The sequence below is a fragment of the Perognathus longimembris genome, chromosome 3, assembly GCF_023159225.1.
Source record: "Perognathus longimembris pacificus isolate PPM17 chromosome 3, ASM2315922v1, whole genome shotgun sequence".
NCBI lineage: Eukaryota > Metazoa > Chordata > Mammalia > Rodentia > Heteromyidae > Perognathus > Perognathus longimembris.
The window spans coordinates 41,465,308-41,609,486 of NC_063163.1; the positions used below are offsets into that span (position 1 = coordinate 41,465,308).

At 39.6% G+C, this 144,179-nt stretch overlaps 1 protein-coding gene across 1 annotated transcript; it reads right to left on the reverse strand.

The window, feature by feature from the left end:
• Window positions 1-1,709: 1,709 nt before the first annotated feature.
• On the reverse strand, window positions 1,710-61,717 carry Htr2a (5-hydroxytryptamine receptor 2A). Its single transcript, XM_048341368.1, has 3 exons — window positions 60,270-61,717; window positions 57,891-58,091; window positions 1,710-3,197 (listed from the first exon to the last, which is right to left on the reverse strand). Exons 1-3 carry the CDS (start codon window positions 60,679-60,681, stop codon window positions 2,395-2,397), a joined length of 1,416 nt encoding a protein of 471 aa, XP_048197325.1. The 5' UTR covers window positions 60,682-61,717; the 3' UTR covers window positions 1,710-2,394.
• Window positions 61,718-144,179: the final 82,462 nt, after the last annotated feature.

Consider the following 144,179-nt stretch of genomic DNA (forward strand, 5'->3'; position numbering starts at 1 on the left):
ACATATGCATATACATATGCATATGTACATATATATGGACTATTGTTTTCACTATGCTCATAGAATTGTGTTAAAGTGCTTCCACACAATTAGAGCAGCTTCCAGTTTTTTTTTAAAAGGCATACCTTTGTTACACATTAGCCTCCTTTGTCAGCATTGGGAGGTCATAGAAATATTAGGACAGGAATTCACATTTAAATTGACATGATACAAACATGCACACATGTGTATATACTGAGTGTTTTCATTGACTTGCTTTTCCTCTTTACAAATATATAAATATTGAATAAAGTGCATGGGAACATGTCTGTACATATATACAGATATATGTTTATCTTATATACACTTGAATAGATACAGAGAGAAAAAACACATACACACATGTAATATATGTGTAATAAAAGACATCTGTCAGGCAGTATTTAATGTTCATTCTGACCAAAACTAAGTACACTGGGTAGAGTCTAATCTTTAATATATAATGATATGTGCAGAGTTTTAAACTAAGGCAAATACATTACAGCAGAGCCTTTTAAAAACATATTTTCATCATTTAGTTTGTAATGGTTATCAAGCAAGAGTTCAGTTCAAATGGCATGGCATATTACAACTTTTAGCTTGGAAATGGTGAATCCTGTCCTTCAATATATGTATAAGAATATAATTAGGATAATGCTAATGAAGTTCCAAGTTATTTAATCTTTCTGCATTCTTTAATTTTCAAAATTGTAATTTTATTCCAAAGGCTTAGAGCAAAAAGCTTCATATTCAATGGAAATGCTTAATCATTGTAAACATGTATCTAATATCTATTCAAACAACAATGTACAATTTAAGCTTGAGAGTTCAAAGGTGGATTAACTACTGATAATCCTTTCACTCTTTAGTAGCATGTACTTGTCTTTTCATTGGGGAATTTAATGTTAGTAATACTAAAATTATTGCCTTTTTAGAGAGCTGGATCAAACATTTTACTCAAAACTTTGGTAATCATAGCTGGGATAAAGGCATATATTTCTGTATTAATCACAATGTTTGATCTCAAACGGTAGTTCTCCCTTCTTTGATTGGTATTCATTGTTCGCCAATAAAAATGAAGTGAGAAAATTGCTATCAGAATTGAAACAAACCTGTTTTCTGAACCATGTAAGGAGATAAATTGAATTGATTCTCAAAACAACCTGTTTATGTTTTTTTTTGATGACCATTTGTGTTTAGTCATTTTCTATAAAAGCAAGAATATTGTTTTATTTATTTATTTTTATATCCCTAGTACCTATAAAATGCCTCCACCCCTAAGAATGTGCTGAATAGATAATTGTAGAACCAAGCTGACCAGTTTTAATAAATAATAGAAATGAATTGATCTGAAAGCATCAACTTCACCTGTTTTTTTTTTTTTTCTCACAGAGATGTCCTAAGACTCTACTACAGAATCCTGAGTTTATTCTTCAACCTTGACACAGGTAAACATATTGTGTCCTGCTCAAAGGTGTGCAAGTATGAGGCAGTCCTTCCATAGTGAGTGGCCACAAAACCTCCATGGGATGGTTTCAGAGGCTCTATCTAGAAATGTGTTTGGTAATGTTGAATTATCTTCTTGACAGTTTGTACAGAAGAACAAATGTGAAACAAGACCACATTGAAAATGCAGAGTAAAGCAAGAGATGGAGAGGAGAAAGCAGCAATTGTTATTAAATAGCATTTAAAATCTTTTTTTTTTTTTTTACTTCTGAGAAGAATTAACTTGAAACACAGCAAATGCCAACAATCTTGTGACAGTTGCAAGGTGGCATCTATAAAAAAGCAGGAATGCAAATGTTGTCAAGTATTGTGTTTAATTATCTTAACTATACAGATTTCATAATACTATAGTTAGTCTCTTTTCTCCTTTCAAAATATGTGTCATGGTGAATTATAAAGATAATTTTTCTTGATTTTAGAAGCCATTCTATTCAACACATTTTCACTATTTATAGCTCTTTTTTTTATTTACAGCAGTAGATAACCAACTCAATCCTATGCTGTCAATCAACAACATTGCAGCCAGTAGTCCATTTGATACTAGAAGTTAAGTTAGAGTTACTTAGGACCTCATTGTAATTGCACAGTAAAAGTTAATTATGCCAAAGACATCATTTACAATGTTCAAAGTATCATAAAGCTCACAGCTGACATGTTGTCAGACATTTTTGAAGGGCACATTCTGTGGCATTGAACCCTGCTTCTCAATGACAGAATGTAATGAGGCATATTGATATTATAATCAGTTCCACCAGAGTGGCCTAATTCTTTTTTTCCAGTCTCCCTATATTTCTCCTGCCCCTCCCACCCCCTCCAGATGGGTGAAAAATTGTTTGAGTGCCCTGTTCAGTTTCCATGGCAACCACGCTTTCACACACAGCTAACCTTTTCATTCACCGTGTCGATACTGTCTGTACAAGGATCTTCGGAATGTGGTTTCCCCAGAGTAGTCATACAGCAGTCATTATCTGTTGCCTTGGCCTCTATCTTGGAATTCTGTTTTGGTCCCCCTTGGAGTTGACTGGACTTGTAGGCCAATGTAGGCAAAGTGTTCACTAAAATTAGTTGCAGTGGTTTTTTGTTTTCTTTGTACTGACATTGAATGTACCGTGAAAAGGCTGACCTGTAAGTCTTATTGAACAATGTGTAGACCAGTGGGTTGACAGCTGAGGAGAGGTATCCAATCCAAACAAATACATTAAGCAAGGCTCCAATGACATCTTCGTTGCACGACTCTTTGCAGATGACCGCCATGATGTTCGTGATGAAGAATGGGCACCACATTACCACAAATAGAAAGAAGACAATGCCCAGCACCTTGCAAGCTTTCTGCTCATTGCTGATGGACTGCATAGTCCTCCTGCCTGCATAGGATCCTGGCTCCCTGTGGATTGACCTCTGGAAGAGCTTTTCTGAAGACAGAGAACTCTGGGGGAGGAAGCTGAAAGAAGTTAATTTGGCCCGTGTGCCAAGATCACTCACACACAGCGTAGCTTCTTTCTGGAGTGACTTGATAGTTAGAAAGTAGGTGATCACCATGATAGTTAAGGGGATGAAAAATGCCACAAAAGAGCCAATCAGGACAAAGTTATCATCTGCAAGTAGGCAACTCCCTTCCTTAAAGACCTTGGAGTCATCTTGCAGCCCAAACACTGGGATTGGCATGGATATACCTGGAATTGGGAAGAAAATGAAAACAGGATTATTAAGGCAAGTGAATGTAAAGTATATAGCAGGGAAAAACACTTCAAAATAATGTTGGTTGTGCAAAGATTGTATATCAATCGTGTTAAAAGCGCCACATAAACATTTGTGAGAATTCATAATCCTTTGTATACTTTTTTTTTCAGTTGTGGGGCTTGAACTCATGACCTGGGCACTGTTCCTGAGCTCTTTCTGCTCAAGGCTAGCACTCTCCCACTTGAGCCACAGCTCTACCTCTGGCTTTTGGTGGTTAATTGGAGAAAAGAGTCTTGTCCACTTTCCTGCCTGGACTGGCTTTATACTGCAATCCTCAGATCTCAAGCTCCTCAGTGGCTAGAATCATAGGTATGAGCCACATGACCAACTCAGCTCAGACTTTTATTGACAAATCTGATAGTTAGGAAAGAATATGACAAAAAAATGGGAGTTGTAATTGTACAGTCCGTTTCTCTGTCATTCCTTCAAATTGGAAAGATCTCTAAAGCTGCCCCAGATAGGGGGTTCAGGTAGAAGAGGAACAGAAGTGAGGTGAGGGGACACTTAGCTCAAATTCATGTTTTCATGATGATAGGCCATGCTTTAAATGGACAGTTCACTCTGCCATTTTGTGCAGTTTTTTTTGGGGGGGGGCCCTTTCTGAACTCAGCAGTGTCAGAAAGGTTGGATCAGAACAAAGCAATCATGAGATGGCTTATTTTCTCAGCTATAAAGGTAGAATCAGGATGATGGAAAGGGAGAAGAAAACAGCAATCAGTGTATAATAACAAAGTTCAAAGTTGCTTCTTTTGCCAAAAAAAAAAAAAGGACACCTCCAGGATACTTTTGAAGAAAGACTTCATATTTCCTGTATCTTAGCTCTGTTGAGCTGTATAACTGAGTGTACTAGTCCTGATTCTGGCTACTGTGTAGTGTTTAACACATAGTCTCAGGCCAGCTAAGCACATCAGTTCATTCTAGAGTCAGGGGCCACTGCTTGACACTTGCCATTTATTGGGAAAAAATGCTCCTTTGGAGGTGTATGGTGTAACTTCTGCATAATCAGAACAGCATTTGGCTCTATCCAACCACATATGTGACCATCACAACATTTATGTCACCTCATATTGGCCATCCTAACAAGAAGGAACTTGAACTAGTATTGTTTGACAAGAATCTTTCTTGGTGACATTTGCCGTTACCTTCACAGGCTTAAATGATGGTATTTGTCACTTGTCTATATGAAGTCACCTCCACTTTCCTGGAAGGTGGAGATAAATGACATCAGAGCTCCTATTAAGGACATTATTAAAGCTAATGAGTCTTTCCTTCCTTCCTTCTTCTCTGTCCCTGGCTGAATGTTGGGAACATTTTGTGGGCCAAGAGTTAGCTGAGGCTCCAAGGCAAACATCCTCTGAGGCTCAACATACCTCCCAGCATTCCTGATAACAAAATCTAGCATGTGATTTCTAAATTAAGGTTTAGTTTCTTCCAATATCTAAACATATATTTATGAGTGATGTTTTCTATCTCCATCCATAATGTCTTATTAGATAAAGTGCTTGCTCACTGAGAACAAAGAACACACTGGGCATCCATTTAAAACAGTACTGGATTTGAGTCTTGGCTATGGTTCTGTTGTCCTGGATTGGTCACTTTATCCCCATGATACTCATTTATTCAGCTACGATATGAGGCTGGCACCAACATGCCTTCATGGCCATGGATAACATGGAAAACATGGATAACATGGATCAAGTAGGTATTGTACCCAGTCAGTACCCAGTTTGAAATGATATTCTACCATTGGCAGACAAATGTGGGAGTGAATTCTTCTGTAAAATCGAGGCACATACATCAACCTTATTTTTTCTAACCTATTGCTTAGTTGGTATATATTACACTTTTCATAAACCAAAAGAATCAAAAATGAATTTTGGCTACTGGCTATATAATAATGATGTAATTATTAGCTTTGCCAGGGCCACGTTGGGTCTCAATCAATTTTAATTTGGTACAGCTAGAGCTGTTGATTACTTTCCTAATGTGATGAATTATAGCCATTATTATTACTCATGATACATATAAACAAAATATCAGCTGTTCAGAAAAAGGTGTTTAATTTTGTTACTAAACTTTGGGGTGTTCCTTTTCCTAATTATTACCTCAAAAGCCATTTATCCAATGTGCTTGTGGCCTGTGACATTTAAAATAAATAGCAGTTTTCAGTTAATCAGAATGTGGGATTACCTAAAATGTCAAATCTTTCAGTCATTTGGGACTCAGAACCTTGCCTTTGGTTGTGATAGCACATATACCACCCCCTCCAGAATGTCTCAGTGTCTGCTGCTAGAAAAGGAATGCGAGCAGGGTGGAACCATTCACACTGACCCAGAGACTTCCCCTCTTCAATGCCTAAGATAAGCAGCCAGTCTAAAAAAGGATGTGAAAAGAGGTGTCTGGAGAGGGAGAATCAAGAGAATAGATTTTTAAATGGCCCATTCTTCTTTACTCTTAAAAATAGATAAACTGAATGCTATCATATGCCATTCATTTTCAGTGTTCTGTTTTTGATAAGTGGTTAGCAAGGGTCTGTATAAAGACTGGCCACAGGTCAAACCAATAATCTCGAAAGAGAGAAAAAGGTTATGTCAGAGAACCAGCACACTCGGACAGGCTTTCTGGGGATAAACAGGCTCCCACTAAGAAAGATGAAGACACTGACTCATAGCCAAGATTATGGCCACCACCATCTGTAGGGCAATAATTTTCTAGCTGCTTTGTGTGATGATTGCTGATTTGGAGACCTGACATCCTCTCTGACTTGACATTTTTTGCATAGGAAGCATTTTCCTTTATGAGCAAACAGACAGGAGCGTGGAGTACCCTATTCTGCTTTGTTTTATGTATTTTTTTTCTGAAAAGTGGAAAAGAGCAATAAAATTCACCATTGGTGTTGGATCCTCCATGCACATTTTATTTTCTTCTTATGAAAACTCAGACAATGAAATGAATGGGAAACACTGACCCCCTATGCATACTAAGACTTTGGTTGATGCCTTTCTTTCCTCTTTTCTTTTTTTTTTTTTTTTTGGCCAGTCCTGGGCCTTTGACTCAGGGCCTGAGCACTGTCCCTGGCTTCTTCCCGCTCAAGGCTAGCACTCTGCCTCTTGAGCCACAGCACCGCTTCTGGCCGTTTTCTGTATATGTGGTGCTGGGGAATCGAACCTAGGGCCTCGTGTATCCGAGGCAGGCACTCTTGCCACTAGGCTATATCCCCAGCCCATCCTCTTTTCTTTTGCCAGTCCTGGGTCTTGGACTCAGGGCCTGAGCACTGTCCCTGGCTTCTTTTTGCTCAAGGCTAGCACTCTGCCACTTGAGCCACAGAGCCACTTCTGGCCGTTTTCTATATATGTGGTGCTGGGGAATCGAACCCAGGGCTTCATGTATACGAGGCAAGCACTCTTGCCACTAGGCCATATTCCCAGCCCCTCTTTCTTCCTTTTTTAAAATCCTTATTGTAAAGGTGATGAACAGGGCATTACAGTTATATAAGTAAGATAATGAGTACATTTCTTTTTAAATACTGTTACCCCCTTCCTCATTTTCTCCCGCTTACTCCTCCCTACTCCCCTTACCCCAAGTTGTATAGTTCATTTCCAACATAGTGCCTAGTGAGCATCATTGTTTCATTAGTTCATCCTTTGTCCTGTTCTTTCTGTGATTCTCTTTCCCTTCTTTGGATCAGATAAACAAGACAAAGGATACAGAAAACTAAAACAGAAAAAAAATAGAAATAACTACATTACAGGACATAAAAAGAACCTCCTTTTCCAACTCTTATAGTTCATGTTGGCTTGCTTCATTATATATGATCCTATGCACTTAGCAATTAGGTTATTGTGATCCCCTGTTAAGAATATCACAGACATATTCTAGTTATTACAAATGAGGGAATTTGCAATTTGCTTTTCTTTGGGCCTGGCTTGCTTCATTTAATATAATTTTTCCAGGTCTTTCCATTTCCTTATAAATGGGGCAATGCCATTCTTTCTGATGGAAGCATGATGGAACTCCATTGTGTATATACACCACATCTTTTTGATCCATTCATCTACTGAGGGGCATCTGGGTTGGTTCCATATCTTAGCTATGGTTAAATAATGCTGCAATGAACGTGGTTGTGCTGGTAGCCTTACTGTATGACCTTGTTTGTGGTAATTTGGGTAAATGCCCAGGAGTGGGATTGCTGGGAGCTCTATGTTTAGTCTTTTGAGAAACTTCCATACTGCTTTCCAGGGTTGCTAAACAAGTTTACACTCCTACCAACAGTATAGTAGCATTCCTTTTTGGTTACATCCTCGCCATTAACTATTGTTATTAGATTTCTTGATAATGGCCTCTAACTGGGGTAAGATGAAATCTCAATGATGTTTTGATTTACATTTCTTGATGACTTTCTTTTTAAGATATTATTTCATTGTTATTAATATGGTATTGTACAGAGGGGTTACCATTTCATAAGTCAAATAATGAGTACATTTCTTTTTTGGAAAATGTCACCCCTTCCTGCACTTTTACCTAAGTTTCCCCTTCCTGTCTCTACTCACAAGTTGCCGTAGTTAATTTTCCACATAGTGTATAGTGAATACCATGACTGTATTGTTCACCCTTCCTCCTCCCTTTATACATCTCTCTTTGTCCCTCTAAAAAGAAAAAAAATCCAAAGCAAAAACTTACGATGATGACAACAAAACCCCCATATTTCTGTTCCCTGGAATTTGTTTCAATAAACAGTATTTTAAAAGTTCAAAGTCGTTATGCCTTTGAGTTCTTCCCCTGAAGGTATCCTCCTTTAGCCTGACTTGTGACTCCTTTAGCCTGATTTGTGTGTGAATGCCTAGGTCCTATACAGGTTATCCTGTCCAGTTGTATTTTAGATCTAGTTTCAACATATGAGAGACAACATGTGCTGTTTATCTTTTGAGCTTGCCTTACCTCATTTAACGTGATTGTTCTAAGTCCATCTACCTCCCTGCAAATGACATACTCTTATTCTTTCTAATGGACAAGTAAAATTTCATTGTGTATTTTTTTGTGTGTGTATTAGTCAAATGTGACATTTATTCATTTGTGAATAATACCACTTGAAAAAAACTTTTTTAAAAGACCTTTATTACATAAAATATTTGGAAATTATTTTTTAAAATACATATCTTTATAAAACACTGCCTTAAAAAGATACATTTTCATAAGACACAATCTAAAATGCATATGCCAAAATAGTTTAATGGAAACTACAGCATCAACAAATTATGAAATTCAGAAACTTTCTATTCACTGACCTATATGAGAAGTCTCCAACTTCAAGGCTGAGTAGGAAATACAGATAGAGACCCAGTGGCAAACCTGGGAATGACATACTCAAAATAAACAATTTTCAAATCAAAACATCTACCCAAATAAAATTGTGGGTCACACTGGCTTGTGTGAGTCTGGCACCTGTGGCTCATACCTCAAAAGGCTAAGACCTGGAGGATTATAGTTCAAACCTAAGTCAGGCAGAAAAAAGCTCATTAAGACTTCATCTACCACTGTGTTTTGATCCACTCTTCTATTGTAGAGTATCTGGGCTGTTTCCATAACTTGGCTATTGGGAATAGTGCAGCAATGAACATGAATGTCCTGCAAGTGTTTTTACCATATCCTGCAATGTTCTGGGTAGATGCCCAAGGGTGGTGTGGCTGAGTCATGGGGAGGTTCTATGTTTAGTTTTTTGAGGAACCTTCAAACCACCTTCTAGAGTGGCTTGTACTAGTTTACGTTCTCACCAATAGTTGATGCCTTTCTTTTAGCATATCTCTGCTTACTCTTTGAATATAAAGCATGTACCTCTAATTCATTTCTTACCATGGGCTAGATAAAAGACCTTAGCTCTGAAGTACAACAGTGCAACCTGGGCTCAATTCTCATTCCTACTCTTTTATAGGGCTGATGGAGCTTCTGGGATAGGTTGTTCCTTAGGGAGCAAGAATGTTCTGGTATTAGGTAGCAAGGTTCCTATGGGGCTATAGATGCCAGAAGTCTCTAGAAGCCTCCAGTGCAGTAGTAGGTCAAGGGTACAGAGAGATATATTTCAGGGCTTTTGTGAAAAAGATGGAAATTTGGATCCTAGGTTTCAATTACTTTTTTTTTTTTCCACATTTTAACACATACTGGTTTTTTTCCCCCACTCAGGCTTTAAAAAGGGATTTACTAGCAGTTTGAGAAAAAGCAAGCACCATGCATAAATACTTCAGGATAATCCTTAAACTGCAGGAAAGAGGAATTGGATAGATAGGGCAGTAAGAATGGGACTCACTTACCTTTCAGCAGAGTAACTCTCAAGATGTGATAAATTCCTTATAATCTCTGGTCTGTTACCCCAGCAGAGGTACATAAAAAATGAAAGCTAGGTAGGTAGGTTAGTTGCCTAAGAAGTTATGTTTCTTCTTTGATTGATTCTCAATAACTCTTAATCATAAATTGCAATGGGTCAAGATAATTATGTGTGTGTGTGTGTGTTCATTCTACATTGACATTTTACAACAGCATAGAAACATTCCTCACATGGCCCTGTGTGTTGATATTGTCTCTGAAATGCTTTGCAAACCAGTGAGGCCTCCAAGATTTCTATGAGGCAGTCCCTACATATAGAAGGTGACAGCTGGTTGGGAATTGGGGAGTATAGCAATCTGTTTAGTGGCAACCTGGGTGTAGAAATCACACCTCTCACTCTGACTGTATGATTATTTGGGGGTGATATGGGAGACACAGATGGAAATTGTACTCTCAAACCATACCCTGTACTTCTTTCAAAATGTATACCATGGTACCTCCCTCAGGTAAAGCTTTTCCAAAATGATTTCTCAATGTAACAACAACTTTTCTTTACTCTATATTCCTTACTCTTTGATGTTGTTCTGGTCTAATTTTTAATGCCTAATATTCTTTTTTCCCCCTGTTTGAAATGTCTTATATACTCAGGAGACCATAATCTCAAGAGCGGCAGAACTATCTTTTTTCTTACTTATTGTGGTTGTGCTCTCAGAGAATGCGGTTCTGCTCTTACCAGGGTTCTTTGCTTTTTATTATATTTTATTTTTACCAGTGTTCATGGGAAAGAAGAAAAAAGAAAAAAAAGGGTTGAGAATTATAATACATCTTATAGGTACACATTGACATGACTCAATAATTTCATAATGCTTTCCTTTCTTTTTTACTTGGAGAACACAGTAAGAAGGCTGTTAGTCACTGAAGTCAGAAAAAAGGAAAAGGGACGTTGATATGATACAGAATGTGGCCGACTACCTGAACATTTGTGAACACAAGGGAAAAGATGATTATGAAACAGTGCCTCTGGAGAGTCAGGGGACTTGGGTTTATTCTGATCTATTCTGACTCACAACTTGGATCCAGCCTATTATTTTTCTCAAAGCTCTTTTTCAGGTAAGTTAAACAAACATTAGGAAAGTAGAGCATCATATAATGAGAAAAGAATTTAGAAACACAAGATGCACATTTGTCTCTTTACTGTTCATCACTAACTGGGTGACCTCAGGTTGCTTAATTTTAAATACTCAATATATTAGATGGACAGGATTAAAAAAAATAGAGGCCTACCCTAATTTATATGAAGGGTTTTAGTGACAAAACAGTGACATAATGGATTCAAATTATTTTTGTTGACTTTTAAGTCTTATTTAGAGGAAAGTGAATAAATGGTGCTACCATGCAGATAACAGTTCTGAAATATTTGGTCTCGGGACTACTATACACATTGAAGAATGGACTGGAGGTATAGTTCAAGTGTGGAATACTTGCTTAGAAAGTATTAAGGTTTGAGTTCAAAGTCCAGTACTACTAAAAAAAATTAATGAGGGCTCCAAAGGGTTTTTGTTTCTGTGGGTTACATTAATATCTACTGCATTAGAAATCTAATCATTAAAATATTTATCAAGATATGGCAATAAACTCATTTTATGTACATGTACATCTGTATACTTGCTAGTGCATAGCCTCAAGTATACAAATGTAGAAATATGTATAGGATATATTGAGATTGGGTTTCTGGTAGGTGCCCTGGGTGCTGTCCCTATGTTTTTTCACTCAAGGCTGCTGTTCTACCATTTGAGCCACAGTTATACGTCCAGCCTTTTTGTGATTAATTGGAGGTAAGAGTCTTGTGGACTTTTATTTATTTTTGCATGGGCTGGCCTTGAACCTTGATCCTCAGATCTCAGCTTCCTTATTGGTGAGGATTACAGGTGTGAGCCACCAGTGCTAGTTTAGATCCCCTAAGACTCTAAGTCAGCCATCTCATCCCTCTGAATGTACATTAGGTAAAAGTATCCCCACTTAAGGGATTATTGTTAGGTAACTATATGATCAACTAACATATGGCAAAGAGAAAATATTATATAGCCTTCCTCAATGCGCCAGGTCCTCACTCTGTCTAAAAATCCCCTGCTGTTGCTGAAACATTTGACTAGTCTTGTTTGGCTCAAACAGAGGCAAAGCCCAGTTTGCTGTTGTCCATATGGCTTAGTTTGGAAATGTGTGTGTGACTTGTACTTTTTGTGAATAAGTTTCCATTAGTATAGCATCTGCTCCCTTGGGACCTCATAGTACAAGAAGGTCTCCCAGCATGGGCGATAATGGACATGGTCAATTTGGGGTGACCAGGAACAATGAAGTCAACTGTCAAGAATGTAGAGTAATGGGGGTGAAGTGTCATATTGGTTTACAAGTACACTTTGAGGCTCACCGAGAACGAATAGATTTTCTTTGTGAAGAGCAGGTTGGCCAGATAAAAACTAGGCTTCTTTTTCTTTTGTAAGTTCTAGAGGGCTGGGGAATTAATGTGAGTGACAGTCCTCCAAGGTAGCCTCAACTAAAGGTTCTCCAAAATGGGTTGACATTGCTTGTCTTCTCTGTCAAGATTCTTTGGGTTTAAGCCTAGAAATGGACACTGGCTGATTTAGCAAGAAACAAACTTAATCAATGCTGTTGAGTTCTTAAAAGAGTTCAGGAGGGGGCTGGGCTCCAGGATACAGCTTTAGGAAGAAAATTGCTTGGCAGATGTACTGGGCACATGAGAAAATTTGCTGCTTTCCTTGTCACTGAGCTGCAATGAAGTCCCCACAGGGACTTTACCACCAAGCACTCAGCAACACTGCCCCTTGAAACTAGGCTGGGGTTGCCAATAAGCAGTGTCTTGCTCATCCTGTTTATTTTGCTTTCTTCTAAAGCATCATTTTGCCAGAGTGCTAACCTAGGATTCAAACTAGTGAGCTAAATCTATAGAAAGAGAATTTAAGTTCTGAGAATTGAGTTCTTAAGAATTTCCCTAAGTATTAAAAGGCTATTTAAAAGAGCTATAGTTCTACAAATGGAACAACTGCTACCCACCTCACTTGACAAATGGTATAATGATTGGGACAGGGAAAGACTTCTTCCAAAGATGGCACTACTGGGATTTCCAGTCTGTTCCTATCCACTCCCCTTGCCCCCTTTTCTGTGATCCCTGTATGCTCACATATTTAATATTAAAAAAATAAGTCAGTCCAGAAATATGAATTACATACCCATAACTATAGACAGTGATATAACTTGTACTATAACTGAGAAAAGTGATGCTTGGTCTGAATGCAATCAGGTTCAATTACAAAAAAAAAAAAAAGAACCAACAAAAAACAGGACACATTGTGCAAGCAAAACAAAATGTATCTGTGGGCTAGATAGACTTTTCATTATATTATTAGCTTGGCAGCTTTGGAGCTTAGAAGTGTTCCTGTTAGGTTCTTTTAGGTTGCCTATGATACGAGTCTCACCTTGACCTTGCTCTTGAGGTTGTATTTATCCTGCCCCAAGGCTTTGCCAACCTTTAATTTGGTCTTTTAAATCCTGAGATCACCCAGGGTTTTTCTTAGTTTGGTCTCAGAGGCACATCCCTTCTTCTCAGAAAACACTGTCATAACACTGATGAGTGAGATATCAACCTGAGGGTACCATTCTGCACTATTTAGGGTTCCAGAAGCTCCCCAACTAGCAACTCCTTTTTCCAACCTAACCTAAACTTCTGTGTCTCCCTCCCCTCTTAGCAAGCATTTCTTGGGGCTCCAGGATTCTAGAAGCTTCTTTAGAGTTCCACCTGGTTACATTTAACAGTCTGATTGGCTCCAATTTCCACCCAGCTCAGAGGAGCCTGGGGTAAAGCACTCTTAACTTCTGATTTTTCTCAAATACTGCACTAAGCAATATGAAAGCTACTGCTCAATAAGATTGAACTTATTCTGTTTCCTACAAAGTTTTATATACCCTGGAATGTTAGCTCAGGGACTTGGGGGGATTCCCCCCCCCCCAACATTGGAGAGAGCTTTCTTTACTCTTATTTCTACCTGTGAATTCCCTTTGCTTCTTAATCTAAGTAAGAACTTACATTTGCAGAAAGATGCTCTGACTTCAGGTTAAAAGCCAGCTTTGATTGAGAAGTTTGTCAAGTTAGAATCAAGAGGATAACATATAGATTTGGTGCTTTGGAAGTTCTTAGGTTTGAGCTCAAGGCCTTATACTTGCTAAGCAGGCACTCCATCACTTGAACTATTCGCCAGTTCTTTTGGCTTGATTTTTCAAACATAGTCTTCCATTTATGCCAGGACTGGCTTGGACTATGATACTCCTATTTATGCTTCTCATGTAGCCAGGATGACAGGCATTTTCTACCATATTCAGCTTTTTTATTGAATGCCTGAGTTGGTTCTCAAACCATAATTTTCCTAATCTTGGCCTCCTAAGTATCTGGGACTACAGGGATGAGTCACTGTGCCCAGCTGAGATTTTTGTTTTTGAAGAGCTTTGTGATCATCCAGCCAAGTAGCTTCATTTTATAGTTCATTGACTAAAGAAGAGCTCTTCAAAGCTTTTACACCAATAGATAAAAACTGGGAAAATGGTTGCATTTATAAGTGTCCATAATAGGTCAGTCACAATTTGGTCTTGAAAGATGTCAGCAAATTCCATCCCCATGAGGAACTGATGAGGTAGGAATTATTCTCATTTTATGGAGAAAGTCAGGAGTATATTCTATGGTTTGCTATAGGTTCTGAAGTTAAATAAATGGAAAAAAACAACCTGAAAACTAAGCCCATTTTTTTCCCCTGTAACTCCTGTTTGTTGAGGAGTATGGCCTCATGTACTCTTGTCCTGCATGTTTTTCTTTAAAACTACACTACTGTTCTTACAGGCCTTATTAGAAGGAATTAAAAATAAAATCACTGGAAACCATAAGATTTATTGGTTGGCTTTTTCATTTGTTTTCATTTTAAAATTAAGTGTGTTTACTTGTAAAGAGCTTTGAGATGTATCTGAAGATTATGGGAGATTTCCCATCTTTTAAACATGGACAATAGGAATAGAAATGGAAAATGGAAAGTAGAAAAGTAAATGTCTACCTCAACAGCACTACATCCATCATACTAAGTGACAAACAGCTTCTTGCTTGGCCCTTCAACTTGAATGTGTCTACTGAGTGTCCTTAACCTTACATAGTCACAGCAGAATTCTGGCTTGTTCATCTCTGGTTCTTCTTATCACAAGAAATAGCATCACTTCTCATCCTTGGACTTGTCCTTTCCAGTATTTTCCCCATGAAAAAAGAATCACCATTGCCAGGTACCAGTGGCTCACATCTGTAATCCTGGCTACTCAGGATGCTGAGATTCTAGGATACTAATTTAAAGTTAGCCTGGGCAGGAAAATCTATGAGACATTTATCTCCATAAAAGTTTTTATTTCCACTTGCGCTGTGCCTCAAGATGAACTTAGAACAAATCATGTTAAATTAGGTAAGTGAAACTCAGGAAAAAAGGTGCATGCCTTTTCTCAAATGCAGAAACTAGATCTAAAATACACCAGGATATAATAAATTATGCAAGTCTCGAGGCATTTCCACACAGTGAAACCAATGGAGGATATTCTTAGGAGAGGAACAGAAAGACATCATGCCCATCTATCTGATCATGCAAAATAATATTTATCCAAATAAACTCCAGGAAATGGAAGCAATAGTTTTGTTTTTCTTTGCAGCTGTTTTTTTTTGTTTTCTTTTCTTTTTGTTTTGTTTGTTTAAATGTCTTTGGGGTGGCACAGAAATGGATGGAGAAAGGATGAACAAATGCAGCATGGTACTCACTGGAAATTATGTTAAAAATGAACTATAAAACTTATGGGTGAGAATGGGAGGGAAAAACTGGGAGAGAACGAAGGAAGGGGTGACATTGTCCAAAAACAAATGTACTTTTTCCTGACTTATATAACTATAACCCCTCTTAAACTAATAATTTTTTTTTCTAAAAAGAAAATAAAACTCATTAAGAAATAAAAGTTTCTGGGCACCAGTGGCTCACACCTGTAATCCTAGCTACTCAAGGAGGCTGAAATCTGAAGATTGTGGTTCAAAGACAGCTGGGAAAATCCATGAGACTTCTGCATAAGACACACAGACATACCCTGAAGTATCCAGGGAGAAGTCTACTTGTGGGATTATGTACTTGCATTTATACTGACACACTTAGAGTAAGTCAAGCAAGGTTTTGCAAACATTAAATGTCTGTGATGGAAGCGAGAACTTCTGGGAAAGCCTTCACTGCCCTTTATTCTGACAGGATGGCTAGATTAACTACAGGATTTTTGCTCCCTCTAGCCATATTCTGGTCACATGGAAGCAGCTGTCAGGCTGTTTTCCAGTGAAGCTGCAAATTTCTTGATAATACCCACCCCAGACCGTGAAATGAGAGCTTTATAGTTGACCCTGCAAAATAGTTGCCCCTGATATATTTTGTATTAGGCAAAATAATGGCGCTGCTTAGATGTCTACATCTAACTCTGGGATCTGCAACTATGTTGTGTTACACAGGTGGAATTGAGTTTGCTGTTGTGAGTTAAAGATCCAGATCAGCTGACCTTAAATACAGGGTAAATGCCCTGGATGACGTAGGTAGGGACATAATAATCAGTAGTTCCTTTAAAAGTAGAAGAGGGCTCTAGAAAGTGTGGTCAAATGACAACAGGAGGCCAAGCTTTATGCTGCCTGGCTTTATCTGTCTTTGGCTCTTTTTCAGGCTAAAATTTGCCCTTGAGTTTTAAGATCACTGTGACTAATTACAAAAGCCAATGGAGACTGGTAGGCACAGGAAGATGGTAATATAATTAGCACTTTGATAACATCTAAGGTAAAATCAGAACTTTTCTTTTGGCCCAGATATCATGGACCCCCATTGCCCTGTTCTACGTAGGTTCAAGTGTTCTCCAAGAAAATGTTGAATTCCTAATCATCAGAGAAGCTGTGAAGGTGATCTTATGTGTAAGTAGCAAGTGAAGATCGAGTCACTAGGGTGGCCCCAGTCCAGCATGACAGGTGACCTTACAGATTGGGGAAATTAGGACTTAAGAGAGACATGAACTGGGTATGTGGCTCATGCCTATAACCTTAGCTATTCAGGAGGCTGAGATTTGAGGATTACATTTGGAAGCTAGCTCAGTCAGTAAAGTCTGAAAGACTCTGTATCTCCAGTTAACCATCAAGCAGGTAGAAATGGAGCTGTGGCTCAACTGGTAGAGCACTATCTTTGAGCAAAAAGCTCAGGGATAATCAGGGTACCGGTGACTCATACCTGTCCTGTAATCCTAGCTTCTTAGAAGGCTAGATCTGAAGATTGTGGATTGAAGCCAGCCTGGGCAGGAAACTGTGAGACTCTTATGTCTAATAAACTATTCAAAAAAGCCAGAAGTGGTGCTTTGCCTCAAGGGGTCAGGTGCTTGCCTTGAGCAAAAGAAGCTCAGAGACAATGCCCAGGCTCAGAGTTCAAGCCCAGGAACTGCCCCCACCCCCAAATAAAAAGCTCAGAGATAGCACTAGGGCCTTGAGTTCAAGCCCCAGGACTGGTACAAGCATGTGCACGCACGTGTGCGCACACACGCATACACACACAGGCAGACAGACATGCACACAGGGCTAACATTTTGTAACGTTGAAGACAGAAACTAGGTGATAAAGCTACAATACCAAGAATTATGAACAAACCCTTAGAATGAAGAGAAGGATGTTAAACTGTTTCTTCTGATAAGTTGGTCCCAGTCTATTGACCTCCACAGTGAGCAAAGAAACTTGTTATTTTGAAGCCAATGAACTTGGTACACTTTGCTACCACAGCCATAGGAAAATCACACCAGCATTTTCTGCCTCTGCCTTCCAAGAGAAATAAACTGGTCAAATTCTAGAACACTCATTGAAATCTGGGAATGATGTACAAAAACTAGGTACTTAACCATTCCAACCTTTGGAAAGGGAAGTTTCACAGATGTAACCTAATGTACAGTCTAACCAGTAGAAGTCTGGGTGACATACAAATCTCTTTGGGGCAGGCAGAGGGAGGTGCTGCTTTCAATTTGGCATTTCCTTCTTGTTTGGAGTGGGAAGAGGAGGAGAAGGGATACCCAATTGGAAACATCCTGGACACTAGTTTTCTTTGTCTTGCCCTTTTGCTTTTGGGTTGCTCTTCATTCCCTGAAGCCAGAAAAAAAAATGTGAATGAAATCAGAACCCTAAAGCTTTTCCTCCCTGAAGAGGATGGCTGATAGGTAAATAGAATTTTGGTGTTCTGCAGGTCCAATGAAAACTCTTATATCTGGGAAAAAACTGTTGGAACACATTTTTATTTATTTATTTATTTATCTATCTATCTATTTATTTATTTATTTATTGGCCAGTCCTGGGCCTTGGACTCAGGGCCTGAGCACCCTCCCTGGCTTCTTCCCGCTCAAGGCTAGCACTCTGCCACCTGAGCCACAGCGCCCCTTCTGGCCATTTTCCATATATGTGGTGCTGGGGAATCGAACCTAGGGCCTCGTGTGTCAGAGGCAAGCACTCTTGCCATTAGGCCATATTCCCAGCCCTGGAACACATTTTTAAAAAGCATGATCCTCGAGCTAATCAACTTAAATATAAAATAGTGTCAAGCATACACTGGACAGACCATCTCTAATGATCGAATATGTAACTTACATTTAAAGTGTCATATTAATGCAGGAGATCTATAGTTAGAGACTTTCACAGTAAGAACACTGAAAGGTCTGAAACTCCCTTGGGGATTGGAGCAGAGGGTCTTTTGGTCTTATCGTCTTGCATTAAATGTTTCCCAGTTGACATGTTTCTTAACATCCAAAATGGTGAAATTCGAGACTGGTTTCGAACAAAGCAGGTAGGACAAAGCTATTCTTTGCCCTGTTTTGTCTTTGCTGGTATATGCATTTATCTTAGAAGACTGAATCTTTTATAGCAGTGGACAGAGAGCAAGCTTCAGCTTTTCTGGAGTCCCTGCTAATAATACTGGTATTAGAACTAGGAAATTGAAAGGGAATACCAAAATTGAGAGACAGGGTAAAAAAAAAGAAAAACAACTACAAAAGCAATACTTGCAAAACTATTTGGTCTAAGTGAACTGAACACCCCATGGGGGGAAAGGGAAAGAGGGAGGAGGGAGGAGGGAAGTATGAGGGACGAGGTAACAAACAGTACAAGTAATGTATCCAATGCCTAACATATGAAACTGTAACCTCTCTGTACATCAGTTTGATAATAAAAATTTGAAAAAAAATTCACTCCTTCTGTGAGACACCCACTATAAACTCTCAGCACATAGTTTCATTAAAATAAAAAGCAAAACATTAATTCCTCATAGATTTATAACCAAGCTCGTGGACAATTCAGAAGATTTGAAGTAAATGCAATATCTAGGTACAATGTTCTGTCTTTCCAGTGAAATATCAGTAAATCAAATCATTTCCCTTTTACTTATTTCCTAACAAAGGCCAGTAGGAAAGAAATATGTAAGAGAGTGTTACTACAAGTACTATAAGGTCATGAAATTCAAGAGGCAGAAAATAACATTTTGAATAGGCTAAGAGTGTTTTAAATAGCTACGAGGCTTGGTTATCCCCATGTATTCTGGGATATAGATCTCATGTATAGATGTGGACAATGGCTACACCTTAACATTTATGAAAGTAAGGATCAGCACATTGTCCTCCAGCAAGCTGCTCTTGCTCTTAGTAAGGAAATACTGAGGCTGAATGGCCATTATCTAAGATGGTTATTCTTACGTTTATATTTTCATGCTTGTATCACAGTTTCTGATTGAAAGACTTGTAACCTTGGCTAAAAGATCATCTGTTTCTATAGCTTGTGTATAGTGGATATATTTACTAAATGTTGTTTAAGTGTCAGATATGAAGAACTGCTCAGCATAGCTTTGTCCAAAATAGCAACTCTCCTTGTCACAATGGAGCATACAGTTCCATTGAAGGCATTTGTAACTCATGATTTAATAATGTCTCTAAAGTCTCTAATAGCACTGTGTTGCCAAGTAGATTTCAGTATATGCATTAGGAGAAATACAAACTTTCTGATCACTATCAGCTAGCTGAGAGGGGCTTATGACTTGGATTCAGGAAGCGATCAGGAAATCTTTGAGTAGAAAGTAATAGCAGAAACTCTCAAGAATATAAAGAGTTTATCCACACAAATTGGATAAATGCCCCAGAGGCAAGAAAGCACAGCATATAATAAGAGCAAAAAGTAACTCAATATGAGGTAAGGATGCTCAAGAGAGTGATGAACCAGAGTGGCACATGAGAGCCACATCTGGAAGGCCTTGAAAGCCATTTTGAGAAGTTTTAACTTTGTCCTGAGGGCAGCAGGCAGCTATTAAATGGTTTTAGGTGGAGAACAGGAATAATGGAGGATGGATTAGGAAGGAGCTAGACCAGCAAAGAGGATAGATAGTGCAGTAAACAGGTGGTGGGCCGTGGCAGGCAGCTGTAGCAAGGTTTGGGAGGTGGGGGCTGGGGAGAGGCTGAGAAGGAACAGAAGGAAATGGATGATATTAGGGGATAGAATTGGCAGAACTTAGTGATTAATTGGATGTAGCTGCAAGGGAGAAAAGGAAGATCAGAGGCTTCAAACACAGGAACTCAGAGAGGGAAAGAAGCAAGTTTAGGAAGAGAGGTAATGACTCTTTTGTACATAGTGATTTGGAGTGCTGAAGTATGTCTTAGTAAAAGTTATTTAGTAAACAGATAGGATGTTAGAATCTAGAGAAGGGAAGTGCTGGAGATTTCACCACGGTAAGCAGCTCTTAGGAGGGGGGAATGCAGGAAGAAGAGAGTGCTGAGCTGAGTCTTGAAGTATGAAAAGTGGTCAGGTGATGAAAAGGCAGCAATGCCTTAGGCAGAGGGAACCAGGCACGGTATGGAGTGCTGGAGGCAGAAGGCATGTATTAATTTCTAATGTGTCTTGCATGTCATATGTATATGCAGAGCTGTGAAAAAAACCAAGCAAAGACTTGTCAGCAGAAGAGGGACAATCTTTGTTTTAGAAATTAGGCTCAGTATAACGTAGAAATGCAACTAAGTCAGACTGAGTATGAAATTGTTGGACTATTTTTCTTTTTCAAAGGATCACATCCCAACTTGAGGCTGAGCCAGAGGGGATGGAGAGAAAGGAATGAATTCAAAGCATGTTGACAAACGCAGTACTTGGCTAAGTGTGAGGAAGAAGAGAGAGGGAAATGGCAAGGACAGCATTTGGCCATTGGTGGATTATTAAGTAAGATGAGTAATAGCTTCTAGGGGATGGCAAAGTATAGGTATAAGAAATCAGGTTGAGTGCTGGTGGCTCACACCTGTAATCCCAGGAGGCTGAGGTCTGAGAAGCACAGTTTGAAGCCAGCCCTGGTCTCAGTTGGTGAGACTCTTATCTCCGACTAACTATGCAAAAAGCATAAGTGGCACTGTGGCTCAATTGTGGCTCAAAAGAACACTAGTCTTGACCAAAAAAGCTCAGGGACAATACCTAGGCCCTGAGTTTAAGTGCCAGGATCAGTGCGCATGCTTCTGCTTGCACACACACACACACACACACACACACACACACACACACTCAGAGTCATTAGGCTCTAAAACATTAGAATTTTTGTTCCCTCACGAAATAGCATTAATATTTGCTTTCTTGTGCAGTAAGGTATTCATAGTGATGTCACTTCTTTCTGTTTATCAGTATTATGGTATTATGGCTCAGTGTCTAATTTACTCTTTGAAAAACTACTTTTTTTTTTTAAAGAGACATGATTACACAACATGCTGAGAATTGACAAGGTATTCCTATGTTTTGTATTTGCAGGACATTTTTTTTCTCCAATAGAACAACAAGTACTTCTCTGCAATAGAAACTTTTTAACCATTTGTTCAAGTCCTCAGAATGCTGTGATAGTTCTGAGTTCTCATCAAGTGTCAGTGGAGATGAAAATGCATTCCCTGAATACCTTCCCAAGAGAAGTTTCAGTATTACTCTTATCACACTACGTTCTGTTCACCCATACCTTGTGTTACCTATATAGTGTGTGTGTTTGTTTGTGTATGTATTGACGGTCTTTATCTCCCACTTTACTTTGAGGATGGAAGTCCTGTCAGCTTCTGTACCTGGCCATTCATTACCAACAGCAGCATTATGTCTGATTTATAATTACCATTCAATAAATACTGGTCATGACATAGAGAGGAGTCAAGAGTACTGTTTCTAAAACTCTTTTCAGCTGTCATTTCTGTGGCCATTCTCGTTATTAGCATTTGGACAACTTCACTACTTATTTCTAGTAGCCACTGCTTAGAGCTCTGGAAGCTCCTAGCTCCTGCTCCTCTTCTTCCAACACCTCCTTATCCATCCTTATCTCTACCTTCTTCTGAAAGCCCCTAGAATTGTCCATAACCCACAACTAAAGGTTTAACATGTGGCCCATCAGGCTCTAGCTCTGGTGAAAGGACCCAATTTGTTCAAATTGGTGGTTGTCTATGCTGTGCACGTTCATAAATAGTTTTGCTGTCATTCCTAGCTAGACTTCTATTCCTAGCTAGATTTTCAAAACCAGAATGGCACTTTATCTTACTACACAATGCATGGAAACTTCCATAATAATTACATTAACACAGGATTCTAATGCTAATGATGAACAAATTGTATGTCTGCACTAGTAAGTGATTGAATGGGTGCTTCTGTTTGCATGGGGTTGTGTTAGGGTCAGAAACTAGCGAGGCCAGAGCAAGGGAGGATTGTTTTACAATAACTTTCCTTTAATTTTGGATTTTTGGGTGTGAGACAATGTTTTATTGCTTCCAAAGAAAAGGAAGACCTTTATTGAAAAGAGAAGTCAAATCTCAACAGTGTTGATTTCTGCAATATATTCTTAAGTGGAGAGATCTTCAACAAGTTCTTCCTTCAAAGCTGGTTTAATTGGATTCCCACTGGGCAGAATGGAATCTTAATCTGAATATATTTTATTTGCTTAACGTGAGTATTAGCACAGTTGCCGCCTCTTTGTCAATGAAGTGGTCATTAATAGTCATCAGTGGCTGACCCTGACAGATTCCATTATGGAAATGATGAAGGCTGCTGGGTTACTCTTCTTTGCTAATGGTTTTACATTGCAGAGAAAGCTTGAGCTAGCAGTGCAATGGAGCTACTCACTCAGGCAGGTTGACCACAGGGAGAAGGTGAGAAAGGAATGAATGAAAAGCACAGGGAGCCTGATGCAAAAGGGAATGGCTTCCAGGCAGTTTCCACAGATGAAATGCAAATTCAGATGCATTTACTTCAAATTGGACTCGCCAGATGTTCTTGTTGTAGGCAGGAATGGGAAGCTAAGTGGGAAAAATTAAAATTTGTCTTTTTAAAAAGCCCTACTTATTTCATGAGAGCTAGTAGGAAACAAAAATGATAAATGGAAAGTAACCAGGTTTAAAAAAGGAATATGGGAGAAAAACCTCTGAAGAAAGTAAGGAGAAAACTGTGAAATCTCTGTTTTTAGCGCTCTGCAATTTGGAAGCTTGGGTGATGTATAGTAAAGCGAATTTTTTCCTCTAAGGATTCAGTGGTCAATAGCTTCTTTCCCAGTGACAAACTTTTAGATAGGTCATGAACATTTCCCTGATTATTCATAAAGTCTCATCTCCTTCAAACACATGACCCAAAAAGAAGTACCAGCACAGAAACGTTTGTTTTCTGGGAAGAACCAGCAGTGGTAAAGTGGTCTACTGTTTCTGTGATACAGTTTGGGAGGCACCAGAAAGACTGTTCTAGCTCAGATCATTTCCTTCACCTTCTTGAAAATGTCTGATCACAGATTCATTTCTTTGAATGCATCTGTCAAGCATCTTGATATTCCTACCTTTGCTCTTTAAATCACACACATTTTTGGAAGAGGTAATAACTTGCAACCCATTAGCTCTTATCGGTTAGAACATTAGCATAAATGGAAGTCCTGTGGGGAACAAATCATGTAGGGTTAGATTATTTTTCAGAAATTAGCATGTTAAAGAGGAGAAATTGCACTCAGAATTTGGAAGAGCCCATGTTTGATGGTCTTACAGAGTTGAAGTCAAGAGCCTTTCTTTGGCTTAACTGATCTTTTTTATGTTTAGTTTTTTATTGTCAAGGTGATGCATAGAGAGGTTACAGTTACATATGTAAGGTAGTGAGTACATTTCTTGTCAAACTTGTTGTTACCTCCTCCCTCATTTTTCTCCCATCTTCCCTCCTCCCACCACCCCCGGAGTTGTACAGTTAGTTTACAACATATTGACCGTAAGTATTGCCTTTTACCCTTTGTCTCACCATTTTGATGCTCCCCTTCCCTTCCTTGATTCAGACAAACATATATACAATACCCGGGATACCAAAATCAAATACAGTGACAACAGGGGCTAAACTATAGGGAAGCACTATGTGAAATTATTTCTTTTTTCTTTTGTGTCTTTTAATTGATCTTTACGTTGAAATTTTGTGGATTTCTGCTATCTCAAATCAAAGCTAGGTTAAGTGTTTTTATGCCTTTATATTGCAGAAAAGCCTGATATAGTTAAACAGGTGAAAGTATCTTCTACTAAAGTACTTCTCTAATCAGTGCAGAGCATACAGAAAATACATTTCCAGTTTTGAACCAATCATTTTTAAACATATCACACATTAGGGGGGATAGATTCAAAAGTCTTTTAATTTTTTTCTAAATTTTTCAGTTTGTTTGTTTTTGCCAGTCCTGGGGCTTGAACACAGGGCCTGAGCACTGTCCCTGGCTTCTTTTTGCTCAAGGCTAGCACTCTACTACTTCAGTCACAGCACCACTTCTGGATTTTTCTATATATGTGGTGCTGAGGAATCATGTATATGAGGCAAGCACTCTACCACTAGGCCATATTCCCAGCCCAAATTTTTCTAAAATTTTATTGTTATTTTAAAGGTGATGTACAGAGAAGTAACAGTTACATAAGTCAGGTAATGAGTACATTTCTTTTTTCCCTTACTCAAAATATTTTTCTATATAGCACTTTAGGAAAGGCTACTTTGGTAAGTATCACAGTCCAAAAGTACAAAGATAACCATTGTACAAGATAAATTCCTATTTATCCTATTCTATGCAGATGAATGTATCAGAGAACCTATGGTATTTTGCTATCAAGTTTAACAATATGAATAAATAATTAAACTTATTTTCTGGAAAAAGAATCAGATGATTCACTTTGGTGAATATAAATATTAATATGAAGCATGGCTTTGGGAACATTCATACCCCCACTTCTTGCCCAATGATGGACTTCCTAAGTAGGCAGGTGATTCTTACTTATAAATTTTTTAAATTTAAATAATGTACAAAGGGATTTCAATTCAACGTGTCAGTTAAAGTACAATTCATCTTGATCAATGTCAGCTCCTTTCATCATTCCCCCCTATGTCTCCCAACTGGGAATAATAATTTAGTGGCAACGTCTTATGATGAATCAGTTATGTTTGAAGTGTCTTCTATTTGGTAATAGAGAGCCCCAGTGGTAAAGTATACTACACTTTACCCAGATTAAGGCCAAACTCAAAGGAAGTGAAGAAAATGAACTGAAGGGATGACTGAGAACAGGAAATGAAATCTCAGCACTGACACAAGAGACAGTTTGTTGACTAGGGAAAAGTCTAGTCTACAATGACCTTAAAGGAGAGAGATGGGATGGAAAAATAGACAGCAGAGGGGTCTTATTTAGATTAACTCTTATACCCAGTGAAAGCCTTTCAGAATCATCCTAAGAATAATAGAAAACATTTCAAAGTTACTAGGAGATTTACATTCATATGGCTCATAATCTATGAATTAACCACTAGTTTATCCAAACATTTAAATATTTACCCGCTGATTTACTGGGTGGATTGTCCATTTTTAGTGAGTACAGAAATTCTTGGAGCTGTTCTGACTACTTGATTAGTACATTTAAGGTATTTTATGGGAGAATGAAATATGTATAGATTATATAGCCCGCAAGCCAGATTGGTCCTTAAAAGTGAGTGATGGTATAAGTTTTAATTTTTCTAAATCATAATTTTATCAAGGATAGAAATCAACGTTTTATATCAAGTGTTAGGGACGTTTCCTAAATGTCAATAGAAGTCAGCAGGACTTCTAGAAGTCAGAAAAGAAGTCAGTATCATTGATACATGCAACATTTTCAAGACATACAAAATGGGGGTAAAAATCTACATAACAAGGCAACAACTTAAGTTTGCTGTTTGCTTCAAATAACACAACTTCATTTGATTGTCACTATTTCTAAATGTGTAAAAATATATTTACTCTCTAAAATGGTATTTTTCTACATATAAAATAAATCAAGGTATTGGAGGGAAATATTTAAATATTTAGATTATTTTCAGCCAATTTCCATTCATTTATGAATAAATGACTTAAACCATTAGTTTAAAAAAGTTTCAATTTAATCCTCACGGAAAATACCCCAAGGATCTGAATCCATTGGTACTAATAGTTACGTGCACTTGAAAGTGAAAAAACATCCCTTAGATCATCTTCAATTTTAGTTTATGCGTGTGTGTGTGTGTGTGTGTGTGTGTGTGTGTGTGTGTGTGTGTGTTTGCCAGTCCTAGGCCTTAGACTCTGGGCCTGAGCACTGTCCCTGGCTTCTTTTTGCTCAAGGCTAGCTAGCACTCTGCCACTTGAGCCACAGTGCCACTTCTGGCCATTTTCTATATATATGGTGCTGGGGAATTGAACCCAGGGCTTCATGTATATGAGGCAAGCACTCTTGCCACTAGGACATATTCCCAGCCCCTCATCTTCAATTTTAAACCTGTAATTCAGACTTAGTCTCTCAACAATTAGTGACATTATAAGTGGTTACATAAAAATTTGGCTTAATGCATTTTTTTTTTTTGCTGGTCCTGGGACTTGAACTCAGGGCCTAGGCCCTATCTCTGAGCCTCTCTGTGCTCAAGACTAGGGCTTTACCACTTGAGCCACAGCAACACTTTCAGCTTTTTCTGTTTATGTGGTACTAAGGAATCGAACCCAGAGTTCCATGCATGATAAGCAAGCACCCTACCTCTAAGCCACATTCCCAGCCCCTTAATGTATTTTTTTTATGAAGATTTTTAAGGGTAAATACAAATGAAAAGTAGAGACTGACTTATCCCCTTTAAAAAGCAAGGCAAGAGGCTGGCTGCTGGTGGTTCACGTCTCTAATCCTACCTACTCAGGACGCTGAGATCTGAGGATTGTGGTTCCAAGGCAGTCCAGTCAGAAAAGTCTCTGTGAGATTCTTATTTACAATTTAATTATTAAAAAAAAAGGAAATGGGGCTATAGTTCAAAGCAGTAGAGCGCTAACCTTGAGCAAAAGCACTCTGGGACAGTGCCCAAGCCCTAGTTCAAGCCCCACAATCGACAAACAAATAAATAAATAAACAAATAAGGACAGGTAAGAGATGACTTTGCTAGGTTAGCCAAATTATCTTCCTTTGCTGCTTTAGACACCAAGATAGCTAAATAGCAAGCAATTGTAAATGAATAGTGCCCATATACGTGCCCATAAACTAAGCTGGAATTTCTTCTGGTTTGCATATGGCAGATCCCACTTTCCATTCTTAAAATTCTACACGATATGCCCATACCACTCAGTTAAACTTTTATATGTTAAAAAGTAATAAAAGTAAAATGAGGAACTTTTTCTTTTCTGGGAGTATTTTCTCTCATAAACTTGTCATTGTAAATTGTTTCTTTGCTTTTTGATACACAAATCTTTTCAAAGGTCCCTTGCAAGTCTTACAATCTTTGAGTCTCTTTTCCAAGGACTTAAGGAATCATCTCTTTGAACTATGGTCATCAAAGGAAACATTTGGCCAATTTCAAGGGAGGGTAGGAGCCTGCCTCCTAAGCGGTGCTTTTCTCCAAGTTGTAAAACTACTCTTGTCATTAGGATGTGAGAAATTTGGTCTTCTCTTTGTATGAAGCCAATTAGCACAGATGGTCACTCCAATTACCATAAAAATGAAGATGGCCCACTTATGACACACTGTCAAGTCCTTTTACTGGAGGAGTGACTAGTTCTCTCTAGGAAATGTATGGCAGAGGCTGCATCTGCCTGCCTCTATGAAAAGCTGAAGCTCATTTTTTTATTTCTGACTTAGCTGATTGCCTGTGTATATCATATTGGTTTCATGTGTACTCAGTAATAAAGCTGTTTGTTTTCCTATTTGTGGAGGGACTTTTCTAGAGAGGATAATGATTATATTGCTAAAAAAAAATCTCACCTCCATGACCTTACATTCATCCTATGGATGAATTTCTATGTTCTTAAAAGATGCCCTTGGTAGATGTTAATATTTAGTTTTACTGCCTAGGGGTTAACTCTCAGTATTAAACAAAATTCTCTTTCCTCCAGTCTCTTGGAGTTCTGCTAGAATGTTTCCTATTCTACCACTTTCCTATCTTCTCCTGGTGTTATCTCCAATTTGGTGCACTGGAACTTTAACTTTAACTGGATCTAGATGATTTGTTTTATGCTGAGAATGAGGCAACAGCAAGGTTGATTGTCCTAAGCCTGGTGTGGCCGGGAACTGTCAGCCAGCTGAGAAAAAGAGACTATAAAGTGGTGGGGAAGGAACAGAGGCTTAGCCATCAGGATTCCAGGTCAGTGGGTGTATGACAGAAAATAAAACATTGAGTGAATAAAAGTCAGAGCAGGTTAAACAATGGCTCAGGCTCACCTACTGAAATGAAGTGTTAGAGGAGAAATAATAGACTTCTAACAACCTACTGTGGTACCATACAATTCTGACTCTACCAGCTTGAGATAAGCACCAAGCCAATCCTTCATCTCCATGGGCTAGAACTGGAGATATCCTAAGAGGTTGTCGCTATCAGTTCTGAATAGCCACGTGTCCTTACCTTGAGGCCCCAGACTAGTAGTGCCTTGATTTATGACCATTCACACCTTAACTACTTCCCCTGGACAAGCTGTAACTTATTTGGATGACAACAGACCTGAGTTGTGGAACTATGAACAGGCATCTCTGGCTTCCCTTCTCTATAGCAGCTATCCATTTTGCACATTCTCTGTATCTCACCATTAATTCCTTTTGCCTCTGCTACCAGTCACCTCTAGCATTCCCAAATTCACTCTGAAAGTGCTGGCCCCTGAGAGTGAATCTCTAGCTTCAGCTGGAGGCTCTCCTCTGTAGGTTTTCTCCTCAATAAGCCTGTGCGGGCATTGAGCCATCTCTTGTCTATTCTCTGCTCCTTTTTTGAGTCTTAACAGTTTCAGTGATGGGAATATTGTTTGCTCAGGAGGAGGCAAGCTTTTCATTCTTCATGAGACCTCCTTGCAGTCTTTCTTCCACATATTTCATTATTTTCAAGTTCTTCTCTCTTTATCTTGCCCACATCCTGGGAATCCTAAGAGGATTCATTTGTGAGAGTTTTATAAATTGCTTTATAGATTAAAATTCTCTACAAAGTGTCTCTTACTACTGGCAGTCCTGACTGACAGAGATTAGACTTCTGACAGTTCCCCATTTATAGGGTTTGCAAAAATGAATCTGTGTTATGAACCCAGGAGGTAGGCTCACACAGAGATGGTTAGATCAAGGCAATTGCTTACCCATCCTCTAACCTATAAAGCTACCTGTCCTGCTTCCTGTGCTTGGCCTCACAGTTCCTTCCTCCTCTATGTCTGAGCTCATCTCAGGATTGCAGCCCTGGGACAAAATGTATCCTTATCTTCCTGAGGGTGGTGGTAGGCTTTTTTTTTTTTTTTTGCTATTATCTTAGACCTGAGGTAGGATTGGCATCAGCATTATGAAATAAAAGTTACACAGACGAGAAGCAATGGGCCTCAAGTCAGAAGATCTGCCTTTGACTTCCATGACTAGGTACTTAATCTCTTTGAGCCTTAGCTTCCTCATTTAACAAATGCTAAATACTAGATATGGGTGCGTTATTGTGCCAAAGATTAGAGATTTGTCAGTGAATTCGATTTAAAATCTCATCCCCATGGAACTTAGACTGTATGTACTTCCCCTGCCACTGGAAATGTATGTATTATGCAATATATTAGAAGGTATAACAGAGAGAAAATAAAACTTGATAGAATAGCTGGGAGAGAATCTAATTTCTGTAGGGGGATTAAAATAGTTATCACCGAGAAATAGACCTTTGAACAAAGGCCTGAAGGCATACCGCATTTGTGTGGGAAAAGCGTTCAGGTAATGCAGGTTGGCCCAGATAAAGGATAGAGAAACTGAAAAATTAGACCTGATGGGTGACCCTCATTTGCCTTGAAATGCCTACTATGTGCTAGCTGCCAAGTACTTCACATCTAAAAGCTGTTGTGAACTGGCTTTCTTGAAAATGCCAGTCAACTCCAATACCTTGATAAATGACCAGAATCTCAAGGAAGGGACCATTTTCAACTTGAATACAGATGACATCTTGTGCCATTCACCCAGTACATATGGGTATATAATGCAGGATGAACTTTATGAACCATATTTTTCCCCCATAGGACACTACGATGGTTTTCCATCAGAATCTCTTCCAGCTAGGTTTGAATAATTTTGGGAGGCAGTATTTCCTTCTGCAGCAGAGGCTTACTCATTTCTCTTCCTAAAAGATGTGGTTTCATTAAGCTCAGTTCCTTTCCTCTGACATGATCTTGTGGGAAAAGAGATTCAGACAACCAGTGTGAAAGGTGGAAACACTGTGGCTATCACTGGAGTCAATCTCTGGCTCATGAGTCTCATGTTTCCTGCCAGAATCCATGAAACTGGGGCAAGCTAACAAAATATAATTAATCCAAGACCTTCCCTTCAGTCCTGATATCTGTTTGAGTTAGAGGTTTCCCAAGGAGACTTCAAGAAACTTAAGGGTAATAAACCGTAACAAATACAAGGTATCTAAATTAAGTCTTTGTCCTCAATAAAGTATAAAACATGCAGATTGTAAGGGGAAAATAGACATGATGGTCGGCCAATTGTCCCAGTACTGCTATAGTCAGGCTCTTAGGTAGTGGGTTTCCTTAGGCAACTGGAAATCTAGGTAATTTTGTGCATTATCAGACCATTATTGGAAGTTGTGCTTCCAATTTCAAGCATCATATTCCCCTTTTATCTTTCTAAAGCTGTGGAACTGTCTTTTCCCTGGAAAGGTCAGGCTTAAGGAAATGCAGGGCACTTGAGTAACCTGAAAGCTCAGCATTTGTGGATGTAAAAAGCTGCTAGCACTGGGTCAGAGAGGCAGGGTGGATGGAATTACTGACAGCTGCAAATGCAATCTGGAAGGGAGCTTCCAAGTAAAGCTTGGATTGCTGGGAACTGCAATGTAACAGAGAACTGCAATGTAGGAGATCTTGCGGGGAGAAGCCGAGTAGGAGAACAGCAAAGTCGATCTGAAGATTATGGGTTGGAAGAGTTCTCCGTAGGCACCAAAAACAACCACCAATGCAAAGAATTGCACAAGACCTTACCTGTCCCCCAGTAGCAGTGCTGATTTCAATTCCCTTCAACATCAAGAAACAGCAGCCTAAGAGTAGGTAATTAATACCCCTAGATCATTGTGAAAATCTACTCACAAGGAGTAGATTTGAAGTTTGGAACATTTAACTGAGTTCCTGGGGTGCCTCTTGTTGCAGAATTTCCTTTAGCTGTTCTTCCCCAGGGAAGGTACTCATCCTTCAAGCATTCAAATGTGTGTCATACGCAATGTCTGCACTAGCCAGCTATGGAAATCCTGCTATTTCTTAAAAATGGGGTAAAAGTTACTTACTACTGTTACCATAGTGCAGAAAAATTCACTATAAAGTATTTTAAAGAAATTGTTTAAAACCCAATTTGTGCAAATCCTTACCTTTTGATCCCCAGATATAGTATAGTATTTAATAATATGCAATCCAAGAATGACTGAATATATTTAACAAACTAGCTTAAAAGAATGTGAGGATAGCAAGAAGGGAAAGAAGATTAAAGGAATATAAAGTGATTGAAGTAGATACAACACCAAAATTCAAGCAAAGGGAAAAAAACAGGGTAAAGAAGTCAAACTTCATTGTAATTAAAAACGTTGTACATCAAAGAATATTGTCAAGAAAGTGAAAAGACAACATGTAGAGGGGAAATATTTTCAAATCACATATCTGATAATGACTTAGTGTCCAAGATATATAAAGAACTTTTAAAATTCAATAACACAAAGATAAAAGAACCTAATTAAAATTTGTGTGAAGGACTTGGATAGACACATCTTCAAAGCTGGTATGCAAATGACTCATGAGTACATGAAATACTGCTCTCCATGATTAGCTAGGAGAATGCAAATTAATACCACAATGAGATACCACTTCAGTACTACAAAGGTTATACTAAAAACAATGGGTAATAGTGAGGGCAGCTCAGGATATGCAGAAACAGAAACCCTTATTAATTGCTGGAGGGAATATAAAATAATGCAGTTGTTGTAAAAAAAGCCAACAACAACAGTCTGGTAATTTTTCAAAAAACAAAACCTAGATTTACCACATGGTGTCAAAATTTCACTTCTAGATATAAGCCTCAAGGAACTAAAAAGAGGGACTGAAAGTTTGTTTGCAACATTGTTCATAATAGATGACAGCTGGAAACAACTCAGGCATCAGCTGATGAATTAATACACAAAACATGTTATATACATATAACAGAATACCATTTATCCATATGAGAGTGATTAAAATTCTGATATATATTAATGTAGATTATTCTTGATATTTAATACATAAATATATATATTTAATACATAAATATATTTATATATGTAGATACATATATGGATACATATATCTATATAAACACATATAGATACATATGTATATCTATATACATAGATATGTATGGAGAGAGAGAGACAGAGAGAGAGAGAGAGTCATTGGGAATAGTATACAAGCAATAGCCAGAAATGTAAAGGAAAAAATGTAACCTTCCATTTTCATGAATGTACAAAATAGTGGACAGGAAGAAGGCAGGAAATCTACTCTAACTGGAGATCTGAGTTGAAAGAAAAAGATTATTGATTAATGGTTCCAGGGTTTGTTGGGGGAATGACAAAGCTGTAGAAATCATGGCGATGGTAGAACAATATTATGAATTAAGTAACTAGTGCGCCTAGCTACAATGACATGCTTAAGAAAGGCAAGAATGGCAAATTATGTGTTCTATATTTTTCCACAAGGATTTTTAAATGTTTATGCCATTATTTGTGACTTTGAAAAATTGTACACTGGTCAAGTAAAACTTTATTTTATTTATGGTGATGGGAAAAGTACAGATATTGTTGAGCCTAAGTAAATATATGTGAAGTAATTACAAGCAAATGAATAGAAAGGGTACATAGAAATTAGAGGTAGAGAAAAGTAAACCAGGTCAAAGGCTAAGTTACTATTTTGAATGTACTACTTTATTTCATTTTTAGGGTCAAATTAGAAACAGAATGGGAAGAATAGCTAATAGATTATGGTCTAACAGTCTGAGAGAATAACTTGAAAGCATTAAAATCATCATAGAAACCTGGTAGCAAGCAGAAATATGTCAATAGCTGATGGAAAAGGATTAAGAGCATAGACTAGCACACATTATTGCAACTTTTTTATGATGCCTTGCATATGGGAGACAAAAATGTAAACAGGGAAATAGTACTTTTAGGATTAAAGTTTTTCTGCTGATGCATTCAGTTTTTTGAAGAAAGGAAACATAAATTGGAAAAGCTCAAGAAATCAGTGGTCTCAATCACTTGGCATCTCCATTAGCAATTACCTAATGCACAAATTAATAATTTAGGAGTTTCAAGATAAATTCCCTTTATTCTAGAATTGTGTCAATTATATATGATTTTAGTCTGCAGACTGCTATGTCTATATTCGATTTAAAGAAATGACAAAAGTAGCACTGAGGAAAAGCCAGTGCTTTGAACAAATTGTAAGTTATAAAAATTTGCTAGGAGTTTTGCTTGAGATCTCACCAAATGTTTTTACTTATTGCCAAGGCTTTAAGGCTCAGTTATATAACTGCGATTATAGAGTTGAAAATTAACTTAGGAATTTGGTAGTCCAAGTTCATCTCTTTTTTTTTTTTAAACAAAAGTAACAATTGAGGTAGATTGTCTGAATGCTGACAGCAGCCAGACAGAGTAGCTCAGGTCTAGAGTCTTCGTGCTCTGCCAATGTAATCTTTTATCCACTGTCAAACCCCGCATTATTGCGTATTATAAACATATGCCTGGATGATATGGTATAGATGGCAGAGCTTCCAAATGGCTCTAGATTGTTGCTATTAAGGTGTACTAAACCAAATGAACCAAACCCATCATCCCTTCTCACACTGTAAAATCCTTTACTAGTTTTCAATCTCTGGACTTTGGTACCTACCATGGGACTTTAACATGGAATGAGAAATCCAATTTGATTTACATCTTATTCCATCTTTTAGAAGAATCTGTTCCAAGCCCATAACTTATTGGGTCAATTTCCCCTCTGCCCCCAAAGAAACCTAAGTGGAAATCAATCCTGTAGCCTTGCCTGCTCTGTGACGGACAGAGGCATTCTCTATTCAATTCTGCTCCAAGCAAGAGGTTGGCTTGAGAAGAATCCTTTAGGCCTGTAGACCTTTCTGGTCCAATTCTATTGTTGGCTATTATTTCATGTTTCTGAGCCACTGATCAGGTTATTCAATAATCAATTTTCAGCTCTGCATTCAAAGAAAATAAAACAAAAGCAAGCAAACCATCCCGAAAATAGACTAGCTCACTCTTTCAGTAGGGTCAGTGATTTAGTTTATTCAACCAAGAACCAATTTTTTTCAAAAAACAAAACAAAACAAAACAAAACCCCAAACCCCAACAACAACTAACTGCTAGCAAACTTTTCAGGCAGTAAACTTTCCAGGTAGGCAGTCAGAGACAAGAGGTGCAGGTAACTATGAATTTGGTCAGGCCAAATTTGCTCATAGCATTTGGTTCACATTGACACCTAACTAGCTTTGCACACAGTTCTAAAGGTCATGTGGAGACCTGGAGTCCTTTGCTACCAGAATAAAAGCATCTTTGTTCAGAGGCTTCCTGGTAATTTTAGATGTTGAAACCTAACTGCAGAAAAAATGGATTTATAGTTCGAAGAAGGATTACCAAAGTGTAATTTAATTCCAGGCAAATCCCACATAAGACTTACGATTTTCTAAACCATTTCAAAACAGCACCTGGGAAATTACTTTAGTTGTACCATTCATGTTTCTGCTTACATTTTGATAGCATGTTATTTAGGGACAGTAATGTTTTTAAAAAAATCTCACCGTGTCCTTTGAGATGTGACGAGGTACCTTTTTAACTTTGCCCCTAGCTTGACATAGAAACCACTCCTTAATACAGACTTGAAATAAAAACTTGCAGGAAAGAAAATGCCAAACAGTGAAGACCAATGCACCTGCAAGACAGTCAGGGTTGGCTGAGTAATGGCTAGCATTAGAAAATGCCTATCTTGATAGTGAGGAACATGAGGGACCAGTTGCTTTGCTTAGCTGCAGATAGCTTAAATCCAGTGAACTCTGTGGTATTGTTTATTTGACCACTCTGCACACAGCCAATGGAAATGGCTTACAAAAGAAACACATGTGGGATGTTCAAAAGGCTGGATTCTATAGCAATTCCGTGAGCTGTGTAATTCCTGGGGAGCTGTTTAAAGTTCACCCAACTCTAGGTTGAGAGTGTAGGCTGTGTTTCTAAGAGCCTCCTGATTCCTGGGATTCTCTTCCATTTCCAGTTAACCCGATTCTCTGGGAATAGGCTCAGAAGACATTTTATTTCCCTGTAATTCTTGGACATTTTTGCCTCCCAGAAAAGTCATTACTCCTAGAAACAAAGTAGGTTCTTATCCAACACAGAAAGGAGCTTTAGTTAGGGCTAATATTTTCACCTCTATTTACCATCCAGCCGTGTCTGCGAATGGTTACTCTAGATGCTCAAAAATAATTTACTTTCACAGTTCAGTCACATTTCTCTTCTGGAGACTCTCATTCTCTGAGGGGCAAGAGAGTGTGTGAATGTGCACGTGGAGTTTTATCTTTTGTGGAACAAAGTCTCACTGAGCTCCAGATAGCCTCAGAACATAATTCTTTTGCCACCACAGCCTCCCAAGTGCTGGGATTACAGGCATGTGCCACCATGCCTGACTCATTCAGTTTTCTTTTTCTTAAACACTCTTATAAGATTCATCCAAACTTGACAAGTAAAGTACTTCACAATAAGCAAATGAGTGAGTCTGCAAAACTGACTCTGGAAAGGGTTAAATGTGGGGAGTTTTGAGGCCATAACCAGAATTTAAAAGTTCTTTCATCTCCCGAGGAAAATTCCCTATTAACATTGTTCCTGTAATTGCTTTCACTTTTATGAGAAATGCAAACAGTCAAAAATGAAAGCTTATTAATATAATGAAAATATTTCTTGCTTGAATTAATAAGGTGCTCTCCTGCAGAGTTTAAAGTACGGAGTTATTGAAAAGACACAAAGTACAACAAGGGTGCCAGCTTTTGCCTGGCAGTTGGAACGTGAAATTCTCAGGGTATGGGTTTCTCATTCTTGGCTTCTGTCTATAACCAGTTTTGCCAAAACTGTCTCCATGGAAACAGACATTACATCTGTGAAAATACTGGAAATGCTACTATAGAAAGTTCACCTAGGGCTGGGGATAGGGCCTAGTGGCAAGAATGCCTGCCTCATATACATGAGGCCCTGGGTTCGATTCCCCAGCACCACATATACAGAAAATGGTCAGAAGTGGCACTGTGGCTCAAGTGGCAGAGTGCTAGCCTTGAGCAAAAAGAAGCCAGGGACAGTGCTCAGGCCCAGAGTCCAAGCCCCAGGACTGCCCCCCCCCCCAAAAAAAAAGAAAGTTCACCCAAACTCTTCATTTGTTGTACTTTTCCAAGGAATGCTCTGTATGTATTCCGGTAGGCACAGGCAGATATTCTACTAAAAAAAACAACAACCAACACCTTTCTTCACTGGGTGCTGGTGTCCATGCCTGTAATTCTTGCTACTCAGGAAGCTGAGCTCTGAGGATTGAGGTTCAAAGCCAATCCTGGGGAGAAAAATCTGTGAGACTCTTTTTTTTCTTAAATACTTTTTTTTGTTTTGGCCAGTCCTGGGCCTTGGATTCAGGGCCTGAGCACTGTCCCTGGCCTCTTCTTGCTCAAGGCTAGCACTCTGCCACTTGAGCCACAGCGCCCCCTCTGTCCGTTTTCCATATATGTGGTGCTGGGGAATGTGAACTGAGAGCTTCATGTGTAGGAGGCAAGCACTCTTGCCACTAGGCCATACTCCCAGCCCCTGTGAGACTCTTATCTCCAATTAACCAGCAAAGAGCTGGAAGTAGAGGTGTGGCTCAAGTGGCTGAGCACCAGCCCTGAGTGAAAAAAATGAATGAGAGCATGAGGCCTTGATTTTCACCCCCATACTGGTACACATGCATGTGTACATGTGTTTGCGTGCGTGTACGCCCATGTAGACACACACATCTTACTAGGTAAATACCCCAAAAACCTTTCAAAAAAAATCTCTCCTCCCTCCTTGTATTTCTTTGTCCCCCTTTTCTTCTTATGTCATTGTTATTCAACCAACCTAATTGCAATCCTGTTTATATAGTTGGACATACATGTTTCAGTATTTTCCTAGTTAGCTCTAATACATGGCTTTGAGAGAAACTAGTCAATAGAGATGCTGCCTTTGCGCATGCGTAGGAAGCCCGTCTGTTAAGTCAGATAAGGAGGGGCGGGCAGGCTTGTGTTACCTTGCCAGCATTCAATGCACACTCAGGTTCAGTGTCCATCCCAACACAATGGCGCTTGAACAGAATGGTGGATGGATGGACTGGTGCGGGACTGTGGGTTAGGAGTTGAGACACATAAAAGGAATCTTTCATGAGCACAGAATCCTCAGGTGGGAAGTGTCTCACATATCTGGGGCTCCATCAGGTGTTTAGAAGTCCATGTTTATGATGCAAGTAGTAGACATAAAATGACAGTGTCTCTAACACAGCTAATAATCAAGAGGGTCAGCTCTCTTTGTTTCCAACAGGGTTCCCTATCTTTCTTCACATGCATCACACATTTAATAAGTGCTCCTTTAAATAGATAAACCTTTGAGTTCTATATCAAATGTATGAACTAATGGAGAGTAACACAGAAATGTATTGATGCTGGGAATAGACTTTGTAAAACTGATCACTCGCATAACCCTTTAGAGGTTCATTGAATTTTAAGTTGAGGGCAGAATTATGGAGAGTAATCTTGCTGAATTCACTCCATGAAAAATGAGGAAATACAGGTAGTAGGTTAACCTACATTTTAAACCTTTTTAAAAAAAGTGGAGAGAATGGCTAGAATTGGTGATTGTTACCCTGGTTTGTTTTCTTTCTTCCCTTCATCCCTTCCTTCCTTCCTTCCCTCCCTCCCTCCTTCCCTCCTTCCTTTCTTTCTTTCTTTTAAGAAATTTTATTGTAAAGGTGATGTACAGAGGGGTTACAGTTACATAAGTAATGAGTATATTTCCTTTTAAACAGTGTCCCCTCACTTTTCCCCAGTTTTTCCCTCCCAGCTTCCATCATAGAGTCTAGTGGGTTTCACTGCTGAATTGGTTCACCCTTTGTCCTACCATTTTTTTGTGATTCCTCTTCCCCTTCCCAAATCAGATAACCTTCTATACAGGACAAAGGGTACAGAAATCAAAAACAGTATCAGGAGGGAATAAACCAAAGAAATAAGGAAAGAAGAAGAAGAAAAAAAGAACTGAAAACAGTACAATAAAAAAACAACCCTCTTACTTCCATTTCTTGGAGTTCATTTCGATAAGCATCATTTTATATGGGCACATTCTAATATATTTTGGACAAAAAGGTTCTCCTTTCTGTACCTCACCACAGCAACGGCCCCTCATTACTGAAATCAAGTGTTGGTCATTAATGAGGAAGATAGATTGGATAATCAGCCTGGAGGATATTGTTTTTAAGTTGCAGTGTAAGTCACTCTTCTCAATTCTTTATGGTAAAAACAAAAGCTATGATGAACTCATAACCAGGGCCCTAGAATACAAGAGGTCAGAAAACGACCATCTTTTAAAATGAAAACAATGGTTTTATTTTTTAAAAAATGGCAAGTCGTTTCTTCTGCCAGTCTTCCTAGAACTGCTTTTCCAGAAATGAAAACATTTCTGATTGAAGACAAATTGTTCGGGTCATCCAAGATCTCAAAGTGCCTCTTTCTAAAAGTCATCAAACAAATATCAATCTCTATGACTAGTGTGAGCCAATGCTGCTCTTAGAACCGGGAAATTAGCATGTCAGGAAACTACTTGGATGAAAAGAAATGCTGGAAAAGGTGAGTCTGACAGCTAGAACTTTCCAGGGATCCTCCAGTTCTGAATCTAGACAACTACTAGCCTTATGTGTCGACTCACAAAGATACAAGGGGAGAGTCATAAGGATTTGAGTTATCAAAGTTTCCTTGAAGGAACATGGGAATGATCTTGTGACACTTGAGCTTTTCCCTAAAGTCTTTCTCTCACATTACTCGCTTTTCTTGGGAAATTCTATCTTATATTCATTTCAACTGTTGAAATGCTACCCATCCTTTTAAGTCCAACTCAAACTTCTCTCTTTTCATATAACCTTACCTCGTCCCCAGCCCTGCTGGGGTTTATTACAATGGCAAATCCTGCCTTGTGTTCCAAGTGGCTGTGAAGAGCATAAAATATTTGTAAGCATATTTAAAAAGTCCATGAGAACATGAAATCTGAGATGCTTTGTATGCATTCAGTCTTTGTTTATCCACATGCTGGCCATGCCTCTGGCCCCTTGTGGCTATTTAATAGGCCCTCGGAGGAGATTCTCCTCTAGGAAGGCAAATCCCATGCAGGTGAATGGGCTTGGAAAATAAGTATTACCTACATTAAAACTAAATAAATTGTTGGGTGCTACTGACTCATTCTTGTAATCTTAGCCACCCAAGAAGTTGAGATATGAGGATTGTGGTTCAAGGCCAGCCTAGGCAGAAAAGTCCATGAGATCTTTATCTGCATTTAACCAGCAAAAAGCTGGAAGTGGAGGTCTAAAAAAAACTGGGAGAGAATGAGGGAGGGGGTGACACTGTTCCAAAGGAAATGTACTCATTACCTGACTTATGTAACTCTAACCCCTCTGTACATCCCCTTCACAATAATTTTTTTTTTAATCTGGGAGTGGAGTAACAGTAATGAAGTGCCAAATTTGAGTGAAAAAGCTAATGGGCAACGTCCAGGTCCAAGTTCAAGCCCTAACACTGGCACAAAATTTTTGAGTTTATTGGAATTGGATACATGTAAAGTCAAGTTCCTACAGTGTGACCATTCCTGGAGAAAGGAAAAAGAAAAATAACCTAAGCTTACAAATTTGATGCTTGGACTTTATGCATTCCATTAACCAGCACAGCTGTACCGTGAGGTCCTATCTAAGAGACTAGTGAGATGGGAATAAGAAATGCTGCACTACTTCTTATAAGTATTTCCCAAGGGATTTCTCTTTTGTTGCTATGGATTGAGTCAGGATGTTCCACTTGCTAGGCAAGTGCTTTGCCACTGAGCTACATCCCAGCCCCAATTTAAAGAAAGTGTTCTGAGATGGTACCCTGGATTCTGATATATGAGAGCTCAGCTTAGAAAAGGTTGATTCTCAAATGCTTTCTAAAAAAAAAATTAAAATCTCAACTGAAGGCTCACCAGCTGTTGTGAGAACAGCAACTCTCATCACACAACTTTTCCTTACAACTCCCATGATTTAGCATATATAATAGTTACAACATGGTTACCACTGAGTAGAAACATTTTTAATAAATATCTTATCTCAAGTATGGTGAAGTAGTCTAAAATAGTTTTTTTTTGTAACAGCATAAGGGAACAAGATTTATTTTAAAGAGGTCTTCAGTGTTAGAGTCCAAAAATCAAATTTTGTACCCATGCCTACATTGGCATTTTTTGCAAACTATGTAATGTTTTTGTTTTGTTTTCCGTTCCTTATTCTCTGGAAACCAGTTACCTTGTGTAGGAATAAATAGACTATTAACATATAAATTGCATATGAGAAAAGATGGATTGAAGGGTTGTGGAGGGACATAAGCAAGAAGCATACTTCTTAGAGAAAAGGGAGAAAAGAAGCTTTCTAGGGAAGGAAGTGACAAAAAAAATTAGGCATTAGCTAAGCAAAGGGCTGGAAAGTATTTCTAACAGAAGATTTATAACAGAATATAGGAAACTGGAGGTGTGGCTCAAGGAGTAGAAAGCCAACCGTGAGTGAAAAAGCTAAGTAAGATTGTGAGGCCTTGAGTTCAAGCAAGTAAACACACACACACACACACACACACACACACACACACACACACGACAACAGAAGAGAGAAATGACATGGAATAACAGGCAATTCGTTGTAGCTGGAAGGACAGAAGTTGAGGCAAATCCTGAGGAGATGTGACTGAAGTTCCTGCAAGGCCTGTGTTTATGGGGATTCATTTAAGGAACTACACTATAATGGTTAGAGAGAAGCAGTCCTGTTTCAAGCCTGAAAGCAGTCTCATGAAACCTGAATTTTATGGGTTGATTTCAGTGGCAAGGTAGAAAATGAAAGATGCCAGATGTAAGTTGGGACCTGTGAGGCTGAATGAAGAGGACACAGGAAGCAAGTAAAAACACAAGGATTAGGCCAGCGTGTGGGTGTGGGATGAGGAGGGCAGGCTGGATGTCCAATGGCTGAGTGGGTACTTGTGCTATTTTCTGAGAGATTTTTGGAAAAAGTAGTGCATAGACAGGAAGTACAGCTTCTGATCTTGTCAGAGAGGTTCCTGACTGACTTCCAGCTACAGGTACCAAGCAGGAAGGCAAGGTAGGAGTCTGATGCTCTGGGGGGCACTGGAAGCCAAGGTAGCAGTTCAGCTAGTGAGTGAATCCATGGGAGTGGAGAGGATTCAGTCAAAGCCAGGGGAATCAGGAGTGAAAAGTTAAGTGGGTCTCCAAAGGATACTACCACCAGTTTAGGAAGCAAAAAAATGAGCCTGCAAAAGGTACAGAGAGATCAGGGGTGGGGAGGGTGGGAGAAACTGAGGAAGGAGACTTTAGAAGAGAGACTAACAAACAGAACTGAAGAAATGCATAACAGAGGGCTAGTAGCTAAGAAATCAAGGTGTACCTAGTCTCTCCCTCTCTCTGTGTAAGTGTATCTCTCTCTGCATGATATCAAAGCCTGGCCATCCTAACCCCCTAAAATCCCATGTAATGATTACAAACAGAAATCAGGACACATTATAACCTTCACAAAGAAATAGAAGTGTCCTTTCCCTGGTATTTCAAGGATCCCTGGGCAAGGGACAGCTGCTGGGACTTGGCTTAGGGAGAAACCCCTTAAAAGCACTGAGACACATGGGAGAAAAAGACCGCAGCCAGTGCCATCAGGGGTTTTTGCAGAATGGCTTGAATTGCACACACAGAGTTAAAGCAGATCCAGGTGGGAGAACCCAGGGGCATCCTGGAAGGGCTGACATTGCAGGGCCATTTGCTCTGGTGATGTTTGTCTCCTGCTTCGGCCCTGCAGGAAAGCAGAGCAGCATGACTCAAGGTGACCCTAGTGACCTGAGCTGGGCTGGAGCAACAGGAAGGGCAAAGGGTCACCTCACTCTGGGTTTTCAGCCGCCTAAGCTTGTTGACGCTTGGATTCACATTGAGAATGTAACTGCCTGTAACTTGACTCTATTGCCTTTCCTGACTCATTAACAGGTTTGTAACTCACCAAGGTAATACCTGTGCAGCTGAGAGACTAGGAAATGCCATTTTGAAGGTTTAAGCTCCACCTCCACTGTAAGTGATCCATGAATGTGGGGAAAAGTACTGATTTTTTTTTAAATAAAATTTCTTCTGAACAGATCCAGGAAAACATAATTGTGTATATTTATGGGGAGCCATGTAATGTTTCTATGCATATACACATTGTCTACTGTTTAAATCAGGTTAAATTGATCTATCGTCACAAACCTATTATTTCTTCCTGGTGATACGTCTACCATCTTCTAACCCTTAAAATGTACAGTGAATGCTGATTATTGCCACCCTGTGGTGGACTAGCACAGTGGGACTTCTTGCTCCTACCTAGTTCTAACTTGCACTGATGAGCCCTTCCCTTCCTTTCTCACTCTCCTCTTCCATCCTCCAATTTGTATTAGATCAACTCCTTAAAAAAACAGTACAAGAAATGTATCCAATGCCTAACATATGAAACTGTAACTGCTCTGTTTATCAGTCTGACAATAAAAATTAAAAAAAATGTTTATTTTTTAAACATTTCACACATGAGATCGGGCAGTACTTGTCTTTGGGTGCCAGTTTCCATTCAAATTGTTTCAAATGACAGGACTGGATCTTTCTGATATGGTTGATGAGTAGTCAGTCCATGGTTGATGTGTAGTACATTGTCTTTATCCATTCATCAGCTGACAGACACTTAGGCTGCTCCTATTTCCTGACTGCTGGGAGTTTAGGTGAATGCACACCGTGTAGATGTCTCTTTGGTATGCCGACTTAGTTGTTTTGGAGGGGTATGTGCTCAGTTGTAGGACTGAGCTTATTGTTACTATAAAAAGGCTTTTGGTGACCTTAAGAAGAGCCATAAGGAGGTGATGATATGTTGAAGCATAAATAAGTAAAAAAAAAATCACTGGTAGAGTCTTGGGGAACATAAGCCTAAGTTGAAAGCTAGAGAGGAGCTGATTCTTTTGAGAACGTCAGAAGGTGGATGCAAAGTATGGAAGAACACTGGGAAGTAGAAATAGACAGGGAGTAGGAATTGTACATAGTGGATTCATGTTTGAGGAGACCAAGGCATCTAGCTAGAGAGTGAACATCTGTAGTTGCAAAGAAGAATGCAATAGAAAAAAAAAGATTTGAAGCTGAATGTGATGTGGACCCCTATAATCCAGCATTTGGAAGACGAAGGTAGGAAGATCATGAGTTCAAGGCCAGTATGGGCTACATAGTGAGACACTGCCTCAAACAGAACTGAACTAAGAGGAAATAAACAAAATGTAGATACAGGGACAAATCAAAGACCTGGTAGTGAGGATACAGGGCAGGTGAGGCTGGAAGCTGCAGGAACATGCTGCTAGCTGGTTGAGCTGGGCCCATATCTAGTGGTCTAGGGTCTGTGAGTGCACATACAGTGATGGCTGCTCAGCGGAGCCGTGAGCAGCTGGAATTCCTGAGGCTGACATAAGAGCAGAGCACTAGGTCACAGGGTGATAACTGACAGATCAGATGACCTTCCCTAGTTCTTTATGCCTTTTAACCCAGAAGAGACTCAGATTTGGAGAAAGTGGAACTAGCAGGCCTACAAGCTTCAGATGCAGCCCTAGGGCTGGGGCTGGGCATGAAGGGGCAGCAGGTAGATGGCTTTCTTCGACTTCTAAAACCTACTGACCCTGTCCCTCTGCTCTGAGGAAGAATGATAAGTAAAGGAACAACGGAATTCACAGTCCACAAGCCAGGCTAACCCAGCTGATGAGAAGGGAAAACATCTCATTTTTTAAAACTTTTAATTAAATTAGCTAATTAATTTTGGTGTTCATACTGGGACTTGAACTTGGGGCCTGGTGCTCTCATTTAGCACAAGGCTAGCATGCTAGCACTTGAGTCATACCTCTACTTCTGGCTTTTTTGTGCTGGTTACTTGGAGATGACTCTCATGGACTGGCTTCAAAAACCAGGGTCCTCAGATCTCAGCCCCCTGAGTAGCTAGGATTATTGGTTGAATCATGTTTTCATCTTACATGATCATTGCTTACATGTTCTCACCAGCTGCCAGGGCCCATGGAGTATATGTGGTATGCTGTCCTCTTGAGCACATGGTCCCACAGTGGCTGCTAGAGGCTGTCTTGCAGAGAGGGCAGCTGCCATGCTGGCAGGCTCTGAGCTTACCCAGGCATTAAATGGCTTCTTACTCATGAATGTGTCCTACAGGACAGCCTAGGACATGTCCTTCAAAAGCATAGTCTCTTTGGGATGCCTTTTGCCATACTGTGTTTCCAAGATAAGAATAATTGGTCAGGCAAGATGTCCTGTACTCAGGACCAGAGCACATAGGGAAGGTCACTGCATTCAAGGGACAGAAGATGGGGTGAACCTGCTGAGTCTTTTGTTTCAGGGCAGTGACAGAAGGCTGGCCATGCCCCACTGGATGGCCGCTCTCTCAGTGTGGCTGTGAGCGTCCCTGCTCCTGGGATCCTCCAGGGAGGATCATATAAATAAGGTGTGAGGGCCAAAAACAACAAAAAGGCAATCCACTTCTTTATCCCAGGAGAGAAAATGAAATGAGAAGCTGAGAAAAGAGAATTAGGCTGATTCTTCTCCAGTTTCCCTTTGTATCCTGAGAGATGATTCTAACACACCATGTGCTCTCCAGAGACCAGAGGCAGAATGGTCACTCCCCTCCTGGCCACTTGGAGAGTATCTGTCATCAATTTCCTAGGCTGATTCATCCTCATGAGGAAGTTGGGCTGAGACCCAGGAGGCACAGAAGCAAGAATCTCTAATGGAGTCGAACTCAGCCTCAGGCTTGCTAGACAAGCGTCTCTCACTTGAGTCATACCCCCGTCCTTTTGTTTATGAGATAAGGTCTCTGTGCTGGCCTCAAACTCAAGATCTTTCTGCTTTCTGCCTTCTGAGTACCTTGGATTACAGGCATGCATACCACATCTAACCCGATACATTTTGAATCAGGTGGTAAGGGCAAATATAAAGGCAGATAAGAACACCATCTGGTTTGGGGCCATAGCAATCAGTTTATTTTTTAGGTATATTTTTCAAATAATATGTTAGGAAAAATAATGTATACAGTATATAATATATAGTATAATATATTAAGCATATACTGTTATACATAAGATATATTATACTATATGTACTATATCAGTAATATAATATATATTTAACAATATATATACTATACATAAAATACTGTATACCATATATTAAACTATATACTATGTATTACATATAGTATATACTATATATGCACACATGTATATATACTATATACTATATATTCTCTACACATTGTCTATAATACTGTATATATAGTATAAATATAGTGTAAATATATACAGTATATATACACATACTATATATTATACACTATACATCACATACATTATATAGGACACATATGTGCATATAAACTATATATGCTATATATACATCTATATATAAACATCTATACATATGTATATACATAGATATATGTATACATATAAATGTTATGTATATAATATATACTAACATTTCTCCTTAACCTAAATTGTTGATTTTTCAACCTAAGATTTTATGTAGTTTAATTTGTTGCTATAAATTCAATTTACCCCACATAGAATTCAAATTTGGGAAGAAAACAAACACATAATAAAACAGAAGACCATGTCTGCAAAAGGATGGAAATATGTCAGCCAAAGCTCTAGAAAATTGAGTCTATGAAGTTGCATAAAACTCTAAATAAATAGAAGTTGATTTCTAAAATGCATAAATAATTAAAGGTAAGTGGTTAGGAACAGGCTGATATAAAGAAGAGTGAAGGACTGGACCTGAGACAATAATACAATTCCTTAGTCACTAGAAGTGGGTTACGGTGAGAGCAGGCTGATCAATATAGGAAAAAAAAATCTAGGGAGGGGCTGGGGATATGGCCTAGTGGCAAGAGTGCCTGCCTCATATACATGAGGCCCTGGGTTCGATTCCCCAACACCACATATACAGAAAATGGCCAGAAGTGGCGCTGTGGCTCAAGTGGCAGAGTGCTAGCCTTGAGCAGAAGGAGGCCAGGGACGGTGCTCAGGCCCTGAGTCCAAGCCCCAGGACTGGCCAAAAAAAAACCCAAAAAAACAAAAAAAAACCCAAACAAACCCAAAACCAAAAACAAAAAACCAAACAAACAAACAAAAAAAAAAATCTAGGGAGATGTTGAAATACATATGGGAACTCAGTAGACACAGAGTGGTATATAAAATAAATGCAGTGAGGAAGGTAGGTGGCTATGCATGGAAAGAAAAATGAAAGCTGAATGCTAGTGTCTCACACCTGTATTCCTAACAACTCAGGAAGCTGAGAGCTAGATCAAGATTCAAAGCCATCCTGAGCAGAAAAGTCTTTGAGACTCCATTTCCCATCAAACAGCTGGAGGCATGGCTCAGCAACAGCCATGCAAGTAAGCCAAGTGGGAGTGTGAGGTCCTGAGTTCAAGCCACAGATATCTGTGTAAAAATCAAGAACAAATGAAAATGAGATCGCAGGTTGAGTTTTAAGTGGCTCACAGAGTTCAGGGTAGAAACCAAAACTATACAAACAATCTGAGAAGCATCTGTAACTCAGCAGCAGAAATGCCATTTTAACATAATCACTCACAAATCAGAAGACATGAGGGGAAAAAGAACATTTATAAATGAAATTATGTAAAAAGCAAACCATGTGGAAAGAATGCCATGAGAAGTGAAAGTCAAAATTAAGAATACGCAAATAAATTTTGCTAAGAGTAATCTCCCCAAAATTTACCAGTTAGAATAAAAAAAACAACAACAACAAAAAACAAGCTTATGGACAAGAGTTCTAATAAGCTCAGTCTTACATAACGATCATCGCATGGTAGACATTCTATTTACCACGTAAGCTGTAAAATAAGTTCATATTATAAGTCCTGTTATTATGTCTATTTTATTGCCAAGAACTCAGGGCCCAGAGAGATTCAGTATGTTGTACAAGATCACACAGCTTTTAGTGGATATGACCTCTGGTTTAGTTTTTTTTTCTCTTTATATCTCTAAATGCTACAGTAAAAATCATAGATACCCAACTATAGAAAACAAGACATAAGTTTGCTTATAAATAAATATGAATTAAAATTACAGTCAAATGTATTTTCACTGCCCCTCAGAATTCCTTCCTGCAAGATGGGAAGGTAGCCATTTGACCCAGACTAAAGGAAGAGGTTGGATCTGGGTATTTGGGCACCTGGGCTTTCATTTTAGGATTCTGAGCGTGTAGTCACAGCCTGTAAGGATGAGGGCTCAGAGAATAAATGGGACACCATGTGCCTTTTCCTCTATTACAAAAGCAGCAATGCAGACAATGCATGGTCATGCTTAGCCTTGAAGGGGGAAATGTAGTTTCCCCTTAGGCCCACATTACTTCACAAGCAGCAAATGTTCTTTCTGAACTAAAAACCTTCCTGAGCAAAGCATTTGAAATGGGATCTTGCTTGCCTGTCAGTGTGGGACAGGGCAAACACAATCCTATTTCCTTTTCCTGTGTAATGAATGCATACTTTCGTTAAAGGCAGCCAGCAAAGAAAGTAGCCTCAGTTCCCTGTTCTTGCACGTGACATTAGCCAAGCAGTCCTCAAGAGGAAAGGTCTCCTTATCGCACAGATCACTGTCAAGTCTTGATGACCTCCCATCATAGGAATTCTGTTTGTGAAGTTCACAGAGTGTCCCAGGATTTGCTCTGCATCTAAGGCCTCGTTCTTTCACCATCCTTCCCACATGCAGAGACGCTCACAGTTGGAAAACCCAGAGCATTTCAAACTGTACTCATGTTCTCACAAATAGAAAAAAGCCTCAACAATGACCATGACCACATTAGCAGTAACCAGGGGGAAAGCTGCAGTAAATATTAGGAAATCTGAGTATCCTATGATGTGGTTGCCCAACTCACACCATTTGTTAGATTCTAGTAAATTCTGGAGGTCAGTTGCCTCCAGCAAACCTTTGTTGACTTGTGAGTGTGTTGTGTGTGTCTTTCAGGCTTTTCTTCCTGGGCTTGATTCTCATCTCGTTCCTCCAGAGCCCAGCTTTGTGGGAATCTAGGTGTAAGCTACTGGTGCCAGCTCCAACTCAATGATTCTCAAGTTCCAAATCACTCTGCAACTTTGATAAAATGAATATATCCAACCATAACCTGTGTTTTCGATTTCCCACCATTTCAAACATTGGAGATTTATGTATACTTTTGTTTTTCTATAAGAAGGATAATCTTAAGTGGGATTATGAGGTCAAATTTCAATAGCTATGACTAGATTTTCCAGAAGGAAACAATTTACACTTGTAGAAGTAGACTGGAGGGGAGGTCCCTGTTATGCACACACCTTTTGACTCAATCTTCTTCTGCCAGTCTGATGGATGAAAGATGGTATAGTATACTTTAAATTCTGTTGTTATGCTGATAAAGAGGCTGAGCATTTTGTCATGAGCCTTGTGCCCATTTCCAATTACGATTCTGTGAATTGCCTATTCATTTGGTTTATCTGTTTTCTTTTCTTCTTGCATTCTCTCTCTGTCTCTCTGTCTCTGTCTCTGTCTCTGTCTCTCCTTTATTTTGGTGGTACTAGAATTTGGGCTCAGAGCCTTCCACTCACTAGCAGGTGCTCTACAACTTGAGGCAGCCTCTCTGTCCTTTTCTGCTTTAGTTATTTTTTGGAGAGGGTCTTCCCCCCCCCCATTGGTTGGTCTTGGATCACATTCTTCCTACCACATGGCTACCACATAGCTGAGATTATAAATATGAAATCCCATGCATGGCTAGCATGGTGTTTCTTTTGGCATTTTTTTTTTGTCTTGAGTTTGCCTTGTATTGCAGTCCTCCTGTGTGTACCTCTTAACTGAGTGGCTAAGATTACAGACATGAACAACCCTTGTCCTCCCTTCCCATTTTTGCATGTTAAAACAAACCAACTCTTGCTCTTTGATCCATATGCATTACAAATATTTTTTCCTTTTGAACCTTCTTATATTTAACCACATCAAACAAGTTATTTTTCATGGAATTGGCTCTTCCTAAATATTTCTTTAGAGTTTCTGCCTGTTTTGATGCTTTAAGAGATGCCCACCTTCATTGTTTAAAAATCACAAAACCCTGTGAACTGTGACTCACGGTGGATGACAGACTTAATTTAGTGAGATCATTATTTAGGTATGTTAGTAGAAATACTAGAGTTGTACTTATTTGGGATGGTGCTTCAACCAAGAGAAAAATGGAAAAGCCCAGTAGAAATTTAAACTCCATGTGAAGTGTGGAGAAGACAATGGGAGGGCAGCAATGTGGAGATGGGTGTGGTCCCGGGAAGATGGTGATCCACAGAGATGAGCATCAGACAAAAGGATAGAAACAAAACAAATCATGTAGATTGTCAGCGTAAGTGTGGGAAGGCTATAGCTCAGTATCACAAAGCAGCGACTGCCAGACTTTTGTTGAATAAAGCCCATCTATCTCAAAGAGGGAACTTTATCACAACAGAATTACAATGACTGCAGATTTCTCCACACAAACTCTGAATACAAGGAGAGCCTGGAGTGGTATAATTCAAACTCTGAATGACAACAATTGCCAGTGCAAACTGGTATACCCAGTGAAGCTAGTGTTCACAATTGATGGCAAAATTAAAACCTTTCCTGAGAAAAACTAAAGGAACTCATGAACACGAAATCAGTACAACAAAGGATGCTAAAGGGAAACATACACTCTGAACAATCAAAGTCGAGGAAACACAGCATTAAATAAAAAGCACTAGAAGACTATCTTAATAAACACAAGAAGAAGAAAGAAGCAAATTATGGGAAAGTAATGACATGTCAGGAAACATGACATTTCTCTATAGGAATGTTAAACATAAATGGACTCAACTCGCCAGCCAAAAGATGTAGAGCAGCAGATTGGATCAACAATCTAAATCTAACCATTTGTTATCTCTAAGAAACTCACTTCATTGATGGTGGGAATGTAAACTGGTACAACTACTCTAGACAGCACTCTGGAGGTTCCTCAAAAAACTAAACATAGATTTTCCCTACAACACAGCCATACCACTCCTGAGCATCTACCCTGAACATCACAAGTCAGGATACCATAAAGACACGTGTATGTCAATGTTTGTTGCTATATTATTCACAACAGACAAATTATAGAAACAGCCAAGATGCCCTGTAACAGATGAGTGGATCCAAAAACTGTGGTACCTATACACAATGGAATTTTATAAAACTATTAGAAAGAATAATACTATGTCATTTACAGAGAAATGGATAGACTTAGAACAAATCATATTCAGTGCGGTAAGCCAAGTTCAGAGAGACAAAAGGCACATGCTTTCTTTTTTTTTTTTTTTTTTTTTGGGCAGTCCTGGGCCCTGGACTCAGGGCCTGAGCACTGTCCCTGGCTTCTTCCTGCTCAAGGCTACCACTCTGCCACTTGAGCCACAGCGCCGCTTCTGGCCGTTTTCTGTATATGTGGTGCTGGGGAATCGAACCTAGGGCCTCGTGTATCCGAGGCAGGCACTCTTGCCACTAGGCTATTTCCCCAGCCCACATGCTTTCTTTTCTATGTAGAAGCTAGATCTAAAATACACAGTGAGACTAAAGGAGTTAGGAGAGGAACAGAAAGACATAATGCCCATGCATATGATAATACAAAATAATATTAATAGAAATGGAAACAAGTTTTTTTTCTTTGTTGTTGTTTTTGTGTTCTTTTTGTCTTTTTTTGTTCATTTATTTGTCTTTGGGAGGGTAAGGGAGTGCACAGAAATGGAGGAACAAAGAGTGATCAAATCAAGGTAACAAACAGTACAAGAAATGTATCCAATGCCTAACGTATGAAACTGTAACCTCTCTGTACATCAGTTTGATAATAAAAATTTGAAAAAAAAAGAGTGATCAAATGCAGCAGTGGTATTCACTAGATACTATGTGGAAAATGAACTGTACAACTTGTGTGTGGGGATGAAGGGGAAAACAGAGAGAGCAAGGGAAAAGGTGACATGTACTCTTTACCCAACTTATACAACTGTAACTCCTTTGCACATCATTTAAAATAATAAAAATAAAGAAATCCCATCTATCATTATGTATGAACAAAAATACCCATCAGGCAAAAGGAACAGAGATACATAAAAATATTAGAAATGAAGAAATGAAATGAGAAGAGATATAATGGAGAGATTGAAAGGAAATAACAGTGCTTGGTCCCATTCGTGTTGAATAAAATAGAATCAGCTGCGAGGGGTTGGAGATTTGTTTGGTAACCAAGATATCCAAGGTGTGAGGAAATTTGGCTGATCCAGAACCTCACGGACTAGTAAGGGCATCTGAAGATGGTGGAAGCCACCTTCCTCCTCATTATACCGCAGTGTGTTGGTGACAGAGAGGGGTTGGGTAGCTGGAGAGTGTGCAGTAGGCTCTGTGCTGGAGTATAAAAAAAATGCAGTTCTGATATCTTATCATGGAGAACACATCTGGGATCAGGAAAGAGAACCGGTTAGGAATAGGGATAAACTAGAAATAAAATATTCTCCCAAATCTCTGCTTAAAGTCAACTCTGCCTCCAGTTAGCTTAAGGGGACCTGTAGTGAGTGTGTCACTTAAAGTGAATGGATTCCTCCCTGATGAAAGATAATGCCAGAAAAGCACATACTAGTCTGTTCTAGTCTATATTTTTAATTTTTTTTTTACACAGGGTTTAGTGTTAAAATTCTAGGCACGCTCACTGACAGAATCAAGAGGAGAAAAAAAAAAAAAAACCTCCCAGAACATAGGACTGCACAGGGAATTCAGACATCCAGATTCCTGTGATATTAATATTTAAGGAAACAATGAAAATAAAGAGAATTATTTCAGAACATTGAAATCTCCCAAGTGGGGAAAAAGAAACTAGAACTGAGAATAGAGTCACTGAACTTGAGAGTATATCCAGTAGGTTTCACTGTAGCTTGGAAGTAGCTGATGAGAAGACTAAAAGTCAGCAAAATCAGCTAGACTAAAGCAAGAAGAGAGAAAGGGAGGGATGGAAAGGTAGGAAATGGCTGCAGTCATTCAGAAACACGAACTGGAGTCTGGGAATTTGAGGGTAGCAGAGGCTGGGGCAGGAGGAATCCACCAAGGAATTTCTCCAAGAGAAAGAGGCCCTGAGCCACACACTTCAAAACCAGCATAAATCTGTGCAAAAGAAAACCAAAGGGAGCCCACACCTATGCACATCACATGAGATTGCTAAAACACAAGGAAGTTGTCATGTAGGGAGGGGTGACAAGAGGTTTCTGGTCTCTGAGGTACTGTTGGCCTGTAGCTTACTTCTCCCAATTATTTAAAGAAGTAAATAGAGTATGAAATGTCTAAAATTTTACCTAGTAGGTGCTGGGGGGAGCGAGGAGGACCCTGAAACTTGAATTCTGTACTGAGTAAATATATTGCAAAGATGAAGGCAAAATAAAGATGTTTACAGCAACTGAAGCTGAGAAAAAACCCCATAATAGTCTAAAGGAAGTTCTTTAGGAATAAGAAATATGCCACTGCACAGAAGCATGCAAATGAAGCAATCACAGAAACAGAAAACAATATGTGGGGAAATAAGTATAAACTAAATAGCCATCATGATGTCTTATGTGTTTTACAACTATACATTTAGAAAATAGGAAAAGTTGCACCAAAACAGCAGGGAGTCAGTGGTGTCTAAATGTTCTGGCATTTCTACATTTTTTCAGATGTGTTGAAGGAATCAATTTAGCTATATTGCAACCACCACAAGAAGTTAAAAGAATTGATGATTATCAGACGAATAAAAGGGAGGATGGATGTATTGACAATTCTTGTTTGGGAAAACAGAAAACAAAATGTAAAAGAATAAAATTAAATTCAAATATATTTGAGTGACAGTCACTTTGAAAGAACGAGTCAAAGACTAGCTCATGCCTAGAACAGCTACTTGTGAGACAGATTAGGAGGATAGCCATTTGAGGCCAGACTGGGCAATAGGTCAGTAAGATCTCATCTCAATAGGCTCAGCCTGCTAGCTCACACCTGTAATTCTAGCTATGCAGGAAGCACGGGTAGGAGGTTAATGGTCTAAGGGCATACTGGGGGAAAAAACGACAACTCTAAAGCAAAAAAGGTCTGGAAGCAGGGCTCAGGTGGGCAGAGGACTTACCTAGAAAGTGGTAGACCCTGAGTTTGAACCCCTGTCCCCTGTCACATGACAGAGACTGACTACATTAAAACAAAGTAAAACTTCAATGCTACTCACAGACAATGCATTTTAAACATAAAAATTTAAAAAATAGGATGGATAAGATAATTCAGAAAAAGGATGACTGAAAGAAATTGGATATAACTATGTAAGTATCAGAAAGAGTTGATATTTAGTTCAAGAAGCATCATTAGATACAATTTGATACCTAATAATTAAGTCAGTGTAAAAGGCGACGTTTGAATGCTGCTGATAGATAACCTAAGGCATAGAATATAAATGGACTGGTCATACCATTTTACCAAGTATTAGGATCATCAAGTTTAGAACTTAAGTTCTGCAAAACCTTTCAAGAATAGGGATCCCACTTACAAATTAAAGGGGGAAAATAAAAATTCTCAAGTTCATTTAACAAAGCTAGAAGAAACCTTGTAAAAAATAACCAACAGAAATATTTGTTGAAACCCAATACTAGTGAATATATTCTACAAATGCAAGTACAGTTTGTTATTCCAAAATTTATACATCAGGAAATGGAAGGGGAAAACTGACAATATCAAAAAGTATTTAGAAAAGCTGTCATTACTGGTAATGGAAATCAAGTTAGATGCTGAGCACCAGTAGCTCATGTCTGTAATCCTAGCTACTCAGGAAGCTGAGATCTGAGGATCATGGGTTGAATCTGAGCAGGAAAGTCTGTGAGACTCTTCAATTAACCAAAAAGCTGGAAGTGGAGCTGTGGCTCAAATGGTAGAGCACTATCATTGAGCAGAAGGAAACTCAGGATAGTGCATAGGCCCTGAGTTCAAGCACCGGGATGCACATTGACTCCCAACACACCTACACATACAAGTTAGAAGCGGGGTGCTGATGGCTCATATCTGTAATCCTAGTTATGCATGAAGCTGAAGCCTAGAGGATCAAAGTTTGAAGCCAGCCTGGGCATAGAAGTCCAGGAAACTCTATCTCTTATTAACTACCAAAATTCTGGGCTGGACGTATAACTCAAATAATAGGGCACTAGCCATGAGGAAGAAAGCCAAGTGAGAGCATAAAGCTCTGAGTTCAAGTTCAAGTATCTGTAACTATCTAAATATAAGTTCCACATGATACAGCCTCAAGGAAGAAGGAAACCCTGCCTTTTGTGGCAATGTGGATGAGTTGAGGAGGTAATGCTAAGCTAGAGAAAAGTACCATTTGCATCATCTTACTTTTGTCTAGAATCCAAAAATGCATACAATCAGAGTGAAGTAACATTTATCATGAGAAAAAGGGAAACACAAAACTTAAGTGCCACATCACACTATATACCTTAAAATCAAGCCATTTTATTTCCCCAGTGATTCTTCACTTAAACAAAAAGAATTAAAAGTTCCAGTTAGACTAAAGATCTACACAGACACACAAAATAAACCCAAGACAAAATCCTCCAAACAGGAAACAAGACAGAAACAAAAACACTAGAAGAAAAATTCAGCACTGAGTCTCTTCAGGCTCCTCAGTAGAACGGACTTTTTTTTTTCTTTTTTTTCTTTCCATTTCCCACCTGCTCCCCATTCAGACACCCACTGCCATGTCACACAAAGCTGGGACAGGTCTTTCACCACATCCCTTATTCATCAGCTTGGAAAACTTTATGCACCGCCAAGGGCATAGCAGATACAACTCGCCCCCTCCCCCAATGGATGAATGATAACCTTTGGCCAGCACCCCCATCATTCTGACCTGTCTGCTTTTCTGGGGTGATAGCCAGCCAGAGCCAGAGGCAAAACTAGCCTTATTGGGTAAGTAGCTCAAGCATGAACTTTGGAGTCAGAATGGCCTGAATTGACTCCTGGTTTTATTCGATGTCATCTTGTGTGATTTAGCCCTCTGCAATGGGTTTGCTGTCTGGTGATCTGGACCCTGCTGGGTCTGTAGTGAGTGGTCAGACACTGGTAGCTCTTACTAGTGCTTCTGTGACTATGCCTGATTAAAATAGGGGAGTTGGTGTGGCCCAGGGTAAAACATGATTGGCCTTCCCACGTTTCATGTATCTCATTAGTGGAACTGTCTACAGGCGTAAACGTGGGAGTAACGTTACCAAGAGCTTCATTTGCATTGTACTTGGCTCTCTTTAGCTTATTACATTTCCCTCTCTGATGATTGGTCTCTGTGGTTCAGACTGTCTATTAGAATCACTTGTTTCTACCTTGGACCAAGTATATCAGATGATTCTCCAGGGGATTTTATGTGTGGTGGAGATGGAGAATTGTTTGCATTTACTCTCCTGTTCATAGCAGAAGGAGCCATCAATTACATGGGACCAGAATGACCCAGCATTTTCTTGGAGCAAAATATTATTTCTCCAGGAAAATGATTTCATGGGGCAGAAAGAAGAGCAGGGCTCAGTGCTAGCAGTTTAGTGTTGTAGCCTGGACAAGTGGAGAGAGGCATGATCCAGCACGTCACAAGACCTCTGTCATTGGACTCCTTCCCTTAACAAACAAATACAATAGGATCTTGTCCTGTCCACCTCCAATGACAATGAAGTTCACAGTGGAAAAGTTGTTAGGACTTCGAAGGCCTAGAAACTATGTGTATATAACTTTTGTCTTTGTTCTCCTCAGTAACAAAGCACATGCTCCCTCTGTGCCTAACTAGCTGTGTCCAGCACAACTTTTTTTTTTTTTTTCGCATCCAGGTTTCCTCATCTACAATCTGGAGATACTTCCTATGCCAGTTGCATGATAGTTCCTGTGGTTAGCAGGAATGGAAGCTGTGGGGACTAAAGGCATGATGTCATGTTGTGTTTGCTATTTACCACCTGGTGGCCCTAGATTTGAACTCAGATCCTTGTGCTTGCTAAACAGGCCATACCCCCCAGCCCTTCTTGCTTTACCTATTTTTCCTAAGGAATCTTGCATGTTCCCCTACCCTCATCCCCCAGAGCTGGCCTCAGGGGGCAATCCTTTTACTTATGCCTCTTACAAAGCTGGGATTGTAGGCATGTATCACCATACTGGTTATGTTTGCTATTATTGACTGCTCTCATTTTAACAAAGCTGGCCTCACACATGGACTTGAGTTTTAGCCTGCCATCACATCCCACAGTCTTTTTCTGGAAGGAGATATTATACTCTTGGGCTCAGTGAATACAGTATTTCCACGTGGTGGAAAGTGTTGAGACCTGGCAACAGATCTCAGAGACTGGTGACAAACCAAGCCTGCTGGGCTAGCAGATACAGTGGACTTGGGAGCTCCTTTCACTTCCTTTACTTGGGTTTTCTTGACTGTTAGCTGTACCACAGAAAATCATTATGGATAATACCTGCCTATATGTAATTATTTTAGAGGAAAGGTGTTGAAATCCTTTGGGGATTGTACTGTCACAACAGAAAGCCCAGAGCCCCAGACAGGCTTGAATGCCGATCCCTACACAAGTTCTGCACTTTTCTCCATCCTCATCCTCTGTATGTGATACCTTTCCCTAGATCCCTGAGACCTTATGTTCTCTTTCATGAGCACCTATATCCATATACTAAATACAAGGGAATCAGAATAAATGTTGGTATAAGATTGGATCTCCACTGATTACAAAACTCGAGGTTAGTGAGAGACCCAGAATTTGGAGTAGCAAACTTGGAAGTGAGAGAAATCACAGTTTTTTTCTCATTTTGGCTCTTACTGCTATGTTTATTCTGTGCAAAAACAATACTAACGCATGTTGTCAGCCACTGCCATAAACAGATTTTCCTTTTCTAAAGCAAATCTGATCATAACTAGACTTGAGTATATCTTGCCACACACAAAAGAATAGATTGAATTTGGATGCCAGTGGTGCACACCTGTAATCCTAGCTATTCAGGAGGCAGAGATCTGAAGATCTTGGTTCAAAGCCAGTCCAGGTAGAAAGTCCACGAGATTCTCATATTCAATTAACCACCAAATACAAAACAGAGAGTCTTGGCTCAAGTGGTAGAGCACCAGCCTTGAGTGAAAATGTGCAAGGACAATGCACAGACAGACCTTGAAAATAACCACCACCACAATGAAGGGAATCGATTCAGAAGGTCAAGGTTCAGTGTCACAAAACACAAATCTCCCAAGAAAGCATGAGCTGCTATTTTCAATGTTATCGACAAGGGTTCCTTCTTACCTACGGATATGGTCCACACAGCGATGATTTTCAGGAAGGCCTTAGTTCTGGAGTTGAAGCGGCTGTGGTGGATGGGGTTCTGGATGGCCACGTAACGGTCCAAGGAGATGGCACAGAGGTGCATGATGGAGGCGGTAGAGAAGAGCACATCCAGGTAAATCCACACGGCGCACAACTTGCTGGGCAGAGGCCACCTGTACCCTGCGAGGCAGAAGTGGGGAATCAGACAGCAGCCTTGTGCTTCTCGGGACGGCGAATTCTATCTTGGGGTCAATATAAAACATTTACAACATTTGAATGAGCCCCAGGCACCTGCACTATGAATGCATGGTTGATGAGTACCAGGTCTGAACATTTGTGGTGTGTGGAATTGTACCAGTGAGTTGAACTTAGGTGGCTTTAAAAAAACAAAACCTTTAGTTCTTTCTCTTCCCCCTATACCTAGCAAAACTTTTTTCTCTTTCCAAAAAATTGACTGAAGAGCCAGGTGTTGTTGGTGCATGACTGTAATCATAGCTACTGAGGAGGCTGAGATTGGAGGATCATGATTCCAACCAGCCTGGGTAGACAAAACGATGAAACTTTTATTATCTCCAATTAGCTAGCAAAACTGGTCAGACTCTCCATCTGCAAATGGGCACTCTCTACCCAGCTGCCATAGGAAGGTGAGTTTGGGCAAAGCAAGCGTACAGTACAACACCCACTTTGTACAGAGCCTTCTACTTGCATTAAAGAGCTGGAGCTGAAAATGTGTGTGTGTGTGTGTGTGTGTGTGTGTGTGTGTGTGTGTGTGTGTGTGTTCTTTCAGCAGCCCTGTGGAGGAATGCCCAGCTCTGCCTGTTGCAAACTAGTGCTGGCCCTTTAAAGGGGTTTCCTCTGGAAGGAGGCAGCTTCAGGCCTCGGTCTGGATTTCCATGGTGGGGTTGGGGATAAGGTGGGGTGGGGGTGGGCCACTTCCTTTTACAAATAAGTTGTGCCGCTTGGAGGCCTGGAAGAGATAGGGGTGTTGGTCTTGGGGTCCAAAGCAGGATGCACCTGACTGGGGGTGGGGGTGGGGGCGCGAAGGGGACACTCGGCTGCGCTCTGACAAATGGCCGCAAGGGGGCAGCCTTGAACCCCGCATGGTGGCAGGGAGACCTGCTGCACTGGCCGCCCCTCTGGCTGCCTTGAGTTTCTGCACAGTCACCCCTCCCACCCCACGCTGCCTTGTGTCTCCTAGGACAGGGCTGGTTGGGGGAAGGGTGTCTTAGGATGGGAGAACCCCTCCCCAGTGCCTGGGAAATAAATGAAATGAATGGGATAATTCTGCGGTGACAGTTGAATAGTCAAGCAGGGCTGGCATTGCAGGGAGCCCTTAGCAACCTTGAACAAACTGATGTCTGCTTTTCCTCCATCAATCTCCTCAGGGCTAGGCCAGAAAGGTTATACGGCTTGGCCAGAAAAATCCCCTCTAAAAGGCAGCTCCATTACCAGTCTCTAAGCTCTTAGGTGACTCCTGATTGCTTGCAGTCCCAATATTCTCTCCTTTGCTGTCTGTCTAGAGAGAAGCTGGACTGTACTGCTCATCATTTGGAAGGAAAGTCACATTCAGTTCCCCCATGAAGCCTTCCCAGTGTTTGCTGACTTGTGGAGAGATTTGACTCTATCAAACTCAGTTGTGAAGAAAGCAAGATTAATCTCTGCCCATTTGCTTTCCACTCTTCCTTCCCTGCCAGTCTGGAGGAGTTTGTGCATTTATTTGCATTTTTTTTTTTTTTAGTCGAGGGTATCATTCACAGGCACATTTCCAAATTTGCTTCTCTTGGGGAGGGGGAACAATTAAAAGTGGACTAATCCATTGATTCTAATGGAGACTGTGAATATCTGAACATTAAACCCACTTCACTGCTCATGATCTCGGCAAATGTTCCAAAATAATTTGGGAAGGTTGTACCACTCCTTTAGAAGTGCTGAAAACTATGTAACAAAGAGAAAACTCTTTTGTCCTGAGGCTGGAATATTGGAGTAGGAATATAAAACAACAGCAACAACAAATATCAAAAGAGACCTGAATGCTGGGTAAGTTATTTCTTGGATGGCTAGACTGGGATACTTGGAATCATTCTCTTTCAAAGCTGAAACTTTTACACGATCTCTTTACCCAGAAGATATTTTGTGAAGTACAAAATGGTCTGAGGATCCACAGATAATTGGTTGTCTGGATTTTTTAGTTTAAGAGTTAAAGCCAAAGCAACATGATGTGGTAGAGAAGATCTTCCTCTATAAACCAAATTTAATGCCCACTGTTCCCCTCCCCCCTCCAGCCCCTTCTTATCAGCTAGAGGCATGCACATGCTTAGGGACTATTACGGGCACAGCTGGGAGACAAATGCCACTCACCATACAGGATGGTTAGCATGGACACGGGCATGACAAGGAAGCCCAGCAGCATATCAGCAATGGCAAGTGACATCAGGAAATAGTTGGTGGCATTCTGCAGCTTTTTCTCTAGGGACACTGCCATGATGACGAGTATGTTTCCAGCAATGGTCAGAATAATCACTATGGTGGTCAATAAAGCAGACCAGTTCTTTTCCTGGAGGTGAAAGATGGAGAAACACGACGGTGGGAGGTACCCTTCGCATGAAAGGTTGGTTCGATTTTCACAATCTATGGTCCAGTTAAATGTATCCGAAGTGTTGGCTTCTGCAGAATTAAAGCCATGATTGTAGAGCTGGGGATCATCATTTAATTGTATGAAGGAGTTCAGAGTTGAGCTCAGAGAAGTATTTTCTTCACAAAGAATATCCATGGCTAAGCTAGAACTTGTAGCAGATGTACGTGTCGGAAGATGAACAAGTTAGAGCCTTCGCTCACCATTCATCTTTCTGTCCTTGGCTTTCAGTCATAGTGAGGCTGGTATTCATGTGGTGTCCTTTTGCTCTCAGGATTACAGCAATACTTAAAGAACTATCTTTAGTGCTTTCGAATTTCTTCTTTCATAATTTTAGTAAGAGTCCACTGGTGGTGGTGGGGGGTATCTATTTTTTTTCCCACCAAAAACAAAGGCAAAAAAAAAAGCAGTATCAACTTTTAAGATAGAGGCTGCAGACTTTTAAGCAACCGGGAGCCAAATGTGCTCCTGGCTAAGGAAGAAAAGTTTTGTAAGTCCATGGAATCTCGTTCTCTCTCTGGTTGGATGAGCTGATCACTTTAGCTTAGCCACAGCACGGCTAACATAGCATGCAATCCGACACAGCAGGCGTGTGTGCTGTCTACATTCAGAAAGTCAATTAAAAACACATGCAGTGTTAATCTCATAATAATTGAATGTACTTGGGGCTACTATTCTCAGTCAGTCTTTGGCTGAATTGCTGCCGCTGCTAGGAATTTCTGCTTTGATTCTGTTGCTTCATTAATGAAAGGAAAAAGAAAAAAAAAGTCCTGAGGATTAGTCGGCAACTCCCGTCCCCCACAGAATTCTCATAGAAATGATTACATCTGGGTCACACATGATTGCCAACACGAGAGACAATGACACAGTAATCAAATACAGCAATGAGAGAACTTACATCTGTCTCCACGTCTCCACAGTCCACCCAGAACACCCTTGGTCTTATTCTGTGACTTGCTCCATCTTGTGTGATAATTCAGCCAATGCAGAATCTTTTCTCCTGGAGCTTGTAGCATAATAGGAGCGTAATTTGATTTCAGTTTTGCTGACTTCCAGAACTGCATGCAAGAGTCCAGCCAGTTCCAGGGCTGGGAGATGTGTGCGGGCTCCGACTGCCTCTGTCACCGCTCTGCTGGGTCCTCCCTCCCCGAGCGAGCGCTGTCCTGGCGCAGGCAGACACACATTGAGAAATCACTCACGAGCTCCTGTCAAAGTCACACAGACCGCACGGGAGAGTCGGAAGAGCTGCCGGCACCCGGGGCTCCCGCTTTGCACTGGAAAGGCATGGCTCCCTTTCACTTACTTCATCAGACCTTCCTGGGTTTCTGTGTCATAGACTGCGAGGTAGCAACAGCTGGGGAGGGCGGGCTGAACAGGCTTTTTTTTTTTTTTCCCCTTTTTCTTTTGGCCATACGTTAACATTGGGAAGTTTTCCTTGGCTTTGACAAGGGAAATGGAAGCAAAGGTCTTTGTCATACATTCGGGACAAGGCAGGGGAGCTGCATAGAGAGGATGGTGTGGGGAGAAGGGGAAGGGTGAAGCCAGAACCTAAAAAAATAAGGCTGGAAAAGGCTTTGTCCTGGGAGTGGTAGGCACAAGGCTCCCAGCTGCTTCCATCCAAAACCAGCGGTGGGTGGTGAGTCTAAGAGGAATTCCTGCCTCAGGACATAGGGGCTCAGAGTGGCCAGGGACTCTGCAGCAGTAAGTGATAAGCTAAGTACTCTTTTATTCCACGAAATAGATTTATACATATACATCATTGTTGGATTGGTGAGGTGAGTGTCTATATGTGTATCATATATATGGTATATATGTATATTTAACTATATACCATTGTTGCACTTATGAGCATATATATAGTATGTGTGCACATATGTGTATATAGGTATATATGTGGATATGTAGTGTATATATGACTACATAATTGTTACACTTAGGAATTTATATGGTATGTGTGTATAAATGGTGTACATATATACACACTTATGTGTATATGTGGTATATAATGATAGTTATAATACATATGCGGTACATATATTTGGAGTGTATACTCTGTATATATGGTACACATAGCATTTGCACATATACAAACATATATACATGTACATCCATATACATAACACACTACTTAAAGACAGTAGCACCCAGAAGTCTTCAAAAGTTTCCATGTGGTGGAGAAGGAGTTGGGATTTTCAGAGCTAATGAATGACAATCTTAAGCAGGTTTCTAAGGATGGCAGGTGTATGTGGATCTCCTTGTTTTTGCAGACAAGAAAATGGACTCATTCTTGAACAGTTAGGGTTCTCTTGGTTTCTTCCTATTACTTCTCCTGCTTTACATGTTCTCTAAGCATTTCAAGCACTCTCAATCCTTCAACATGTTTGTGGCCAAATTTCTACTTTCCCAGCAATGATCTTCCTAAGTTCTAGACTTAAGTATCCTGCTGTATCCCAGGCAAGCTGCAACTCAGCCTTTTCTATGACACTCTGTTCCCTGCTGAGTTCTGGGAGCTTATCTCCACCAATTGTCCTGCTTCTCCTGAACTCTGTGACCCTTCCTTCCTTCTCTCTGCCAGGTTGTGCTTCATTTCCAGTTTCCAATGCTCTCTTCTGCACATATCTGTCTCAGACCTCCTCTGCTCCACCTACAGCTGGGTGTTTGATGTTGACACTTGGTTGTGGCCGCCTCTGGGGCTCTGTGTTCACCTCCTCCTCACTTCCCACTTATTCACACATCCCCCTCCCTCTGCCTCTCTGCATCAAGCACACAGAGCTGAGAACAGACAGCAGGCTCAGGAGTCACAGCTCCTTAGTTTTGACTTCCCAGCCCTATCCATCATAAGCAGTAAGACCCCAGACAATTTGGCAGCTCCCTTGAAAGCTCAGCATTCTCCCTTGTAAAATGGGGTAAGATGAACACTTCTCTCATCAGAATGTATACTAAAGCTAGAGTGAGGTAATGTGGGCAAAGGCTATAGCCTACATCTGTCTTCTGGGATGCTCAGATCCTGTTGGCTGTTTTATTCTCAGGGGTAACAAAATTAGCATCTCCTCTTTGCTTGCATTCCTCCAGTCTCTCCCTTGTGGGGTGTAAGTCTCTTTTCTAAGTCTGTTCATGTCCCACTGTCCCTCTTTTTTTGTGACTCTACCCTGAGCAGCCCACCTGTGCCCTAAACATTACGTGCTTGTGATCATTGGTATGTATACGGTACCTGCACTTTCCCTAGTTTGGAATGCTTTGTGTGTGCATCTAGAAAATTCCTACCTAGGCAGTTTCCCAGGCTCAGTTCTGAAGTTGTCTCCTCTGAGAATCCCAGGGCAGCCTTGTACATATGTGGCTTTGACAAAGCAACTTACTGTCTGTGTTTTGATTTCCTTGTCTGTGAAGAGGATTAATAACATCAATAACATACCGCAGAAGATTATTTTGAAAGCTAAATAAGTTTATACATATCCCTAAACACACAATAAATATTAGGTGATATTATGATTAAGCTTTTCTTTTCCTTTGAGACAGGCTCTTGTTATGTAGCCTACACTGGCTTTGTACTTTGTGTAGCTCAGGCTAGCCTTGGGTTTTTCCTGCCTCACTCATCCTCCCAAGATCTGGGATTAGAGGAGTGAGCCACCATACCTGACTATACTTACTGTTACTACAATTGTTGTTGCCCTCCTTGTCTAGTGAACACACTAACTTTAGGATCCTTTTTTTTTTTTTGCCAGTCCCGGAGCTTGAATTCAGGGCCTGCGTACTGTCCCTGAGCTTCTTTTGCTCAAGGCTAGCACTCTACCACTTGGGCCATAGCACTCTGGCCTTTTCTGTTTATGTGGTACTGAGGAATCAAACCCAGGGCTTCATGCATGCTAGGCAAGCACTCTATCACTAAGCCACATTTCAAGCCCAGACTAGCATCTTTTGCAGTCCCTTGTTTTCATAGTCATCATGCAGTGTGTAAGGTAAGAACTAAGTCTGCTTGTCCATGATTGCTTCTAAGTTGGTTTATAATGACCTGTTTGTTCACATGTCTGTCCTCTCTATTGCTCAGTGAAGTTTATTCATCTTTATACCTTTATTTTTTTATTTTTGTGTTGATACAGAGCCTTAACCTCAAGGCCTGGGCTCTCTGTCCCATGGCTTTTTGCTCAAGCTTGATACAGTACCACTTGATATGCAGCTCTACTTCTGTCTTTTTTTCTGGTTAATTGGAGAGAAGACTCTCACAGACTTATTTTTGGGCTGGCTTAGAACCATAGTCCTCCAAGTCTCAGCCTTCTAAATCGCCAGGATTATAGCCAGGAGCCATTGGCATCTGGCTCATCTCTATACCTTTAATACTAACTCAGTCTATGTATTTTCTTTGAATTCTTAGCATATATTACAAAAGCGAATCAGAGCTGGGCACTGGTGGCTCATGCCTGTCGTCCTAGCTGCTCAGGAGGCTGAGAACTGAGGATTGCAGTTTGAAGCCAGCCCAGGCAGGAAAGTTGATGAGACTCTATCTCCAATTAACCACCAGAAAACTGGAAGTGGAGCTGTGGCTCAAAGTGGGAGAATGCTAGCTTTGAGTATAAAGAACTTCAGCTCTAGTTCTAGCTTTTTTTTTGGTGGTTAATTGGTTGGTTAATTGAGATAAGAGTCTCAAAGCCTTTCCTGTCCAGGCTGGCTTTACACTGTGATCCTCAGATCTCAGCTTCCTAAGTAGCTAGGATGACAGATGTGAGACACTGATGCCCGGCTAAAGCTACTGCTGGTTCTTTTTTTTTTTTTTTTTTTTCAAATTTTTATTATCAAACTGATGTACAGAGAGGTTACAGTTTCATACGTTAGGCATTGGATACATTACTTCTACTGTTTGTTACCTTGTCCCTTATACCCCCCTCCCTCTCCCCCTTTCCTTTCCCCCCCCTGAGGTGTTCAGTTCACTTACACCAAACAGTTTTGCAAGTATTGCTTTTGTAGTTGTTTTTTTTTTTTTTTACCCTGTGTCTCTCAATTTTGGTATTCCCTTTCAATTTCCTAGTTCCAATACCAGTATACACGGTTTCCAATATACTCAGATAAGATTACAGAGATAGTGTAGGTACAACCACTGGAAGGTGATACAAGAACATCATCAATAATAGAAGCTACAGATACACATGGGACGTTGTAAGTAGTTACAACTGTGATATAACAATTGTCTCCATAACATGGAGTTCATTTCACTTAGCATCATCTTATGTGTTCATAAGGGTATAGCTATTGGGCCTTGTGATGCTCTGCTATGACTTGCCTAAACCTGTACTAATTATTCCCAAAAAGGGAGACCATAGAGTCCATGTTTCTTTGGGTCTGGCTCACTTCACTTAGTATAATTTTTTCTAAGTCCTTCCATTTCCTTACAAATGGGACAATTTCATTCTTTCTGATAGAGGCATAAAATTCCATTGTGTATATTTACCACATTTTCCTGATCCATTTGTCTACTGAGGGGCATCTGGGTTGGTTCCAGATTCTCGCTATGACAAATTGTGCTGCGATGAACATTGTTGTGCTGGTGGCATTACTGTGATTTTGTTTGTGGTCTTTTGGATAGATACCCAAAAGTGGGGCTGCTGGGTCATAGGGGAGTTCTATATTTAGCCTTCTGAGGAATCTCCATACTGCTTGCCATAGTGGCTGAACCAGTTTACATTCCCACCAACAATGAAGTAGGGTTCAGTCAATACTGCTGGTTCTTAAGCAGAGCTTGTCTGCGAATACAAAACAAATTCGCCTTGGTAGGAATGATTTCTCAGAGATGAGACATTCCTTTAGAGTGTGAGACAGGGGTTTGTTGCTTGGGTTTGTTGTGGACACTCATGTGCTGTCCAGCGCCCCCTGCAGGTCTTTCCTTGATAGAGAAAGAGGTAGCCAAAGGCTTTTTCAATTGACTTTCCCTCAGTCAGAGACTGAGTCCATGACTGTGCTCTTCCCCTGGACACCCAGCAAGCAATGGCTGGCCTTCTAGGAGAATAGAATAGCTTTTGGACTCAAAGCTGGATGACCCTCAGTAGCCTTCCTGGTCCTAAAGTCCCGCACAGGATCTGCAAAGATGCCCTTTGCTTGAGAGTGAATCATAGTCACAAACCTCCCTCGTCAAGGCCTGCTTCCTTTGCTCCCCTCCAGGTGTTGATCTGTGAGCTCTCCCCAGCCAATCCTCCTACACACAAGTCTGTCTGGTTTGGCTTCCTGGGGAACTCAGTCTCTCAATACTTATCTTCTTTAGTTTGTGCTCAATGTCTTAAATACCACCCTTGGATGTCTTGTAGAGAATAGGAAGTAAGTGTTGCATATACAGATACATACATATGTATTTGTATGTGTGCATAATTACATATATGCTCATGATAGCATCCTTGGTACAAAGTTAGAGTTGTTCAACTGATAAATGTTACCTACTTATTGCTAGAGAAGTTTAACTTTAACCATTCCAAGTCTAAATTTATAATTTGGGGTAGCATCCCTCTATCACTTAATTGGGCAATGTATACAAAGGTATATTTTTATAGCTCGTTTATTCTGGACAATTCTCCAGAAAGAAATTGCTTTCACATTAACTGTTGATGCTTTTAGAAAATAGTCACAGTAGTGTTTGTACCCCTTGCATAAAATTTTCTTCCATGCCAACATTATTAGGATTCTGCAACATTAGTGCATTATAGATGTTAATATATGTAAAAGGAAAAATTTCCATGAGTAAATAAATCTGGAGCACACTGCATCTACTAGCCTTCTCTGAGAAATACATAGTGCACATTAGCATATTAAAAGCTGTGAGAAATCCAGTGGTAAAGACATTTATTTGTATTTATCTCTCTTATTCCCTATCTTCCAGAGCACTCACTATAGGTCAATTTCATTTTGTTGGTTTAAATCGAGTTATATTTTACATTCATTAAGACATAAAGATCTTAAGTATGCAGTGCTGTGAGTTTTGGCAAATATACACAACCATGTAGCCATCGCCCAACTCATATTTCCATCACTTGGAAAGTGCCAATAAACCCTTTTGTGGCCTTCAGTTAATTGGAAGGATGAAGTTTATATCTGGTTTCTTCACCTTGTGTTTAGGAGACTTCATCCCTACTCCTATGTGTCAATATTTTTGCCTATGTGCCTCTGATCATATAAAATAGTATTTATTAAATGAACTACGGGAAATGGAACCAAGAGGTTTTTTTTTTTTAAATTGTTGTTTCTGTTTTCTTTCCTTTTTGTCTTATTTGCTTGTCTTTGGGAGGGTAAGGGGGAGAAAACAGAAATGGAAGGAAGAAGGATGAACAAATGGTATTTACTAGACACTGTCAAAAATGAAGTATACGGGGCTGGGATGTAGCTCAGTGGCAAAGTGCTTGCCTAGCAAGTGCAATGTTCTGGGTTCGATCCCCAGTACCAAAAAAGAAGAGACAAAAAATATGAAGAATACAACTTGTGGGTGGGATGGGAGGAAAACCTGAGAGAGCGAGGGAAGGGGTGATATTGTCCAAAAGAAATGTACTCATTACCTGTTTTATATAACTGTAACTCCTCTGTATATCACCTTTATAATAATAAAAAAAGAAAAGAATATATCTGAGGTATCACCTAAGGGTCAGTGTCCCCCACCTATAACCCTAGCTACTCAGGAGGCTGAGATCTGAGAATCTTGGTTTGAAGCCAGCCTGGACAGACAAATCAGAGAATTTTTTTTATCTCCAATTAACCAGCAAAAAGCCAGAAGTGGACCTGTGGTTCAAGTGGTAGAACACCAGCTTTGAATGAAAAAGCTAAGGGACAGTGACAAATCCCTGGGTTCAAGTCCCAGTATTGCCATAGATAGAAAAAGGATATATCTGAGATATCAGCTATCTAAATCTTACCATTGATCTAAAAGGAAAAAAAAAATCCCAACATTCCCATGAGGAATTCCTGAAAGATATTTAACGCATTACTTCCTCCCATACTTCAGTGGGTTTGGAATAAGCCAGATCTCCTGAGCACTGACAACTGGAATATAGATTGAGTGCCTTGAATTGCCACTGCTTTATATCAAAAGAAGCAAGGGTTTAAAAATGAGATCATTTTGTTATTTGTCTCTTAAATTTTCCCAGAGTAGATGTGTAATGATATTTATTAGATAATTAAGTGCTAAGATGGACAATTTGCCTTAATTTATTCAAGAAAGAGTTAGTTGGTTGTACTGTTATTCAATATAATGCTTGCATTCTTAGGCAGTGTAATAAGGTAAGAGAAAGAAATAAGAGAGATAGGACCACAAGGGCTCAACACGTATGTTCATATGATCAAATAAAATTATGCTTATCAAAATGACCTCCAAGAAATGGAAATGAGTTTTTTTTTAAATTGTAATGTTTGTGGTTCTTTTTTTCTTCTGTTTTTACCTTTCTGTTGCTGTTTTTTTAATTTCTGTACCCTTTGTCTTGTAATAGAAGTTTATCTGATTTGGGGAAGGTGGGGGAAGCGCACAAATAGTGGGACAAATGGTGAACCAATTCACCAATGATATTCACTAGACACTATGTAGGAAATGAACTGCACAACTTGGGGGAGGGGAGCTGGGAGAAAATGAGGGAGGGGGTGACACTGTTCAAAAAGAAACACATTCATTACATGACTTATGTAACCCCTCTGTACATCACCTTTCAATAATTTTTTTTAAAAAAAGAAATGAAAGGGATACAAGTAAGAAACAAAGATACTTCATATCCTCTTTCTTTTTCTTTTTTTTTTCTTGCTTTTGTCAGATCCTAGGGCTTGAACTCAGGGCCACTGTCCCTGAGCTATTTGCTCAAAGCTAGCACTCTATAACTTGAGCCACAGCTCTACTTCCAGAATTTTTGGTGAGTAATTGGAAATATGAGTTTGGTGGACTTTCAGACTGTGTTCTCAGATCTCAGCTTCCTGAATAGCTAGGATGAGAGGTGCCAGCCCCTGATGCCTGGCTTGCTCTACTTTTGTACTCCATCAATAAGAAAGGAATAAGTCAAATTGTCCCTATCTGAAAATCCTATACATAACAGACCCTAAAGGAAGAGCCCCAAATGCTGTGATGTGATAAACACTCTTGGCAAAGTTGCAGGATACAACAATATCAACGAGTTGTGGGTCCTGAAGCTGGACTAGGCTGTAATGGTGCTGGAGTTCATTGAAGACTGGGTAATTGGGCCAGATAAGGGGAAAGAATGAGTGAAGCTTGAGAGGTTGCTGAGCAGCATGGGTACATGGCTTGGATTCTATTTTCAAATGGAATGGGAAGCCTCTTAGGATTTTAGAGACTAAAACAAGAGTAAGACTCTTGTGCCTTCTCTGAGGAAGAATGGTGGGAGAGGCAATTACAAAAGGAGGGAGATTGGCTGAAAGCCCATTGGCCATGAAAGAGGACTGGCAGTAAACCTCAGATAATGGTGATGGGTGCAGTTTAGAAAAAGAAGCTCTAGGACTCTGACCGACTCAAGGAGTAGTTCTTAAGTTCCCACTGATCAAGTAAGAAGTGAATAATGTCATTTATAGAAATGGAGGGTTATGTGTCAGGGACAAACTAAATCTTCATGGGTGTTGTTATTTTCTTGTCTCAGTGGGATGAGAACAGTTACATGTGGGGAAAAAAATCTTAGAATAAGAACACAATAAATAACAAAGCCTTTCTTTCATTACATGAACGGAGTCTGCAGCCCAATCCCTGGCTAATACCATGCGGAAGTGTTTTCTCTCTTGCTCCTTTACCCTTCTTACACTGAAGCTTTGTGATGCAACATAGATGCTTGATTTCCAGGCATCTGGTGGATATGCCAGCTGCCAAGAAGGACAAAAAGGTAAAGTTTCCTCCTTCCTCCAGTTTTACATATGATAGTTATGCTTGTTTTCATTGTCCAGATCTTGGATTCTAGTTACCACCGGGAGGCGAAGAGTTCAGAAATGTGCTCTTCTTTTCACCTGGCGATGTGTCCAGCTGTAGATCAAGAATTTCATTAAGTTGGAAAGGGAGAACAGATGCTTGAGGGCAATTAGCAGGCTTTGCCTTGGACATCCAAAAGGAGTTGTATGAAAGCCGTTACATATGTGAATCAGTAGCTAGAGAAGCAGTCAGGGTAGGAGATATACATGTAGGAGACATCAGCCTCTCTAGGTAGTGTTTAATCTCTGTCCGTTTTCTATTCCTACTCTAACAAGTTACCAACAGCTTAGATGCTAAAGACATTATTTATAGCTCTGTGGGTAAAGTCTCCCATGAATCTCACTGGGTGAAGATCAAGATGCCTTTAGGCTGCAGTGTGTGTGTGTGTATGTGTGTGTGTGTGTGTGTGTGTGTGTGTGTGTGTATGTGCATGCATGTGTACATGGGTGCATGTGTATATGCACCCATTCTGGTCCTGTGGCTTGAACTCAGAGCCTGAAACTGTCCTTGAACTTATTTGCTCAAAGCTGACACTCTACCATTTGAGCCACAGCTCCACTTGCAGCTTTTTGATGGCTAATTGGAGATAAAAGTCTCATGGACTTTAGGTATGAGACACCTGTGCTTTTGATTGTCCCGCATTCTTTTTTTTTTTTTTCTTTTTTGCCAGTCCTCGACCTTGGACTCAGGGCCTGAGCACTGTCCCTGGCTTCTTTTTTTGCTCAAGGCTAGTACTCTGCCACTTGAGCCACAGAGCCACTTCTGGCCATTTTCTATATATGTGGTGCTGGGGAATCGAACCCAGGGCTTCATGTATACGAGACAAGCGCTCTTGCCACTAGGCCATATTCCCAGCCCTGTCCCGCATTCTTATTTCTTCTTCATCTTCTGTCTTTGATCTTCCTTTTTTCCTCTTCCTTTTCTTCCTCTTTTTCCTCTTCCTTCACTGCCACCTCCTCTTCTTCCTCTTTCTTCTCTTCCTCTTCCTCTTCTCCTCCTTCTTCCTCCTCTCCCCCTTCCTCCCTTCCTCCTTCCCTCCTTCCTTCCCAGGGATCTGTGTCCTAATTCTCTTTCCACTTTCTAATGGCCATCAATATTGCTTGGCTCCTGGTCCATCCCTCCAGCCAGCAACAGGAAGGAGTTCTCATGTTGCCCATCTCTGGTTCTTTGCATTGGGAAAGGTCCCCTACTTTTAAGACCTCTTGTGGAAGTATTGAGTCCACTTGGAAAACATATTCCTCCTCAAGGCTTTTAACCTTAATCATATCTGCAACGTCACACTGTCTTTGGCAGTAACATAAGTACAGGTTTCAGAGACTGAAGCCATGGGCCCCTTCTGCATCATTCTACCATGTTCTAGTACTTTAATAAGCAAAGGATATTGTGGACAAGAAAAGAGGGCCTAAAGCAAGCATTGCTACATTTTGAGTCTAAAATTTCAAGATATGGCAGATGAAGAGGAGTTAGTGAAAGTTGCTTAGAGCTTGTGAAAGAAGATTTAATTTTGTGATGTGAATGTACCACTCACAGGGTTAATACACAGATCATAAACTCAGCTCTGAGCCAAACATGGTGCTCAGGAGAATGGTGTACTTTCATTGGTTAGTGTCAGTCACCTGGCCACTCCTGTGGGAAAGGGCTGGGAAGCCAGATTGACCAACTTCAGTGAGACTATATGAGATGGACCTGTCTCCCAGAGAATGAGTTCTGCTGACTTTTTACACTGATTAGTTGAAGGCACTACTTGGCTTGTATCTCTCTTTTACTGTTTTTATCTAGCTATGTTGGCCCAGAGTCCTGAGACATACCTCAGGATCTTTAATAGCATCAATTTTATTTTGGGCAAAGTGAGGCTGTTGGTACATTTTTCCTCTGGAGGTAAATAACACTCCAGTCATTCAATGACTTGAAACTTTAAGTGTATTTCCTGAAATATCTAATTTACTACCAAGTGTGACCTAAGTTTGGGAAAAAATGAGTATATTATGACTTACATTCTCATTATAGAGCCAGATGATATTTTATCTTATAAGAAAATCACATATCTGTTGGAGGAACAAATACTTTTGCTCTTCCCAAAGAATTATTATCACTTTTTTTTTTGGTTGTGGGCTTTGCACTCAGTACCTGGGTGCTGCCCCTGAGCGCTTTTGCTCAAGGCTAGCACTCTACCACTGAGCCACAGTGCCACTTGCAGTTTTCTGGTGATTAACTGGAGATAAGGTCTTATAGAACTTTGATTCCTGGGCTGGATTTGAACCACAATCCTCAGACCTCAGCCTTCTGAGTAGCTAGGATTACAGGAGTGAGACACCAGTGCATGGCTTTCTCACAAAAATTTGAAAATGCCAGTTGACTGAATCTTAAAGGAAAATATTTAGTTTGGATTCTAGATTCTTGTCTGGCATCAACTGCTTGTTGTCCATGGTACACATTGATGAGATTTTTGAGGCAAACTTCTTATTTCTGATTAGGGCCTGGAGTAAACCAGATTGAACCATTTGAGTTGTGCGGATTCTTGCCAGTTGGACGGCTCTGATGGCTACTCTGTTCCTCATTTAATGCTGTAGGGCCCAGAAGACTGATGGTTGCAATGCTTCCAAAGCAAGAAGAATCTTTGGGGCCTGTCTTGCCAATCTAGCCCTGGGAGCAAAGTAGCTTATAGGAGGAAAGTAATACACCTAAAAGGAAAATAACAAGAGCTCGTTATTCAGAGGATAGATGTTTAGCTTTGTTTCTTCTGTCAGTGAAGGTGGCATCTTTTAGCAATCTAGCCTAAGTACAACCTTGATCTGGTCTGATATCCTTCCTCTTTGTGAGAGGCCATGTCAGATAAAGGAAGGCTTGGATGTTAACAACATAAAATGGGTGAACTGCTCCCCTGACTCCTGTGTTTTCCAGTGGGTCCAAGAGAACTGAAGCACCATCTTCCTCAGGAGGATACCAGCAGAATCAAGTTCTCACCTTTCACGAGGCCACATTTCAAATCCAAGCTATTGTTGTTTTCTGTCCACTGAATACTGATGAGTAATGGAGTTAGGTGCCTTGGGGTGTTTTATAAATATCATGATGGGGTCCTAGAAACCACTGAAGTGGATCAGAACACAACTTCAATTTAGTTTTTCCTAAGGCCAGGCACTACACACAGAGATAAAATTACTCTTATATTTTCCATCAAATCTGTTCAAGTGTGCTGTCTAGGACAAGGTTCGGTGGCCCATTGTATTTCAGCATTCTTCTGAAAGCCTCGCATTTCTCTGCATTCCATTACTATGACCAAATACTCAAGCTGATTTTGGCCCATGGTTTCCGATGTTTCGGTCCACAGTTGCCTGGTTCTATTGCTTTGGGCATTGTGGTAGAGCAGTGCTGCATGGTGAGAGTATGGGGAAGAGAAGGCCCATTCATCTAGTGGGGGCCAGGAAGCAAGGAGAGAGAGAAAGCAGTCACAATATTCTAACATTCCCTTTATGGCCATATCACCACCAGTGACATAACTTCCTCCAACTAGGCTCCATGTCTTCAAGGTGCCACAACCTCCCAATAGAGCCATGGCTGGGGACTGAGCCTTCATTATTGGGCCTTGGGATCAAAATGATAGTTCCACAAATTTGGAATAAAATTATTTTTTTGGTAAAAATCAGTCATTTAATGCAGCTAGTATAGGGCTTATGTGTGAAATCCCAGATATTCAGAAGACACAGAGTTGGGAGGATCAAATCTTTGGACTAGTCAAGGCCAGTGCGGGAGGTTATTAGGATCCTATCTCAACAAATACTTCTGGTAGTGCATGCCTGTCATCCCAGCTATGTGATATATGGACAAGGATCCTGGTCTGGGGTCAGCCCTGGATGAGAATATGATTCCTGATCTGAAAACTACTAAAGCAAGGGGTGGGGGGAACAGTAGAGACCAGGTCTGCAAAATAACAAACTTCTTTTCAAATGGTATTTCCACGTTTGGGTCAGCGACTTCACATTATGTATCTAAAACCAAACAACTACTAAACAAACATAAAAGGGTCTAGGATAGACCTATCAGTGGATCACAATAGCTCAACAGCTTTGTACACATGATTATATAAGATGAGGATAAGCAAAAAGAACTCCAAGAGAAGGACACAGGAGGATTCTATTGTTGTTATGTTTAATGTTCTAGGTGAATTTCCTTTGGCATACCCTATGTGGTTACTGTATGATTTTGGTATACTGGATATTGTATATATGCTTACCTGAACTAGGGAAGGGAAAGAAAATGAGGGTGTAACAAATATGACAAGAAATGTACTCACTACCTTATTATGTAACTGTACCTCCTTTGCACGTCACTTTGTCAATAAAATTTAATTAAAAAATAAAATAAAATAGGCTTCCTAAGCTAATAAAAAATAAAAAACAAAACTACTAAAGCAAAAATTATTGAAGAAGGTATGTCTCAAGTGGTAGAGCTCTTGTAGAACATGTATTGAGTTATTTTTTACCATTTAACAAAGGAGTTTATGCATACAATTAATCGATCTGTGTCACTCCCTTCAAAATTTTCACCCTCCTTGATCCATCCCTTATTTTTCTTAATTTGGTAGCATATACAATAAAATATTCACTTCATCCTCCTTCATTCCTTGCTTCTTTTGTCTACCCCTCTCCCTTTGGCCTCAGCCCCCCCTTGCAAGTATCCATGTCCTGGTACTTATTTTGCTTGGCTTTGACTTAGTCTTTCTAAGGAATTACACTATTTGAGCTCTCCATGGAGTGTATTTATACTTCAGTTAATTCATTTGTAACCACTTGCTTACTACCTAGTGTGTTTACTTATAGATTTATGGGCACATTCTAGCTACCACAATTGAGGGAAACACTCAATCTTTGTTTTCCTAGGTCTGTCTTACTTCATTTAATATAATTTTTTCCAGGTCTTTCTATTTCTTTACAAATGGTACAGTATTATTCTAAGAGACGAGTAAATTCTATTGAGTATGTATAGCATATATCTGTATCTATATATCTCACTGGTCTTATTGTATTTGAAGCATATACAGTCAGAATTCAGTCACTCTAATTTTTGAATATGATATAGAAAACATTCCTGGAAGTGGAAGCAAACAGAAGAAGATAAGGGAGTGTTTGGAAAATCAAGTCGTTTAATATAGCCTTCCATTGTGGCTATGATGATCAATTGCAAATGACTCTAAAAGTCAGGGATCACAATCAACCCCCAAGTAGCTACTAACGGTGTGAAAAAGTTACACCGCCATGAAAGATCAATATGTCCTTTGACGGTGTTCTAGAATCCAAAGATGTGTAATGAGAGCAGTAGATATCTTTACTCTTCGCCTGTAAGTCTCTAGAAATTCAATTTTTTTACTACTTCTGAAAAGCGAATTGATCACTTACATAAATAGGGTCAGGTCTGTGGCTAAGGAATAATTAAGATCTGTTTATATGTCAGGCTTTTGTGAACAATCTACTGGGAAGAACAGATAAAGGTTTCTGATTTATTAATAATAATTTACTAATAAGATGATTTTAATGGAAAAAATAGAAAAGTGTAAGGAGAGAGAAAATTAACTCTTCACAAGTAGGGGGTCAGTATTTATTTTCTTTAAAGGGCTAAAGACCACAGCTTTCGAGGGCCATGTGATTGCTACTGAAATAATTCAACCATTGTAGCATGAAGGAAGTTATAGACAATGATTTAGTGAGTCGGACTGTGTTCTGATAAAACTTTATTTAAAAAACAGGGAGGCAGTAGCAGTCTGAGAGCAGTAGGTTGTTGACGCCACTTTCCTAGTGAGTGGAATACATCAACCATTTGCTAAATCTGACTGTGAGACGATACCACTTTTAGTCATGTCAAAAGCCGAGATGCTCATGTCTTCTAAGATACTAGCTGCTTATTCAAATATCCCTAAAAAGACTTTTATGAACACCTTTTTTACTTTTTTGGAAGAAGAAACAAAACAGAAGACCTTTCTTTCTCCTTAATGTTTAAAGATACATCAGTAATGGAACCCATAGGCAGGCCTATAAAATCATACTTGAAAGGCTTCTTGCTGCATTTGATTTGTTTTCTTTCTTTTTTTTTTTTTTTCTGGTCTATGTGCTTCTGTGATTTTTTTTCTCCCCAGAAGTCCTTGATCTTTTGATTCAAACACAAAGGCTGTTGAAATGTCTTCTACTTTTTGTTGTTTGAATGCTGTTGGTTAATTTTAAGCCTTGCTTATTTTTCTTGGATTGTGGTCTTTGTCTCAATGTTCTGCAAAATTCCATCTCTCTTGGAGCCCAGAGAGGACCCGGGAGGTGAGGGCAGGGGCTCCACACACAAGTAGACACCAGAAAATGTGCTTGAACTGAAACATGCCAGCTCCACCGGCAGCATCCGATCACGAACAGCTTTTGAATGGAAACACACTTCCCATGACTCCCATTCAGCTTCCGTGCCTAGGTATGAATTTTCTTCTGTTGCCTTTGAATTGGATCAGCACTTACTTTAGTGACACCCATTTCAGTGACACCCCACTGAGTCAGGATCCAAGCTCCAGATTGTGGAAAACAGCGTGTCACAGCCAGTGCTCACTTAGACCTCATGCTGGGCACGGTGGATGTGGCTGCCAGAGACGTCTGTCGGCTCATTCACCGCCCACCATCTGTTTCCCATCGCAGAAAAGCAGGAAAACTGGGAAAGAGCTAAAACTCTTCTGGAAATACCTAATTCTGGACTGATGTGAATGTCTCCTGTAGCTTGCTTCTCACAATGAGATGAGCTTCACTCTGGATAATTCTCCTTAGTACATTGAAGAACATAGCAGTACACCAGGTATCAGTGGCTCATACTTCTAAGCCTAGCTACTCAGGAGGATTGTGATTCAAAGCCAACCCAGTTGGTTGTGAGACTCTACCTCTAGTGAACCAACAAAAAGCCAAGAGTGGAGAGGTGTGGCTTAAGTGATAGACCAGCCTTGAACGGAAAGTTCAAGAGTGCTCAGGCCCCAAGTTCAAGCCTTAGTACTCTCTCTCTCTCTCTCTCTCTCTCTCTCTCACACACACACACACAGAGAATAATTGGTGTTCTAAAACACATTGTTATCCTGTTTTAGAGTCAAAGAAGGAATGGAGTAGGTTGGATGTTAGTAGAGGTGTCGCTCAAGTTTTGTGTTTCTATGTGTCTTGGTAACTACAGGACCAGTGAGACAGACTGCTGATGAGAAGAGATGCCCCTCAGAGAAGAGATGCACCTGGCTTGAGTTTGTCTGTTACGCTAGTATTGGGGCTAGATCTCAGTACCTACCTCTGCTCCCTTTTCCCTTTTAGGCCTTATTTGGCTATCTGTTTTACATTTCATTATGTTATGCTTAATTTTTTAAGCTGCCTGGTAACTTCTATTTGCTTTGTTATGGATATCTTAGATTTGTTTTACTTTCCACTATATTGCTGATTATATTATAGCACAATGCACACATGTATCCCAAGTGTTCATCTTATTTTTTAAAAAAGCTGAATGCATCATGCTGAGAAAAATACCCACATTGGAGAAACCTTTAATACTCCCTCTGAGTCACTCTCTTGTCAACCCCATTGGGGTACACCTTTCTGACTTTCAGCAATGAAGATGGGTTTGTTGGCTCTTGAATTTCCTATGAATGGGCGCATGCAGTATGCATTCTTTTGTGTCTGGCTACTTTTGCTCATCCTTGTTGGGTTCCTAATTGTTGTTACATGGAGCTGAAGAATGAGCTCTAGGAGTTCATTGTGGAAAGAGGCCAGAATTTATTTATCCTACTGTCCTTAGGCTTTTGTCTAGTCTTTTGTTTCGGATTATGAACAGTCATCTTAATAGTCAAAACATGTGTTTTGTTAAAAAAAATAGGTATTTTTGTTGGACTTATTGCTGAGATTAAAATGACTGGCTTATCTTCTTTTAAAGAGCAGTTTTAATAGGCAGTCTGTTTTTGATGCATTCAACAATTATCCCTAAAACTTTCAAAATGCTCATACGTGAATTCTAACCTGAGAGATTTAGATTCAGATCATCCATCTGTAGTGGGGTCTGGCTTTCTTCATTATAAACAAACTAAACACCACAAAGAAGTTTATTAATGCAGTACAAGTCAGAACTCCACAGGCATTTTTAAAAAAAATGCTGAATGTCAAATATTCTTTAATTTTTTTTATGGTATCTAAGGGTGCTTGCTATAAATGTGTTTATTTTCCAGTGATACATTTTACATGGAATATAACACATTATTTCAACTCATTTGGATGAATTTCTGTTTCTTACATATTATAAAATAACACAATGTTTTAACCCAATCAAGTTCTTCCAACTGTTGTATTCCATGCCTGCCCTGTGTTCTACAGCAGGTGTTGGGTCAGACCCAGGAATTCAATATATGTTAGGAATATTACCCTTTCTGGTATAAAAACGAAATCAGTAGTAGGTAGATATGATATGGCTTCCATGTAAACTATCCTCAAAGCTCATATTGAAGGCCTAGTTCCAGCCAGATGATTGGATGATGACGCTGATCATGGATGAGCTCATAGTGGGGCCTAGTTGGAGGAAATGGCCCCCTGTATGTGTATGTCTTGTTCCTGGTCCCTTTCTCTCTCTGCGCTCAGGCCGCTACAAGGTGAAGAGCCTCCTCTGCCCTATGTTCCTGGTGTCATACTATTCTGGCTCACTCACGCCCACTCTGAGCAGTGGCAATAGCTAATTTGAGACTGAAACCAATGAGATCAGGAGCCAAATAAAATTTTCCTCTAAGTTGTTTTTCTGAGGTAGTTTGTCACTAATATGAAAAGCCAACATAAGATCTATAAAACAAAAATGAAAATTCTGCTTGTATACCCACCACTTGGGAGACCAACTTCTTAAAGAGAATCACCATGATCTCTATTTTCTAATCATATGTAAAGTGTTTTATTTGGGATTTTTATTTTTTCTAAGTGTATGTAAAGTGTTTGCTTTGTTATTTGTAGAAGTGTTTCAGAGGCTAGTTTGTAACTTTAGGCTGACCAAATTACTCTGTTTCCCAGTTTTCTCTTGGTTAAAACAGTCATGCGTTGTCAGATTATTATGAGGATTAAGTGTGACATTTGGAAGTACCAAGTGTAGTACTTGGTAGATGACTGGTGTTTAGTAAATGGAGCAATTAGCAGTATAGCTGTGCTATTCAGTGGCTAATGATCTGCTTTTAGGACACAGCAGTTGAACAAGGAAAGCGCTTTGTATGTGACTTCAGGCTGCTTTACTTACTAGGGCTTACTAAAATATCTATTCTATCTTAATCCCGCTCTGCAAAAACAGAAGTAGGTTGGAGGATTGGCTCTTTTACAGAAAAATTAGATATAATTTAAAAAATATTTACTGGGCTGGGAATGTACCTTAGTGGTAGAGGGCTTGCCTAGAATTCATGAAGCCCTGGGTTCAATTCCTCATTATCACATAAACAGAAACAGCCAGAAGTGGCACTGTGGCTCAAGTGGTAGAGTATTAGCCATGAGCAAAAGAAGCTCATAGACAGTGCCTCAGCCCTGAGTTCAAGCCTCAGAAGTGGAAAAAAAGATAAAATAAAAAGGAAAAAATTACTATACCAAACTGCTTGGAAATATGTCTTCTGGCTTCTAGACATCTCTCCCTGGAAAGGCAATGACAGTCATTCTCCTTATTGCTTAGGCGTCATGATGTCTTTTAACTTGTGTGCCCTATTAAGAAGTCCTTTTTAGTCTAGTGCTACAAATGCAAGACCCAAGATTTTCCAAACACTGTGTTGCTTTTTCAGTTGGATTTCTTTCATGCTGTACAGAACCTTTCTGAAAGGAAAAGTGTTTCTGATTTACCTTCAATTCCACATCACCAGCTCCAAGAGGAATCTCTGAGGCTCCTTCAATTTTGTAAGGATGTGACTGGCAAAACCCATAAAACTCCTCCCATCTCATAAAATGAGAAATTTTAAATATTAATCACAACTTTCTCAGGACCCTTCTATTATATAGTGAGAACTAGTTGATCCATTTATTCTTCTCCACAGGGTTGTGGTACTCAAGCTGTTCCACCATGAGCTCCATCTATAAAATACAGCCTATTCCCTGAAGAGCCCCACCCCCCAGCAGTGAGCAAGGCACAGCCTATAACTTTCTTACAGCATACGCCACGCTGGGACATGGAAGGAAATTATTTCATCGCAAGTACAACTTTCAAGGTGGTCTTTTTTTGATTCATATATTTGAGAATTTTCTTTTTTTTAATCAGCTATTACCCAAAATGTCTCTATCCTCCTCTTAGGCTGTCCCTTCCCTGATCTTTTGCTAGACAGAAGCTTTTCTTTTCTTTTTGCTCCTTTTTTTTTTTTTTTTGACCAGTGCTAGGCCGTGAACTCAGAGCCTGAGCACTGTCCCTGGCTTCTTTTTTTGCTCAAGGCTAGCACTCTGCCACTTGAGCCACAGCGCCACTTCTGGCCATTTTCTGTATATGAAGTGCTGAGGAATCGAACCCAGGGCCTCATGTATACGAGGCAAGCACTCTTGCCACTAGGCCATATTCCCAGCCCCTCCTTTTTTTTTTTTAAAGGATACATTAGTTATACAGGAGATTTTGTTGTGATATTTCCACAAATGTTTACAATGCATTCTAGTCACTCTCACCCCCTCTATAATTCTTTCCCTCTTTCCCCTTCCCAAAGCAATTTTGTCAGTTTTTATTTTCAACCTCTTTGACCATATTTATACTATGGTTCAATCTTGGTAGCTCAATCTCTCCCCCTAGTACTGTTGTATCCCGGAAGCAAGAATAATCCATCGAGGCATAACTTAAGGTGGGGAAGGGTTATATTTACAAAGGAGCTTTATTTACAACCTAGAACCCAGAACCAGGACAGCCCTCCACTTCCAAATGCTGGCCTGCTACTGCCTTGTCCTGGGCTAGTTGCACCCAGAATTGAGACCTGACCTGATCTCTGAACCTCCATTCCTCAACCTCCTACCACCTCAACCTCCAACCCCTAAACCTCCAGAAGAGTGAGCTTCTTTCTATTCCTCCTTACTGCAGGCCTAGCCTCTATGGCCTCATGTCCCTCTGCAGGCCTTAGGCCTCAGGCCTCTCCTTAGACCTCAAGCTTCAAACCTCTCCACAAGCAACAGGCTCTGGACTTCCCCACAGGCCTCCGGTTCCAGACTTCTCCACAGGCCTTGGGGTCTGGACTTCCCTGCAGGCCTCAGGCTCTGGCTACTCTCTTCCAGCCCCCCCGTCTCTGGGCTTCTCTGCAGACCTCAGGCTCCAGATTCCTTTGAAGGCTCTGCTCAGCTCAGCTCTGCTCTCTGTCTCTGCTCTCTTTGGGCCTCCGGGTCTCCTCAGGCCTCCACTCTCTGTAGGCCTAGAGCTTGGTAGCTCCGGTCTCCATTCTCTGCAGGTCTGGACTCGGGCCTCCCTCCACCACTTGTCTGGACTTGGGCCTCTCCTTACTACTGGTCTGGGCTCTGGCCTTTCTACACCACAGGCCCGGGGCTCAGGCCTCTTCAGTCCGCAGGCCCAGGCTTCCCTCACTGCTCAGCTCCAGGAGGCACCTCCTGGTGCTTTCCTTAGACTCTCCTCCTCCTTCCTGAAAGTCACGCCCTCTTATATTCCTCCAACCACCTCCAGTGGATGGGGGTGGCTGTTCCAGCTCCTCAACATGGGGCGGGATCCCCTTTTAGGCTCCGCAGTAGAGTGTGGCAATGACACCAACGTGGGGCAGGTCTTCCTGCCCCTCCAGGTTATTAAACTTTGGGTTCTCTTTTTCTATCCTCTCGTCTCTTTATCCATCAACAACTTTCATTGTTTTTCATATATAATCACAATATGTATCAAAATTATTCACCTTCAATCTTTTCTTTTTTCCTTCTCTTTCTCCTCCTCAAAGTACCTCCTTAGTTAGACTTGTGTTATATGTTTATCTGTATATCCAATGTATATGGGCATATATACATATTGACATATTCATGAATATGTATATATACCTTTTAGGTCTAGTTTCTACCTATGAGTGAAAACATCCAATTGTTTTTTGAGCTTGTCATATCTCACTCAATATAATGTCCTTCAAATTCCATTAATTTTTATGAAAGTAGTATGATTTAATTTGTCTTTATGGATGTATAATAATCCACAGTATTTAGAATATTATCCATACATTACATGTTTGTTTGTTCTTATTGGTGTTTCCAGTTGATATCTTCTGAAACACTTAGACTGGATAGATGAGACCAAAAGAAAACCCAAGAGAAATCACTGTTGCATTGTTTCTTGGGATCAAGAGGACTCAGCTATCTTTCTACCTTCTCTCTACTTTTCAGAGTCAATGCCATCTTCATAAATATGCATTATTTGTATATGTAGGGGTTTTCGTTGCACTTAGTGGGAGGAATGGAATAAAGGATGCTGATTCAGTATTATGGATGAAGTCCTTTTGCTGGAGGTGTTTGAAGACGATCTAAGGATCAGTGGCAGCATCTTTCTGAGGAGCCCATTTGGGAGGCGGGCGGGGGGGTGAGATGTTCATTCAGGTCCATTTGTCTATAGAAATACTAGCCCAGCATATCTGGTTACAAACTCTTTATGAATGACGGGAGCAGAGCCCATGAAAGTGAATTTGGCTGAAATTCTAGAGGATACTTTACTTTTAGGGATCTCAAAGTTTTAAAGAGCTTCTGTCTATCATCCATCCATCCATCCATCCATCCATCCATCCATCTATTTACCTCTCTTCATCATCTATCTATCTCTCTTCATCATCTATCTATCTCTCTATCTCTCTATCTCTCTATCTCTCTCTCTCTCTCTCTATCTATCTATCTATCTCTATCTATCATTTATCCATCCATCCATCCATCCATTCATCTATCTGTCTGTCTATCTAACTATATCTGTCTTTCTATCTGTTATGAATGATACAGGGCTTCCCCACATAGCCTAAGCTGTCCTTGAATTTGTGATTCCCTTGGTTTCAGCCTCCCAATAGCTGGGCAATCCCAGGAAAAGCTGTAATCAGGCCTGTGTCACCACACTGGTGACTTCATTTCTTTGTTTTGATCCATTTGAGACAGATGAGTCTGTCTATTTAGTTTAGCAGTTCTTGGATAGTTTGAAAACTGTGTCTGAATGCACCCATAAGAATGAAAGGAGATGAGAAAATAGAATGAGTCTAGAAATTCATGAGATGACTTTTAAGTTGTAAATAAGTAACGAAAATAGTCCTAAGCCTTAATAATAAATGAAGAAGTAGCACTTAGTGTGAATGTGCACAGCTAACTGGAAATGATCAAATTCTGCATATGTAGGCCTTTGAAACGTTAGCTCCAAGGTGCAACCTGTTCATTGTAGCCTCCCCTGCCATACAAGGCTCATTACTGATTCTTGCCAAACTTCAACTGTCAGCTTCCTGTCAGAGCCTGACATCCTCGGCTGTGTTTACTGGGCCTTTTAACAGTACTTAAAAATCAGTTACATTCCTGAAAACATAATTAGGTTGGAGATGTTCTGTCTCTCCTAAAAGAAAAATCCCAACACCCTCTCTAATTGAAGAGATGGATGTTTCCTGTAACTTTTTTCCAGATCCAGTTATGTTCAGTTGACAGTTGCTGGCTCCCTCTCCATTCCCCTTATATAGCCTCTGGCATTTTCCTCACCTGTTAGATATTTCTCCAGGCCTTTCTACCATCCAGGTATTTCTCTAGATTCTGAGTGTACAGAGGTGAGTCTCCCCATGACAGAGATTCCATTCTGTTCAGGAACCCAGGTCATAAACATGCAGCATAACATGTAGTGTTTGGCCAGATAACTGTGAGTTCTTGGAAGAGCCATGGTTTAGGGAAAGAGAGTAGAGCACAATGGGTGGCCAGGGGTGAGAAGTACTTTAGATTGGGTAGTTAAGAAAAGTCTTTCTGAACAGTGCTAATACCCGAATAGCAAGGAGACTGCCAAGAGAGCTGAACTAAGAGTTTTCCAAGCAGAGCCAGAACTAAATGCAAAGATATTCGGTGTGGGCTTGACTTAGGATGTTTTAAGGAATAGTGAAAATCTCAGGTAGCCAGATCAGAGTTAAGAGGAAGAGGGCAGGGAAAGGAGGCTGGACAAATAGCCAGACAACAGGTTCTGCAGTTCATGGCAAATAGCCTGAGAATTTAGAACGTTTGGCTGCAGGGTAGGAAACAGGGCTGTAGAAGGTAGTTGAGAGTGCAAGGTTGTTGTCCTAAGTGTAGGTGTGAGTTAGCTGGTTCTGGTGTAAGCGGAAAGATGTCACTGAACTTGTGGTACACTATGTAGCTGGAATGCAGTAGGACATGCTGATGTCATCTGAGTGTGTGTGTGTGTGTGTGTGTGAGTGTGTGTGTGTGTGTGTAGATGGTGTGTTTGTACCTGTGGCAGCACAGTATAGTATGGTGTGATTGTGGGTAAAGAAGAGCTGTTTTTCTCATGGTGCCAGGAAGTAAAACAAGGGGAAAAAGCAATCAGAGTCCAAATATCCTCTCCAGGGCCACCTTCCCCATGACCCGACCCTTCTCCAAAGGTTCCACCATTGACGACCAAACCTTTGAACACTTTTGCCTCTGGTGGGCAAACTGGATCCAAACGGTAGCAATGAAAGTAAGAGATGAGTGAAGGGAGGTTGTGAGTGTTTTGACCCAATCAGTTAGGGTAGAGTTACCATTACTGAATGGCATAAGACTAGAGAAATGAATTTTTTTGTTGGAATATATACATTAACTTCCATTTTTGGACATAAGATATTTCAAAGACCTCCAAATACAGATAGTAAGTAAGCTTTTGAATGTGTAGAATTCAGAGTTGAGGTCAGGCCTGGGGTGTCAAATCTGAGAGTCCTCAGTATTCAGCTGGCCTTCAAACCCCAAAGAGTAGTAGATGTGACCTAAGGAGAGAGTGACCTAAGATGACAGTATTAGCTCTTCCTGAGCAAGGAACAGAGAGAAAAGTGAGAACAGGCCAGAGCCTGTAAAAACAGGTCTTTCTTCATGACTTGTTGCTAGAGAGCTTTGAGGAAAGTGAGGACTCAGAGTCTGATGGGGGTGATAGAGAACAGAAGGTAAGAGAAAGGAAACAAAGACCATCCTGAGTTGTGCTATGAAAAAAAAGGACAGACACTGACATCCTGAAAGCCTGCAGATGAGACTTGCTTCTTTCTTCCTTTTTAGGTGGTAACGGGTTTGAACTCAGGTCTTCTTGTGATTACTCAGTTGGAGCTCTACCACTTGAGCCATGCCTCCAGCCCTAGTTTCTGGACAATGTGTGGATGTTTGTATGCGGATGGCAGGTGGAAGAGCTAAGACAGAAGAATTTATTAGCTACATACATGATAGATGGAATCAGATGAGAGAATAAGTAGAAAAATGGCACAACAAAACAAAAGATTAGAATGGCATAGAATAAAATAATTGCATTTTCTATACTATATTGTTTTCTACTATATTATTGAAGATATGCTTCTCGGGTTAAGCAACTACAGGCCTAGTAATGTGGGATGGACATGGTGACTTTTGCCTATTCACCATGCTGCCTCTGTGAGGAAACCCTCTTGTTTAGCTTAGCCCAGGAGTTCTAATGGACCTGTGTGAGCCTAGGACCCAGCCAGGCCAGCCTGGGGAGGGCAGTGGGGGGTGAAGGAGGAGGTATTTCTTACTGCTTTGCTGGGTCTAGAAGTGTGCATGAGATATAAGAAGAGAAAATTACCCTACTATGTGATTTATTTCCGGCCTAGTCTTGTTCTGTGTTCCTGGTTCCAATGCTTCCGACTGAGCTGGAGTTACAGATGTGATCTAGCCTACCTGTCATATTTCTTGAAATGGGATGTTGCTAACATTTTCCTCAGGTTGGCATTGAACTACAATATTTCTGATTTCCACCTCCAGAGGAGCTAGGAGTATAGGCAGGAGTCATGGAGCTGAGCCCCTGTAAGGTTTTAAATAGAGGGCTAAGAGTGAGAATGGTTCTTTTTCCTTTTGGAGAATGATCTCTAATCTTTGCATCAGAAAGAATGAGACAATAGGCTAGAGCCCATTTATTGGTGAGCTCACATAAACACACTGAGATGGAGAGGAAACATCATTCTATCTGTCTATGTGTGAGGTAAGTTTTTTAAAATGTCCAGTTGTCTGATCCAGTAATTTTCTGGTTTTGCATATGCTGGTTTGAGTTTCTATAAGCTATACTGAAAGGTGGCTCACAACAGTTTACATCATAGAGTTAGACTGATATGGTTCAATGAGTTACTGCCTGAAAACAATGTTCCAGCCAGTCACTGGTGGCTCATGCCTGTAATCCTAGTTACAAGGCTGTGATCTGAGGATTGAGCTTCGAAGCCAGCTTAGGCAGGAAAGACTGTGACATTGTTATCTCCAATTAACCAGCAAAAAAGCCAGAATTGAAGCTGTGGTTCAAGTGATAGAGTGTTAGCCTTGAGGAATAAAGCTCAAGGATAGTGCCTAGGCCCTGAATTCAAGGCCCAGACCCAGGCACAAAGACAAAAAATAATGCTCATCAAGAATAACCAGCTTTGTTTTATCATAGAATAGAAAATCAGGGGGGAATAGTGGCTACATTGTGTTCCTGCGTTTCTTCCCTCACATTATATCCACCCACTTCTAATAAAGAAGACTCTTATTTTCATGCTGATTCTCAGCAGTGTGCCCAGAGTGTGGTGGTCACATTGCTGAGATGTATGCAAGGTAATGAGTCTGTGGGACCCGGGTAGCAGGTGGCGTCTGCCTGGTGAAGGTTACCTGCATTCATCTTAGGAACCCACCACATTGCTGTGCAAATGTAGGAAAAGTCTCCTGCTGACTAGGATAAGACATTTCTTTATTAGTAACATTGGACTACAGCATTTGAGTAGACACAGACAATAAAGGCAAAAATATGACAGAGAGTCATGATTATACTAGGATGTGTTTATGTCCATCTGTGGCATGTATAAATGTCCACAACAGGGTCCAGTTTCCCTCCACCTGGTCAGCCAGTGCAAGGCACCTGGAAGATGGCACTTGGCATTTTCCCAGGAAGAAAGGGGGTTCATAGAACAGGGATGGAAGTGTATTCTAATGACCTTCAGAATGGTGGGGACTCTAGTCCTTTCTCTTGGGAGACCTGGTGTGGAGTGGGGTGTACTTATTTGTGTGAGACACTGGTGACCACCCTCCTTTTGACCAGATGCCTTTCCCCCACTTGTGGTGTGCTGCCTTGAAACAGAGCTGTCTATATTCTCATTGCCTACAAATGCAGTTGGATGACGTTCTTCTTATTCCCATTTTGTACAGCAGTCTCCTCTTCACAAAAAACAGCCTGTGCAGGTAGGCCCAGAATAGCATCTACCCATGTATTCAATCACCATTCTCTTTGGGAAACAGCTAACTGTTCTAAGACTAAATGTATTTGCTTCTGTGGCTAATTAAAGATGCCCTCCTTGGGAGCTGGGCTACCTTCCTCCAATCTGGCCTGATCTGCAATGGCTCTAAATGTGATGAAGTGAGTGTCAGTACAGAGCATATCCACTAGGGGGCTGCAGTTCCCGTTTATTGCTTTTGGAACAGTCTCTAGGAGCCTGGGGCCACCATGTACAGTCTAATTGTCTTGCTGGATGACCCCAAGGAGAGGCTCTAAGATGAAGGGAAAGTAGAGTGGCCCAGTGACACCCAGACTTTCAGTCATACCAAGGCCTCAGGTAACTGAGTGCAGACATTTGAACCATTCTGACTGGACCACCAGACAAATTCAGTCACCATCTGATGGCTTCTGTGTGATCCCAGACAGCATCTCCTGGTACCTAAGAGATGGCCAGCCAAACCTTGTCCAAATTCCTCGCCCGCAAGTCTATGAGAAGTAATACCAGTGTCCATTTTAAGCCATTACACTTTAGGTACAGTAGTTGTATGGTAATCGGTAGATCACCACCCAGGATTCCTGGCTTCTAATGCAAGTGGATTTCTGTTCAATGTAAGTGGCCCCCTGCCAGATCCAGGTACGTGCCTGAATTTGGTACACAATGTGGTTTTCCTCTGTGACCTGCCTAATGTTTGCTTACATCATGTGGCCTGCATGGGGCTGGCACAGTCAACTCTACCTTCACTGTGCTGCTTTACAACTAAGCTAGAACCTTCCTCACCACCATATCCCTTCCCCTACCCCTATACCTTATAACCCATGCTTCCTATACTCCTGTGAGTTAGCACTGAAGGTGGTTTCTAGGGAGGAATTGGAGAGAACTACATCATACATGACAGGAACAGTTAAGTTTTTTCTTCGAAAAACCTGTTTATTTTTTCAGACTTCCTTACCCAAGGGTGTGCCCCTCCCTGCCTTTGGAAAATCCCTCCTTCCTACCCAGCCAAGTTCAGCTGTTTCCCTAAGCTCATGGCCCCTCTGTGTTCCTCAACATAGCTCTTGCAGTAGAGCGGGGGTGGGGGGGGAGGGCGATATTGCATTGTACTTATATATTTATTTATTGCTAGTACTGGGGCTTGAACTCAGGGAGTTTATTGTTAGTTCTTCTGGACTTTCTAAGATTCCTCATCAGCATCTTTTCTTATGCTTGGCCATCTACCATTGCAGTTCCTTCATGGCGAAGGGTAGCAGATTGAAGGCACTCTTCTACGTGACTCTTCACTTAGCCTACATGTTAAAAAAAATACGCCTTTGAGCCTTGCTCTTTCACCAATGCCCTATGGGTAAAGCAGAGTGTTAGGGAGTTTAAGGGATGACAGATTTGTGACAGGGGTTAAGTTCAACCCAGTTGCACTGGTAATTGTTCTGAACCCTATCTGGGCTGTCTTCAGTCTGAGTTTTGCCCAACCTGTGATGTTTGGCCCTGGGATATGGTATAAATGGGCCAATTAATTCCAAATTCATTTGTTGAAACCTTATACACACACACACCACCACCACCACCACCACCACCACCACCACCACCACCACCACCAAGGTCATGGTATAGTGATAGATAGGGTTTAGGGGCGGTAATTTGGTCACAAGGATAGAACCTACACAAAAATGGACTGAGAAAACTCTCTTCTACTACAGGAAGACACAATGGCAAAAGAGTATTTTAAGATTAGAAAGAGGAACCTCACCGGACAATGAAATTTCTCTTGTGCATTATCTACTTAGTCTGAGGCATATTGTGATAGCAATCAGAATGGACAAACACCCTCACTCTGTGAGGAAAAGTAGAGCAGTGAGTGGATCATCTTCCTGCTTCTGTACCTCCTTCCAGGTCTTTCTGAAAATAAAGCTGGAGGCCAAGTTACAGAGTAGATCAATGCTATCCCGCCCATTCTATTGCTTTGAGTAGGCCTCCCACCTTCCTCTGCCCTGAACAATCTGAGAAATGATCTGGAATCTCCCACATAAGTTGTTTCTTTAAGGAGCTAGACCTTGACATCTATTTGGTTCCCTATTTGCTGTTATCTGCCAACCTTGTCACAACAGAGAATTACATTGGTTCATAGCATCAGATTCTGAGGGTCACTGTGCCAAATAGTTGATCGTAAAAGGCTGAGTGTCCAGGTGCTGGTGACTCATGCTTGCTACTCAGGAGGCTGAGATCTTCAGGGTGTAAAGCCAGCCCATGAAGAAAAGTGTGAGATTCTTTTTTTTTTTTCTTCTTCAAATTTTTATTATCAAACTGATGTACGAGAGGTTAGTTTCATATGTTAGGCATTGGATACATTTCTTGTACTGTTTATCTCCAATGAATCGACACAAAGCTGGAAAGGCTTAAAGGGTAAAGTACCAGCCTTGATTAAAAAAAAATGCTCACAGACAGTGCCCAGGCTCTGAGTCCAAGTCCCTGTAGCAGTGTGTGCACACACACACATACACGGGCATGCACACACACAGAGAAACAAACACACAGACACAAATACACACACCCATACACAAGGGCTGTGTCATCTCTACCTTATCTCCAATTCTTTAAAGCATTGTTCTTATTTCTTTCCCTCCTCTTTTCTCACCAGAACTTTGCCTAGTGTCTCTGCTGTGCTTTTCTAAGGCGCATGCCTCATGGCTTCTTTGAAATTTCTGTGGACTTGAAGTCCCTCTGTCTTTCATGTAGCCTTGCAGAGAACTCTTGAGATGGCCAAAGAACTTGTCCAAATGCTCTTTGGTGTCTTACCACTGATATGGAGATTTTATGGAACCAAAACCAGATGAAGATTTTATTTTTATGCCAGTACTGGGGAATGAACACAGAACCTACTGCTCTTGCTTAGCTTTTCTGCTTGAACCATACCAATATTTCCTGTTTTTTTGCTGGCTAATTGGAAATAAGAGTCTTTCAGCTATATTGATTGAGGCTGGCTTTGAACCAGGATCCTCAGATCCTCCTGAGCAGCTAGGATTACAGGTATGAGTGACAGCACCCAGCACTAGATGCAATTTCAGTGTCCTGTTCTACAAAATGTTACCTGATCTTCAGGTACCCCCTGTAAGAGATAACACCCCTACAATGACTCAGTGGCACACATTCCTGATGTGTTTGTCCTCTTCCCGACATGTCTGTGCTGAGATGGCTTCTGATCACACATATTGTGCCTGTGTTTGCTATGGTGATTTGTTTACAATTTCCACAATGGTTCCCCTTAAGGAATCCCATCTCAGCAGCTGAGAATGACTTATCTGCCCACTCTCTGCTTTCTCTTTCCTGTTTCTCCATTTCTCATGCCTATTGATGCTGGGTGACATATAAATCCTGCTTTCAAATTCACAAGGGGGTCTTCAAGATTTGTCAACATGGTGATTCATAGGTTTCTGCAGGTATTTGGCCTCCTATTGTAAATAGCCAAGACCTAATAGTACATTTCCCTCCAAGAGTACATTTTAACTCTGGTGATAAAATATTTCCACAGTTTCCATCTAACTCCGAAGTAGCACAGTTTAGATCAGGTTGATTTCTTGGTACTCTGGGTTTATCTGTTTAGCAGTCATGGTGAAGATGTATTTTTGGCAAAGCAAGATCTTGCTAGAAATTGCATTTAGCCACCAATTGACAGATCCTTGACAGACAAAACCATTCTTAGAAATTGGAACTGACAGATCCAACACCAAGATGCTCAGAGGTAGTTTGGGATGCTGTCAGTGAAAAAACAAATCTATAGAAAACTTAATGACAAGCAATAACCATGACCTTGATGGACTAAACTACAGTCCAAGCAACTGGAAGACAGAGTGGGAAACTAAGATGCTCTCCCATCTGTAAATAGGAACACAGACAGGCTAAGCTAAGCTTTGGACAAATTGTTACCAAAGGCTTGTGGTTCTAAGACTTGGTCTCTGGTCTGTGGCACTGTTGGATGTTGGAAATTTTCATCTTTAAGAAGCCCAGGGACAGGTTTTCTTGCTACTGTAGGTATGCCACTGAAGGGAAGGAAACCCCGGCCACTTCCCTCTTTAAGTGCTATGCCCACGGTATGGGCTTCCCCCACTAAGCACTCCTGTAACAAGCATGTAAAAGCATAAAGCCCATCAGGCATGTACTGAAACCTCCAAATATGCACCAAGGTAAACCTTTCCTCTTTATAAGTTCATCACCAACATAGGCTGGAAAAATCTAAAAGGGGTGATAATTTGAGTGTATACCACTATATGGCAGAAATGGTTTTCTGTCACTTAGATTAGTCTTTCTAAGGTTCAGTGTTAAGAGAATTAAGATAAGGCTTATAAAGGACTTTGGGTGGTACTTGACACAGTTAACATTTTTTACATTTTTGGTCTGTCTTTCCTTCGTTTCCTTCCTTCCTTCCTTCCTTCCTTCCTTCCTTCCTTCCTTCCTTCCTTCCTTCCTTCCTTCCTTCCTTCCTCCTCCCTCCCTCCCTCCCTTCCTCCCTCCCTCCCTCTCTCCCTCCCTCCCTCCCTCCCTTTTTTTGTTGGTTGTGGGGCTTGAACTCAGGGCCTGGGCACTATTCCTGAGGTCTTTTGCTTAAGACTAGTGCTCTACCACTTGAGCCACAGTGACACTTCCAGTTTCCTGGAGGTTAATTGGAAATAAGTGTCTCATGGACTTTCCTGCCTGGGCTGGCTTTAAACCATGACCCACAGATCTCAGCCTCCTGAGTAGCTAGGATTACAGGCATGAGCCATTAGTACCTGGCAATATTATTTACTATTGAAGCAATTGTTAAGAAGAATGTGGTATCAAGGCTGATTTTTAGAAATAATCTAACTGTAGCAAGATTGACTGAAGTGGGATCTCTGCATGTATACAAAAGCACAGGCTTAGACTTGACTTGGAGCTGGTACTGGGGTTTGAACTCAGGGCCTGTGCTTTATTACTCAAGGCCAGTACTCTCTCACTTGAGCCACTGCTCCTCTTCTGGCTTTTTGGTGGTTAATTGGAGTCTTTCAGACTTTCCTGTTCAAGCTGGCTTTGAACTGCAATCCTCAGATCCCAGCCTTCGGGGTAGTGAGAATTTCAGTTGTGAACCACCAGTTCCCAGCCTATTCACCTTTCTTAGCTGACACTTGATGCCTTTTGATTTGTAATTCTGTTATTAGCCTGCTCCAGCCCTTGGAAGCAATTTGATTCAATACTTGTGTAATAGTTCTGTTTTTAACTTTTTGAGGAACTTTAATAGAGTTTTCCTTGGAGGCTGCACCATTTTATGTTCTCCTCAACAGCATGTGAGAATTTCCATGTGTTCACATCCTTTCCAGCTCTTTCATTATTTATTTTTTTTATAATAGCAATCCTAAAAGTTGTGAAGTAATATCCCTTTGTGGTTTTGACTTTCATTTCCCTGATAATGAGTGATGTGGGGTATTTTGTTTATATGAATTCTGGTTATTTTTAATAATTACATTATAAGAATGTTTATTCAAGTGCTTAGCTCATGTTTTGTCTGTGCTGGGATTTGAACTCAGGACCTCACACTTGCTAGGCAGGTACTCTGCTGCTAAGCCATGTTTCCATGTGCAATTGTTATTTTGAGTAGAGTCCTGCTTCCTGCCCAGACACAGGATTGCGATTTATCTTATATTTTGCTTCATGATGTAGCTGGTGTGACAGGTGTGCCTCATCACACACAGATTCTTCTGGTGAGTTGGGGTCTCAGGGACTATTCTTCCTGGTTTTAACTCGAATTGCAATCTTCCTGTTCTCAACCTTCAACGTAGGTAGGATTACATTTGTAAGTTACTGGTCCCTGCCTTGTTTATTTCATTTTCAACGTAGGTAGGATTACATTTGTAAGTTACTGGTCCCTGCCTTGTTTATTTCATTTAAAGATCATTTATTAAACAATTATTTGCCAGTATTTTCTCCCACTTGGTACATTGTCTTTTTACTTTACTTGTTTCCTTTTTCTATGCAGTAGTTTTGGTGGGCTGCTCATTTGTTTTAGTCTCCTGTGTTTTTGTGTCACACCCATGTCATTATTGAGAAGTTGGAGGTCATGGAGCTTTTCTCCCATGTTGTCTTCCAGGAATGTTATACCTCCATACCTTACACTTAAGTCTTCAATCTGTTTGGAGGTGATTTTGTGCATAATCAATCCTCTTATATTCTGTAAGTCTTATCTCCCTGCACGTGGCTCATTGGTAAAACCAAAAGTTAAACGTTATGGGGCTTTTTTCCAGATGCACCTCCATCTCTGCCGTGCCTTAGAGCTTCCTTGATTTGCTTGTTTGCTTGTTTCTCCCGGAAGCATGAGGCTTTGTTCCTCTGCTCTGCCCTGGATTTCAGTAGTATGCACATGTGAAGCCAAGTGATAGGAATTCTGATTAGAAGGAAGAAAAATGGCAACTCCACTGCCTTGAGTCAATGCCTTTATCCTTAATTCATCTGCCAGCATTTACTTTTCAGGAATTCTCTACTATGTTCTAGTGCATTCTGTCCAGTTTTCAGAAATGAACCCGCTAGTAGAGATGGGGCAGTGTGTGTTTAATTCACTTTGTGCAGGATCTTAAACTTTGGCTAAGAATTTAGAACATAGCTTGGCATTTTCTCTTAAAGGGTTGGATAGTAAATATCTTAGGCTTACTAGGGATAATATGATTTCTGTTGCAACTATTCAACTGTACTGTTGAAACTTGACAGCAGCCATACAGAGTAGATGAATGAATATTTAACAGAGGGCTGGTCTTCACACCATATATTGCCCACCTTTGCTTTAGATAATGAGGTCAATGCTCACTGAGTGGAGACTAATTGAGCAGAGGTATGGAATGACAGCAGGAAACACACAAGATTTGTCTTCTTCCCCTTGCAGTAGAAATTCAGCATGGATGGTTACACTCGGGGGTTTCCAGTTATTTTATTCTACCTCAGTTAAACGTGCAGGGTGCCTAACTGCTTTACTCAATGAGGCATTTAAGTATCAAGGGGTTTATGTTATGAATGATAGGCTAGTTGTGGTCTTACACTCCTCCAGACAATCGTTACTTTGTTTTATTCTTTATAGGCATGACTTCCTAAGTAAGAGTTAGTTACTTGTGTGTTTTTCAGTGTTGGTTTTTAACTAGCCTAGGGTGGGCCAGCTAACTGGTTCATTATCTGACCTGGATGCAGGAGCATGTCTTGGGGAGGGTGCCCTTTCTTCAGGTGTGAGATGATGAGAAGTAGAGGGATAGTGCATTAATAATAGAAGGCTGACATTTCCAACCAACTCATGTGGGCATATGAGCATAATATTTGCTATTTAGCATAGAAAAGGTTACTGATATTAGACCTGGGTAAACAGAGACATTCTCTTATACACTGTTCCCCAGGCCACACAAATCAATGAGAAGTATGCCAAAGAAAGCTAGCCATTTTGCAGGTATGGAAATCAACACATATGGGAGATCTATCTGGGTAAATGTCTCTCAAGCCCAGATCTCATCCCACTGACTCTCCTTCCTGGTCTCATAGAAACTCAAAGAAACTATTTTCTTAGGGCTCCCCAAACCTAGGAGAATCACAAGAATGTTTAGTCTTGATTTCAAAAGGAAATGTGTCAGCAGCATTGTGATGTTCAATTTTCGATTCCATACTGAGTCCAGTTACTCTTATGCAAAGCTCTGGAGGTTCTGGGGCTCCTTCTACCTAAGATTGCCCATCTAGGGGGAGCTGATATGAGGTGGTTTTCTGGATTTCTTGCTGATATGTCCAATGAGCCTCTCTCCCCAACCTGGTTTTTAGTGACTACTTGAAAGACAATGCGATTTTTCATAATCTTCTCTTTGTGAGATTGATGGTGAGGAGGAAGGAAGGCAAATAAGAAGGAAGAGTAGGAAAGAGCAAATGGGAAAGCAACATTTCTAATAAAAGGCTAATTTAATATCACCATATCTGTTTTGTGATTTTGTCCACCCAGTAGAATATGAGCAGCTTAATTTGCACAAAAGACCTACCACCCTCATAGGAGAGCTTTGTGTAAGAGCATAGAGGTTAACAGTTTGAGTCTGGAGCCAGACTTTCTGGATTTCATCTGTCCTACCTGTGCAACTCTGAACAGGTTATTTCACTTCTTTTGATCTGTATTTCCTCATCTAGGAAATGGGAAAAAAAGTAACCTAAATCAAAATGTTATTGTAAGCATTCAATTAATGAGTTAAACACTAGGCAGAATGTTTCCCCTATACTAGATATAAGTTTTACCTCCTTAAAAATAGTCTTCAGTGAGACTTCTGGGCAGTTTGCAGGGCTGCTTCAATGAGGAAGGTATACCCCAGATAAGGAAAAAAGATTTGGTGTGTGTGTGTGTGTGTGTGTGTGTGTGTGTGTGTGTGTGTGTGAGCATTTAAAATATCTTGGAGATAGTCACAGCCTGACGATAGCTTGATAGCTTATTATCTAGCAAAGAGTCATTGAACCCAAAACTTAAGTGAAGATCTATGCTGGAAGTGCTCATAAATATGTAAGACTGAGATTACATCTTATAATAAAAGAAACTTCTGCTCTTGGAGTCACTCAACAGTCCTGCATTTTGTGATAATTTTTCCTTGGAGAATGTGTAACATTTCTTCACTAATAGAATTCTAATCAAGGAGAGAGAAGAGGAGACAGATAGGCCAGCTTAGTATTTTCAGTAATTCTACCTGATGCCCTGAGATGGCATAGTTCAGTCTCTGATAGATGCATGAAAACAGCGAGCCTCTGCTCACCACATACCGATTTTGCTGTTGAGTGTTTTCTTCCTCAGTAAAATGAGATGATGATAAAGAGTCATGATGTATAATGTACTGTAAGATATAAAATAACACTATTAATGTGGTGTCTGATTTTCTATAAATAGTAAAAAGAATTATCTGTGTCAGGAATTGGCCTTTCTTTAGAATTTCATCCAATGATTTATTATTTCTTTTCATAACCCTCAAAGTAGTATTGGTTATGAACAGTATTTATTACATTACTATTCATCAAACATGATTAGAACCAAAATGAAATTGTGTTACACAGTTTTCCATTGCTGTGATAAAAAATATCTGAGAATAGCAACTTAGAGGAAATGTGTGTTTTAGTTCATAATCAGCTGACTCCATTACTCTTGAGCCTTTGGTGAAGTAGAACATCATGATGTAGAGGGCATGGAGGGACCAGAGCTGCTCACCTTGTGGAAGTCAGGAAGCAGAGAGGGGGAAGTGAGGGGACAGAAAAGAGGAGAAAGAGGAAGGAGGGGAGAGGGGGAGAGAGGGAAGGGGGATGGAGAGGAGAGGAGAGGAGAGAGAGAGGGAGAGAGAGAGGGAGAGAGTGTGTGAGAGAGCGAGAGCTCAAAAGCATACAGTAAAACTTAGGCAGTAGTGGCTCATGCCTATAACCCTAGCTACATAGGTGGCTGAATGTGAGGATTGCAGTTCAAAGCCAGATAGTCAGGAAAGTATATGAGACTCATTCAATTAACTACAAAACAAAAGCTGAAATTGGAACTGTGGCTCAAGTGGTAGAGTTCTAGCCTTGAGCAAAAAAGCTCAGGGACCAGGCCCAGGGTTCAAGTTCAAGCCCAGGGGGACACACACACATGTACATGTGCACACCCCCACACAGTGTATACACACACACACACACACACACACACACACACTCCCTATCCCTCTTCCTCTCTCCGCAGTGGCCTACTTCATCTAACTAATTAGGCTCACATCTTCACAACCAATTCAGCTATTGTTAGGTTATCAGATAAAACTTTCATTAGCCATTCATTGTGCAGTGGCACCACTATGAGGGGACCAATCCTTGGACACATGAGCCTTTGGGGCCTTTTATATAGAAACCATCAGAGTAAGCAATCTTGGCATATTGTCAGAGATTGGTGTGGCCTGCTGAACATCATGATATCTTCTTTCTACAATGTTCCAATCACTAGCAATTTCCTTTGGGAAATCAGGATCCCCAGATCAGAAAAGAAAGGTACCTCTTTATGCATGGATACAGTCTTGATTATTTAGCTAATCTTGAATTATTTTATTTAAATTTTTTTCTAGTTTATGTCATTTTTATTACTTTTTTCTCTTTTTTTCTTACTTATTGTCTAAGTGATGTACAGAGAGGTTACAGTTTCATATGTTAGGCCTTGGGTACATTTCTTGTACTGTTTGTTACCTCCTCCCTCATTCCCCCCTCCCCCTCCCCCTTTTCCTCTCCCCCCCACGAGTTGTTCAGTTGGTTTATTCCAAATGGTTTTGCAAGTATTGCTTTTGTAGTCGTTTGTCTTTTTATTCTGTGTCTTTTGCTTTTGGTATTCCCTTTCTCTTCCCTAGTTCTAATACCAGTATATACAGTTTCCATTGTACTCAGATAAGATACAGTGATAGTGTGGGTACAACCACAGGAGGGGGATTGTTATTATAAAGGTCATGTACAGAGAGGGGTTGCAGTTATGTAAGTGAGGTAATGAGTACATTTCCTTTCAGACAATGACACCCCTTCCTTCATTCTCTCTAAAAATTTAAAAAGCTACGTTCTCCATCTCTGTGGAGACATTCCCAAGAAATTGAACCCTCCTTTTGAGCCATGATTTTGTTAAAGTAGCAGCCTGAAGTTGGTGCTGGGTACAGATTTACATCTCTACATAGCTACTCAAGAGGCTGAGATCTGAGGATTGCAGGTTTGAAGGCAGCCCAGGCAGGAAAGTCCATGAGACTTTTACAGCCAATGCATCACCAAAAGAAAAGAAAAATCCCAAAGTGGAGCTGTGGCTCAAATGGTAGAGTGCTAACCATGAACAAAAATGCTCAGGGTATGGAAGTGGTGCTGTGGCTCAATGTGGTACAATACTAGTGTTGCACAAAAGTGCTTGGGGACAGTGCCCAGGCCCTGAGTTCAAGCCCCATGACTGACCAAAACCAAACCAAACAAAAATGCTCGGAGTCAGCATCTAGACCCTGAGTTCAAATCCTAGGATTGAAACTGTTCAGACAGATTTTTGTTTTTACAAAAATTGCAAGTAGACCAATCCCCTATGTCTGAACCTACGGAAGATTGTACATACTGAATATAGCTTTTCTCCTTGCATGAAGTTTGAAGCTGCCAAATTCTGCACCTGTAACCATTTTGGGCTGTTTTTCAAGAAAAACCCCAGGAATCACAAATTGCAGTTATGTGCCTTCCATAAAAGTTTAACAACATGGCCCCATGTAGTCTTTTGCATTAAAAATATCAGAATTTAAGGAAAAATGAAGATAAATTAAGTAGTAAATATTAAAATTGACTTGTACTCAGCATGTTTAGAGGTAGGGGTTGAAGTCATTTGCTTAATGTTTCCAAGGCCCAGATAAGCTTGCTTTTAGTTATTTCTTTTGTCTTTCTTGAACCCTAATACTATACTGGGAATGCGGTCTAGTTATTTCATATAGAATTAAAACAGTAAAATCTTTGGAAATAATAGAGCTACCTTGAAAACCAATTGTTGAGTGGTCAGTAGGCCGGGTGTGGGAAAAAGACCTGTGATCTGTAGCTGAGATTTTAGTGACTGCTTGAACTTTCCAATCCCATTGGAGGTTTGTACCCTCATATGACTCTAGTTGTATTGATATATTTTGGTTGTGGCTGAATGAGAAATAGTTGCTGTGGCATGTCACCCAATAATTGCAGAAATAATGTTGGACAGCTACTATCTTATATTTTCCAGTGGAATAGTATTGAAACTAGTGGGCAAAGATTGGGTAATAGGAAATTCACATGGTCTTGAAGCATCAAACTATAGATCATTTTTTATTTACATATAGAAAATGAGTCAGACTGGACACATCTGCCTGTGATAATGGTAATAAACTCACCAGACTCAGCTTCTCTAGGAGTGGGATAATTGGCATATGTGCCTCTGGATCAATGCAATAAGGAGATCATGGCATTGCTACTGAAGTACTTGTGCAAAAGTTGTTTTAGTTGAATAAGTTGAAGCATCTGACAAGCCATGTTGTGGGATATTAGATGAGCCCATTTGTCCGACCTCATCTGGAAAAAACAGTGCCATAAGACTAAACCAGATGATCGGACTACTTTGTATGAAAAGAGAATAAATTAACAGCAACAATAGTCATTCTTAGACTCTTGTTTAGCTCTGAGGTTAAGCTTTCAAACATATCTTAAGACAACTGATGAACATTAGGCATGCCCGTTTCTCTCTATATATTGGTATTAATTAAATAGGAAAGAAATACTGTGATTAGCAAAGTCCACGGGACCCAGGAGAGTTCAGTCCTGGTGGGTAACATTCCACGGGTTTAGACAAATGTGAAATGATATGCTCCCACTGTTCTAGCATCTTACTGAGTAAGATATTGCCCTAAAGTTCCTCTGGGCTCTGCCCTTCTTTCTCTTCACCCTAACCCCTGGGAACCATTGATACTGCCCTGTTGCCATAGTTTTGCATTTTCTACAGTGTCAATTGTTTGACTTATACAGTTATACAGTTATGTAATCCTTGCACATTGGCTTTTTTTTTTTGGTTACTAATAATCATATGAGTTTCCGTGATGGCTTTCCAGGGCTTGACCACTCCTTTCTCTTTAGTGTTGAATCATAATGCATTCTCTGGGTGTACCACAACTTGTTCATTCATTCACCTACTGAAGGATGTTTTGGATGCTTCTAGGTTTTAACAATGATGAATAAAGCTGCTAACCATCCAATCTATGTCTAGGTAAATATTAAAGAGTGTCTTTACAGATTATAAGGTATGTTTAGCTTTAAAAATTATTGTACAAGTGACATATAGAGGGGTTACAGTTAAATAAGTCAGGTAATGAGTATATCTCTTTGAACAGTGTTACCCCTTCCTTCATTTTCTCCTATTTTTTTTCGTCTTTGACCTCTGTCCTCACCAACCTGTATAGTTCATTTCCAACGTAACATCTAGTGAGTATCACATTTACCTTTTGAAAAAAAAATCAGTTGTGGGGCTTGAACTTAGGGCACTGTCCTTGAACCTCTTTGTGTTCAAGGCTAGCACTCTACCACCTGTGCTACAGTGCTACTTCCAGTTTTCAAGTGGTTAATTGGAGATTAAGAGTATCACCAAGACTTTTTTTCTCCTTGGTTTGGCTTTGAACCGCGATCCTAAGATCTCAGCCTCCTGAGTAAGTAGGATTACAGGTGCGAGCCACCGACACCTGGCTGGTTTACCTTCTAGAGTACCTTTACTATTTTGTTCCATCATTTGATGATGTCATTGTTCTGATTTTCACCATTGGAACAGAAATGTAGGAGAATTGTGTTGTTGTTAATATAATCTTTTGATTTTAATTATTTCTTTCCCTTTTACTATCTCATATGCTTACTTGTCTATACTCTTTATGATTTAGCATTCATTTCTCACACTATCATCTATCTTTTCTAAATTCTATCACTTTACTTTTGAGTTTTTCTAATTGTGACCTATATCTTTTCTCACCTTGTCTGATGTATTCATTTTGAAATATTATAGTTTTCACATCTGTTTTCCTGTGCTTGTCCTGGTGCTTGAACTCAGGGCTTGAGCACTGTTCCTGCTACAGTGCTCAATGCTAGCACTCTATAACTTGAGCCACAGGTTTACTGCCATCATATGTTTTTTTTTTTTTTTTTTTTTTGCCAGTCCTGGGCCTTGGACTCAGGGCCTGAGCACTGTCCCTGGCTTCTTCCCGCTCAAGGCTAGCACTCTGCCACTTGAGCCACAGCGCCGCTTCTGGCCATTTTCTGTATATGTGGTGCTGGGGAATTGAACCTAGGGCCTCGTGTATCCGAGGCAGGCACTCTTGCCACTAGGCTATATCCCCAGCCCCTATCATATGTTTTTTTGAGCATGCTTTTAGGACTTGCTTTCATTCAAGCAATTAAAGAAGTTTGGTTGTGAAAAGTTTCACCTCGGGCTTCAGCTAGCTCTCTGAGTCATAAAATGGGGAGATGATAATTCCTAATCTCTTTTTTAATGACCAACATCAAATTCTGCACTAAATTTTAGATAATGTGAATGTGCAGGTCACTGTATAAATATAAGCATAATATGTTTGTAAACCTAGCTGGGTGCCAGTGGCTCATGCCTGTCATTCTGGCTACATAGAAGTCTGAGATCTGAAGATTGCAGCTCAAAGCCAGCCCCGGGCAGGAAAGTCCATGAGATTCTGATCTCCAATTAAACACCAGAAAACCACAAGTGGAGCTGTAGTGCAAATTGGTAGAGTGCTAGCCTTGAGCAAAAGGGCTCAGGCTTACAGTCCAGGCCCCGAGTTCAAGCCATGTGACCTACAAAAAATACATGTATACTTATATATATGTAAATATTCAGTTTCAAATATCTATGGACTATCTCCCAGTACTCAACATCCCTCTACTTCACTTGGCAAAGCTTTCAAAGTTGCTTCCGGTCATTTTGACTTTATTTGTACAGAACAACACAATGCTCAGTGTTTTTTTTTTTTTTAATGAAAACATTAACTTCGTATGTGGTTGGCTTCAATTTCTGTTTTATTTTTAAATGAATTTCTTATTAAACTTTTAACCCCTCCTTTGTTCAAGGGAGAGGTGTAGTTAAGATTTCTAACTGTACACTCTAAATCTAGTAGTACTATTTCAAAGATGATTTACTTTATAAGATTTCCTACCTCTGTTCCTACTGCTATTTTTAAATTATCTTATGTAGTTGTATGATATATCTTGATCAGTGTCACATATTTAATCATCTCCTCTATCTCTTCCAACCTATTCAGTTCCTCAATTTTCCTAGTTCAATTTTCACATATATACATTGAACATTGTGACTGCATTTCTTCCCCGCCCCCCTCTTCATTTGACTTTACCCCCTTGACTTTACCTCCTCTGCTACCTCAAGTTTCATCTTCTTGGTATTAATTTTGTTAGACTATAAGTTAGTTGTTCAAAGGAGTTACAACATTGGTGCATTCCTAGTTTTTATGTGAGCCTGCCCTTTCCTTTTTTTCTGTTGTCCTAGTCCCTATCAATTTGGATTTCATTTCCAGCACTTTGTCTTCAAGTTAGGCTTCATCCTAGAAGGGAGGTTGGAGGTGAGTTTTGAGAGTTTATAGGGCACAGACTGTTCTTGTCCATTCAGAATTTCCTGCAGAACTATACAGAATCCATAGCATTTCAGCTCCCAATCTTACATTGCCACTGTGAAATTTCCAATAGGTTCCTGTTGGCTTTCTAGAATTCTTAGGTAAAAATGATTACTATTCCTTCCCCATTCTCTCTCTCTGACAGAGAAGCTATACATGTTTTTAAGCAGTGAAAGTTTGTTCATAATGTCCTATGTTTGGGGTGCATGAAAATATCTTGTTGCTGACATTTTGGAGGGTCTGTTTCAGTTTGCTCTTATCCTTGCCTGCCTACTTTCTTATGATGATAGTTAAAGAAAGCTTCTTTTTTTGTTGTCAGAATGATGTACAGAGGCATTACAGCTACATGCTTAAGGTAGTGATTACATATACATTTCTTGTCATAACTGTTATTCCCTTCTTTATTTTTCTCCCTCCTTTCTCCCTCTAGCCCCTCACCCCATAAAGACAGCTTCTTAGCATATAAAATATAATGCCCAAAAATACATGATGCCAAGTATCATGTGGTTGAGTCATTCATGGGACTAGTTTTGATAAACAGACGGGTTTGGAGTTTTGTTTTTTTTAAATTTATGAGTGTTTAGGACTTTCCTGTTTGTAGGACTGATTTACCAAGCACCATTATCAATGGACTCGTGAAATTGGCTGAGGTGTTTGGTTTTCTTTCCACTTGGTCTTCCAACTTCAATGAGCCTTTTTTCAGAGAAAGAAGAGTAGCAGCCCTCATTCCACATCACAGAATCTTTCTTTTCCAAATTGTGAACTGCTTCTCTTACCTTATTCTCTTCAGTACTGGGAGAAGCAAATTCCTTCTAACACTACTTTCAGTTTGCAATCCATAAATATTCTTTGGCTATAAAGGTAATATCGAAGCTTTTACTTTACTTTTGAAGGACTCTTGGCTGAACTTTTGAGGTCTTAATACCAATGTAAGAGAAAATCCTAGTAGTTGACAAAATAAAATATAAAAAGAAACAAGAACATAATACAGTAAATGGAAAAAACTTACCCAAAAGTGATACCTCAAAATTCACATTCGTATTCTAGCTTAGACATCACAGTAGCATTTATGCATTTGCATTTAGTCTGTTCCTTAGAACACTTTTAGGGTCCTGGTTTTGTTTTATCTGAAATTTTGTTCTCTACACAAATAGTACAGATCTTGTTGGAGATCTGGTTGTTTTCCTAAGGGTATGATAAAAATCAAGATGTTAAATTATGATTGTAAATTATTCTGCTATTAGAACACAGTGATTTCAAAGATGTAAGAGGCAACAAAAATTGGTCTCAGTGGCTTCCTGTGAGTATCAAATAATGATAATGAAATACTTCAAAAGGAGAAGGGTGCTCCATAATATCCTAAGTAAGAGAGATTAATGTGAAGTATATAAAGGGTAATTATTTTGTAAAAATAAGCTTCTGTTCTTAGATATTTAAAAATTACTAGTTTTACAATAGATAGTCTCTTTTTGAATGTGGGATTTTACTACTTCAATTAATTTTATGTATTTTAATGTGGTACAGATTGTCTAGGTCAAAGGGAAAGAAATCCTGTACAAAGTAGTAACTTTACTGAAAATAAGAGGTACTGACTGGCATTTTTGGTCATATGAAATTACCTTGTAAACTGAGTGTCAAAGTTCAACCAATCTATTGGTCAAGATTGAGATCTCAAAAGTTTTGTTTCCAATGAAATGTTTTAGTTTAATCTCCTAAGAAGATTGGTTACATATAAAACCTCCTAAGTTTCCAATAGCTAAACAAAATACCTGGTAAGAAATGTATACTTTTAAGTGTCCACAGATTCATTAGAGCCAATAGACTAATTAGAGGGTACATATTACAACCTTATAAAATACATCATCTTCAGAAAAGGATCGAGTTTCAAAAGCTTCCAACTTAAGACATTTGTTATAGAAAGACTCATGACTGCCAGTGTTAGCTGATTGAATCACCAGTAACTATTGCAATCCCACCCAAGGTCTCAACCCAGAGCCACTAAGCCAGCATCTCACAATCTCCAAACTTGGCTGGTGTGAGACTTATTTTTCTTTTGTGTTAAATAAAGTTGGACCAAAAACTGTAAAGAACTCCTGAAGGAGGAGCTGTAGCAATGTGCCAAAATTAAATTAAGAACAAAAAAGAATTGGTGAGCGCATTTTAGAATTTTGAGACACAGGTCTCCTAAGTTTTATGATCATTTTTCTTGCAAAAATGGTTTACAGTTATAATGCTTGATATATTCCAAACAAGTGGATTGCTAAATTGCTAATTACAGTTAAAATTATTTAGGGGGATTTAATCAAATTTGTAATTAACATTGAAATCTGAATGAAGTTGGATTTCAAAAAGTTTTTTTTTTTTTTGAATCAGATTATGGGCTGGGAATATGGCCTAGTGGCAAGAGAGCTTGCCTCATATACATGAAGCCCTGGGTTCGATTACCCAGCACCACATATATAGAAAATGGCCAGAAGTGGCACTGTGGCTTAAGTGGCAGAGTGCTAGCCTTGAGCAAAAAGAAGCCAGGGACAGTGCTCAGGCCCTGAGTTCAAGGCCCAGAACTGGCAAAAAAAAAAAAAAGATATACTAAATCAGATTACCAGTTTGATAAATTGAGCATTAAAAAAAGCAGTGTACTACCATGTGGTCATTCTGTTGAACAAACCCTCTTCATCATCATCATTGGTTCTTTGAAAAGGAGATCTAAAATTGAAAACTGAAAGTCTCTCCTATGTAAAACTTTAGCTTGCCTTTCCCCTTGTCTTCAAGATGCTGAAGTAGTAAAAGCCAACCATCATTATGACTCAACGCCTTGTGACCCATTCTCGTGGCCTCTGCTCGCCCTTGGTGATGGATATTTCAGTTATTGCTGAATATAAGGCAGAGGAGACAGAGTGCAGGAAACACATTGGCTGTGTCAGAAGCAGAATTTTCATCTTTCCTGTTAGATTTGCAGAGATTCTACCTCTGTGCCTTTTTCATAGGGCCTCAGAGAAAAGGTTGAAGGCCAAAACATAAGCCATAAGATAATGTTATTTATGCATTGCTTCTAGATATTTGTTTTATCATCTTCTACCTCTTCTAAGAAGCATTGTTACAAACATACTCTTGGCTACTCTGCCTAATATAGCACTGCACAGCTGAGGTTCCACCAGACCTACGACACACTAACTCTGCTTTAATTTTTTCACACATAGCCTTCAACTATTCCTTTGTTTGTGGACTTCCTGATGTCTTAAAGGGAGGCGCTCAAACTTTTAACCTACATATTCAGAGACCTCTACTAGGCTAATCATATCTTCTTGTTTATGAAAGATTTCCATTTGTTTCCTTATTCATGACAGTCCCTAGATCCTGAATTGCACATGCACTGTCTCTCTCCTTCCTCAAATGTCCCTCATTCTAGTACATGCTTTATGTACTTCGTGAGAATTTTCCCAATCACCATGAACTCACTTTTCTGTTGTGCTAGCTGGCACTTAGCACAACTTTCTGCTGCATGTCTCCATTTACCAACTAGATTACACAGTTCCTGTGGGCTGCATATTCTAGTTACTGCATATATTTCCTTGGAGAGTGGATATTACTTTTCCTTCATTCAATAACATTTGAAGAATTTCAGATGAAATGACTATGTATTTTTTTCTAGTGATATAAATTTCATTAAAAAATAAAGCCAAAATTCAACCTCTTTTGCTTTAAGAGTATCTTAGGACAATTATTGAACTTCAGTGGGGTTAATATGGTAATTCCTCTTAGGAGAGCTTTCTTATAACATCTTACATTTCTGCTGCTCTTCTCTTAAGCATTAAGTTCCCAGTCATGCTGAACTGGGTCCACCTGTTCTTGAAATGATTTAATTAATTCTGTCATATTTATTGTTTCTTTGGGAGTGACTCTCAAAATTAATTTGTCTGGTTGAATGGAAAGGAAATGTGAAGAACTTCAAAGCTGGCTTGGGTGTACACTAAACTTACAGTATGTTTTGCAATAGCTACAGGAGTAGTGAATACCTCCTATTGATCAACTACAATGTCTGACTGATTACTTCTGGCTAAAAACCGTTTTAGAAAAAGATGGCCAGCATAAGTTTCCTGTATGCATCCTTCTCTAACCAAGTACAAAAAAATGATCATTTCTCCTTTTGTCAAGGTTGAATATCCTCAGGTTTTACTTCAGAGAGAGAGAGAGAGAGAGAGAAGAAAAAATAGCTTTCTCATTGGGTTCAAGGTTGGCTGATTTTTCACCAGCTCTGACAGTACTATTTTTTATGATTTTTTCCAAATTTCTAATACCTTCAGGACAATACTATATAAAAAAGATGTGCTTCATCAACACAACAAACTTATTTATAGACCATCTTTTCCTACATGGAATAGAAAAAATAGGTTTATAAGGATTAAGGTTTGCTAAGGTGGAACTTTGCAGTGGATAGGCAGAGGAGAGGGGGTTGTGTTGGTTACACCTCTTAGGAAAAAAAGGAGGCATTGATTTTGAGTGTAGCTGGGGAGCACTTGGGAAACTTCTCAGAAGCTACAATGTGAAAAGGAGAGGAGATTAGGTGAGCCCAAGTCAACTTTTTTTGAATATTAATACAACACGGATCCCAATATAGTAATCCTAGTTAAATAAGAGATTAAACTTGGTTGATTTATATAAATGCCATTATTCATCTAAATGCCTTTGGAATTCCAAATATTTTACAAATTGGCTCCTGGACCCCATCACACAATCAGAACAAGGTTCCAGAGCCCCTTTTTAAAGGCAAGCAATAACATTTTAGCTTTGAGATCCTGAAGATGTTAAGATGGTCCTAAGAGCAGAGCAGATAATGGGGAATGGGGACATTTAAGGAGCAAAAGGCAGTGGCATTTTCCAATACATTATATAGCAATATGACTTTTCTAGTGTGTGACTTTTTTTTTTCTTTTTTCCATTTGTTTTTGGAGAGGGAGTCATTAGGTTTGAGCTCAGGGCCTTAAGCTTTTTCGCTCAAGTTTAGTGCTCTACTACTTTGAGCCACAGAACTACTTGTAGTTTTCTGGTGGTTAATTGGAGATAAGATTCTCATGGACTTTCTTGCCTGGGTTGTCTTTGAACCACGATCCTCAGATCTCAGCCTCCTGAGAAGCTAGGATTATAGACATGAGCCACTGGTGCCCAGCTTAGTATGTGAGTTTTTAGTGACTACTCCCAATTCCCAAATTCAATCTCTAGGATTTTCCTTAGAGGAAATGAGTTCAAATATTGAAAAAGCTTTATGAATGGTGGTCATCATCAATAATCTGTAGATTATGGGACTACTAGAAATAACCCACATTTTCTACAAGGGACTTTCTATACATGTTTTATGTATTTGAGCAATAAAATACTATGTAGTGGTTAAAACGATGATTATTAGTTTTTTAAAACAAACAAATGCTCTTAATACACCATTGAAATATAGCAGTTGTTTGCATTTATTTGAATGTGCATTATGTTAAAAACATAGAGAATGGTAGAATATGCACATCAGGGAATTAGCACCTCTGTTCATTTCCAATGTTTTAAATAATGTATTATGTTAATGATAATATAAAGAGCAAAAGTAAAATAAACAATAGTAACCACTGTAGTCCTACCTCTCTTCTTTTCAAATACATAGGCTAATTTGTTAAAGTTAGGATATCTCTGCTCTACTGTCTACCTTGAACAAAAGACTAGTTTTATTTATTTATTTATTTTAAAAAATTTTTATTTTCAAACTGACGTACAGGGAGTTTCATACGTTAGGCATTGGATACATTTCTTGTACTGTTCGTTACCTCCTCCCTCATTCCACCCTCCCCTTCCCCTTTCCTTCCCCCCCCATGAGTTGTTCAGTTCATTTACAACAAACAGTTTTGCAAGTATTGCTTTTGTAGTCCTTTGTCTTTTTTACCCTGTGTCTCTCGATTTTGGTATTCCCTTTCAGTTTCCTAGTTCTAATACCAGTATACACGGTTTCGAATGTACTCAGATAAGATATAGATATAGTGCAGGTACAACACAGGAAGGGGATACAAGAAGATCATCAGTAATAGAAGCTACGGTTACACATAGCACGTTGAAAGTAGTTACAACGGTGATATAACAATCGTTTCCATAATATGGAGTTTATTTCACTTAGCATCATCTTATGTGTTCATAAGGGTATAGCTATTGGGCTCCTGTGATCTTCTGCTGTAACTTGCCTAAACCTGTGCTAATTATTCCCAAAAAGGGAGACCATAGAGTCCATGTTTCTTTGGGTGTGACTCACTTCACTTAGTATAATTTTTTCCAAGTCCTTCCATTTTCTTACAAATGGTGCAATGTCATTCTTTCTGATAGAGGCATAAAATTCCATGTGTATATGTACCACATTTCCCTGATCCATTCGTCTACTAAGGGGCATCTGGGTTGGTTCCATATTCTAGCTATGACAAATTGTGCTGCGATGAACATTGTTGTGCTGGTGGCTTTAGTGTGTTCTTGTTTGTGGTCTTTTGGGTAGATGCCCAAAAGTGGGGCTGCTGGGTCATAGGGTAGCGCTATGTTTAGCCTTCTGAGGAATCTCCATACTGCTTGCCAGAGTGGCTGAACCAGTTTACATTCCCACCAGCAATGAAGTAGGGTTCCCTTTTGGCCACATCCCCTCCAACATTTGTTATTGTTACTTTTCTTGATATAGGACATTCATACTGGGGTGAGATCTCAATGTTGTTTTGTTTTGCATTTCTTTTATGGCCAGTGATGTAGAGCACTTTTTCATATGTCTCTTGACCATTCTCATTTCCTCATCAGAGAAGTCTCTTTTTAAGTCTTTAGCCCACTTTTTGAGGGGACTGTTGGTTCTTTTTTTAGTTCTGCATATATTTTAGATATGAGGACTTTGTTCATTGTATGGCCAGTAAAGATCTTTTCCCAATCTTTGGGCTTTCTGTTTATCTTGCGAGCTATGTCCTTTGCCCTGCAGAAGCTCTGCAGTTTGATGCAGTCCCATTTGTCCATCCTTTCTTTGATTTGTAGCATTTCTGGGTCTTTGTTAAGGAAGTTTCGTCCTGTGCCAAGGAGCCCAAGTGTTTCTTCTACTCCTTCTTTTAGTGTTTTCAGGGTATCTGTTTTAATTTTGAGGTCTTTGATCCATTTTGAATTGATTTTGGTGCAGGGTGATATATAAGGATGTAGTTTTAATTTGGTGCATGTGTTGAACCAGTTTTGCCAGCACCATTTGTTTTTTTTTGGCCAGTCCTGGGGCTTGGACTCAGGGCCTGAGCACTGTCCCTGGCTTCTTTGTGCTCAAGGCTAGCCTTCTGCCACTTGAGCCACAGCGCCACTTCTGGCCGTTTTCTGCATATGTGGTGCTGGGGAATTGAACCCAGGGCCTCATGTATATGAGGCAAGCACTCTTGCCACTAGGCCATATCTCCAGCCCCCAGCACAATTTGTTAAAGAGGCTATCTTTCTTCCAGACTATTTTTTTTTACCTCCTTTATCAAAGATTAAGTAGGCATAGTTCTGTGGGTTCATTTCTGGGTCTTCAATTCTGTTCCATTGGTCTTCAGGCCTGTTCCGGTAAAAACGCTAGTTTTATTTTTATTATTTTATTTTATTTTTTTGCTTTGAAGGTGTTTATTTCTTTTTTTTTCAAATTTTTATTATCAAACTGATGTACAGAGAGGTTACAGTTTCATACATTAGGCATTGGATACATTACTTGTAATATTTGTTACCTCCTCCCTCATACCCCCTCCCCCCACCCCCTTTCCCTTTCCCCCCATGAGGTGTTCCATTCACTTACACCAAACAGTTTTGCAAGTATTGCTTTTGTAGTTGTTTTTCTTTTTTTACCCTGAGTCTCTCAATTTTGGTATTCCCTTTCAACTTCCTAGTTCTAATACCAGTATACATGGTTTCCAACATACTCAGATAATGTTACATAGATAGTGTAGGTATAACCACATGAAGGTGATACAAGAACATCATGTATAATAGATGCTACAGATACACATGGTACGTTGGAAGTAATTACAACTGTGATATAACAATCGTTTCCATAACATGGAGTTCATTTCACTTAGCATCATCTTATGTGTTCATAAGGGTATAGCTAATGGGCTCTTGTGATCCTCTGCTGTAACTTGCCTAAACCTGTACTAATTACTCCCAATGAGGGAGACCATAGAGTCCATGTTTCTTTGGGTGTGGCTCACTTCACTTAGTATAATTTTTTCCAAGTCCTTCCATTTCCTTACAAATGGGGCAGTGTCATCTTTCTGATAGAGGCATAAAATTCCATTATGTATATGTTTAGAGTGAAGGTTCTCAAGACAAATAGAGCTGAAGTATTTATCACTATCTATTCAGTATCTACATCTAGGAAGTAGCTCAAACAATTGTAGTTTTAGTAAGTTTCGCTCAGGACAGGCTAACAAGCTGAAGGCTCAAGTGCAAATCAATGTTGTATCCTTGACCCAGAAGTTGTTCTCCAGGGAACATGAGCTTTTGTACCTTTGGAGTGACCATTGGATTACTGCTTGTTTACCTCACAGTTGAGGCTATCTAGACAAGTTGATACATAAAACAAATTATCCAAGCACCAACCCACTTTCTGTATTTTAGATTATGCTATCTACATTTCTGGGATCAAGTAACAAGCAGACTAATCCTTGAGGGTTTAGGGTAAAATAGTTATTCAATCCTGTACATCAATTCTGCTATTACTTTAATCATAGCTATATTATTTCCTTTTTTGGAAATTTTGTTCTTTATAGGGTCATCATATGAAATTAAGTATTTAATTTGTGTGTGTGTATCTGTGTGTGTGTGTGTGTGTGTGTGTGTGTGTGTGTGTGAGCTGGTTCTGGGTTTGAACTTGTGCACTGTCCCTGAGCTCTTGTGCTCAAGGCTATGCTCTACCACTTGAACCACAACTCTACTTCTGGCTTTTGGTACTTGATTGGAGATAAGACTTTCTTGCCCAGGCTGGCTTCAAAAAGTGATCTTCACATCACAGCCCCTTGAGTAGCTAGGATTATGGGCATGAGGCACCAGTACCTGGCTTAATGTTTTGTCTTTAATGACTTTTTAATCTTTTCTTTCCCTTCTGTCCCTTTTGTCTCCCAGCAGCCTGTTTGTTGAGGCAATATGTCTCTGCTTTTGACACTCAAATGGAAAAGTTTCTAGATTTAGTAATCTTACTTCCAGTTATATTTGCTTTCTTAATTTCATTGTTATATTCCATGTCTTGGGAGTCTTCATTAATAGTAACTCAATCCCCTTGGAACGTTTTACTTAGAGAATCTAAAATTATGAGATCTTAACATTAGAGGGAATTGCTTTATCCATCTTCCCACTCAATATAAAATTTCTATTTATCAAATACTGGAGGATGATTATACTAGGCACATAGCAATCCTCTAGTTTTAGAGGACCTTTTTGCCTTTTAACACCTTGTGGATGCTATTCCATTTCTCATAGACTGTCCATCTATTTCCCTTTATTCTTGTGATACATTTTTCACATTTTTGTCCTCTTTTGAAGACTGTCAGTTTCTTAGCCAACATATTTTCATAAATGAAATGCTTTCACTCAGAAGGAAGCAGTTAACCAGAAAGAAGCCCAGCATTAGCCTGCTCTAAATATGCTTCTTCCCATGGCCGAGGGGTGACAGCTATTCCTCCACAGTTGTCTTATTAGGGGTTCTAATTAAGCCTGGGCCTGACTGAAGCACCCAATCTATTTCACAACTATTTCTGTTAACTGAAATATTCTCAAACATGTGTGTGCCAATCCTAGGGTCTTGAACTCAGAGCTGGGGCTCTGTCCTTTAGTTTTTCCCTCAAAGCTAACATTCTACCACTTTAGCCAAAGCTCAACTTCTGGCTTGTTTACTGATTAATTGGAGAAAAGAGTCCCTCAAACTTTCCTGCCTGTGCTGACTTCAAAGTGAAATCCTCAGATCTCAGCCTCCTTAGCAGCTGGGAATATAAGTATGAGCCACCCTTGCCAAGCTTCATGTAGTCTTTCTTTCCTTTCCTTTCCTTTCCTTTCCTTTCCTTTCCTTTCTTTCTTTCTTTCTTTCTTTCTTTCTTTCTTTCTTTCTTTCTTTCTTTCTTTCTTTCTTTCTTTCTTTCTTTCTTTCTCTCCCTCCCTCCCTCCCTCCTTCCCTCCTTCCCTTCCTTCTTTCCTTCCTTCCTTCCTTCCTTCCTTCCTTCCTTCCTTCCTTCCTTCCTTCCTTCCTTCACTTCTTCCCTCCCTCCCTCCCTCCTTCCCTCCCTCCCTCCCTCCCTCTCTCTCTCTTTCTTTCTTTCTTTTTCTTTCTTTCTCTTCTTTTTAAAAAAAAAACCTATGTGTAAGGCCAGGCACAGGTGGCTCATGGGTGTAATTCTACCTACTCAAATGGCTGAGATCTGAGGATTGCAATTCAAAACCAGCCCAAGCAGGAAAGTCCATGAGACTCTTATCTCCAACTAACCACCAAGAAAGACAGAAGTGGAGCTATGGCCCAAGTGGACTTGAGCAAAAAACTCAGAGACAGTGCCCAGGCTCTTGGTTAAAGCCTTAGGACCTATATACACAAAAATTAATTGTAACACATGAATTCAATTTATGCAGAAACTCCTTTTGCAAATTTTGGTTTTCTATTCTACACATTCACCTTCTTTTGCCATACTAGTTTTGCTAACACTCAAAGCCAAAACTTAGGATTCATTATATCTATCTATCTATCTATCTATCTATCTATCTATCTATCTATCTATCAGCTACCTACCTACTTTACCTACCTACATTTATACATACATACCTATCCACCTATCAATCAATAATCTATTTATTTTAGGTACAAGGGCCTGAACTCAGGGCCTCTTCCTCACACTTTTTGTTTTCCCTCACAGCTGGTGTTTTACCGCTTGAGCTCCACTTCTAGAATCTCCACTACTTATTTTTCTGCTGGCTAGTTGAAGATAAGAGTCCCTTGGATTTGTTTTCCCAGGCTGGCTGTGAATCGAGATTCTCATGTGACCCAATGCAACAGCAATTCTTATGAGACACTATGTTAGAAATGAACTGCACTTATCATTTCTACATTTGTTAAAATCAGTGGAAATGCTAATAGTTCATGCTTTTAGTCCTAGCTGCTCAGGAGGCTGATATCTAAGGATTATGGTTCAAGGCTAGTTTGAGCAGGAAAGTCTATTAGACTCTTATTTCCAATTAACCACAAAAAAGCTAGAAGTTCAGCTGTGGCACAGGTGATGAAGCACTAGCCCTGAGCAGGAAAAGTCTTAGGCCTTGAGTTTAAGCCCTAGTAACAGCACACACACATAAAAACAAAAGTTGGTGAACATTTTATGTAGAGCACCATTTACCATCTGCCAAAGTTATAAAATATCTATCTTTATTCTAGCAAGAAAACGAGAAGGAATCATGTGGAAAGAGGTTCTTTGTTTAGTGTTACCTGTTTTTATTTTTATTTTTTTCTGATAAATGACTTCTATGGCTTCTCATTTTAGGAACAGTTGGAGGGTAGGAAACATAATTTGTTCTTGGAGTATTATGTTGCATTTGACCACAAGCATTCATTTACTGGAGAGCTTTACTTAAGCTGTTTAAAAGGGGTCAAACTGTGTATATAATAGGAGAAACAAAAGAGGCATGAGGCGCTTGCAGCTGCCTGGACTTCTACATTGATGTGCTTCCAGCAGGGAAAGCATGAAACACATGGGCTCTTCAGCCTGCAAAGTTGCCAGAATTGGGTGTAGAGTTGAAATTGGACCAAAGATAATGGATGCATTTTCAAAATAGGCAACTCTGGTTGAATATTTATCGGTGTATGCTACAGTTATATTGGTCTTGTTTTAGAAATCTAGCTCTCTAGGAGGCAGTTGTGGTTGGTCCTGAATGCAGTAGCTTTTGATAATAAATAATTTAGTTTGGCTTACATTGTAGATGGTTCTGAGACAGTCCCTTCTTTAATCAACATTGAAATTGTTGCCATAAATATTATTATTACTAGCCATATAATTACTATATTTTCAACCAAATGGTTTATTTTTGCATGAGCTTTTTTTTTTCTTTTGGACTTCATCCTTTTTCTTCTTTACAACTTTTAAAACTATAAGGCAGACATTTTAGTTTACATATAGGCTTTAATAGGTACTTTTAAAAGGGAAGCATTTGCAATTCGGAATAAACACTTATAGGACAAGTTCTAAGTTTGCCATGCTCACAAAACTCGGGGACAATGTATTTCACAATAACTGAGTGGGTCGTTATAACTTGGTTATTCTTAGTTATTGCCATCTTGTTTTTCCTTATTCTTTATTTTCCCCCTTATTTCTTTAACATCTTCCCAGGCCATTGATCTTCTAATTTGTGCCCTCTTGAGTCTTTGGAGGGTTCCGTCACCATTTAATGTAGGCTCACATCTCAGATGTGAAGAACTTGCAGTTTGATGACAGTATAGGGATATGCTGACATCTCAGTTTACAAACCATGCTGTAAAGGAGGCATGCCAGCAAATCTACCCTTTCCCCATAAAGACAGTGACCAAATAATAGCATGGAGAAAATTCCCTCTGGGAGTAAATCCAGGAATCACTTCAAGGGATCCTATACCTCAGGTTAGAACAAAATCATCATATAGGAAAATTTGTGACATCTGTCCCACATCTATCCCATTGGCTCTGTGAAGACCAATAAAGAGAAGAGCCCCATCTTCTCCATGGCCAAGGATAGAGACTATGCTGTCTGTGCAAATGTGTAGAGCTTTTCAGAGACAACTGGAAAGACTGAAAAGCACTGGGTCTCAGTGTTGAGCAAAACATATCTCCCAGGTCCTGAGTTCAAGTCTCAGGACTGGCATACAAACACACAAAGTGCTTGGGAAATACCTGCAAAACAATAATATTTATGTCCATCAAAGCTATCCTTCAAATATGAAGGGATATATGAAGGAAACCATTAGACCTGTTTTCCCAGAAATATCAAAGGGAGCCATTTAAATTAAAACAAAGAGACTCTAGGCATACAAACATAAAGTATGAAGTTCACTGTAAAAGTACATAAACAAATAGAGAATACTTAAGCACTCTCATAGAAATAGATAAATCATATTTATGTTCTATATAATAAACTAGAAATAGACTAGTTAATAAATAATATAGAAACATTTTCATATCAGATGGGAAAGATGATACTTTCATATCAAATAGGAAAATGGGAGCAGAGTAAAATTTTGCATGCATTTGAACTTGTTATCAGATAAACTATAGCTTGTTATAACTAGAAAATATCTTATATAAGCTCCATGGCAACACAAAGTACTTATAGATGACAGGCCAAAAATAAAGAGAATGGGTTCAAAGATTCAAATCATACTACTACAACAGCAACCAACAAAACACACTTGACAGAAAAGGAGGAAAAGAGAAACAAAAAGTTATGATGTAGACATAAAATAACAAAGTGGGGTTACTTAATCTTTCCCTATCAGCAACTAAGTACAAGTGGATGAATGGATCAGAAAAGCTAGATCTAACTATTTGCTATCTGTAAAAGATGCACTTTAGGTTTAAAGAAAGTAAGATAGGAATCATAGAAGCTTCAATACCCTGTGTTCAATAATGGGTAGTATACATATCCAGACTGATCAAAAAGGAAAATTTAACCATAACATAAGCCAAAGGGAACAAACAGATGAACACAGATCACTCTACCTTACAGAACAACCCAGATCCTTCTCAATTTTCCAGCACACAGTATTATTAACTAGTCATTTTGCTATACAGTAGCTCTCCGGAAGTTACTACTTCTCTTTAACTAAAACTATGTATCCTTTATCACCATCTCCCTGTCCTTGCTCCTCTAAGCTCTAGAAATTGACATCTATTGTTTGTTTCTATTAAAATTTCTTTAGATTATGTATATAATTGAATTATGCAGTGTTACTTGTTCTATGCCTAGCTTATTTGATTTTACATGTTTAACCAAGTTAATCCACTTTTTTTGTAAATAGTAGAATTCTCTTCTTTTAAGGCTGATGATTATTCTATTGGCTCTATCTTCCACATTTTCATTATCCATTCATTTATTTATGGATACTTAGGCTCATGCCATATCTCTGCTGTTGTGAATCATGCTTCCTACCTCTGGCTGGCTTTGTGAAAAATACATTGGTTGAACTTTCTGATCCTCAGACCTCAGGAATATTATTTTAGCTTGCAATGTCTGCCTTATAAGAATTGTAAGTTATTCATGGTTTCTTCTGATACAGTATTTGCCTGTACCCAATCACCTTTGGATGATTCATTCACTTACAAAAGTCCAGAGATATGTTCAATTATAAAATAAGATCATCATGAGAAGAATAATAAATTCTGCTCTTACTCTTAGAATATATTATCTGAATCATTCCATTTGCATTATATTATTCTGTTTCTCTTCATCTCTTCCATGTGGCTGGGTTCTCCCTAAAGAACCACTCCAAAATCTTGTAATTTGGTATGTTTTCCATCAGTTGGTTAACTGCAAAACCTCATTACCTCAAGTCACACTGTTCATTCTCTGTGGGAAATGTGGTCGGCAGGAGAACAATTTAGACTCAGACCTAGTTCAGTTAGAAGAATGGGAATTCACTTGTGATTTCTTTTTGCTTGATCTTTATGTGATATTGAGCTCTACTCTGAGCTTGTCTATTATACAGTTATCAGCAACACACTACAGCTCAAGAGTTAGAAGGGCCATAGAGCACTAGAAAAGGATTGTGTGTTATTCTGAACACAGTTTTATGTTATATGACCCAGTGGCATGCTTATGTGTATAATAAACATATTAAAATCCAGATGTCAATGGCTCATGCCTATAAGCCTAGTTACTCAGGAGGCTGAGATCTGAGTATCACAGTTTGAAGCTAACCAGGGTCAAGAAAGTCTGTGAGACCTCTTATCTCCAATAAACTACAAAAAAGCCAGATATATGGAAATATATCTCAAGTAGTAGAGTGTACTAGTTTTGAGCAAAAGAAGCTCAGGGACAGCACCCAGGCCACAAGTTTAAGCTCTCTGTTCTCTCCACTTCTCTCCAGTATAGTATTAGAGTTACTAGCTAGAGAAATGAGGCAAGATGCAAACATAAAGGGGATCCAAATACAGAAAGATGAAGACTCTCTTTGTAGATGATGTGATCCTGTATTTAAAGAACACCATAGACTCTATTCTCAAGTTACTTGAGCTGATCGAAATTTTGGCAAGTAGCAGGATATAAAATTAACTCTCGGGCTGGGAATATGGCCTAGTGGCAAGAGTGCTTGCCTCCTACACATGAAGCCCTGGGTTCGATTTCCCAGCACCACATATATGGAAAACGGCCAGAAAGGGCGCTGTGGCTCAGGTGGCAGAGTGCTAGCCTTGAGCGGGAAGAAGCCAGGGACAGTGCTCAAGCCCTGAGTCCAAGGCCCAGGACTGGCCAAAAAAAAAAAAAAAAAAAAAAAAAATTAACTCTCAAAGACCAATGGCTTTTCTGTATGCCAACAATGAGAAGAGTGAGGCTGAAATCAGGAAAGCAACTCCTTTTGTAATGGCCTCAGAAAAAATACCTAGGAATTAACTTAACCAAAGAAATGAAGGACCACTATGATGAAAACTTTAAAAACCTGAAGAAAGAAATTAAAGCAGAACTAAGGAAGTGAGAAACCTCCCATGCTCCTGGATTGGGAGAACTAACATTGTGCAAATGGCACTACTGCCAAAGGCTATCTACAAATTCAATGCAATACCCATCAATATCCCAACACCATTCTTTAATGAAACAAAGGAAGCGATCCAAAAATTCATATGGATTAAGAAAATACCCCGAATAGCAAATCTCTTTTTTTTGTGAAGAGCCAGTACTGATACATTTGAACCAAAGTCTATTGTGTGCAAGTTGGGGTTCACTCCTGTATTATACAGTCTATGGGTTTTACCAAATACATAATGCCTTATATCAGTCTGTGTTCAAAAAATGTCCTATGCTTCCACATCCTTCCCACTTCTCCCTATCTCTTGGAAATCATGAGTCTTTTGAATATATCTATCCTTTTTCAGAATATCACATAATTGGAATCATGTAGTTTGTACCTCTTTTAGATTGTCTTCTTTCTTTTAGCAATAAGCATTTAACTTTTCTCCTTGTCTTTTCACGACTTGAGAGCTCCTTTCCTTTTACTGCTGAATACTATTCAGTTGCCTGGATACACCCGACAATTTCATCCATCCACCTACTGAAGAACATCTTGGTCACTTCTATGCTTTAGCAATTATGATTAAAGTTGCTATAAGTGTTTCCATCTACATCACTCATGCTAACTGGGGGCAGACCCCACACTCAGAAGTTGAGGCCAATTTTCCAGTTGCCTAGACGAAATGGATAATAAGTGTAAAGAGCCCCAATACTATCACATGCTGCTCCCATGTTCAATTATCCAGTATCAAATACTTGCTTTGCAACTCTTATCTACATATGAAGTACATTTATCTTTTCTTAAAGACCATTACCTCCCAGCTATGGCAGAAGGTAAAAATTAGAATTGTGGTGTAGGCACAAGCTAGGGCAAAAAGCAAGATCTTATATAAAAAAAGCAAAAGAACTGGAGGCATAACTAGTCCACTCTGTGTGTTAAATCCCCAGTACCGACCCCCCCCCCCCCGCCCCCAATTCAACATGTGATTCCAGGCTGAAGATGTGGCTAAGTGATAGAATACTTGCCTAGCAAGCATGTGATCATGAGTTCAAACCCCCAGTACTGCCAAAAAGACCCCTTTAAAACACCTCCCCACCCCGAATACAGAATTTCAAATAAGCACACATACCAAGAAAGAATGGAAATACTTGGTCTCCCATTGATAATTCAAACACTTATCCATTTGCTATCAATTGGCTAGAAGAAATTACATAGCCCAGCCCAAAAAGGAACAAGAAGTTGAGAATCCTGTGCTGGCAACCTGTCATGATTGGTCTGCCTGCTAATGAAATAAGAATACTGGATCTAACAGGTGCCAAAAATGGATTTATCTGGAACCCTCTTTGATTCATGGTGGACAAAGGTGAAGTCCCACCTCCAGGTAATGGGCATGCCTTAATTCCTAGAGGCAAGGGTGGGGACTCAGACAATAGGTTACCAGACCTGTCAGTCTTGGGTCATAAATGGGTGAGACTCTCAAGCTCCCTGTGACCCTGCCCCCTGGCCAGGACCCAGACCAGCTCAGTTGCCAATGTGCCATGCCTTGTGTCACCTGGATCTCCTCAGGTCACCATGGCATCTCACTTTGGCTCTCTATTGGAATTGATCTGGTTTGTTGGTATTGTTTTTCTGCTCTTTCTTTGCTTCTTTACCTTCATGTCTCATTTTTTTTTCCACAGTGTTACATGTATTCTAGGCTTCAGGTCTTTGCGACAGTTGCTGGCTTTCTGATAAAGACTCTCAATTGAACTTCTTGCTTGCTTCTGTTTCTCATGACTAAATTCCCTCAGAACACTATTACAAATATCATGCACTGTGGCACTTGCCCAACAAGCACTTACTTTTGCTGTTCTGGGAAGTCCATATCAAGGTGTTTGCCAGTATGGCTTTTTGCTGGAGTGCGGTGGGAAGGCCTTCCATGAAGGACTGGGTGGGTAATGTCTAGGTCTACCATGCTTAATTACATTATGGTCTAGCTAGGTCTAGAGCCCACACTGCTAAGCTCTGCTCCAGGGCTTGCTTCTCACCACTATGAGCCTGGGATCAAGGCTGGAGGGCAGAGGTATAGGATCCTAGGAAGTGTACAAGAGGGCTTTCCAAGGCAAGACAATAAGGGAGACATAGTGGCAACTTCCCTACCCCAAACAATATCTTTGTCAACTGAATCTTTCTTTCCTTCCAGGGCTTTTCCTCCTCCCCTTCTCTGTACCCTTTCATCTAAACTAGAGTAAACTTTCATACAAGAACATTTGACTTTTTTTCTCTTCAATCTGACTATTCATAACCTACTTATAATTGATTTATAGTCTTACAGTCTCCAAATTAATTCCAGGCAGAAGCCTGGAGAAGGTCATCTTCCTCACAAGTTCTATAGTCTGCTAGAATTTTCTCTGCCTGTCTTAAAGGGCCAGCTTCAAATTCATTACTCTATAGTACTTACCTTAAGCATGGTATCCAGCTAATTGATATAGCCTAGGTGATGCATACTTTCTCTTGCTTGGGATCATTTTCTTCAGAGGCCACCGAGGTGCTGAATATTGCATTGCTTATTGGTCAGACTCCTGATGGGAATTCAGATTTACTGAGATATTCCCAGTAATCCTCAAAGATGGCCCAAGAAATAGCCTGGGATGTTTCCATTGTGAGCCCCACCTTCTTTCTTCCTCTGAGGCAGAAAGAGCCTCCAAGAGAGCCTTGGTTATTTGGGGTACTGAGTTCCACAATCCTAGGAATGCTTTGATTTGCTAAGCAGGATTCCATGTGTAGTTTGATCTCCTCTGTGTCTCTGTCTCCCTCTTAAATGGCCCCTCCTTAATCTGGTTCTTAAACAGCAATGAACTCTGGGGACCACCATCTTTATCCGTTGCTAAGTCTCTTGGCTTAGAAAATCTGTATGCTGAGTTTTATTTTGCTCAGAGGTATACCATATGCCAATTCCCTATGAGGCTGTTTGGCAGTCATCTTGTGTCTTCTAATTCTTTTTCTGTTTTTCTTACACATTCTTCACCATTCCTAAATAATTAAGCAGGTTGGATTAATGACTTTTATCCCCTAGGGAAGTGAGATTTTCCTTTTTTGGCTTGATTATATTGGAAATTACTATATTGTACATCTAGCAGTGGCAGGAAGTTTTTGGACAGACCCATGTCCTCCCACTTCTGCTATTTGAGATGATTAAGGCTGGTACTTAAGGTTAGGATTGATGGTGAACTAGTGATACTCTTGCACCTCCTGTGCATGCTTATATACAGAGGCATAGACAGCAATAAGTAGATACAAACTCTAGATGCCAGGTTACCTGTATGTGAACCTGGATTCCACCACAGATAGTGCCACTGAGATCCCCAGCAAGTTAGTTAACATTTCTAAACCTGACTTTCCTTATCTGTAAAGTAAACACTGATAATAATAAGCCAGGTTCTGGAATTGGCCTAAAGTTTTTTTAAAGGACAGAAAAAGCTCTCTTTGGTTCCTATTAATAAGATGTATTATTCCTTCAGCATGTACCATGTGCTGTGTGTTATGTCTTACACACATTATCTCTTGTAATTGTCATTCTACTTTATTTATATGTCCATAGCTTACCGGTAAGGAAACTGTATCTACGTTACCTGCTCATAGGGATAGAACTAGTAAATGGCAGGGATGGATTTTACATTCATGTCTGTCTGACTCCAGGGGGCTGCCCTGATTCCTCTGTGCTCCAGGGCCTCCACTCCTGGTTATTGGTCATTATACAGTGCTAGGAAGGAGATTCTATCAAGGGTTCCCATGTTATACAGGGCCCAGCTTACTTTATGCTGATTCCCTGAGCAGCTGTGCTGTTCCAAATAAAATTTTTGCTACCATGCCCTTAGGATTTTTATCTTTGAACCTTGGAGGCTGGGTTCCTTGTAGTTCACTCCATTCTTTGTGGTGCTTCCTTTTGTATGTGTTTCTACACCCAAAACAATTATTTTGATGTTAACCTACCAGATAATTTCATTTTTGCATATATTAAGCACTTACCATGTATTTTCATATCCATATTTAATTTCCTCAAAGAAGAACATTGTACTATTTCCTTTTTGTTTGTAAGAAAGTAGCACTAGGTCACAGAACTGGGAAGTGGAAGAACTGTCTCTTGGGATGTTCTTGTGTGGGCTGACTTCAAGATTCTCAGATCCCAAACTCCTGAGTATGTAGGACTATAGGCATGAGCCACTGGTACCAGGCTGGTAAGAGTTAACAATTGGTATCAGTATTGCAGTTTCAGAAAGAGGAAACCTGGGATTAGTGATCAGAAATATTCAAAGGCAATAGGGAGTCCTTAGCATTTAAAGTGCAATGCCAGTTGATAATTGTTTTTATTAAATATCTCCCAAGATCATGGGAAAGAAAATGCAATGAAGACAATGTGGGGGCCCTGGAGGAAGGCTCCCTGGTTGTACTCTAGATACACAAGGAATACTGACTGATGAGCTGGCTGCTTCCAGTTGGACTCTGGCACTCCAGGGAAGGGAGCTTACAACCTCAAAGTTTTGTACTCTTTCTTTGCACTCTTTCTTCTACTTTTACATGGGGTAGATACACTCTTACAGCACATGATGACATGTTAGTCTGTGATGGACTGCACATACTATGGGCCCATCCAGAATCCAGCAATAGCTTATAGACTATCAAGGCGAAAGTGTGCCTCACATAGAGGAAGGAAGAGGTCATGTCACTTAGAAATGGGCATATAGATTAGTAAGCCCAGGAATTTCTTCTTTGCTGGAGGATGTCAGTGTGCTTCCATTCATTGAAGGCAGACTTGCACTGAGTTGGAAGTGTATGTTGCTTTGTTGTTGTTTGGGCATTCCATGATGAGAGGTGTGGAGGGGTGCTGGGTGGTGAAATGAAGACTTACTCCAGATCTTTTGTACTTTGCTTTCCTCTACTCCAGATGATTAGGAGCTGCAAGCTACCTTTCTAAAATTTCTAGCAGCTTAAAATCTGTAAGTCCACTGAAATAGCACAAGGGGCCAGTGTCCCATCATGAGTATGTGAGAGCTGGGGGAAGGAATGGGCCTTGGGCAGGTGACTGTAGGCAGCAGCTTCGACCAGTCTGTCCCCTCTCATGGCCAAAGCACTGAGTCAAGTTACTGTGTGGTCAGTCTGTGTTGAGAACTTCTCCCTACTGATCAAGATGAATTGAATAAGATGCAGTGTACACACAAATTGGACATATTGAATTGAAACCCCTTTGTATAATTACTGAAATGTAACGATGATAATCATAGTAATTTATCTCTAGAGATAGAAGGAAGTCAAGGCCAACTCTAACCAGACAGAGGCACATACACAGTGAAAAAGGGCTTCCCTGTTTTAGCAGTGATACAATGACTTCCTCTTTGATGATGAAAGATGAGGTTTTCACTGGAGTAGTCCCCTTTGAGTGAGACAGAACCTCTGGAGAATGCAGTATACCCCAAGTTTAACCCAATAGACCCCAGATCCAAGTGAGTACTAGGAATTCCACCCCAACTCCTCCTTGTCTTCTCCCCTCAGATAACAGGGAAACTCAGTGAAGATGCAGTTTCCATCACCAAGATGGATTTTGATCCTTATAACCCAAAGAAGACTAATGTAGTTGGATTCCAAAATCAGCCAGGGAATCAAGACAAATGACCTGAAAATGGGAGTTTTAAATTTTAACACCATCTTACAATTAGATGTCTTTGTAAGAAAAAGGGGATGAGATGAACATCTTGGATGGCATTATCTAAAAGACAGGAGGCCATTTGAGTTTCTGTGGTTATGAGATGCCCCATTGCCTGTAATTAGCTTCATTCTCTCTTTTGTATCTGCTTCAGTTCAGAGGTAAATCCTCTTCATAGAAGGTTTGGCCCCCTTTCTTCATGCTTTAGTTATACACTCCAACTTGAGAAATCATATTTTTCAAGTAATCAGTATATGTACAGTAGACTAATGCATTCAATATCCTTTGTTTGGAGGAGGATATGAGTTTCCTGCTCTGTGCCCAAAATGGGGTTCCCTAAATTTGTCTTATAAGATTTGGCTAATCTAGTAGGTAAATCTGAATCTCTTGATTATATAAAAATCTCTTTTCTGCTTGTCCTAGAAAATTCTGAGGAAGGATTAAGAGAAAGGGTTAGGGATGATTCTGTTCAAGATGTACTATATACATAAATGGGCATGTTAAGTCGTCACTCTCTTGTACAACCATTTAAAGATTGAAATAGGCAAATATTTTTAAAAAATTAAGACTTTAAAGAAGAGGGATTAAAGGCAAAGAAATAATTTATTATTACAATATGATGGGGACTAAGTATAAATTAGATAATGGAAAATCTTGGCATATGAATGGGAGCTTTGATTTTGATACTCTTCTCTAGGTAGACTTATTTTGTGAAAGATAGAAAAATGGTTTGGAATTCTAAGTGTACATCTTTTTCTGAAGGCATAAATATATCACATGGCAAAGAAAAACTCCAATTTTTTCCCAAGGATCCTGGGAAATTCTTACGTAGATGGATTCGAGGTCATAACTACTCCTTTTGAATAAACCTGGGAGGACTTAGATGTTGTGGTCTCTGTTGTATTCCTGAAGGTAAGTGTAGCAATTGGACAGCATCTGGAGCATACACTGTTTTAGTCCATGTCAAATAGAAGACTAAAGCCAATTTGAAATGTCACCATTCCCAAGGATGCACCAAATTGGAGCTATAGAGTTGGGAAAGCCATGGTCAAACTTAAAAAAGCTATATGATAAATTGCTTAATTAAAGGAATAAGGCAATCAAGGCACATGGATGTTAATTATGATAGATTAAAGAATATCACTCAAGGAAAGGATGAAAACCTTAACCTGTTTCTAGGAGAATTAACTGAGATACTGAGAAAATATATGAATATCAGAGCAGACTCAATGCAAAGAAAAACACTTCTGAGCGTGTCTTTTATTAACCAGTCAGCATCCAACACCCATTATAAGCTATAGAAAGAGAAGGTGGGTCTCCATAACATACTTAAAGAATTAGTAAAGTTGGCCTTTGAAGTTTACAACAAGTTACATTCAATGAAAGAATAACACAGATTGATAAGACAGTTATAAGCCAGATTACTTGGTCAAAAGAAAGATAAAAAAGTGGCTATGATTATGCATGGGGAATTTCCCTCAAAAAGAAAGACTCTGAGTCACAACCTAGGGAAAACTCTGAGCAGGTTGATTTCAGTAACCCAAAGGGAAAATGTTATAAATCTGGAGAGTCAGGACAATGAAATGCTACAGGCCCAAAGAAGGGGCCACAATCTCCAGGGATGTGTTATCGCTGCCCTGAGAGGAAACACTGGGGAAAGGAATGTCCCTCTCTCTAGAGAGAAAAGGGAGACATCTATCTTCAAAATGGCAGTCGCTAAGGGTGAAATGTGTCCAAGGGTTCTCACTATTTGAAAAAAAGATTAATTGTAGTAGGGCTCAGTTTTCTGCCTTAAATTGACTTCCTGGGTCTCTTTGTTGCTGGGTATTTGGTGTTGATGATATACTGCTCTCACAAGTTTAAAGGTATGGAAATTTTATTTTCTTTCACAGACTTTTAGAAGTACAGGTATGAGTCAAGTGGTAGAGCATCATCAAGCCTTCATCAAAAAGCCATACAAGAGCAAGAAGTCAAGTCACAATATAGAGACAAAACAAAAACCCTAATAAAAATCTTCTTTTTTTTTTCAAATTTATTTATCGTTATTGTAATGGTGAGACAGGTTACAGTTACATATACCAGACACAGTACATTTCTTTTGCACAGTGTCACCCCTTCCCTTGTTCTGTCACAGTTTTTCACTCCCATACTCACTCATAACTTGTATAGTTCATTTTCAACATAGTGTCTAGTGAGTATCACTGCTGTATTTGCTCACCCTTTGTCCCACCATTTCTTTGCCCCCCTTTGCCCTTCCAAAGAGAGATACACAAATAAATAAGACAAAAGGAAATGAAAACAAAAATGTCAACAAAGAGGAAGAAAAGCCCTTATTTCCATTTCCTGGAGTTCATTTTGATAAATATTATTTTATTTGGTCAGATGCATGTGGTTATGGTGCCTCTCTGTTTCTCTCCTAAGAGTATCCTCCTTTGGTCTCACTCTGTGTGAATGCCTAGAGATCTGTGTAATTTATCATGTCTCAATGTATTTCCTTTTTCTTTTACCATCCAGTGTGTTTACTTGTAGATTTATAAAGACATTTTTTTTTCAATATGCCTAAGTCTTGGAGAGATATTTTAATTACTTTGGAAACAAATGTGCATTTTAACTTGTTATGTAGAAAAAAAATTTGAGATTGTTTTCTTCTTTGGTATTCATTAAAAATTTCTCCTAAGAATATGTTATTTTATTGGGAAAAAAGTTTTGTCTAAATTAAAAAGGGGGATAGAAATAGATGATCCTTATACAAGAGAGTCCCCTCAAGTAGGAAAGACATAGAAAGTTAAGTTAAAGAGCTTTTAGATCCAGGATTTAGTAGAACAATGTTTGTCTTAACTGGTTGCTCGAAAATGAAAACAAAACCAACAGCCAGACTAGGAAAAATGTCAAATGGCATAAAAGAAATTGTACGAAGAATATTGATAAGTCTTAAGCTATTAAAGATAAATTTTATAAAAAGACTTATTATATATTTAAGTTAGTTATAATTTAAAACTTATCAAAAATTAAGGGTTTGTATTTAACACACCATTGTTACAACACCTAATTCTTTAGGTTATTTTGCTCTTGTTACCATTTGCAAAATAAAGCTGGCTTAAAGGAGGGGTTTTGCTTTATTAAGATTAAATTTGTTTATTGCTAATTTTGTTAGACCTCTACTTAAGAAACAGCTCTAATTAAATCAGAGTTTATTTATGTGTGTGTTTTTATCAAAGTCTTAAGTTAAGAGATTAAAATTTAAATTCTACTAAATATGTGGGCTATATGTCTAAGCCTTATTTAAGTATTATACAAAATTTACTGGGTTAGAAGTTTAACACAGGCAAAATGACTGATAACTGCTCTTTCCATAGAGCATACATTGTACTGAATGGACATCGTTGTAGATAGAGAGATACACTTGTGTCAATTTAGTCAATTTAGGTTGCATGCTACTCCTCCTCATAACTTGGAAGAGATGTAAAGTTTTAGTATGTGTTTGTGATTTATATCCATGTCCTACCTAGCCAAATATTTAAATCATTTTGTTGTTGTTGGTCATAAGGCTTGAACTCAGGGCCTAGGCACTGTCCCTGAGCTTTTATGCTCAAGGTTAGTGCCCTACCACTTTAAGCCACAGTGCCACTTTGAGTTTTATGGTGGTTAATTGGCTATAAGAGTCTCATGGACTTTACTGCCTGGGCTGGCTTCAAATCATGACCCTTAGATCTCAGCCTTCTGAGTAGCTAGCTAGGATTACAGGCATGAACCATGAGTGCTGGGCAAGACTTTAAATTTCACTCCAAAGGGAAAGGCTAAAATTAATATGTATGTGTGACATCTGTTGTAACTATGATACAACCAATGAGAAAGCCAGCATAAGGCTTGAAGGCAGATATGCACCACCTGTGGCAGCGTCTCAGGGTGTGGCAGGGGTGCATAGTGTCTGTAACAGAGCATCTTCTGCAAGCCATTGCCAGAGAGACCAGATGAGCATATGTGGGAACACCCGGGGTACTCAAAATTAGTTGTTCTTGTACTTGGGTCTCCAGCACCTGCAGAGAAACTGTTGGTGACAAGCTTTTGTCCTTTACAAAATTCTCTTCTGTTTTCCCTAACCAGATTTAGTTTTGTCACTTCTTAATGGACACAAGTCAATCCAATATTGCATCTTTTGGTTCTAATGTCCTAGTTCTGTTTTATTAAGCTGCTTCTCTAGGAGAAAATACATAGCCAGACTTATTTGATTCATCATGTAAGTCTTATCTGGAACAGAAAGTAAAAGGGACTCTGAAGTCCATGAGGACACATTGCAGCAACTGTTTTTTAGGATCTTTTCACCCTGGAGGCCCTAAATTGATATCTTGTACCAAAACAATTCTTGAGGATTTAGATACTAAGTATTTGGATGATTTAATGTAAAGTAATAAACTATGACTCTATAATTCCATAACCCCAAATTTGAGTTGGTTCTTCTTTTGTTAGCTAAAATCTGGCAAGTGATTTGTTACATTTTGCAGATGCTGAATTTGTGGGTAACATTGGGATTTTTAGCACTCATAACTACTCAGGATAATTCCTTTTGTGTTTTAATTTTTTAGCCTTTTCATATTAATTATTTAGCCATTCACAATAATATCTCTGTGATTAGTTTTTTGAATGAACTAAAATTGTGGAAATACTGGTGAACCTGCCTATGTTTTACATTTGCATGGATTTGTACCATACTTCCTTTGGGCTCAGTGCTGAAGCCAGAAGAGATCTAAGTGAAACAGATTCACAAGGAATAGAAGGGAGCTGGGTCTGTGAGGGGCAGGAGCTACTTCTTAAGAAACTAACCAGATGTAAACTAACTGAAGAACTCATGGGGGGAGAGGGAAAGGTGAAGGGGGGAAGGGGAATGAGGGAGGAGGTAACAAATAGTACAAGAAATGTACCCATGGCCTAACATATGTAACCCCTCTGTACATCACTTTGACAATAAATAAGTAATTATTAATAAAAAAAGAAACGAACCAGAAGGGTGTGGCCAGTTCATCTTGGTTCTGACATAGGAGATTGTCTATTCTAGTCAATGGAATTTGGTAGCTTCATCTGGTAGTAGGAAATACCTGATTTTCAAGTGGGTAGATGGTGTTTTTTTTCCTGAATAATTACTTATTTATTGTCAAAATGATGTACAGAGAGGTTACAGTTTCATACATAAGGCAGTGGGTACATTTCTTGTACAATATGTTATCTCCTCTCTCATTTCCCCCCCTCTGCACTCCCCTTTCCCCTCTACCCCCCATGAGTTGTTCAGTTGGTTTAAACCAAATGGTTTTGTAAGTATTGCTTTTGGAGTCATTTGCCTTTTTATCCGTTGTCTTTCCATTTTTTTTCCAATTTTTTATTATCAAACTGATGTACAGAGAGGTTACAGTTTCATACGTTAGGCATTGGATACATTTCTTGTACTGTTTGTTACCTTGTCCCTCATACAACCCCCTCCTCCCCCTTTCCCTCCCCCCGCCCCCGGAGGTGTTCAGTTCACTTACACCAAACAGTTTTGCAAATATTGCTTTTGTAGTTGTTTGTCTTTTTTTACCCTGTGTCTCTCAAATTTGGTATTCCCTTTCAATTTCCTGCATCCAATACCAGTATACACGGTTTCCAATATACTCAGATAAGATTACAGAGATAGTGTAGGTACAACCACAGGAAGGTGATACAAGAACATCATCAATAATAGAAGCTACAGATACACATGAGACGTTGAAAGTAGTTACAACTGTGATATAACAATTGTTTCCATAACATGGAGTTCATTTCACTTAGCATCATCTTATGTGTTCATAAGGGTATAGCTATTGGGCCTTGTGATGCTCTGCTATGACTTGCCTAAACCTGTACTAATTATTCCCAATAAGGGAGGCCATAGAGTCCATGTTTCTTTGGGTCTGGCTCACTTCACTTAGTATAACTTTTTCCAAGTCCTTCCATTTCCTTACAAATGGGACAATGTCATTCTTTCTGATAGAGGCATAAAATTCCATTGTGTACATGTACCATATTTTCCTGATCCATTCGTCTACTGAGGGGCATCTGGGTTGGTTCCAGATTCTCGCTATGACAAATTGTGCTGCGATGAACATTGTTGTGCTGGTGGCATTACTGTGATTTTGTTTGTGGTCTTTTGGATAGATACCCAAAAGTGGGGCTGCTGGGTCATAGGGGAGTTCTATATTTAGCCTTCTGAGGAATCTCCATACTGCTTGCCATAGTGGCTGAACCAGTTTACATTCCCACCAACAATGAAGTAGGGTTCCCTTTTGGCCACATCCCCTCCAACAATTGTTATTGTTAGTTTTCTTTGATATATGACATTCTTACTGGGGTGAGACGGAATCTCAATGTTGTTTTGATTTGCATTTCTTTTATGGCCAGTGATGTAGAGCACTTTTTCATATGTCTCTTGGCCATTCTCATTTCCTCATCAGAGAAGTCTCTTTGCAAGTCTTTAGCCCACTTGATGAGGGGGCTATTGGTTCTTTGTGGCTTTGTTTTGGAAGAAGGTAATTTTTTTAGTTCTGCATATATTTTAGATATGAGTGAGGCCTTTGTCTGTCGAATGTCTGGTAAAGATCTTCTCCCAGTCTGTGGGCTTTCTGTTTATCTTGAGAGCTATGTCCTTTGCCGTGCAGAAGCTCTGCAGTTTGATGCAGTCCCATTTGTCCAACCTTTCTTTGATTTGTAGCTTTTCTGGGTCTTTGTTAAGGAAGTTCCGTCCTGTGCCAAGGAGCCCAAGTGTTTCTCCTACTTCTTCCTTTAGTGTTTTCAGGGTGTCTGTTTTGATTTCGAGGTCTTTAATCCATTTGGAATTGATTTTGGTGCAGGGTGATATATAAGGATCTAGCTTTAGTTTGTTGCATGTGTTGAGCCAGTTTTTCCAGCACAATTTGTTAAAGAGGCTATCTTTCTTCCAAATTATTGTTTTATCCCCTTTATCAAAGATTAAGTAGGCATAGTTCTGTGGGTTCATTCCCGGGTCTTCAATTCTGTTCCATTGGTCTTCAGGCCTGTTCCGGTGCCAATACCAAGTTGTTTTTATTACTATAGCTTTATAATACAACTTGAAGTTGGGTATTGTAATTCCTCCAGCACTGTTCTTTCTGCTTAGGATTGCTTTTGCTATTCTAGGTCTTTTATTATTCCATATGAATTTCTGGATTGCTTCCGCTATTTCATTAAAGAATGGTGTTGGGATATTAATGGGTATTGCATTGAATTTGTAGATAGTTTTGGCAATATTGCCAGTTTGATTGTATTAATCCTCCCAATCCAGGAGCATGGGAGGTTTTTCCATTTCCTTAGTTCTGACTTAATTTCGTTTTTCAAGGTTTTAAAGTTCTCCTCAAAGAGGTCTTTAACTTCTTTGGTTAAGGTAATTCCTAGGTATTTTATGTTTTTGGGGGCTATTGCAAAAGGAGTTGCTTTCCTGATATCAGCCTCGGTCTTTGGGTCGTTGGCATAGAGAAAGACCGCTGATTTTTGAAGGTTTTTTAAAATTTTATATCCTGCAACTTTGCCAAAGTTTTGGATCAGCTCTAGTAGCTTGGGGGTAGAGTCTATGGGATTCTTTAGGTATAGGATCATGTCATCTGCGAAGAGAGAAAGTTTAACTTCATCTTTTCCTATTTGGATCCCCTTTATATTTTCTTCTTGCCTGATTGCTCTGGCTAGGAATTCTAGTACTATGTTGAAGAGCAGGGGAGAGAGTGGACATCCCTGCCTTGTTCCTGATTTTAAAGGGAATGGCTTTAGTTTTTCCCCATTTAGAGTTATACTTGCTGTTGGTTTGTCATAAACTGCCTTGATTATATTCAGGAATGTTCCCTGGAATCCCAGTTTTTCCAGGGCTTTTAGCATAAATGGGTGCCGGATTTTATCGAACGCTTTTTCTGCATCCAAAGATAAAACCATGTGGTTCTTTACCTTGTTCCACTTGATGTGGTGGATTACATTAATTGACTTGTGTATATTAAACCAACTTTGCATCCCTGGGATGAATCCAGTTTGATCGTGGTATATGATTTTTTTGATGACCTGTTGAAGTCGATTGGCCAGAATTTTGTTGAGAATTTTTGCATCTATGTTCATCAGGGAGATGGGTCTGTAGTCCTCTTTCCGTGATGAGTCTCTGCCTGGTTTTGGGATGAGGGTTATACTGGCTTCATAGAATGAGTCTGGTAGTGAACGTTCTCTTTCAATTTCATTGAAGAGTTTGAGAAATATTGGTGTGAGTTCTGTTTTGAAGGCCTTGTAGAATTCTGCAGTGAATCCGTCTGGACCTGGGCTTTTGTTGGATGGGAGATCATTTATTGCCGTTTCTATTTCAATACTGGATATGGGTCTGTTTAGAAGGTTTAAATCTTCATGGTTGAGTTTGGGGATATGAATTTGTCTCTCCATTTTGATATTCACTTCCCCTTCCCTAGTTCTAATACCAGTATATACAGTATACAGGGTACTTAGATGAGATACGGTGATAGCATGGGGACAACCACAGGAAGGGGATACAGAAGATAATCAACAAAAGAAGCTACGGTTTCACATGCCATGTTGAAAATAATTACAACAGTGATCTAATACTCATTTCCGTAAGAGAGGTTTCCGTAGTGTAGTGGTTATCATATTCGCCTCACGCTCATTTCCATAACATGGAGTTCATTTCATTTAACATCGTCTTATGTGTTCACAAGGGCATAGCTATTGGGCTCTTGTGATCCTCTGCTGTGACTAGCCTAAACCTGTACTAATTATTCCCTATAAGGGAAATTATAGAGTCCATGTTTCTTTGGGTGTGGCTCACTTCACTTAGTATAATTTTTTCCAAGTCCTTCCATTTCCTTACAAATGGGGCAATGTCATTCTGATAGAGGCATAAAATTCCATTGTGAATATGTACCATATTTTCCTGATCCATTCGTCTACTGAAGGGCATGTGGGTTGGTTCCATATTTTAGCAATGACAAATTGTGCAGTGATGAACATTATTGTGCTGGTGTCTTTAGTGTGTTCTTGTTTGTAGTCTTTTGGGTAGATGCTCAAAAGTGGGGCTGCTGGGTGGTAGGGGAGCTCTATGTTTAGCCTTGTGAGGAATCTCCATACTGCTTTCCAGAGTGGCTGTACCAGTTTACATTCCCACCAGCAATGAAGTAGGGTTCCCTTTTGGCCACATCCCCTCCAGCATTGGTTATTGTCAGTTTTCCTGATAATGGACATTCTTACTGGGGTGATGTGGAATCTCAATGTTTTTTTGATTTGCATTTCTTTTATGGCCAGTGATGTAGAGCACTACTTCATGTGTCTCTTGGCCATTCTCATTTCCTCTTCAGAGAAGTCTCTTTTTAGGTTTTTAGGCCACTTGTTGAAGGGGCTGTTGGTGTTTTGAGGATTTGTTTTGGAGGAATGTAATTTTTTTAGTTGTGCAGATATTTTAGATATGAGGCCTTTGTCCATTGTATGGCCGGTAAAGATTTTCTTCCAATCTGTGGGCTTTCTGTTTATCTTGAGAGCTATATCCTTTGCCCTGCAGAAGCTCTGCAGTTTGATGCAGTCCCATTTATCCATCCTTTCTTTGATTTGTTGCATTTCTGGGTTTTTGTTAAGGAAGTTTGTCCTTTACCAAGGAGCCCAAGTGTTTCTCCTACTCCTTCTTTTAGTGTTTTCAGAGTATCTGTTTTAATTTTGAGGTCTTTGATCCATTTTGAATTGATTTTGGTGCAGGGTGATATATAAGGATCTAGTTTTAATTTGTTGCAGGTGTTCAACCAGTTTTGCCAGCACCAGTTGTTAAAGAGGCTATCTTTCTTCCATCCTACTTTTTTTAGCTCCTTTATCAAATATTAAGTAGGCATAGTTCTGTGGGTTCATTTCTGGGTTTTCAATTCTGTTCCATTGGTCCTCAGGCCTGTTCTTGTGCCAATACCAAGCTGTTTTTATTACTATAGCTTTGTAATACAGCTTGAAGTTTGGTATTGTAATTTTTCCAGCACTGTTCTTTCTACTTAGGATTGTTTTTGCTATTTGGGGGTCTTTCTTTGTTCCATATTAATTTCTAGATTTCTTCCTCTATTTCATGAAAAATGGTGTTGGGATATTAATGGATATTGCATTGAATTTTTAGATAGCCTTTGGTAATATTGCCATTTAGATGGTGGTCTTTTAATCTACAGAAGACCAAAATTATTGGCTAGGATCATTGAAAGTAGGATCCAGCATTTAGGGGAAGAGAATTATCAGAAGCAGTTTAAGGCATTGGGGTCATAACTAGGCTGATTGAGGTTAGAGCAGAGCTAATAACAGATGAAAACAGAAGTTCAAATGTTATTGCTCAGAGCCAGCCGTTGGGCCAGTTTGTGTGTGTTTGTGTGTGTGTGTATGTGTATGTATGTGTGTGTGTGCATGTGTGCACATGCGCATGCATTCACATGCCTTTGTATGTGTAACTAGCAGATGAAAATGCCTAGGTAGGCAAGAGGAAGAGATGATTAATGAGATAACCTATGGTTTATGAGTCATAGGCCATTTTAAGAAGAGACATTCTCTCTCTGTAATATTCACAGCTCGGCAAAAGCAAATAATAAACAGACATCCAACAGCAGAGACAACATTATTCTGTATTTTTAAAGTGGCAACTTAATTAAGTATTGAAAATGGAAACTAGAAAAAAGTATTTGCCATCAGAGACAGCGATGCATAAGTTGTGGTTAAAAGTGGTTAAAGGTTGGTATTATCTTTAGAGATGAGAGAACCTTAGAGTATGACGGTGAGACTGTTTGTAACCTTCTCTAAGCTGAGGGTGAGATTGGGTTTCTTTTTCTATCACAATCAGTATCAACTACCCAGAGAAGAGGTTGCATAGAGGGAGGCGGTTTGGGTAGAAAATGGCAGATGGATATGAGGGAGCAGAAGGCCTGATGTCTTTCAAAAGGAAGCTATAAAATTAATTTGTGTGTCCTCTGTGAATGAGACATGAGCAGTCACTTTTGGGCCAATTATGTTGGCCATTACATTCTAATAGTGGCAGTTGCTGCCAGTTTAATTAGTAAGTTTGAGTGAGTAATTTAACATTTTCCTCAATGAGAGGCCATTCTGAGGGAAAAGGAGGAATCTTCTCTAAATAATACTCAGAGTTCTGCAAAGACACATCAGTTAATAACCAGACATCCAACAACACAGGAAATCATTGTTCCATATTTTTAAAGTGACAGTTTAATTAGTATTTAAAATGGAAACATAGGAACATAGTTTGCTATCAAGATTGGGGATGAATAATCTGGGTGGAAGTTTTGGCATTAACTTTTATTTTTCGTTACTACTGCTTCAATCCCAATTTGTTATAGACTTTGATCTTATTTTTGCCTCTTTCTCATTTTTTTCTTTAGGTTTCTCTTTGGCTTTATTTCCACAGTTGCCATTTCATTAAAAACTCTATTCTCTTATTCTGTAAAATTCCATTTCTTTTTTTTCACCAGTCACTGTGACATAAGGCTGTCAACTCAAACTCATTGATTCTTGTATCTAAAAAAAGTCATACCTTCCTTTTGACAAATTCTTTATTTCTTAGACTTCTATACAAGAATATCCACAAGCCTGTGTCCTTCGTTTCTTTCCAGTTTGATGAGCCTTTGTTCAGTGATTAACCCTTGTCTCCTAAAGGGGGGTGTGTGTGTGTGTGTGTGTGTGTGTGTGTGTGTGTAGTGTATATACAATTACCTTTTATTTTTCCCTATGCTAGTTAATGTACCTTAAAACCTAGACTTCAAACTTCTGTTCATTTACACACAATTGAACAAAACAGTCCTACTGTTGTGTTTGGGGCAAAAATTAAAATCTAGGCAGCACCTGAACATCTCTTATAGATAGGATTATGTCCTGTCTCAAACTCGTATGTTGGAGTTCTAAGAATACCTCAAAATGTGACTGTATTTGAAGCTTAAATCCATATGACTGGTGTTCTTATAGGAAGAGGAGATTAGGGCACAGCCAGGTTCAGAAGAATAGATGATATGAGGACTTGGGATATGTGTGCATGAGAGGAACAACTCTATAAATCTAGAAGACAGATGCCTCAAGAGGAAACCAGTCTTCAGGCATCGTAGTCTTTAGATTTAAGCCTCCCAATTCGAGAAACACTTTTGGATGTTGAAGCCTGTTGTGGTGACGTCCATAGACAATTAATCCATTGTCCATTTTTAGAAGAAGTTGAGTCTACACAGACTTCCATGCCCAGCACCCTAATTCTGCTTGGCAGCATGTACAAGGGTCTGGGGCCTCCATCTTTCAAGCTTTCTCTCTTTCTGTGGAGTGTCATTCAGACAAAACAAATCCCTTGAATAAAGTGTCCACTGTGTTATTTACCATCATGCATGAACCCTTCTCTACATTCTTGTAGTGGCTAGCCTTCACATTCTAAAAGGCAGAAATAAAAAAATGTGGCTCTGCCATTCCCAAACTTCTGAGGCCAAATTCTGTTGACTCCTTGGCCAGCCTTTCTCCCAGGCATGGTTAGCAGTTATGATTGAGAGGGACTAGGTGCCTCTTCTTCACATTTCCAAAAGGCCCCGTGTTTCTAACATCACCCCAGAAACCAGGCGAGATCAGGAAGCTGTGACTTGCTCATCCTGCTTAATACTTCAGGGCACCTTTGAAACGAACACAGCTTACTCCTTCCTGAATGGTAAACAGCAAGAGCCCTGCAGATCTCAGTAGGCAGCGGCAATGAGAGTGGCTAACCTAGCAATGCTTTCCTCCTACCTATACTTCTGTCCTTCTCAGTCATTTAGGGTTCTGTTAAAGCTCCCATTGACTGCAAACTCTCAATCTAGTGACACCAAGCTCATGTTGGACCCCATTGAAGAAGATGGACAAAGAAAACAAGGGGAAGGCCAGTTGTTCTTAGGTCACCAGAGGGTATGCTCGGTACCAAAGACAGGCGCACTAACGTCAAATAATAGGAAATTCCACAGAGGTCAGAATTGTTTAGGGGGATGGGGGCAGACAGAACAGTTCTTTAACGAAATTAAATTTAAGAATATTAATTTAGTCAATTAATTTAATCAATTATTTAAAAATATTAATCAGTTATGCATGTTACTAAGGTTCAGTTAGCGTTTCCATATGCATGAATTATATTCAATCCTCATTATCTCATCCTCTTCCTCACATCTGCTTTCTGGCATCTTTCCTAGTTCCTGCTGGCCATTACTTTTAGTTCCACATAGGAGAGAGGATGTATGGTCTTGTCTTTCTGCATTGGGCTTAATATTATGATCTTATTAAAAATTTCCATTTACATCCACTTTGGTGCAAAGAACTTCAAGTCTTCTTTGTGGCTGAATCATACTCTATTATATGTGTATATATACAATATAAATAATAATATAATAATATATAATCTATAGCATAGTATATAATATAATATGTATATTACACATGATATATACTTATAACATATATTAATATATATTTTTCATCTATTGAGAGAAACTTGGTCTCATTCTAGACAGTGTATAATACTTCCCTTTTTCCTTCTCTAAATCCTCATCAGCATTTGTTACATTTTATCACTTTTGTTCATAGTGCTTCTGATTGGAGTGAAATAATATCTCAAGGCAGCTTTTTTATTGTCAATGTGACATATAGAGGGGTTATAGTTTCATATGTAAGGGAGTGAGTACATTTCTTATCCAACTTGTTACTTCCTCCCTCATTTCCCCCCTCCCCCTCTCCCCATTTCCCTTCCCCCATGAGTTGTAGAGTTGGTTTACACCATATAGTTTTGTAAGTATTGCTGTTGCTTTGGTTTGTCTTTTTATACTTTGTCTCTTGATTTTGGTATTCCCTTTCCCTTCCCTACTTCCAATACACATATATACAATATCCAGGGTACTTAAATCAGTTATAGTAATATCAGGGGTAAAACTAAGGGAAGGGAATATTAAAAAAAAAAAGAAAAGAAGGGCATGGTTACACATGGCATGGTGAAAATAACTATCACAGTGATACCACTTGTTTCCATAACTTGAAGTTCATTTCACTTAGTATCATCTTATGTGGTCACACAGGCATAGCTCTTGAGCTATTGTGATCTTCTGCTAGGACTATCCTAGATGTGTACTAATTATTCCCTATGAGGGAAACCACAGAGTCCATGTTTATTTGATTCTGGCTCACTTCACTTAGTATGATGTCTTTCCAAGTCCTTCCATTTCCGTACAGATGGGGCAGTGTAATTCTTTCTGGTAGAGGCATAGAATTCCATTGGTTATATGTACCACATTTTCTTGATCCACTCATCTACTGAGGGGCATCTTGGTTGGTTCTATATTTTAGCAATGACAAATTGTGCTGTGATGAACATTGTGCTGGTGGCTTTGGTGTGGTCTTGCTTGTAATCTTTTGGGTAAATTCAAGGCAGTTTTGATTTGCAGCTCTTTAATGGCTAGTCAATAATGAACATTTTTGATGTATTTGTTGGCCATTTGTATTTTATCTTGTGAAAGTGTCTACTTAGATAATTTGACCAAAAAAAATTAAAAAAGATAATTTGACCATTTTATAATTGAGTTACTTTTTAAGTCATTTTTAGAGTTTTAAAAACTATATTTGGGATATTAATCCTCTGTCTGATGAATACTTTGCAAACATTTTCTCCCCCCAGCTCCTGTTCTGTAGATTGCCTGTTCATTCTAGTGGCTGTTTCCCTGGTGGTATAGCAGTGTCTTCATTTTCTGTGTTTGTGATTATCTCTAGAAAATAAAAGTCTACATTAATGTCTTGAATTGTTCTCCTCTGGTAGAAAAACATTCTTCTCCTATGTACTCGTTTTGGTACACATAGTCTTCTGAACTAAATTGAGAGTTGTTTTTTATCCATGTGTATTTATGTATCTATATGTATGTGTATATACATTTGCATATCTATGCTTATCTAGGCCTATCTAAAATCCAAAGTGACAAGGTATGTTTGATTCTAATGAGGTTTCTTCTGAATAAGTCATACACAGTATTGGATATTTACATTTTTAGTTTCAGAAATTAATACAAATATTAAACTCAAGATTAGTAAATTGCAGAGGTAATTAAGCTGGATGCTGGTTGTGCCTGTACTCATGCTTTTGAAAACTTCCTGCGATATTTCAGATTTAATTATTATTTTATTAGAAATGACTCAGTATTAGCGCTTCCTTTGAACTGTTTTTCTGTATATAAAGCACACTCCCTGAAATTCTTGATTATACATGGTCCAAGAAGCATTATTCTCCATGTTTCACTTGGAAAGTCTGCCCTGAGAGATTGGAACTCATACATGTACTACTTATGTGGGAACATAAAAAATCCTACAGTGAAGTCACTGCAAGTCAAATGATCTTAGTTCCACGCCTTGTAAGTAGCAAAATGTCTTCAAGAGATGCCACTCAGGGCAGGGAAATGCTCAGGAAAATATTTATCACTAATTGATAGTTTTTGTTGGTAGTTTGGGCTTGCAACTGGAAAGGATGCTGCTGGCTTACAGAAAACAGCCATGAGAGCTGTTTAAAAGGTACTTTATGGGCTTTGTATTTTGTATAATGGGCCTCTTGTTGCAGAATTTAAGAAAGTGTCACAAGTCACCTAACATGATATCACTCTCCAAACTGCACAACTTGCTTCATTCCCCACTTCCGTGGTAAATGGTTCAAGAGCCATTTTCTTTAGGAGGCGAGGGTATAATTTGAACACCATCACCTCTCAGAAGGTGCTAGCTCTTTCTTTGATTTCACCATGCAGAAATAATTCTTATTAGGGTCATGCATAAATCCTGGAAAATTATTTCATGTCTCTTTGCCCTTTTGCTTCTGAGGCAATGTTCAAGCCAGTTGCATAGTTAAATTTAACACATTTCTTAGAGCTTTCTTTCTTTCCTCCTTCCCTCCCTCCCTACCCCCCTCCCTCCTTCCCTCCCTTCCTTCCCTCCTTTCTTATTCTGTGTAATTTTTCCTGAAAATTGAATGTAAAAATAATGTGGCTTCAGCAATTAAAACAACAGCAAAAAGTATACATTTCATTGGTGATACAAAATTATGTAAAACATTTTTGGGGGATACACTGTCTCTGTTCATTGGGGTTTCTGGTGACTGACCCACCATATACTGGTGTAACAGGTCATTTTGGCCCCCAAACAAGTCATTATTAGTACATGAGCAGGATAGAGTTGACACTGACAAAGCCCATGTTGAAGTCAGCATGGCTATCGTTGGTCTTTGAGTGCTCATGGTGATGATGTTTGTCCTCATGTTCCCTGGTATAGGGCCTTGTCTATCAACCACTCAAATGTCTGTTTGCATTACTTGCAACTTGAACCCAACTCTGATTCAATTATGAGGTCTGGTGAGAGAGAACAGCAGATGTTAGTGAGGGTTCCGTTCTCTGTAAGTCACGTGTTCATGCTCCTCATAGGGCAGTTCACACCAACAGAAGTCAATCCCCATGGTTCCCTCTCTCCTTGGATCTTGATCTTTTGAAATAATTCTATGCAAGTCTCTTATCACTAAATTAGGCATGCATCATTGAAGTCCAGGGGAAAGATTGTTGCCCAAACCTTCTGAGTTAGTGTTCATCCTGGAGTACAACTCTGGGATAAGGATTGCATTCTGACAGAACCCAGGGGAAATATCACTGTACTGCCTAAAGGGATGCTAATTTTCAAGCTTTTACATTCTGACCATCTGTTCCCACCTGGTATCCAAAAAACATTTTCAGCCCTGATGTAGATTTTCTGACTGAAGTCTGCCTTCTCTGTTTCTTGCTGATTTGATAAACTAAACAGGGATAAGGCTTGGTATAAACCCACAAGAAATGCTGTCTCAAATCCTGGAGAGAAAAAGTTATTTCCTTACCAATGTGAGACAAAGGCTTTTGCTTTCTCTCTCTCAGATGCTCTCTCTCCTTCTCTCTCTCTCTCTCTCATTTTCCTGCTCAAGATGGGAGTTTGACAACAGAAGTTCTTGAATTTTTCATCTCAGATTCTCCTTGACTTTTATTATCAAAAAGAGGTTTTGTGGGGATTGTTTGTAATCTACAACTGTCTATGACTCTAATGAGCCACCTCATGTGATGGTGAGAAATGGACATATCTGGAGAGAACAGAGATAAGAGCATCATTTTTGTTGGGAACTAGGTTTTTCTGGTTCTTAGAGGTCCTTACTTTAAGTAATTTGCACATTAAATGTATGGAGACCTTGAAAACAATATACACTTTTGCCTTCAGATATGGCAGGCAATAGAAAATTTGCTCTAGATCATAAGAATTTACATATATATGTATATATGTCTTCTATTAGATATGAATGAACTCCTCTAACCAGGCTTCTGGAATGTTCATTCCAATCTGATGATTAAGAGAAATTATTTCTGTATGTTCAAATGACTAGGATGAGACTATTCTATTACATGCATCTAATGCAGTGTAGAGTCAACATTTCTGGTAGCAAAAGTAAGTGCTCTGGTTCATATTCTGTACTGTTAGGGTTCTAATGGTAGCATCTTTATCCTGAGAACAATGTTGCTGTGGGATTAATTTTCTTTGAGATGAATCTGTAAAGATTTCTAAAGGTGATCAACAAACAAAGCTGTATTATAACAGGGGATGCTGCTAAGGGATTTAGCTTAGTTGTTAGCCTCCACCTAATATTTTATACATTCTAATGTATAAATGTTAACTTTTGCCTTATTTTGTGCTGATAGTGGGGTTTAAACTTAGGACTTCACATTCTCCCTTAGCTTTTCCCTGTCAAGACTGGTGATCTACCACTTGAGCCATACCACGACTTTGGCTCTTCACTAGTTTATTGGAGATAACAGTCTCTCTCAGATTTCTCAGCCTAGTTTTGAAATGAGACACTCAGATTTCAGCCATCTGAGTAGTTAAAATTGCAGGTGTGAGCCCCCAATGCTCAGCTATTTTAGAGACATTTTATTTTCTTTAACCAATGAGTCGTAAGAATTAGTTTGAGAATTGATATGCATGAATGTAGTACTTTAAAAAAACTATACACGCCCTCTTTGACTATCTTCACTTATTCTTCATCTCCAGTGAAAACAAGAACAATGTCCTTGTTGGAGGTCATGGGGAAGCTTGTATCCAGAAATCTCAAAGTTCCTGATGGATCCGGTGTCAGTGCAGAATTTAGTACTGTTGTAGAGTCAGCTTCTGCATTTTTGTGCTTACTTTTACTTCATTGTTATTGTTGGCTCTTCTTTTTAAATTTCTCAGTCTAAAGGCTGATTTCCTGGAAGCATTGTCTTTTACCATTTTAAACTCAAGGAATGATATTTCTCTAGTTGAACATGTATGGATTTTTTTTTGCTCATCTGGATGTGGGATGCTGAGAGTTAAATGAGGAATAGAGATTAAAGTGTGCCTGAGGATTTTTTGTTTTTGTTTTTTTTTAGCAGGGTCGGGGAACTTTGGATTTCTTGTCTCTTGCTAGGTCAGTCTAAGGTTGAATCCTGGGATGAACTGGCTTTCAGCCAGTTTCTAGCAATTTGTCTACTTTCCTTATTCCTTTTTCTCTTCTACTATGGGTTAAACTATTAAACAGGATGGCATTTCTTTTCTCTGGCTTGATGCCTGGATTTCCTTCTGTAAGAAAAATTATCTCTTTGTCCAGTCATCCTTGTTCTTAGCTCAGGGACTTTGGAAGCAACCTGGGATCTTTTTCTCTGTCAACGAATCAAAAAAAGACAGCGTTCATGAAGGGGGTTGGCACTTCCCCCAGCCCCGCTCCCCCCTCCCCCACTCCTCCTCTCTGTCCCACTTTTAATTGAGTGTCTGTCAGGTGGCAAAGGCACTATAGAAATCTGCTGCCTGACAAAGGAATTAGATGGTCAGGAAGTAAATTTGGGAATGTTCAGTTATGAGCAATAGAACATTAAAGAGCTCCAAACCGGTGAAAGCACCTATGAATCAGAGCTGGGGGAGACATTGAATTGCTTCTCTTTCGCTGAAGAAGGAGAATGAAAGGAGCCCCCAAGCACCATCTCTGGAGGGGCAGAGGCAAGAATTTTACCAACACTGTGCAAATTAGACAGAATAAGCATGGAACAAAAAGACACAGATGTAGGTTGACAGTTTGGAGCCAAAAGATAAGGGGAAGTGAAGACCAGAATAAATTGTGACTTGTCAAAGAGAGGGAACAAACTAAGAATGGAATTTGTATTTATAAAGTTTCTAGGGAAAAGAGCAGCGGAGAAGCGACATTTACAAATGAGATGGATGATGACCAAAGGGACTTAGGTATCAAATTAATTTCAAAAGTGTGATTATGAGTCAGAAGAGCATAAGGACCTATAAAATATGTACTGATGGAGAGGGCAAAAGGAACCCACTTCTGGTACTTGATGATTAGAACAAAATGACATAAATTTAAGGATACTGAATGAAGGAAGTATAGTCTTCAGGCTCAAATTGACAAAATAATTTTTCAACTAGTGGGAAATTTCAGAACAATGGAGAACAGATGGAGAGAGATAGTATGGAGGGAAAATAGCCCTGATGGCTCACCCAATGCAGCCAAATCTTCAAATGGCAAGAATTCCCATATCCTTCAACATCCATTGGGCGATCAAGGAAAACAACAGTTAAAAAGGTAGCACCTTGTAAATCAACTGTACAACTCATTGGGGGGGGGGGAAGGTGGGAGAAAAATAAAGGAGGAGGTAACAAGTTTAAAGTACTTGCTGCCTTACATATGAAACTGTAACCCCTCTGTACATCACCTTGACAATAAATACA

What these genes read in the sequence shown, in the direction of transcription:
- Htr2a (XM_048341368.1), bottom strand. Translation starts at nt 60,681, where the DNA reads ATGGATATTCTTTGTGAAGAAAATACTTCTCTGAGCTCAACTCTGAAC. An exon ending in CATGCTAACCATCCTGTATG is followed by an intron (nt 58,092 to 60,269) that starts GTGAGTGGCATT and finishes TCTGCCTCGCAG; the next exon opens with GGTACAGGTGGCCTCTGCCC. An exon ending in TGTGTGGACCATATCCGTAG is followed by an intron (nt 3,198 to 57,890) that starts GTAAGAAGGAAC and finishes TCCCAATTCCAG; the next exon opens with GTATATCCATGCCAATCCCA.